This window comes from Motacilla alba, chromosome 3 (assembly GCF_015832195.1).
Source record: "Motacilla alba alba isolate MOTALB_02 chromosome 3, Motacilla_alba_V1.0_pri, whole genome shotgun sequence".
NCBI lineage: Eukaryota > Metazoa > Chordata > Aves > Passeriformes > Motacillidae > Motacilla > Motacilla alba.
This window is the reverse complement of record NC_052018.1, coordinates 23754903-23862818: the sequence shown is the minus strand read 5'-3', so window position 1 is coordinate 23862818 and position 107916 is coordinate 23754903. Positions and strand designations below refer to the sequence as shown.

Sequence of the window (107916 nt, the reverse complement as noted above, 5' to 3'; positions counted from 1 at the left end):
GCCTATTCTATGACCTAAACATATATTAACATGGATTAAAGGCTGCAAAGAAAAAAGAGAAGGGTTCTTGGGTAGTGATTTCACAGGAGATGGTGCTCAAGTTTAACAGGTCACTGCTGCCAAAAGGGCCTCTTCATTTCCAGTTTTGTGTTCCAGTCTGTTATTTTGTGAAGTAATTGATGAATTTTGCTCCATCTCTCCCAGTCCTCAATGACTGAGTCAACTCAGTAGCCTGGCAGAGATATAACCAGGCAGAAAAAATTATCGCCTTTTGCTGAATTCATTCAATCAGTCATTTGTTTAAATTATTTAAGTTGGGAGTCTTTACAAAGCATCAGAACACAAAGGAAGACATGAGGTTGCATGACCAGCTGGGAGGCTGGGGAGAGTCTCTGTAGGCATCAGCAAAAAAAAGTGAGATAACCTGAACCTTTGACTTGTCAGGAAACTTTGCCTGCAAAAAACCATTAGGTATGGCACCAACTGAAATTCTTGGTAAATTTGGGGAAATACAACCCATGATAATGCTTGGTCAGTGGTATCTCAGGAATCTTCCCAGATGCTGAGTCCAGCAAACACTGAAAGAAGGTGCGTGCCCACAGAAACCTACCTGTGGGCCTTGTGAGTTGACAATATCCACAATACTAGTGTGAGAAATTAGGTTCTAGCTACATGTAAAGGTGGAGAGGCTAGTAGTAACAAAATGCAAGAATGGAGTTGTGGTATACAGTGATTTGAGAGAGCATATATTAGATTGTTTCTGTTCACCAGGCATAATCAAAGGGCTGTATGTGGTGTTGAGAGCGAGTGGTTAAACTGCTTTGGCTTCTGCTCAATGTAGTGGTTTCATTTTCCCAGCTGAGTTCTCAAAAGCTGATCGATTTCCTCTGAAGAAATGGAGGTTTTTCTCTTCAGTATCTCAGGAATCCTTGGTCTAACTAAATCCAGATTAGGACCACTATCTGTTCTCTGCTACTTATATATCCCAAATTTTCCATCTTTATAATAAGCATGTGGATTTTAAAGTAGTTCATGAAGTCAGAGTAAAACTCTAAGGGATTTCAAAGTTATTTGAAGTGTCTTATTAGTCATTATTTGGTGTTTTCAGCTGCTTGAAAATAACTTACGAGGATGCAAGTTTCTTAGGTCAAAGAAGGGATTTTTGTGTGTGTGTATATTTTCATAATATTCCCTAATATTTGTCATCCTATGATAGACAACAGATCTCTGATACTTCTCACCACTATGTGCTTGTGTTTTCACCTGCACATACTGAAAGACAAGTTTTCCAGACAACAACTCCCTGAAGGACAGAGGCACAGAGGCACTTGCCCTCTCCAAGATACACCAGATAGACCAAGAATTACCTAAAACCTGTATGTGCCTCAAAGCTTCCTGGTCTGAAAAACAGTTTGAGGCTAGGGAAGCTTTAGGATGAAAGTTCATATATAAATGCCTGTCCTTACTCTTTCCTAGACATCAGTTTATGCCCACTGTTCTAACTCTTTCTCTCCCACCCATGACAATAGACCAAGACAGGAGCATGAGCTGGCTGCACCTTGTTCAGATTTCAGAGATTTCAGGTCCAGTAGGGGCAAGCTTGTGGACAGGAATATCCGCATCATAGGCATCCTTCAGATCATTCTCACACTAAAAAGATGGAAAAGTAAGATACAACATCCCTCCCAGACAGAGGGGGGTCTCTGAGATCCTAGCTTTTATGGGGTGCACAGAGTGTGGCTCAGGCTGTGATTTTGCAATAACTTATTTCAGTTGCTGAATTCCCCATTCTCAGTCACTTCCTTGACTCACACATTCGGTGAGCTCTGTGCTGAGCCATGATGATAAATCATCAGAAAATTTAGCTCACTGCTGACATTTTTGTTCTGAAACTGCAGTCTTAGATCTGATCCTTAGAGATGATCCTTGCTTATGTATTGAGGAAGGGACTGAAAGATGGAGGGACAGTCCCACTCAAACCCACATCCAATACTCTCGGGGATCAAATACAAGGAAGTGAAGCTACCCACAGCATGAGCCTTGGTTTGGAGAGAACAGATATAATCAGGATTTATAAAATCAAGGCAGTGGGTAGAGCAAATAAAGATTGATGTTTTCCAAATCCTGCAGAACTAGAAGTAGGGGCAGTCGTTGAAACCAGTAGGAAATTGGTTTAGAAAAGATAAAAGGGAATATAATTTTTTATGTAGCAGATATAGTGAACTTGTGGAATTTACTGCTGGCAGAGGTTTTGGAAGCAAATGGGTCAGCACACCGGAAAGAAGACTAAACAGTTAAATGGACTGTATACTCATAGAGAGATGCAAAAAGAATTTAGTTGGGATATGCTCCCTAGCATCCCTAATACAATGATTGTAGATGCTGGAGGAGAATAAAGGAAATTTATATACTTGGCTTGTTCTCTTTAAATAGTATCTCTTGTTATTAAAGACAGGATACTGAGAATAGCTGGATGTTGGTCGAACCCACCAGGACATCCTTTATGTTCTTTTCAGGGCTCTGATTTTGTGTCCACAGGTATGTGAGGATAAATATAATGTTGGTAGGAGTTTGTATTTTAATTTTCGAAGATGATACCTCAGGGTTCTCTTACTTCAGTGAGACCTGAACCATAGGTCACTAACACTGCTCTGTACCCTGTTAAGGAAACATACACTTTTAAGACAGTCCACATAATATCAGTGCTTAGATTGGGACTCTTAGACTGAACTATAGCCCTCCTGATGTTGCACTTTCCCCTGAGATCCTTCTGCTTTGTCTGCATAGAACTTGATGAATACTCATGTCTCAGGAAAGATTTTGTAAGTTGTGATGGAATTTCCCCCAGGATATCAGTGTTTTTTGGGAATATTATTTGAGAGTCATCTGTTGGAAAATATCTAGTGCAGCTGAAGGAGAGAGAGTGCCAGATTAGACAGATTACTAGGCATGAGTCCCAGCCCTTATTTGTATGAGTACTCCTTCTGCCTTTAGATAATCACATTAACATCAGGAGTATTGCTTACAAATGTACTACTGAGAAAAAGTGGTGAACAGGCTTGGGCCCACAAAGCAATGTTTTTGTTCCAGTGCTTTCCTATTGAGATTCTAACCTTTTCCTCATCAGAGCTCATTAGAGTTGGTACATCCACTAAGGAGGACCACCCACTACTCAGCAACCTCAGGTAATGATTACCAACCCATCTTTTACATCTATCAGAAGTAACATTTTTAACTGTTCAGATGTTGTTTTCCTTCCCTTTCCTAAGCTCTTCCCACACTTAGAGATACACAAGTACTGTGTTTCATGCTTGGTTGATTATGAAGCCAGATCTTTTGTCTCCTCTGAGGGTTTTTTTGGTGCTCCTCCAGTGCAGATGAGCCAGGAACCTTCCACAGACGTGTGCTAGAGGAGCCCCCAGTGGGTGGTGAGACTGGTATCTCGTGGTGGTTGTCATCAGGCAGCGTAGGTTAGGATATGTCTTGCCAAGCCTGCCTGGAGAAGCATAGCTCAGTGAGACCTTAGGGATATTGCCTAATAACAGCAGTAACTTAATTTGAAAAAAAGAGAAAAAAGCTGTCTCCATTTTTTTGTGGCTGATGATACCCAAAGGAGTACCACTGGGACTGCAAAGAGAAGATTATAAGCATCAAATGTTAGAAAGTGTTTACATGTCTACTGTTGGGTGCAATTACTCAGTCTTGGAAAAGATGAAGTAACTTTTATTTATACACCTAAAAGAAGAAGCCAAGTTAAAGTACTTACATAGATCAGCCACAAACGTGAAAGTGTGAGATAAACACTGCCAACAGCACTGCAACATAAAATCCAGATTTCAAGACAAACATCCATGAAGGAAGAAGTATTCCATGGAAAATATCATATTCTTGCAGTCTTTCTGACCACAGAGTTACACTCATTATGGTAAAGCTATAGTTGCAGCCTTGTGAATACAGTGCCACAGACAATGGCCTGTCAGTGTTTTTCCACTATAAACTCTCATGTGAGGTTTGCAATTTTATGAAATACAATTATCTTTGGCTGGGATATTCAGCCACATTATCATCCCACATTTTTGCGTGCATGTTTGTTTCCTTTACCGACGTGTTCAAAGTTCATTGTTTGGTAAGTGTTTGAGCCTTTCTGATTGCTTGGCTGCTTGTGCCTTATCTGTACTGTGAGGATGTGTGGGGAGTTTGCTGTCACTGGTAATGCATCAATGCTTTGTAATATTTAGGGCTGTCAGGCTGTTGCGGAGTCCACGCTTTGGACCAAACTGCCTACATTTGTAGTGATGTGGTTTGGGAAAGTCAAAGGCAGCAGGATTATAGCAAATTAGCACTGACTAGCATACCCAGGCATGCACAGCAAAACGTGCTTTAGGGAATACTAGAGTATATTATTACAGCTATGGAAGGAAGGAGAATTGGCCAGGCCAGTTAAATGGGTAAAACTGTAAAGATTTGTCTGTCTTATAGAAAAAGGAAGTTCTGAATTGTTGTTTCAAAAAAATCTCCTAAAACCTGTAGGATTAGAGAACCCCTGCAACATGCAAAAACCACTTTTGCAGTTCTGATTGTGGTAATAGAGATCCAAATCAGCCCAGTTCACTTTTTTCACAGATAGCTCAAGGGGGAAAATACGGTGCCAACGTTGAATGCTGATCCCCAGATTGAAGTATGTTTAGTTACAAATGTAACATGTAACACCTGCATATGAACTCCTGTATGAAATAGGATGTCTGAAATAACTTTATGTGTAACACCTTACTTAAAAATAATTATTTTGAGACAAATATTACATGCACTTAAGGGATCTCACCTGTAGTTAGATACAGTTCAATGAACATGAATTTATTCAATGTCAATCAATGCTCTGGAAGAAGACATGAAATCCTTGTGCTAAAGAGATCTCTGGTTGTAGCCACATTTCTCTTCACAGAGAAAAGCAAGGCACAATTCTTCTCAAGAATATTTCTGGAATTCACATTCTCTGAACCTCAGAGAAAGGAAAAAGAATTCTTATCATTTGCTGTGCCTGTGTTTGTGCAAAAGTAGAATGCAATATGGAGATTGTTTACCCAAAGTCATGGTATTTTGTTTGTTTTGTTTGTCACAAGTGTGTGTGTGTATGTGTGTCAGGACTGTCAGCGGACAGTCATGAGATTCTGTGCAGTTGTGCAGTTGTGTGCAGAGTTGAGTGCTTGGCAGATTCAGTTTACATGTAATGTAACCGAGTGTAATATAATATAGAATAATATAGTATAATAAAATAATTAATTAGCTTTCTGATAAGATGGAGTCAGATGCATCATTTCTCTCTCCCCCTCATCGGTGTTGCCTGCGAATTCGATATGTGGTTGCTTCAGCAACTTGTTACAGGTTGTGGGGTAAAACTGCTGAGTTCACATAGTTTAAAATAAATATGAATCAAAGCAGTTTATTGCTTTATTGGCAGAGTGTAATTATACAGCAATCAGTGAACTATGGAAACAAGATCAGTAATACAAATAGGCAAACCATGCTAGAGATTTCTAAACAGTCTTCTATAACTAATCCCAGAAACATGAAGGCACACATATGCACAGAGTTGTATGCACCCCCTTAACTCATGAGCAGTACGGGTAACACAAACAAGATTGCAGATTTCCCTGTTTACATGTCTCCTGTGGAAGATGTGGATCCTCTATCATTTTACAGATTGGTGCAGTTCCCTACGAGTCATGGGCTGAACCACACACCCTTGAGGCAGTTGTTTCCCTTCTGAGGTCTGTCCTGTTATGAGTTTTCACACTTCTTTAATATTTTTTTTCAGTTTGGCTCCTGCTTTGTGTCAAGTCTTTTTGTAATTCCCCAGTAACTGTTTATCTGGCTGGTGATCATCTTCTGTAACATGATCAGTTTGGGCAAATGCTGGCCAGGCGGTTGGGTGTGTTTCATCTGCAGACACACACAAATACTCAATTCACACACATCTCTATCTTCAGGGATGACATTACCTATGCCATTAGTCAAGGGTGTGCTGTGCATGCCTGCCAGGTCCATACTGAGGATAGCCCTCCCTGGGAGGTGCATGGGCCACAGGAGCAGGGAGAGGAGAAAGGGGCAAGGCTGAGCTGCCTGCAGCCATGTGGCTAACATGGTTCAAAACAGAGTGACTTGTGTTCTGGATGCATCCCGCTCAGTTGATGGTAATGATAAGTGGGCAACCAAATCTATTTCCAGACTCCCTTCATGCTCCAAAATCCAAAAATAAAATTAACAGTTGCTTTACTAAGTGTGTTTTGAACACCTATTATGATTCTTAATAAAGGCATCATAAAAGGGATGGAAACAGCAAATTGGATCATTGGAAAAACTGCAGAGAGACCATCTGGACCTGGAGCTTTAATGGATTGTAAAGAATTTACATTTCACACTCCCACAGTTTACATTTTTTGAGGTGATAAAGACATTTGGATAATTTTTTTTTTTTAATGTTTTACATAAAATGAAGAGCCATGATTGAAACTGGAACTGGAATCAAGAAATAACCAGAATGTGTACAATGTGGTAAAGTGCTAGCAAATACCCACGTGCTACATGATTAATTTAGTATAAATGCCAGTTGTGGATTTGATTTGTCAGCAGTTGGCTTGGGTTTTGTGAGTACTGGCCAATAATTTATCTGATGATTTGATCTATAACAGAATCCTCAACTTTTGGGAATAAAAGAGAGTTGCAGTGATAGTGAAATGCGTTAACTATACGCAGAGCTGTTAGCTGCTAGGATGGATACTGATACGTTCTGGGGTCTTCATGCAGATGATGAATAGCCTACAGTATGATTTATGGTGGTAAATCAGGACAGGGAATAGAACCAAGTGACTGCTATTGTTTCAATATGTCTTCATGCAGTGTTTTTGAATTGCAGATACAGAGGCAAAGAACACTCTGGGTCTGTCTATAAATACAGCTGCAGAGTATGGCACCGCTCTTGCCTCTGAGTCAATCTCTAATCTGTGTTCTTGGCATATCAGCACTGGGCCGTAGGGAGGGGCCATCTGTCAGAGGTAATTGAAATGGAGGCACTGACCATCTGTAGGTATTTAAAGTCTCCTGACATTTTTTGTGAGCTAAAGGATAATTCAGTGTTAGAATTTATATTGTGTCTACCTAGTATCCTCTACATTTTTCAAGGGAATACATTACTCCTGCTCTGTTGTCTTTAATTTCCACTGCCCATGTCTTTATGTCACACAAACCTATTTTTCTCCCCTCTCTGCAGTTCAGTCTTGACAGAAGTGACCCCTGTAAATCTTTGTAAGTTTGAGAATTTTTCAGAAGATGTGCCGTGTAAATTACAAGTTACTGTTATCGCTGGACCAAGCAGTACCTTCCCTTAAAGCTTTAAGATTTGATCAGGCTAAAATGGGATTCAGATCTGGTTTCTACTTTGCAAAAGTCAATCAATGCTGTATTACATTGCTTTCCCATTGTCCCTATGGTGTAAATGATTTAGCAAATGGAAAGGCCAGCTCTATTCCAAAGAAAAGATGTATAAATATATAAAGGTGCCTGCAGACTCCCTGTATATGCACAGCTATAGCTGTTAACACTAAATAATAATGTACACTGCTTGTGGGATCAAACTCTTGATTAGATTAAGAAATTAATAAAGATTTGTAATGCTTATTTTACATGTCGAACTGTTGAATTTTATTCAAACATTTTTTGGGTATGTCAGTGTGAAAGAAACCAGCTCTGTCAGATACACAGACACACGCAAAGAGTAAGTTTTCTTTCTTCCAGAAAAAAAAAATTTGTTGAAATATTTTTGTTAATTATACTTCTAATCCAGGCATTCAAATACTGTACATATGCTGAGCTCACATGAAGAGAAAGAAAAGATGTAGAGAATTTTTAATAAAAATGCGCTCCCAGCAGGATTTGAAATACACTACTTTGAAATACAAAGCCAGAACTTTATTATCAAAGCTAAACAAATTTTCTGAACATATTCAAAGTACTGTTATGGTAAGTGAAAGAAGCCTGTGAAGTTGCTTGGAGTTCGATAGTATAAAAAGTAAAACACATTTATGTTTCAGCAGATGGTTGGCAGAAATCAGAATGGAGCCCATTTTTCTGGGCAGGAACTGCATGCACACAGACTACAGAGAGGAGATACTAAAGGCTCATTTTCTGCACAGCCTTGTGCTTTTTCTAGGCAAACACTCCATCAGCGTTATGCAGTGGGGCCCTGAGTATGGGATGCAATATGGAGCACAGAGCAGCAGAGAATGATGGCTGTGTATTTGTGTCCCAGAGAGGCCAGGCACGGAATACACAAGGGTATTCCACCCTTTCCCCATAGCATCCTCCTCTCCCATTTCATCTTACTACTGCAGTGCCAGGAGAAGAGTGCAGCACACAGGAGTTGCAGAGACTGCCCATGGCATGCTCATCCCTGACACCTTAGAGTAATGGTGATGTTGGCAGTCCTGGCTCCTGCAGTGTGCTGAGGCTGCAGTGCTCTGCACACCTGCATGAAACAGCATGATTTGGATCAGGAGAGCTGTGACCATCTGCCTGTTTATTTTCAGAGTTGGAAGCTGGCAGCTGGTTGTAGAGCTGGGAGGAAGGTGACTTTGTCACCTCCCTGTTCTTGCCACCTCCAGAGCCTGCTTCTAAAGGCCTGAAATGAGTTGCCAAAAAATATCACTGAAAGACTGACTTTCTTAGAGTGGAAGTGTTCTTCTCAACCACCAGAGACTATGGACCAACTGACTTTGGTTTCCAACAGGAAAAAAAATCTATTTGGATTTTAGTGGTATTTTTCTTCCCTTAGAAGCCTTTTGAAGTAGAAATAACTGCGTGAATCCTGTGTTAGGATAATTAGTCTGACACAAAGTAGCTATCAAATTCATCACCTGAGTGAATTTCTGAGCTATTCTTGGGTACCATATTGCCTCACAGAAGCTTCTGCTGTCTATTGCATTCCTGCTGCTGTTTGCTGTCTCCAAGGAAAGGAAGGAATTTGCACTTTTTTAGGGGTTGCTTTGGAGGCTTTATAGAGGGAGGAGGTAAAAATGGTTCAGAGCCTTCAACCACAGACTCTATGAAAAGCTTGTATTTCCAGCATGGACATGGTGCTCGTGGTCAGATTCACACTTTTAGTGAAGGAATGCGCTTCTGCAGTTTCTAATGCTCTACCACTGTTATCTCTAAGTCACCATCATCTTCTGGGACTAGAAGCATCTAACCTCAGCCCAGTCTGTCAAAACCTCTGGTGATCTGAATTCCCTTTTTATGGCTTTGCATAGAGCAACATCTTAGCTGCATTTGATGACAGTGGTTTTGAAAGATAAGGAAGCAAATTCTCATTCTTGTTTATGATTTCAGACCCTTTTTGAGAAAAGGTTCAGTGCACCCACATTTAAATGTAACTTAGTGTTCTTCCTTCCTATTTTTGAAACTTACTGTGCATGTATATTATGGAAGACAGATGTTACAAGCACAAAACAGTGTGCTTGTTATCTGTTATACCATGATATATTTACTGAGAAAATTTCAATAAATAAACCACAGGCTTGAACCTCTGAACCCTTCTAAACCAGCTGATTCCCATGGTGGGTTCAGGAGTTTTTATGGATGGATACTGTGTTCTCATGAGAATTTTACTGAAGCTCGTAGACTCGAAACTGACTAGCAAGAGAATTTATGAGGTTACATGGGAACGATCACATCTTTCATTCCAACACCCTATGAGTTTATAAAATGAACCCTCCCTTAAACTGTGTTAGAAGAGTGTTAATGCAACTTTAATAAAATACCTCATGTTATCAATGATTTCTCATCAGTCAGAACAGCTGGTTAATTTTACCAACTTTTTGGTTTTCAGTTATCCTAGATTAGAGAGTTGGTTAAAGGTTTTTTGCTAAAAATTGGGGAGGGGTGGGGGAAGGAAGGGGGAAGGTCATAAGTTATGAAAGGCATCAAAGAACCCTTGTCAAGATGGATAATAGAAAGGGTGAATAGTGTCCACTGTGCATTTGCTTAGCCTCTATTCTGTTTATCCTCTTGAATACTCTCTAAAATTCCTCTTGGGATTTTGTTGAAATTTAGAACAATCTTGAAGTTCTGTAGCTGCTCATTATCCCACTTGAAATTTAACTTAAAAAGTTATTTTGCATCATGTAGTTGAGCTGGAAGGTTGCCTAAGCCAGGAATTGAGGTCTGTGCTAGTGAACTACAGAGGAAGTGGTCTAAGCAAGACTCCGTTCTGGGGATATTCCAACATTTTATTACATTGTGTGTACTAATGAGTAGAGAAAAGGACTGTGAGCCAGGAAGGGCAGAGTTTTAATCAAATGACTCATGATATGGCCTTCAGCAAAATACGTGACCTTGTAATTCAGTCATCTTAGCTGTAACAGTGAGTAAAAATAGGGGTTCGGGGTAGTGTTCAGGCAGAGATACAGTTGTGCCTGCTTCAGCTGCATTCAAGGTCTGCAGGTTTTTCCTCCTATGGAATAGATACAATGAGAAGACAGAAGATCTTTCAGCTGCTCCAGAGAAGCTCAAATCCAATCTGACATATATTTTTCCTTGAACAAGAGCTTTTAAAACTGTCAGATGGAGGTCAGTCCTTTGCCCTGTCTGATTCACCTGTGAGTGATGAAGTTTGTTGGCTATGGTGGTGATCAGGTGCCAGGCAGACCAGGCACAAGGAGGATGAAGATGCACAATTTGAATGGTTGGTTCAAATCGGGTACATTGCTGGTGCAGTTTGCCCAACCAGACAGAGCTAGGAGACTGTCTGGACTGCACAGTTTGGGACACTGTTGCCCAAAGGTTGTTCTTCAATTGGTACATGACGTGCATCACATTTCCAAGTGGCACTGGAAATGCTGGCTTGGCCACCAACAAGCTGTGGTTGTTTAAGATGTCAGGCCTTGTTTTAAATCAGAGGTACATCTTTGGTACTTGGCTAGCCCTGTGCTATTTAAGAGTAGCCTGCTTCTTCTGCTGCTTCCTTCAGCTCTATGTGTTAGTCCTTATGGCTGTCTTGGATCATGGCCTCAGAACTCCACCGGGGAAGCTTCAGGCTCTCAGCAGTGTGTGAAAGCACTCATCTGTCCCCCAGACCCTGTCAGATAGAAGGTGCCATACAGAAATATGAAGGAAACCTATTGTGTGTCTAAATATTTCAGGCCCTAAAAGAGGAAAAGGACTGGTTCACTTTGCCAGATTTGGAACCATCCATTTTATTTCAGTGTCACATTACACACTGCATTCTCACTGTCAGAAATGTGGGGAAGAAAATCTGGGGAGATTTTTCTGCTCACCTAATCTGCTTTCATACCTTAAAGACCTGTTGTGATTGCAGAACACAAGGAGTTGGTGTATCCTTGGTTCTTAGCCTACAGACTTAGCAGAACTGCATTTTCATATGATTGTTCAAGCATAGGGAAAACATAATAACTATGTCCCATATCTCTTATCTTTGCTATCTCAGGACAGGAAGGAATGGGCAAGGTAGATACTGTACTGCCTTTTGTAAATCAATTGATCTGTGCATTTTCACATGTTTATGCAGAACAGGTTGACTAAGCCTCTTGTGCTTCAGAGAGAAAGTATCCTTGAGCTAACATTTTACTGATCCTGTGAAGATTAAAATAGGAGGAAACTGCGTACAAACAGGACTACAAATCATTGAAGTTATTTAATGAGAGAAAGGCACTAGGTTGGCTCAAAACCAGCCTGAAAAGGCTCTTTGTTGAAGTCATCAAGGTGACCACATCTGGCCTAATTTTTTTTTCTATCTTATCTACTTTTATGAATTTGGTTATCTTCTCTTTTACATTTCACATTCACTAGGTTTCTTGGTTTTGTGGTTTGGTTCATGTGATCACAGCATTTTGGAGTTGGATCATTATTCCTCAAGTTCTGCAGCAGTTAAGGAGCAAATGCAGAAACATTGTTTTATTCTTTAATAAGATCTTTACATTTTTCTCATGTTTGTCAGCCCGCAGCATAAGATGAACCAACAAAGAGGCTCATTTTATATCTCTGAATGACCATCAGTGTCTCATGGGACTATGTTGCAAGCAATGCAGCTATTAGGAATGGGCCAACAACAGTTTTGGTATTTGATGTCTCTGTCAAATAAAACATTGTTCCCCTCATAATTGTTCCCCTCAGTCATATTGCTGGTTGTCTGTATCCTTTTCCTGACAGCCACTGCCCAGCAGAAGGGATGGCTACTGAGCCTGTCTCTCTGCTAGGACTGCCCTACTTTGCTCTCTGAACAATTATTTCAGGCTCTAGCAAACGTCTGTTAGCACAACAAGCTGGCCTGGTGCAGTGTACTGGCTGACACTAACATGCTTTTATTGCCTTGTTCAGGTCAGCATCCTGCCCTGCTGCCTGTTTGCCAGCTCTGGCTCTGCCAGCTCCTTGCACTTCTTCAACCAGGGCTGCAAAACACAAAGCTTACTAGTAATTGTTTAGTGGTTTAGAGGTAGTTTTAAATGTAAGAAAACAGATTTGATTGTTGTGACCTGCCTAGGAATTATGATTTCAACTTGTGCTTCCAAGTGTGCTTCACTATTTTAGATATTTTCTGGTAAGATATTACTTGACCTTTGTACTATCTGTCAGTGATGAATCTCTGGCCTCATCTAGGACTGTGGTGCCCTTTTCATCCATTCTTTTTATCTCCTAGCAAGAAAAGCACTGGCTGTTCCCTATCCATCCACAAAGAAGAAAAAATGCCAAGGGCCTTCTCATTAGCAGAGTTCAGGCTGAGAGAAGAGATCATCTGAGCAGCATTTCAATTTGAAGAACTTAAAATTAAAAAAAAAATAAGAGGAACATCTAAAGAATGTTTTCTAATTATGGTTTCTACTGGTTTTTAGTTGGAGTTTGGATTAAAAGAATGAGAGAAGTAACCTCCTTTTGTTGAGGTATTGATGTTGTGGAATAGCACAGAAATGTTTTGGAAATACTACTCAGCCATTTTCCTTCACAGCCAAAGAAAAAAAACCCAAGGGAACTGTTGCCTTCCTAATTGTGGAAAAGTACAGGCCTGCAACTCAAACATGCTTTTCCCTTCTTCATTTAAATTGTGCATTATAGTTTAAACTTATTTCCATAGTGTGGAAAACAGTGGATAAATTTGAACTCTAGGTCATGAAAGATATACATATGAATATTTGCAGAAAATGTCTTCATTGGGTGCTGCTTCAGAGTATCATTTCCATTTTAAAATTCCACGTCCTTAGGGCAATTATGCTGAAGAAAGTTAATTTCATAAAATATAATTGAAGTATATAAAATGTTCTTTAGATATGTTTAAAAATATAGTCTGAGAAGATCTCTTTCTAATGGCACTACCATTTTATTAATCTGTCTTTTCAGGCATGTTTTTGTTGGCATTTTCTTCTATGTTTGGCCTCATTTTTAATGAACTTTTAACTGCTTAATAGTGATTATCTGGAACACAAGAATCAAAGAGAGTTAAAGTTCCTCAGACCTAAGAAGAATAGACAGAAGTACTGCTCAGCATTTTATATAGTAAACTGTGGAACAATGAGCTATAATTATCTCCTGTTAAAACAGCAAAATAAGAAATATGCCAGTTTAGGTTTGAAGTTGGCAGCTGTTCAGAAGGTTGAGACAATGAGAAATTGTGGAAATTCATTGCCTTATTTTTCCCTTCATGCCTCTTCTATGTCAGTTTTTTAGGTTGTGTATGGATGCTCAAAACTTAGTTGCTCTAGAAGCCCTGTATTTCACCCCCTCATTGTTAATAGTGGTAGCCTGAAGCCAGTAAAGCTCAAAAAGATGTCAGTTGTCATTTTTCTAGACACCAGGCAAAACACCATTCAGCCTAACATAGTAGTTAAATAGAGTTCAAATAGATGGGAGAAAAAAAGGAAGCTGCAGCGTCCTCATTTTACAGATAGGGAATTAAAATAAATTTAAAAGATGGCAAGTGTATGGCTCATCTTACTGACCTGAGCTGTACATGCAAGTTAGATGTTTTATCCTGAACTAGCTGCTTAAGCTCCTTCCCTGGTAGAGACAGAAACCTCTTACTAATTTATCCCATCTCTCTTAAAAATCTATGTTAGAATGGATAGAATGGGTGATCCTGTAGTGAGGCTCTTGGTCTATCTCTCCACTGACTATAAGTGAAGCCAAAAGTGACAGTTTTGTCCCCAGTCCTTCCATTGCAACTGGAGGAACTTCAGGCAGGACTCGTCACTTAGTAAACATCATCTTATTGGACTCTACCCATCCATCCAACCGTTCCAGGTCTTCCTGCAGAGCCCTCCGACCTTCCAACAGGATGACACGCACTCCCAGCTTAGTGTTGTCTGCAAATTTACTGATGAAAGACTCAATACCCTCATCTGTCACCACGAAATTTTTAAGAAAATCCTTTTGTCAGGACTTTCTTCTCCTGAGACGCTGAGAGGCCTCAGCTTCAAGAAGTGAACAATTATTATCTGCTAGCGTGGAATGCAACAGGTGCATCCTTGATTGGTTGATGTTGGATGTTTCTACTTAATAACCAATCAAGGGTGCAGCTGGTTCAGACTCTCTGGGAGTCACAAGCCTTTGTTATACATTCATTTCTATTCCTGTCTCGCCTTCTGATGCATCTTTCTCTCTTGTTCTTTTAGTATAGTTTTAGTGTGGCATTTTTAATATAATATAATATTATTATTATATCATAATATAATAAACCAGCCTTCTGAAACATGGAATCAAGATTTCTGCGTCTCTCATCCTTGTCCTGGCTGCCCTGAAGACCGCACTCACCCATGTCATCAGTAAAAATATTGAACAGAACTGATCCCAGCACAGGCTCCTGAGGGACACCACTGGTGACTGGCTGCCAGCTGGATGCAGCACTGTTCACCACCACCCTCTGGACCTGACCATCCAGCCAGTTCCTAACCCAGCAAAGAGTGCTCCTGTCCAAACCATGGGCTGCCAGCTTTTCTGGGAGTGTGCTGTGGGAGACAGTGTCAAAGGCCTTGCTGAAGTCCAGATACACAACATCCACAGGCTTTCCTGCATCCACCGGGCAGGTCACCTGGTCATAAAAGGAGACCAGGTTGGTCAAACATGACCTACCCCTCCTAAACCCATGCTGGCTGGGTCTGATACCCTGGCCATCCTGCATTTTGGCCACAATAACCCCCTGCAACCTTACAGGCTGGGGATGATGAGGCTGGACAGTGCCCAGGCAGAAAGGCACCTGGAGGTACTGGTCAACAGCCAGCTGAACATGAGCCAGCAGTGTGCCCTGGTGGCCAAGAAGACCAATGGTCCCCAGGCCTGTATCAGGAATAGTGTGGCCAGCAGGAGCAGGGAGGTCATCCTTCCCCTGTACTCGGCCCTGGTGAGGCCACACTGTGAGTGCTGTGTCCAGTTCTGGCCCGTCAGTTGGGGAAGGACCTTGAGGTGCTTGAGCACATCCAGAGGAGGGCACTGAGGCTGGTGAGGGGCTTGGAACACAAGCCCTGTGAGGAATGACTGAGGGAGCTGGGGTTGTTTAGCCTGGAGAAAAGGAGACTCAGAGGTGACCTTATCATTCTCTACAATTATTGAAAGGTGGTTGTAGTCAGGTGGGAGTTGGTCTCTTTCTCCAGGCAGCAACAGAGAGAACCAGAGGACACAGTCTTAAGCTGTGCTAAGGGAAATATAGGTTGGATATTAGGACAGTTTTTTACGGAAAGAGTGATAGAGTACTGGAATGGTCTGCCTGGGGAGGTGGTGGACTCACCATCCCTGGATGTACTTAAAAAAAGACTGGATGTGGCACTTGGTGCCTGGGTTTAGTTGAGGTGTTAGGGCATGGGTTGGACTCAGTGATCTTGAAAGTCCCTTCCAACCTTGTGATTCTGTGCTTTTATAAATATGAAACACAGGAGGTGCCATCGGAATACAAAGAAACACTTTTTTTTTTCTGTGAAGGCAACTAAGCACTGGCATAGATGGCCCAGAAAGTCTGGGGAGTCTTCATCCTTGGAGGTATTCAAAAGCCAACTGGACATGCTCCTGGGCAGCCAGTTCCAGGTCACCCTGCTTAAGCAAGCAGGTTGAACCATACCATCTCCAGATGTCCCTTTGAACCTCAAAAACTCTGTGAATCTATGAAATAGCAATATTAGGAAATATAAAATATCATTTAAATTATAAGGCTGTTCATGTTAAACTACTGAACCTGCCAGGAAGTTCAGCAATGTTTCTGAGAAAGGAGGGCTGCTCTCCATTCAAAGGGAGTTGTCAGCCACGTTTTTCCACATGACCAATACTACAGTGCTCTATGTAAACTGTTCTTTTATGAGGATTGTCTTCTACTGGAATTGGACTCTTCTTGAGGTACAGATGGGTGATGTCATGGCTGCCATCCACCAACAATTTCTTTAAAATGTCTCAGCATGGCAGAATACTCCAGAGCAAGTGTCTTAGATGATGAGGCACCTACCTTATGTTCAAAGACAATTGCCTTGCTTATACAACCATATTTTTTTGTTCAGCTTTGATGCTTTTATCTGGACAGATACTCTTAGCTAAACTCACAAACGCAGCTGTATCCAGACAACATGATTTTTATCCCAAGGAGAAAACAGAAGTGTTTGGTGTGTCCATAAGAGCTGTGGACTCCTCAGTTTACACCTCACCCTGACTGCTGCTCTGTGCTTGTGCAGAGCAGGCCGGCACTGCAAACACCTCAATGAGCCATTGCTGTGGTACTCAAGCCATCAGTGCAGCATTGCTTATTTGCCTTTCTTTTTATGTGAGCTTTGCAACCTCACTACATGGAGTTATCACACCTGTTTGTGTCTAAACCCCAGGTTTACATGGGTGCCTCTTCATTACAATGCAATCCATACAGCAGATTTCCCAGGTGAGCATACAGCATGCCCTTGCTGCTGGCCAGGGTTGGCATTCTGCAGGGAGTCTGCTTTGCAATTGAAAGAGTATAAGACAGTGTTGGCTTATCCAAAATAACTAGACAGGAAGACAAAAGATACTATTTACTGCTACTCATTAACAGAATGAGCCCTGCAACCCTGCAGTTTTCCACTGTCCAACGTGTAAGATTTTCCATTGCCAGTTAACCTTTTAATTTTATTTTTACCTAAACAGAAAAAGTCAGGACAATGAGGGACAATTCACTTTTGTCTTGGGCTTTACTCCAAAGCAGTGTTACCAAATAAAATAAATACCTTGTATACTAAGGCATAGAGATTTGGGTCTAGGAAAAAAAAAACACAAAACAAAAACAAAAAACAAACAAACAAACAAAACCAAAAAACAAAACAAAAAACCCAACAAAAAACCCCCCAACCCCCCCCCAAAAAAAAAAAAAAAAACCAAAAACAAAACAAAAAAAGAAAGACATAGACAAGATTTAGATGGGTCTATGTGAAGCTGCAATTCTAAAAATTACTCTTGTTCTGCCCCCAAATTTGGAAGATTCAACAGAATTGAGCTGTATTAATTTTCAAGGCTTTACCTATATACAGATATGTGTGCCTAAAACCACACATACATCTAGATAAAGAGATACATGTACTGACTTTACAAACTTGAGCAGCATCACATTTGACTCAAAGAGTGAGAACAGAAATTGAGGGTCCCTTTCCCTTCACCTCCGGTGTGGATTCTCATGGCCTTCCTTGGCATGGAGTGGGCAGCCCGCACCAAACACCAAAGAGAAGTTTCCTTGAGAAACTCCTGTATTTGACACAAACACATTAAGGTTAGTTGGAATTTGTGTATCCTTTGTGAAATAGATCCTTATTTAATAGGGAAGTTTTGTCCTGCATGCTCAATTTTTACGATATAAAATATACCAGGCATTTGTGAGATGGAAAGCTGATGATAGTCCAACAAGACAATATACAGACAGAAAGAGGAGAAGAGATAGAAAAATATAGTGCTGAAGTTTTGTGTGTTTGACTCCATGCTGAGTTCTAACATACTCTTTCATGCTTTAATCTTTGCTTGGTATCTCACTTGTTATTGTAACTTTGCCTAATTTTTCCTCTCTCTTTTCTTTCTTTATGCTATTTCTTCATATAAATACAGAAAGCACAGCAGTAAGCATTAAAAACAGAGAGATCAGAATGACTTCAGTTGGCTTACAACAGGGATGAATTTTCTCCCTTGCCATAAACAGAACCAAAGAGACAGAAGATGCGAGGAATGGATTTCTTTAATCAGATGCAGACTTCTCACATTCATGCAATTTTAAAATCATCAAGGCTACACTATTTATCTGTCCACTCTTCCTTATTGTCCTTTGCTCTCACCATCAATGCTTTGGTTTTCTTGAGATATACTTTATGTCACACTGAAATGATTGAGAGATGGTTTTCTTGGTGCAATTCATTGGCTAAGAAATGAATGTTAGTGGCACACCTCTCTATAGATTTACATGTTACTTTGGAAAGCAGACATGAAAATTTACAAAGATGGCACAGTAGCATTGTAAACCTACCTGGCAGCAGCAGTTTCCCAGCTTGAAACGAACAAGAGCAGTGAATGAGGCCCCCAAGCTAAATGCCCGACCAGGCAAGGGAGAGCGAGTGCCCTTTGTATGCAAGCCAGGAACTGATTGCCTTGACAGTCAGATCAAAAGGCTGTTTGAAAACCATGGCTTTTAGAAGCAAAGATGGGAAACAACATCTTTCTTTTCTAGCTCTGGAGTCGGGAGATAGAGGAAACAATAGCTATTATATAGATAGAGAGTCATTTGAATTCTACCTCTTTGCACCTGATCAAACAGGCTGCAGCTGAAAGGCTGATGTGCCATCAGGCTTCCTGTGTGATACAAACCTGATAAAAATTGTTGTACCTGAAACACCTGAAAGCACTAAGCTTAGAAGAAAACAGATTCCAGGAAGGAAATGTGGGGCAACACAAAAAGAGTCCTAACACAGGGACTCTGTCATTCTGGCATGCATGGACTTCAGAGAAAGAACAAGGGAAAGAGAGAAATTGTCTTTTCTCCAAATATGCTTTGGATGGGCTGCACAAAAACACTAAAGAAGATACACTTCCCACCTCACATTTTCTTTAATACAATGTTATCCCACAACACCAGTACATAAACCCCATGTACCCCTCTCTTATTAGAAACTCCCTCTCAGTCCAGGATGAGTCTCCTACCTGCTACTCTGGAATTTCTAAAATACTCTGACTTTCCTCCCTTGCTACAGCAGCTGGAATTCCATATCTTATCCCTCTCCACAGTAGCAGAGTGGAAAAAGGTCTGTCAGCTGCCGGCCTGCATGCAGGTGCTCAGCGAGCACACCAAAGTGGTACACTAAACCCTAGCACTCCATACCAGCCTTGGAAATTTTAAAAACCTGACTGGACAGGGTCCGGGGAAACCTGCTGTAGGCGGCCCTGCTAGATGACCCTGGACTTGGGTTGGCCAATTTTCTGAGGTCCCTTCCCACCTCAACCTTACTGTGATTATGTAAGCCCTGAGCTCCATGAGAGGCAAGAGGAATGATGAAACTTAACTGCCCTGCTGAGAGTCATGGTGGTACAATTTGAAAGGTATCCCCAAGTGCCAAGCCTGGTTTTTAACCACATTTGGTGCCTAAATGAAGCCTCTCTGCAAACCTTGGTCAATTTTTACTTTGAGAAAAAGCAGACAGGAGAAACCATTATCTTCTATGATGCACTTGGCCAAGGACAGCCCCCAGTGACTGTCTTGCTCCTGGGCAGCAGGAGCAAGATGCAGGGATCTGTGGGCTGCGGCATGAGGAATTATGTGAACTGATGGAACAATGGGAAATGATGGGGAACATGCGTGGAGACAGGTGAGAAGCTGGAAGCAAAATTCCAGTTTAGTCAGCACATACAATCCTGACAGCTTTAGACAACAAAATGTAAGTCAATACTGCATCTCCAGAGCAGCATGGGAAAGTCAGGATTCTGTCTGTGTTTATTAGGAAAATTAACTCTTAAACGTGACTGATATGAAAAGTATATCCATTGTAAAGTGAAAAGGAGCAATTTATTTTGGTAAAGAAGCTGGCAGTTCTATTTAAGGGATGGTATATTCATATCCCCATTATAATCTGCTCTAGGTAAAAGAAACAAAATTACTGCATTTTCACTGAGAATGTTGTCAAGACAACTTTTAGTGCAGCTATTCTGAGAAATAAAGTAATACCATGCAGTTAAAAAAACATGATTTTATATACTTCTACATTTTATCCACTTCCACAGCTTTATCCACTTTATCAACTTTTCAGCTTTACAGCAATTTCAGTGTTGGCAGCCATTCTGATTTTGTGTTAGCAGCAATGTGAAATACAGAGTGTGATCCCTGATAGCTTCTGTCACCACTGGGAAGGGCTGTACTCTTTATTTGCAGTGATCAAAGGCTGATGGAAACCCATGGCATGGCCAGCATCCACTGGGCTGGGCAGGGCCACCACAGACTATTCAGCAGGTCAGCTTTGCAAAGTTAGTCTTACAGGGCCTGCCTACTAGTTGTTCTTTTGATTTTGGTTTTATTTTGATTTTTAAACCATTATGTTGGAGAGAACTTTTAAACACTAGAAAATTGTTCTTTGACTGGAGCCATCAGAACAGTGAAGGGAAATGTTTATCCTGGTGTCCTGGGGACTTTGAAGGGGCTTGTGATGACATCTATGTCATTCAGGGGGCTATAAACACATCTGTTGGGAATTGTATAGGATAAGCATATTTGAGATAGTAAAACATCATGGCTGTATTAGCCTGAATTAAGCACAACCTTTTAAGAATGCATATTAATAGGCTGGAATAGAAGCCTCACCCAACTTGCTGGCAGCATTACCAGCCCTGCAAGCTCTGTCATCAGGAAAGTGACTGAAACAACTGACAGCCTGGCTCAGAGACTCGTTGCTGATAGCTCTTGTCCTTTAATTTTAGTCTTATGTTTTCTTTCCTGCTCAGTCCAGCCACTGTCCTGCTGACCCAAGTAACAAGCCAAGGAATAAACTATAGCAAAGGAAAGTGCTGCTGAGCTGTGTAACTGCCACACACTGGAGACTGGGCTGATATCACTGTTTTAATAAATAAAAATAGTCTCCCTAATCCCATTACTTCTCTGTCCTTAAAAAATTATATCAGATGATTTGAACGAAGGGAGAGATGTTCTTTGTGTTTCATAGCCCAGAGAGAAATATAGTGGGAAAAAGAAGAGCTCTCCATCACTGACAGAGAAAAAGGGAGATCAAATGACAAGAGAAAAAAGGTGATCAAATGCAGGTTGTATAATGTGAGTTTCACCAGACAGCTGTAGGCCAAAATTCAGTTGTAATGTGGGACTGTGTCTATTGGACAAATACACCGCTTTTCCATAAGAATGCTGGGAAGTGGTACATGTGACCTGACCCCGTGTAACTTGGCTCTGGAAAGCTCAAGTGAGTTTATGGCATGCCCAGCTGCACACTGCAGTCATTCCAGCAGGTCTGCTCCTGGGTCTAGCAGATCCAGGCAGAGATTTCCCTTTGCAACCCAGGAACATCTACCTTTAAGATTATTATAAGCTTTCTCTTCCTCATTTTACCACTTCATGCTATCTGGCTTTTGATCTCTTCCAAACTGGGTTATCCTCTTATCCATTCCAGTTCTCCTGAAATCAATGAAGTCAATGTAGTATAAGTGGTGGTGAGATTGTACTGGAGATTAAAGAAATGGCATGGATTTTACATGCAGAAATAAAGATCCAGTCCAAGAAACAGCATGTAATTCAGGATACTGGAAAGAAAATCAAAACAAAACATGGCAGAGAAAAGAGTAGCTCAAAGTGAAGAGTGGTAAAAGACAGAGGGAAGGGCCAAGATAAAGTAACAGAAGTAGCAAGCATACAAGAAAACAACACACAAAAAGATACATCATGTGTCTGGCTAAGAGAGCAGAGTTCTATAAAGCACAAGGAAGGGAAGACAAAGAGGGAAGACAGCATGAAATAAGGATGATAGAAACAGTAAGGACAACTGAACAGAGAAATAAAGTTGAAAGCTGAGAATGTGGAGTGCTTTTCCATTAAAAAACCCCACAAGCACTGAGAAATGTAATGAAATTGTGTATTGAATTCATCCTGTTCAGGCTCATTTTCCCAGCAGCAGTGATTACTGCAGCAACCAGAAATGGGAGAGCTCTCAAGGTCATCTCATCTGACTGCCTGCAGAGCAGAGCTTCTCAGAGCCAATAGTCTTTTATTTGATTCCCCCAGCTTTTAATAACAACTAAATATAAGCTGTTGGCAATATGAGTTATGTTCTCTGTGAGCAGTAAAAGCACGTGCTTGATCTTGACGATGAGGGGTGCATTGTGGAGGTGAGGGAAGTTGTATGTTGCAGTGAGTATGTTGGCAAGGACAAAAGTTATAATGATGGCCTGTTTAGAGAGAGGCAATGCTGGTTTGTCTGTCCTTCCACAGTTCACTCAAGAAGACAGGCCCCGAGGAGCTCTGCAAAGCTCTGCTCTCGTACAGCCCAGTCCTGTAATGTGAGACTAGACCAATTCCTCCTTTTTTCTGTTCTTTGGTTCTTGTTGACCATGGGCTGCACAGATTTGGTATGTTGTTGCATTTGGTATGTTGTTGAATACACACCAGGATACCTTGGACATTCTGGCTCTGCTGCAGGTATTTCATTACAGGAGTTTGAGAAACACTATTATAATGTAATAAAATACAGCCCTGCTTTCATCATGCATCACTCTGCACGGACAGTTAAACAACAGGAATGCTTAGGAGATCATTAGCACCACAAAGCAAGTGATCTTGCCTGAGAGGAGAAATAAAACTTGTAACAGTGCAGTGACTGTAATCCAAGTTTGTTGAAAACCAGATAGGAGTAATTTACTCTGAACCCAATGTGTCACAGCTGATCCCTGTGCAGAGCCCACAGCCCCAGCCATATCATTGTGCCAAGCATTCAGTGTGAATAATGGTGTTAAGCTTCGAGGTTTGTTTCTTAACATCCTCTGAGTGCACCTCTGGCTACCTTGAAATGCATTTTAGAAGTTTCTGAAGTAAGTTAGAAATAGATCTGCCCATGGCTTAGATTTTTCCTTCTAAAAGTAGGCACATAATTGCATTTTCTGGGCTTCCTGTTTGCTTGAGCAATAGAAATTTCTGGGCCAGAGTTTGGCACTTAGCCATGTAGTTCACAAGATGCAGTACATCCAACATTGCCTAACAAGACTGATCTTTTGTATGGGAACATTGCTAAATATAACTCTGCTTCTGTTGGTCTCCACAGGACAAAACAAGTAGCTCCATATCAGCTGGATATCAAGAAAACAAGGGGGCAGAGAAAGCAGACCTGACAAGAGGGCAGATTTCTCCTGAGGCCCATCCTCAAAAGGAGGGGGGTGGGATGCTCCATGAGAGGATCTCAAGACACACAAGCCAAACCACACACACATTGCTTTGGCAGCTCAGTTTTTAACAATCCCTGAGAGGCTGGCACCCCACGTCAACCTCTGTGCCCCAGGCCAGGGGCAGAGGAGGGTAGGGTGTGACCCCCCTGCATAGTGGTGGCTACACTGCCTGCAGCCTTTCCCCCTGGGCTGCAGGTGCTGAGGCATCTCTGATGCCCCAGTGGAGGCAGAGGGACAGCGCCCAGCACTCACCTGGCTCAAGGCAGTCAACCTCCCCCACGGGTGTCTGTGCCTGAGCTGCTCAGGCTGGTCTTTCCATAGACATATAGTCAATGCAATGAATCAGGCTGGGCTCTCCTTACAGCCTGCAGACGTATAATCAATATAATGATTCAGGCTGGGCTCTGTTTCATCTTGTCCTGGAATCGATGTCTAAAATTGTTCAGATGAAGGAAACACTGGACATGCATTTGTTTCCCAAGTGATGGTATAGAGAAGTAAAAGAGTCTTGACTCCTCTGTCTGCTATAAGGCAGTCCAGATCTGCTCTAGCTGTGTATATCATGGATGTCTCAAGTTATCTGAGACAAGTGTGATGCCAAATGCTTTGTCTGCACAGCTATAGCTTGGGGACCTGCTGATCACCACCCACAGATTTAAATCAAACACCCTTTTTCTAGCTGACAGCCAAGAATTGAGTAAAGGAATGCAGAGGGCTTGGCATGGGATCCAAAAGCAAAACAGTCCACACTGGGGATCCTTCAAAAATGAGATGAGAAAGTTTTGTTGGTTTTTTTGGTTTTTTTTTCTAGAGGAGGTGGAAGTTAAAGCACAGGGATCTCTCTTCTCTTTGGTTTTTGCAGCAAAGTAGGAGATGTGGGGGCATGGTGGGGAAGTATTTTGTTCTGTGAGATTGGCACATTTAGTCAGAGCGAATTTGGTGCTAATATTTGGTGCTAATAATGACAAGATTGTGGGTACAGTTCCTGTGTGGGCCATCCTCTCAAGAGTTGGACTTGATGATTTTTGTGGATCCTTTCCAGCTCAGAATGTTCTGGTCAGTCAATACATGGAACCTGAGGCCCAGCTAAATAGGCTCTGCGTGGGTAAACCACTTGTGAAACAGCCAGTGTTTGCTTGGATACTTCGTTTTCTGAGGGTGCTCAGTAAGCATCACTGGGTTTGGCTTGCCTTAGTCCTCAGCCTCCTTTGGTCTGGCTCAGATTGCAGCTCGCTGACCCCCGCACCACACACCCCGAGACCACTTCTGATTCATTATCAGACCAGAGAGAATCTCAAATGTAGAAATTAGTCTGTGGTGCATTAACAGAGTTTCCTACATAAAGCATGGTGCATTAAGGTTTGTTACTGTCACTGCTTTCTAAAAGCAGCTAAACTGAAGCTCAGAATTGCGTCACATATTTTCAGAAGGAAATCATAAATCTTCTCCGTCATTTTGGCAGTCCGCTTCCTTTTCTGCCCTCCCACGATATTCTGTTTTCTAAATTGATTTTCTTGGTTTCTGCTGTGGACCTGTCTTGCTACTGTCATTGGTTTCATTTATTTGACCATCTCACAGAAGAAGGAGCAGGCAGATCTTTTAGATCAAATAGTATTTCTGCCAGCATTGGAGCAGAAGCATCACATCCTCTTAGAGCACCCCTCAGGACTGAGGGCTCCTTGGAAGGCAGGTCTCTGACTGAGGTTCTGTGGGCCTGCTGAGTGCAGATGAGCTCAGGTCTGTCAGACAGACCTTTTTGGGCCTGTCCTGGTTTGGGCGCATCACCTGGGAATGATCTGTCCCGGGCTGGCACATCGCCTGGGAATGAACCCGCTGCCGCTTTCCCTCACCCTTGGTGCACCCCGCTCAGTGAGCTCCCGCTGCCTGCTCTGCGCCGGGGGTCCCGGGGGCAGCGCTGGCTGTAAAATCCAGGATCAGCTCTCTGCCCCTTTGCTGTGGATGGCGAGAACGGCCCGGCGCTGGGATCTGCTGGTTCGCCACGAGATGGTGGTAGATGCAAGCGCTGGGCTGGAGCTGCCTTCGAGCGCCCGCTGCCCGTCCCCCCGGAGCCGACCGTGCCCCACGCCGTGCTCCTTCCCTTCCCTTCCCTTCCCTTCCCTTCCCTTCCCTTCCCTTCCCTTCCCTTCCCTTCCCTTCCCTTCCCCAAGCCGTACCCCATCTCTACGGGCGCCCGCAAATACCGGCAGCACACTCTGTTCTCATTAGTGCTTAATTGTCTCCCTTCCTGCCTTCTTTACCTTTTGGTGTCACAGTGCCTGCCCTGCATCTTCGGACCTGCCCTCCCTACTGGCCCCATTCCCAGCGCTGCCAGCTCTCCCTGCTACGGGAGCCGGGGCCTCGCTCCAGGGGCCGCTTCCAGCCGTTTCCCACACGCGCGGTGTCGCGCCGCGCAGGGAAGAGGAGACGGCGGCTCTCAGCAGCGGCTGCGCCTGGGGCTTGTTTGGGCAAAGCAGGATTCTCTGAAAAGGGCAGGTGGGAAGAGTCCGTCACAGCCAGGGCTCCCCAGCGCTCTGGCACAGGGCTCCCGAGGGAAGATCTGTCCTACAGAAAGTGCCTTCTTAATATGCATTGGCTACCTTAGAGTAGTCACTGTGTCACAAAAGCCGTGCAGGCAGGGCAGCTCAGGTTTGAAGCTTCATTATAAACCACACAGAAATACCTGGGATTGACTTCTTCACTGCCATGAAAACCAGCGTGTCCCTTGTGTGTTTGCAGCTTAATGTGGGAAAACACTAGATAAGGGAAAGGAAAAGCTACCAGTCCTTATGCCCAGCCACCCACGCATTCCCTGTGTGCTGGTGTGCTTGCTGTGGGCACAGTCCCAGAGCGTGCGTGGCATCAGCATGTGCGTGCTGCTGGATAATCCCTAGCCCCTGACAGCTCCAGCCCCCTGGCTTACAAACTCTGGTCTTCCATAGAGCTTACATAGCTCTCTGGTCTTCCCGTGCGGCTCGGTGTAAGAGCTTCTCCCAGGATGGGAATTAGGTGTGAAATGTTTCAAAAGGCTGAGCCAGCCCATGTCCCTGCCGGGGTACTGGGGATGGGAAGTAGGATAAGATGGGGCATTCAGCCCCAGGCTCCTGCTTCCAATGGAGACTGAGCTTGCAGGGATGGAGTGGTGACTGTGGCTTGCTTAGAGGACAGGTGAGTTTGAGTTCATTTGAGGTCATTTTCAGGGAAAAAAAGTAGCTGGTACCCCAGAGCTCCAGTTTGGTGAGTGATGACAGCAGAAGTAAAAAAGGCAAAATACACAGAGGACAGACAGAGCCTCACAGGACTGTGGTAGCTGAGTGCCTTGGGAGTGGAAATGAGCAAGGGGAGGCTCGTGTCAGACAATGTGTAAGACAGCATCCACACTGCATGTGTCAGCTGGGCCCAAACTCTGGGGTTTAATCCAAGATGCTGGCTGAGCTGCTGCTGTTGTGAACAAATTACATCTTAACAAACACTGGACAAGCCTTTTGGCTCATACTTGCCTCTTCACCGAGATCTCTGCTGTTTGTCTGAAGCTGCTCCTTGGCTCTGTTCCTGTGCAAACTCAACAGAGTCACTGAGGTGGCAGGTGGTGTAAGAGGAACTCTTGGATCCAGAACAGAGAAGGATATGAGGCTTGGCAGAGTGCTAGGGTCTTGCAGCTCTGCCTCTCACAACCAGCTGCACTGGCAGGCCAGTTTGTCTACAGGGCTAAAGAGAATGCTGAAACTCCCCAGAATGAACCCCATGAGCCTGAACATCCAAGGCATGTGGCTATTGCTAATGTTTTGTACTGACATACTGTATGACTGAAGAACTGTGTGCTGTAGGGTGCTCTTCATGACAGGAATCGCTTCTCTTTTCAACTAAAGTCTGCATTCTTTCCTTCAGCCTTCAGTCTCATGTTACTAAAGCATTTCATAATCAAATTGTCAAAATTCTTCCAGGCAGAAGTTAGTAATATCAGCCAGCCAGTTTGGTTACTGGGTCAGCAACACTGACCCCACCTGGGTGGCAGGACTGATTCCAAGCACTTGAGACACATCCGTGCTGGATGATAAAGGTACACTCAGGAACAGTGTTAGAAACTGATACCCAGTGAACAAAATACAGTATTTGCTTACATGAGGAAACAAAACACTTAGATATTCTGCACATGACTTAGCTACTCTCTGCTTCAGCCCTTTGGTTTAGTTAAACCCTTGTAACCTCATTTTTATAGCCAATCTTCCTAGGCATATTACTGGGTTTGGCTCAAGTAGCCAAACTTCATTACATGGAAAGCAAATCTGAGATATGTGCAGCCATAAAATGGATTCACTGAAGACATCAAGTTAAAAACAAAGACTGATCCAAACCACAACCAATCCCACATCGATCCTCGAGTCCAAATTTTCTCAGAGTTTGAGGCTGGGGGGGGAAAGATGCAAGCTACATAGATGGCTGATAGTGCAACCTAAGTTTTGGACTGCCCAATGCATCTTGCCTTTTCAATCTGGGATTATTTATCATTTATATATATTTATTATTATTTATTACTTTTGCTCAATTAGCAAATATTTAGGCCATGCTTTGCTTGCCAGGTGTGTGTTGAAGGCTGGGTTTTCTTCAAAGTTTCAGCCAAAACAGTTCATGTTTCTTAAAGCACCTTTTTTTCTTAACCTAATCATGGCTGGATTGAAGCCAAACAAAAACCCACTTTCCCCTTCCAGTACTCTAGAAATCCTTGAAAAGCGGTGGTGCTTTTTTTTTTTTTCTTAAAGAGGGACTTGGAACTGGACAAAATTTAACCTTGCTGTTGAGATGGACTTTTTATACTCTCAGTGAAAATTTGGCCAATTCCTAGAGCTTTGGATAAAAACCAAGCCAGCTGCAGTTCACATGTGCTCGCCAGAGGCCAGCTAGAGATTGCAGGCTTTGTTCTCTGGTGAATTCATGAGCATGGGACATGCTCCAGGACTTGGAGTGGGACTTCCCTAGAACTTGCAATTCCTAACTGCTTCAGGACAAAGCAGCTTTAAATCCAGATACTTGAAAGTACAGATTTTTTTTTTTTTAATTTTTTTTTTTTTTTTTTTTTTTTTTAAACCCTGTTTGTTTCCAGTCTACACGAAGGACATCATTTGAACTACATTCAGAGGAGGTGAGACATGCAAGAGGAGACAATTTGGAAAAATAGGCTTGGAACATACAAAAGGAATCCTGGCAGAGAACTGGAGGAACCTGAAATGTGTGAACACTGAGGTGGGAATCGGGGATGGAGAGGAAACTAAAGCACAACAAAGCATGGAGGCAACTGGGAGGTGGTGTGTGGGAAAAGGATGTGAAGGATTTCATTTTGGCCTCTTTGCATGTTATTCTGAGCTCATTTAAGAACACTTGAGCTCACTCAGATGGTCTTCCCATCCATTACTGACTCCTTGGTAAATAAACCTGGCTATGAAGACAGAATCATGCATTTCCTTCTGATACTGTCATGGTGAATATCAGAAAAAAGTGCCAAAACTTTACAAAATAAAGTGTTCATTGAACACCACTAAAATGCACGGAAGAGCACTGCCATCATATTACAAACAGAAAACCAGAGCCTAGAAGTTTTTCCTGATTATTCAATCCAAGGGGTACATTGTACCAGGTATAGTGATGCGTGCATGTTCTTTGTGTGTTGCCTCCTCCAGCAGCTGCAAGTCCTAAATTCTTCTGCAAACTAGGCTTAATTTAGGTCAGGCACCTAAGGAATAAGGGAAGCTTATAACTGCATGTGGAAAGATTTGACCTGAGCTGAGAAAGAAGAGAGGGATGAGAACCTGCAGCCTGGCAGACCCTTATTCAATTATTCTGCAGCATCATTTGATCCCAAAATTACTCCAAACTTGGAGGGTTCAGAAGTATTCCTTCCTTTCCAGGATATCATATAATTTGGAGAGGACTTTTTTTTTTTAAACTTCAAATTTGTTCTACTATTAAAAAAGGAATATGAAGTCTCTGTTTACTTCAGCCGAGCCTGGTGTGGCCCCTGAAGACACTGCCTCTGCATACGTGGTGTACTGCCTGTGGCACTTGTGCTGAGCCTCGCTCTTCAAACAGACATGTGGTTGTTTCACTCTGACTGCAGCTCCGTGTTGGCCTGAGTTCCCATTCCTGGCTTCTGATGAGCTGCCCAGGCTGTATTGCAGTGCCCAGCATCCTTGGTGATGGGACATGTCCCAGTTCACACCTCTGCTTTCACACGTGTTTGTGCTGCCAAGAATGATTGTTAGTTTTAAACAGGCTCTGAAAGCAGCAGCCAGCATTCCAAAGGGATACACAGGATGAGCTAGCGACAGCAGCCACTTGGCATTTCCAACCCTGCAGTGCAAAAGGGGATGTGTTCTAAGCATTGAGACTTCTTGAATCTCTTGTGATTTTGTCAGGAATACAATTGAAAGTATCAGGATACGTACGCACAATCTCTTATTACTGTTTAAACTTAGAAAACAATACCATATCCTGTGCCAACAGGACTACTATGGGTTATGCAGAATTATTTTTCAGCTCTTTGGAATACCTTTCCTTTTCTGGACAATAAAAGCACCATTTCTCCAGCTTCCAGAGAACTTCTATTTCTCTGTCTTTAAACAGCTGTGTGAACCAGGTTATTCACCTATGACTACAAGCAAGTCCTAGCTACAAGTGTGGGATTTCCGAAAGAAGTATTTCTGCATTTTGATTTATCTCCCCTGGCTATAAAAACAGTGTGTGTTTTTAAAGTCTTTTTACCATCTCTCAGTATGCGAACGTACTAATGCAATCCTTTGTGATAAACAGGAATTTATTAAAGCATACTAATGTCAAACCAACTTTTTTTATACCTCATGAGACAAAAAGTGAAGACTTCATAGTTTATAGAAGCCAAAAAATACTCATAGATTATACAGATTAGAGTTAAAATTTTAGAGCCTGTTTATCATGAAAGACTTTAAAAGACTTGGGTGTCAACTAGCATAAAGGCAATGCCATTTTCTGGACCTATAGTGTTTCTGCTAAAACTGCAATAGGACACCATAGGAGATGCAAATGCCTGCTAAACCGTGACAGCCTCAACCAGTAACTGTAATGCATACAGCATGAAAAGCCATTTAACTTAATACCTCCAGTTCAGGTTTCAGCCTTGAGAAATCTGCATATTCTTCTATTTGGGCTTAATGATGTTGTACAGCATTTGATACTTTTTGGGATCATTACAGTGTCAACTCTCCCCTCTTGGCCAACTGGAAATTAAATTCTGTTTCCCTTGTGGTCCCAACTAGATGAAATAGTTGCAGAGCTGAATAAAGCCAGGGTCTGGTTATATCCAGAAATTCAAAACTGCTTTGGCAATTTCAGCCTTTGTGAGTGTCCCTGAAGAAGTCAGGGAAGGAGGGACTTGGTGTGGAGTGTGGAGCACAACAACTCTAGTGGCGATAAGATCTGCTGGTGCCCACGGTGCGCCGGACTCACTCCTAACATGGAAAGGCACTTCAAAAATATAACACTTTAAGGTGGAACCCTTCCCCTATTCTTCTCTCTGTAACCTCTGCCTGTAGACTGCTGTGAGCCATGGGCCACCTCTGGTTCTACCTTGTTCCTAGGGCAGTTCAGAAAAGCCCTAGGACCAAAGCCAAGTGCAGACATCCATGTACCCAGCAAATGCCTTTGGCATCAGGTAGTCATACTGGCCCTATAAATCTTCAAATCTTTTCCAACCTAGCCAGGTGAAAAGCAGCACTGGGAACTCCCTGAGGGCATGGAATGGTGGGAAAAGTAAAATATCTCTGGTCTTTCTCAGACCAGGAGTTGTTGAGTTTGTATCTCCTACTTCTCATCCCAGTGACTGGGCTTCGATGCCCTAAAGTATGCATAACTCTGCAACTTGTTGCTCATTCTGCTTCAAAGCACCAATGAAGCCCAGCCCACCCTACGGAGAGAACACCACATCCTGGATACTTTGCAAACAAGCCAAGTGGTCCTACCACTCTGAAACTGTTTGTACTGGCAGCCCATGGTGATGCCTCTCACAGGCTGTGATGGTGGGGCTGGGATTTGAGGGGTCTGTTTTCTGCAGAGGATTTGTGGGGAGCCCAGCAGTTCTGACCAGCAGCTCTGTCACTGCACAGCCAGAAAACTGGCAGCAACTTCTGCCCCTGAACATCTGCATCCTCTCTAGGTTCTCTGGGCCTGTCAGGCAAACAGGTTGAAATGGCTCTGGTTCGAATTAGTCACACAGGGAATACAAACAAAGGCATCAAAATGTCCTTCGAAAACAGAGTTCCCACAGAAGATAAAAGGCTCTGGAATAGTTTGTACAAGCCTAACTAATGGAGCTTTCACATCACAAATATGACCTAGGAACAAGTCACTGTTTTTCAGGGGATTGTCTGGCCTTTGCCTTTACTCAAAGCCATGCCAAGTGCCAGTCAGTGAAGAAGTGGGCTCCGGCACAGGCAGGGGGGAGGGATATCCATCTCGGAAGTCCAATAGAGACTTCACAGAGTAGTTTGGTTGGAAGGGACCTTAAAGACCATCTAGTCCCAAGCCACCTGCCATGGGCAGGGACATGTTCCACTAGCCCAAGTGGCTCAGAGCTCAACACGCCCTCTTTCAACACCAACACCTCCTTCCAGCCCGCCAGCAACAGACCCCTGCCTTTCCACTGGCATCTGCCCACCAAATGCCAATCCTCTAAAGGAGAACATATTAGAAGGAGATGGGTGGCAGCGGTCAGTCAGCAATTTATCAGGCTGAAAACAAATAGGGAAATTCTTTGGTTCCAGAAGAATGAATGAAACCCAAGATTTGCATCAATCTGAAAAGTATTGAAGGACTCATTAGAAAAAAGAGACTGCAGTCAGCCCAGGATAAGGCTGCAGATCTGGGACTGAAACTGGACAGGTGGGAGAAATATTCACTATGCTGACAGGGAAACTGGTCCTCACACAGGAAACAAATTTCCCCTGGCATCAGTCAGATGTGGTCATGCCTGACTGGAGCTGATCTTTCTAATATTTGTTTCAGATTATTGTTGCTTTTCTTCTTTTGTCTTATGCTCAGCAAATTGGGCAGCACACTTCACTGGGACCATAGAGCTCCAAACTAATGAGACAGGCATGAAAATGACAAGAGAAACCCCACTGTGTTTGCTCCAAGCCCTGCAACCAGAGCCACTATGCTAAAAAGTGACCTAGAATTGTAGGTTAGGACCAAACCCTGGTTCCCATATTTAGAATAGAAAAGAATTTATAAAGCAGGTGCCAAGATCTTGAATCTGTTAGCTGGTTTTCTATTGCATAGTTGAAATTTTCTGCCATTAAGTGTTTTATTTATTTGGAGGTGGATATGGGAAAAGTATCTTTTTAAACTTTTAACGCTAAGCCAAAAATCCCAAACCTGCTCATGGTCCTCTTCATTATTCAAACACAAAATTGTTACCTCTCTCTCCCTTGAAGTAAGTATAAACATTCTCTGCAAGCTAAAATGCCAAAACAATCAGGGCCCAACTTTTAAGTACTAAAAGAAGTTTTACAGGTATGCTACATTTGACTGAAAGGAGAAAAAACAAGTATTACAGCAAAATACTTCAGAGGAGTTAGCAAAGGACTGCACCTGGTGGAGCCTCTTGTGTCCTCAGTCATTTCTTCGCTCCAGTATAATGCAATGTTTTGTCACTTCATTTTTTGTGTTCTCCATCAAGTAAGTTAAAGCGTGCTCAGCTGAATTCTTTTCCCCAAAGTAAACACAAGGATGTCATTGTAGAACTAGCATTTAGTGGTCTTGCAAGTTTTACACGCAGCTTGTGCATATGAACAGAGTGGTACTAGTGGGAGGGAAACGGCTCTTATCAGAGGCACTGATGCAGCTGGCAAAGGCAGTGTTTGAACATAAAGGTCCTTCTGAGATTTAACCCATCACTACAACTTTGGTGTCATTGTTACCGAGATATACTTCAGGTATTTGTTTGCAGGACTTCTTCCCTGCCCCTGGGTCTGTCCACACTCTGCCAGGGCTGTCAGGTCAAGGCCTATTGCCACTGAGGCCAATTCCTGGGCAGAAGCTTGGTCCTACACACTAATGAACATCATTAATGAGCAGCAAATGGTGCAGGTGCTCAAGGGCAAAAAGCTATTGCCATTCGACTGACCTGGTGGTGTGTGGCATTGGAACAAGCACAGATCAATTCCAACACATTTCTGGCTGCATGGGAAAAAAGACAAAGTTGTTTTCTTTCAGTTGACTGCTTCTCACACAAGTCCTTCCACCGGGGACTTAAAACCACACTTGTAGCCTTTGTTTAAACAGCTCCGAACTATAAACATGAAAGGGCAGAAAAAATTGAACAAGCAGACAGGACAGAAAAGTTGAATGAGCATTGGCTCTTCTTATTTTAATGAAGAAATATTTCAAGTTAATATCAGTGCATATTTAGAAATAGCATGTGATACTCCCAATGCCAAATACATCAGCAAATTACAGTTTCAAAACTTTATAAATTAATGGCAAGGAAAAAAAATTATTAACATAGAGAATAAGGTTCAAAATAAACATCCTGTTTGTTTGCTGCACTGTGTCAATTATATTCCTGGTACTTAAACAGCAAGAGAGATCCAATATTTCATGTAATTAGGCTCTCCAAAATAGCAGTTATTTTCCTACAAATGAATTAAGCATTTTGCATTCATTTTTGATGCATAATTAAATGTTATTCTTAGCTGTTACAAAGAAATTTAACCATGTCAGAATAAAATTTCATTCCATGACTGAAAAAACACTAACATAGGAACGTTGCCTTCTCGTTATACCCACTGGTAACAGTCAGCTGAGAATAGGAAGAACTACATGTAAGCACATTTGGCTGTTACATAAAATGGCTTTTTTTTTTTTTTTTGCTTCACAGCCTCATAACAATACTGTTTTTCAACATTGTTCCCAGTCATTGTTTTTAAAATGGTTCATCAACATATCCTGAATCAATCACCGATATAAATAACTCCAGTGACAAAATCCATTATGGAAGGACACAGAACTGCAAACTGAAAGTTGTACTGAATGATTTTAAGGTGGAACTGTAATTCCTCTGTAACACTCGTTGGAAAAAAAAAAAACAAAAACAAACCAAAACCAACCCTACATGGTAAAACCTTTAATTAACTGGCAATGGTGGAATCTGAAAAACTGAGATATAATTTTAAGAGATGTTTAACTCACAATGGACTCTAAGGCAAGACAAATCATACTGAAGCTAGAAAGAGATGCACATTTAAAGCTTGCAAGTGTGATACAAAAATATTCTCTAGTTTTTTAATTTTGATACAGGGAGTTCAATTCCCTAATGGAAGAAGATAAAACACATCTTCTTTCCTACCCCATTGCTGTACATATAGACTGTTCCCTAGAATCAGGAAATGGCTTTCCCCAACAAAGATACCAGCCTTGGGAATCTCAGACTTTCACAGGGTTTGTTGATTTTGCTTTTTAAAGTATATTTTCAAGCAGGTGAAATACTGTTAGGATATGCATTTCATTGACTATTATCTACTGTGCAAACCATATACATCAACCCCGTAACTTCAACCTAAGTGCAGTCTGCATGGCTTAGAATGACTCAGAATCTAGTGGGACACTACAGCACAGAGATGACTGCCAGCCTATGAAACACCAGGCTAAATCAGGTTAGTGGGAAAGGCACACGCTCCAAATTTACCAGGAACACCTGAAGGTTCCTCGTTACAGTGATTCCGTGCACTTCTCAAACGACAAGGTTTGCTTCCAGAAAATCGTGAGGTAACAGGAAACTTCTGCTTATGGCACATACACATGGAGGAGTGTGAGTTCAGCTGAACACTCATGGTGAGAGGGGTAATGCAGACACAAGGGAGGCTACAAGGGTTCTGGCCAGAAACAAAAACTTCACGTTTCCTTACACCGCACACATTCCTTTTATGCACAAATGCAAGGTGCGCAAAATAAGCTGTTTGCTCGGTACAATTTAATGTTTTGCATATGTAAAATAATCACCTAATACTGCAATATAATCAAAAGTCATGCACTAGATAAACAGAGCTTCTTCCCCATGAACAAAGTTCTCAGGAACATTTTATTCTGCTTCTGGTAACATCTCATGATTTGCCAGCTTACACAGTCCCTTTTAAAGAACACAGTATTTAGTGAAAACTGAAGAGCAAAATTAAGAAAAAAAAAGGAAAATTTTGATTTTAGTTGCGATACAGCTGGGATAGATGCAAGTGAGCTGCTGCAATGCACCAAAGAGTAACAAAAATTCAACATGAATATCAGAAGAATAAATATATACCCTAAATTAATCTCTGTAAATACATTCACAGGTCCACATAAGACACCCTTATGCATAACTCATACTTCTTCAAATCTGCAGAGAGAGATAGATGTTAGTTCATGGGGAAAGCAATTTATCATTTGACTCGGTTTATCTGTCATTATTCCAGCAAAAATCAGTAGCAAATTTGAAAATCTACATTTATTTTCCCCAGACCAACCACACAGAGGCTTAAGTCACAAAATCTATTATTTCCAATATTCGATCAATAAGGCTTTATTTACACTTTTTTTTCTATAAAGTCAGGAAAAAATTTGGTGCAGTGTGCAAGAAAAGACTGCACATTTCACTGATTGGAGACTAACATCTGCTTATGGTTTAATGCTAACCCACAGGCAGCCAATTAAAGTTCCATATATCCATGTTTTTACATATAGTTTCCTTCCTGATTCTGTCAGAAGCATACTAGCAGTCAGGCCACCTAAAAACAGCAAAGATGGCAAAGTTTTCTTGAGGCTTAGTTTGGAATGAACACTTTTCCCAGGGAACTTATTTCTTCTTTTAGAATCCTTTGCATCATAAAATTCTATTAGTAACCTATAAGCAGAGAAAAAGAAGATGGTCAAAGTCAGACAGTAAGACATTTTAAGCAAACTTACTTTCATCCAGTAACTGCTTCTAACCAAACATTTTTAGTAAATGATCTCATAATATGTAGCAGCTCCACTGTAACAAGTTCAAACGATGAGTACACCTTACAAATATGATGCACGTCAAAATAGTCAACCTGAACCCCATTAAGGCCGTATTTTCCTTGTGGACCAACAGCAACAGTGAATATAAAAGTTGAAAAGAATTGATTTCATTCAGCATTTAGCAGAAAAGCCCAGAGCACTATACAATATTGTATGACAAAACAATACACTGAGCACCAAAGGAGGAGGAAGTATCATAATAAAAAAAATTAATAAATAACAAGGATACCCAATACACTGAATATCTTGGAAGCTAAACATGCAAGAGTAAGATACTACATCATTGGCTTAGTAGTAACTTTTTTCCTCCTAGTTTTAAAAAACAGTAATAAATGGGTCTGGAAATTCTGAGATTTTGTTTTAACTATCTCTAAATTTTCCCAATAGACTGCTTCAGTCCCAGGAAAGATGTTCCAGTGAACAGGAGCTTACAACGACACATGGATGATTCAGGTTTGTTCACTTTCACTGGATAACTAAAGGGACAGACACTGGACAGCCTTTTATTTTATGTATCAGTTCCTTGTCCATTTAAATAAAATTCAGACTTTCTATTTTTCAAAAGTAAATGTCTAAGACACTTTAGTAACAGTGTTATGTTTACAGATAGTCATGTTAACTTCTATATGAATTCAAAGTTCTCAGGAGAAATGAACACATTTTTTACTTCTATGGAGTGTGAGACTGACAGAACAATATTAAAGAACCAGGGAAATTTCTGTCTCACTCAAAATATTCGAGGATTTAGGAAGTAAACAGATTCAGCTCCCTTAAGCAGGACTTCAGATCTGGCAAATTAAACCATCATCTCTCAAAGAATACTTAAGTTCTACATTTAGGCACAAAGTCCTTCTGGAGAACAAGGTCCCCCAGGATCTGCTGCATATACTCACTAGTGACCTTATCTGGAGATGCTGGAGGAAGCCAGGCACTTAACTTCTGCCACAATTCAAAAATGGAAAAATGAAACTTTTACTTCACCTTGTTTCCCCAGTGAAGGCAGGAATTTTGGGGTTAACTGTGTTTTTATCCAGTCGCTGTCTGGATGAAAGATTTGTAAACAATTTTGGCAGAAGAGATTAGATCAAGACCTGCCCCTCTATCACTCCAACTTAACACTGATTACAAGGGCAGAATCACACTGCTTTTTCTTGCTGGCCTACCACAGGCATCTTACATTCCTGCACAAGACTTAACTACGAGAAGATGAATGGAGAGTATTCAGATGAATGAGTCTTGCCTGGAACATGGACTCACACTTTTTCAATCTAAAGAAGGTCAAAACCCAAGGAATCCCAACCTCCTGAACAAAAGGTTTAACCACAAGGTTATATTATATTGTATATTAATAGGAGTACCAACATCCCCCCTTTTCAGAGAGCCCTACAGTGGGAACTACTCATAACACAGAAATTATGGGTATATTTATCAATATAAAAGCAATAAGACAGACTCTTGAAACAGAAAGTTCTACATATTTCTACTCACTTATCCTTTATTTCAAAACGCTCATGAAGCCACCTTCTCATATACATCTGCTCTTCTGGAATGTCCTTCAGATCAATTCGGTCAATGAAAATATGAACTCTTGGGCATTCCTTACAAAGAAACTCTAAGAAGAGAGCAAAACAACATGACTGAGCTACAAAAACACCGATTTATGAATACACAAAAAAAAAATCTGACTGTAAGTGCCTTGGAAGCCTAACTTCGGTGCTCAAAACCCTTCCCATCTTATGTTTGGATCCTGAGCACTTCACTGAACTTAGAAACCATCTGGCCCACACACTTGAAATGGTGGACCACTATCATGTACAACATGGAAGAACTGTCCTAAAATGCACCTTGCTAACTGTAAAAGGCTGAGCTTGAAAATATTACCCTCTACTTTAGCAGCAATCTACTCACTCAATAGTGTCAGATGCAGTAACTTTGATGTCATAAAGTTATCCATCCTGCAATTTTGTTTAAAGTTAGTAATCCTCCTTGCTTGTCCTTTTTAAAATCTAAATTTTGTTTGCTGCTGGATGACAAAATTGGAATTATAGTGATTTCCCAAAGCATCTCCAGGAGAAAGTATGCTTCAGTTTAAGCAATAACCTGTAATTAAAAAGTGTAATAGGACAGAAGACTTAGAACAAAATGCTGCTTTCTGTTTTGTATCCCTTCATTTTTCTTCTGTCTCACAGAGCTTGAGACAGCCCTATTGCAAACTGCCTCCTCCCTGCCCCCAAATGCCATTTCCTCAATTTATCCCTAGACAAACTTACCAAGCAAGCATTAAGGACAAACAAAACTCCATTACTCAAATGGCCTTGCGGGATTTCTTACAACTAACAAGTGGTATAAATACTGGGCATGATTACTGTAATATACTGCATGTTGTAAATGTGAAACCCTGCGCAGTGTGTATTGGTAACCATTTGCATTTATCAGTAGCAAGGGGTACGGCAGTAACCACAGTATCCCTGGACAGAGATTTGCATGATGTGAGGATAGAAGTCCTCAGAAATTTGGATAGTCATCCTATTTTGAAAAGAGACCAGAAGTGCCTTCCTACAATACAGGCACAAATCTAACACAGACTGGGTGGTCCCTTTAGGTTGTTGACATTTTTCAGACAGCAGTGCAGATGCACAGAAGACTTTGACCTGTAACTGTAAGGGGTATCTGGAGGAATGAATCTGCAAATAAATTGTTACAGCATGTACATCTTTATTGTTGTCTGCCAAAGCAGATATTCCCCATTTGTTTTTCATCTTTACAGGATTATTGATTTCTAAGGACTTTGCTGTAAAAACAGTCCTTATCACATACTAGAAATTGCCTTAAGGAATTTTAAAAGCCTGTTCATGCAAATGTGTGTGTGTGCTTGCAGAGGGGGAGGGAAGGAGAAGAGATAAAGAGATCCCTAAGGTCTTGAGGCGCTTGGATGCAGAAATCTGTAAGGTGCTGTGTGTGGTTGTGTCTGGACATCATGCACAGAGCCCTTCAGCGAGCCACAGCGTAAAGGGAGCAACATGGCCCACAGCATCAGCTGGAGAGCTGGATGAGAGCTCCAACCAGGCACGAGTCTATCTCTTGGCCATGGAGCAGCAAACACAGCTATTGCCAAGAGGCTTCTGGTAGAACCTTCTCCTAGCTACAGCTATTAGATGGCAGTTAAATATATAAGATGGCAAGTTAAGGACTCGGAGTCTGGAATGATTGTACATGTAGACATTTCCTCCAGGTTTATGTGCAATGCTTTTACAAACCACAAAGAAATCAATATTATCTAAAAGCAATTTTTTTTCTCTTGCTTTAATGTGAAGAAAGGATTTTGCAGGGCTGTTTCTCTAAGGATACTATCCATGCCACTACATGAAGGTCAGTGGCTATATGAGCACCTAAAAGCGTTCTATTAATATCTTAAAATGACAGATGTATTATCCATGTCTTAAATGCTTATAATGCTCATGATGTACAAATCCTCTTTTGAGTGGCATTACTTATTAAGTGGAACATTCTAACAATATGCAAAACTATCTAGAAAACAAATGCCTGGAAGCCAGATGATCTGGTCTTTTCAGAAAAAGTAATAGGCTCCTATAAAAAGCATCTATGGTATGCATATTCAGTTAGAGCTGAAGATTGAGCTTTAAAAGATACTTAAATCATTCTGTGCATTGTATAGTGTATGTTTCTTTTGCTTCATAGCACATGGGCTGTTCTGCATAGGAACAAATAAGTCCTTATTGATGTTACTCATAACTCTGTTATAAATTATTAAGGAAAATGATAAACCAATCAAAACTCAAGACATAAGTATTTAAAAAGAAACATCTTCCCCCACCAAAGCTGAAGTGTAGCAATTCTATAATTCTACTTAGACAACAAAATCCCCTCCTCAAATACCTGAGTGTTGCTGCTGGCTTTTCACCTCAGACCCGAGTTCCAATGCAAGCTGATTCTTACCACTTCCCACCCTGGTCTTCTTCAACCACTCTAAACTGAATCCCCATATGTGAAGGTCCTATCATTATTTATCATTATTTCCCACCTTTTATGAATCCCACTGCTTTTTCCAACACCTCACCCTCCCTTTTAAGTTTGACTTAGTTCAGCCTCACTCAGGGCTGTGTGATCTGCTACTTCAGGTGCTACCCTGGGAAGGTCATGATTCCCACACATTGATTCAAAGTCCTTTTATCCAGAGCCTGGGTATTCAGGACATCTGCAGATGACACTGTAATGCATGCAGTCAGCCAAGTCAGGTAATCTGACTAGTATTTAATTATCCAAATGATGCCAGTGTTTAATGCAACTAACCAATTGACAGTGGTACAGCAATCACATAAGAACACCATTGGATAAGGACAACATATTGGAGGTTGATTGTGAGAAGAAACAGCTGGATTTTATCACCATAACCTCTAAAAGTTTGTGGTGGTCCCATGACCCTTAATTTCACATTAGCTTAACTCCCAAAAGACTTATGTAATTAAGCTAAGAAACAAAATCTTATTGAAGCAATTTATTATGCACAAATTACATCCAACTTCAGGGACACTAGCCCTTAAGGCCAACATCTGACAGGCTTTTCAGATTCCTAAACTTGCCAGAATTTGTTATAATTAACAGCAGGAACAAGCAAGCCTGAACTTTCCTTCAAGAGACAAAACAGAAATGCAAATCATACATTACAAGCAAACATTATGTTGGGGATAGCATTAGTCAAGAACCCTGTACAATTTGGGTTAAATGAACACTAACAACTTTTGTGTGGGAGCCAAATGGACTGACTTTCGTGTGGGAGATAATTTCCTAATAAAACTTTCTATCTGGCTAAATAACAGATACAAGCACAGAATGTTTATAATGCTTCTAATGACCAAGCACAGCAGAAGGAAGGAATTGAAAATTATAATAAAGTGGATTAAGCATTTTTTGTTATTGAGCTGTGACACTGCACTGTATCCTTCCTTCGGTGAGACAGGATTCACACTAAGACAAGGCTTCAGAGGGGGGATCACTGCAGCACTGGGATTAACAAATGAGGTGCAACAGACTCCAGGAAAGGAATTGAATCCATGGAATTTTTAAAAAATTCTACCAGTTCTCAACTGCTCACCTTCAAAGGCCAATTAATTATTTTTGGAATTACCAGCATTACCAGGGAAACTGAGGGAGGAGAGAAGCTCCAAAACACTGACATATCTGTAACTGAGAGGGGACAAACAACTGGCCTCAGACTACCTTCCCCTTCTGAACCACATAAATTCATTCCACCACTCCAAATTATTTGCCTTGTCCCTTAAGAAAGTTGTGACAGCAGTGTTACACTTAAACAGATATTCCAGTTTTCAGTTACTAGTGAAGCCTATTTTTATATGCACTTTAAATATGACAGCAATAAAGTAGCTCAGATTTCAACCTCCTACACTGGCTCTTCCACTGCAATGTAATTGTTGCCGAAGTCCTTCAAAATTAAGAACGGACAAACTGAGGCCTGACTTAGTTCTGTCCACTTTGAGAGCCCCCAAATCTCTACTGTTTTAATAGATTTCAGTAATGTTTGTGATAAACTGATAGTGAGTGATATCACAGGAAAATGAAACCTGAATAATGTGTATTTATTCTAAATAACTAGCATTTCAAATGTGTAAAAATACATCTCTTCAGTAAGAGAACATTGTGTGTTGAGGTTTGTATAGTTTTACAGGCAAAACCAGCAGAGACATTCCTCTGAACTGTAGATTCTCTACCCGCTTCTTAAACTTGCATTAGTCTGGACTTCAGCACTCAGCTATGAAAGCAGTTTGTAAACTATGTCCTCTTCAAAGAAAGAAATCCTGTCTCTCCGCTCCCATTTACTTTGTACACCAAATTAACAATCAAACAGCAAAACAAACATACATTTAAGTGCTGCTATGTTTCTCAGCTTCATGCTTTCCATCATCCCAAGCTGAGCTGACAAGAAACTATTTTGTGACTTGCTCTAACAAAATAAAGCAGCAGTAGAGCAAAGCAGCACTAGACAGGAAAGCAAACATCCCGGGCCAGCGGAGGTTGATTGCAGGAGCTGTCCCGGGCAGCAGTGGAGGAGCAGCACCTGCGAGTACCTGCAGGTACTGAGGATGTAGGGAAGCATGGACGGGATGCTGTGCAGCCCAGACTGAAGCTCACGGCCAGGAAACAAGCCTGCACTTGAGGAATAGAGCTCTCAGGAATGCTGCCAATACCTTGTGCAAGGACTTATATGCACACAGAGATCACTGTCCCCATGCATGCACAAGGGGCACAATGTAAGGAGGATACAGCTCAGGAGATGGGGGATGTTTTGAAGTGAGAAATGGGACACACCTGCATCATTATTAGGCCAAGGTCACGAAAACTGAAAAATCAGAGACTGTTCTGACTGGCAGTTGGGCAAGACTGAAAGTCAGAAAAAGCAACTTGTTCAGATGGATGTAAGATGAGGTGGATGTAGATAAATTCATTGTGGGGCCAAGATTCAGAAGTGCCTGTGTACCAACATGAGGAACCTAAATATGAGGACATTACAAGAATTACTGGCACCTAGAGATCACTCCTTCCCATAACACAGGCATCCTGGTGGGCTTGGAGGAGTGGGCAGTGTTACCAGACTACCAGGAATGACAGAAGAGGATGTACAAGCAAGGGTAGGGTGCTGTGCATGAAAGATTATATAAAGTATAATAGCTTTATCTAATAAGGGAACAAAAGCACAATAAAGTCCTTGTGGATGGAAAATCCAGATTCTACTAGAATATATATAAGATAAATAATAAAATTATTTCCAAGTAAGCTTAATAATAGTGAGCAGAAACTGTGAAACCAGACTGAGACCTGTAAGTCCAGGAATGACAGCAGGAGTCAGAGATTCCAGCTACCTTTATTGAACTGCATTGATACTTCAGCAGGATAAGCAGGGGGAAAAATCCCAAATAAACTCAAACCAAGATGACCCAAATTGGACAAAAACATCAGAGGAGAAGAAAAAAAAATATTTCCTGGAAGAGCTAGTAAGTAAGAAAACCCACAAGAAAAGATGCTGTTCCTGGTGTGGTCTTGCTCTGCAACCACAATACAATTAATTTCAGTGATGTAGAGAAAGAATCCAGCACAGAAATGCAGAATTCTTTGGGGTTGGCCTCTTCTCCTAGGCAACTGGTGACAGGGCAAGGGAAATGGCCTCAAGCCACAACACAGGAAGCTGAGGCTGGAGGGATATTAGGAAAACCTTCTTCACTGAAAGAGTGGTCATGCATTGGAACAGACTTGCCCAGGGAAGTGGTGAAGTTGTAATCCCTGGAAGTGTTCAAAAAATAAGCAGATATGGCACTTTGTGATAAGGTTTAGAGGGTGTGGGTGGTGTTTGGTTGAAGGTTGAACTTCATGATCTTAGAAGTTTTTTCCAACTTTAATGATTCTATGAATTAAAGGAAGTACACAATGGGAGGGAAGGCAAAGTGTCAAAACACCCTAATATATACAGTTCAAAAGAAGGCAACCCAGAAACTACTACAAAACTCACCAAATACCAAACCTCAGAAAAACTTGTAATAGAAGCTTGCATAAAACATGTGTAACACTACAAAAGGAAAAGTCTGTGTGGGTCTGAAAAACAGCTGTATGACTTTAATGGGAAAATCAAGGAGATCTACCATGATACTCCTACCGTCTACTCTTTGAGGAATGGAAAGCTCATCCAAATAAGGAAAAACCACAAAACTGCTCAGGCCAAATGTAAACATAAACTTAAAGGACTAAAAATGAACTTGAAAAATGGAAAGGGTGGTCTATTTAAACTTCTTTCAGTATATTAAAAGCAATAAATTTGATAAGCCACTGGTAGGATTGCTGGATGACAGAAGTGTGAAGAGCAGCACTCATGGTCAAGTGTAAAACCATGCAAGAGAAGCTCATATATCTGCTTGCATAATTCTTTCTTGTTGAAAATGTTTGATTCCTACACCCACTGCATTCTTTGTACCAGATCATTCAAAGGAACTAGATCAATAAGCAAACAGACAGAAAATATTAGACTAAATATAAATAAACAAGTCACACGTCAGGAAGTCACCAAGACCAGACAGCATTCATCCAGAAGCTCTCAAATGCGGAATGTAAAAACAAAGATGTGTAACCTATCATCACAAACAGCCATTGTGCCAGAAAAATGGGGAGTTTCCCTTCCACAAATGAGGATCTTTAGAGATGATGCTGGGAAGTACAGAAAAACAGACCAGAGTCTTACATCACTCGGTAAGATAACAGGTCTGTAATAAAATCACTGAGCACACAGATAATCGCAGTCTGTTGAAAAAGATTTGGTGTGGATTCTGTAAAGGGAAATCCTGTCCCATCAACTTGCTGGATTTCTACAACAGTGTCAAGGACCAGGTGGATAAAGGGGATTCACTGGACATGATATTTTTGAATTTTCATAAAGCCTCTGACAGGGTTCCACATTGAAGGCTATTAAAAAAGTTAAGCTGCCACGGGATTAGAGGATATGATATTTTAAAGACCGAAAGCTGCTTAAAGGAGAGGAAGCAAATGGAAGGCCTCAGGGATGGAAAGGACTTGGCCACTGGGGTCCTCCGAGGATCAATGCCAGGACTGGTTTTACTCTGTCTCATGACTGATGAGTTGAAGAAGGAAGCAAACTGTGAATGCTCCAGTTTTTCACATCTCTTTCAGAAGATCCTGAGCTCTTTTGGGTAGTCAAATGTTGGCTGAACTTCAAAAAGCTTTCAAAGCTGAACAAACAGGGTAAAAATGTGGCAGCCAAGCTTCAGTGTAAACAAACATGGGGAAAAAAATAACTGAAACTCTGATTACATGATGCTTAACTTGGAATTGGTGGTTACAATCTGGGAGTTGCTGACCCTTTCCTAAACCCATCCTCTCAGCAGCAGCCCCAAATCCCCCAAATTCTGGACAGCTCGAGGAAGGACATCAAAAACAAGACAAAGAGAGTCACTCTACAGATAAAGATTATGAATCCACATTTTGAATACGGGCAAATTTTCAGTTTGGAGAAGGGAAGCAGAACAAATTATATGACAGCTTAAAAAATTATATATATATATATATATATATATATATATATACACATACATATATATATGTGTATATATATATATATATATATTTAAATTTAAAAAAAAACAAACCTGAAGATGGCAGATAAGAACTACAGCTCCCCAAATCCTGCAAATTCAAGGGTAAATAATCACTTGCCTGTATCTTCCTAAAGATGCTGAGATCTAAAGAATCTTAGAAAAAGGTATCTATAGTTCATTATATTGATATTAGCAATGGAGAGCAGCACAATGTCATTGTAAGTTGTCTTGCTCTTCCAAGACGGTCTCTGATGGAGAGCCACAGTACTTGCACATTATAGCTCAATCTTTGAGTGGCTTTAATCTGTTATTCTAACAGATAGAATAGTGGCCTTTGTACTACTCTGTAACAATATTGTATTTTGGCCAAGTTAGCAGGAGGTTTCCTACAAAAGTGTAACAGTTTTGATCAATGGACTGCCAGGAACAGAACCTGGGTCAGGTTAGGTCTGTGGATTTCATCTAAAGGGTATCCCACGACTGGTAACTAAAAGTGAGCAAATTCAGGAGATATCTGTGTCTTCCCTGGAACATTTTTCAAGCTTCAGAAGTGAAAAAAAAATTCAAACTATGCAATTAAGAAAAAAAGGCAACAAAGAATACAAGGAGTGGGCCAGTTCAAAACTATGTTCTCTATAGAAAAAAACAGGATCTGTTAGGAACTATGCCAGTACTGCTAGCATTGATGTTTTTGCCTTTCTTTCAGACAGTCTGTTTTGATAAACAGAGAACAGCACCACAGAGTAGAAGAAAAGGACTGTGATGCATAAAAACCCCAAAAATAAACACAGACTCTCAAAGCAGCAACATATTTTTGGCCAAGCCTGACGGTGTGAAGAAGTTAAGGTTGTTTTTGTTATCCTCAGGGTTTAGATACACTTTTGCATAAAGATCAGGAGTTCCTTGAGCCTTTATAAATAAATGGCTGCTTGGGGAGTAGAATGCTTCCTCTCACATGTACATGAGGTCCAGGGTGCAGGGTAATTTTATGAATCTCCAGTGTAAATACTTTCAAGAGCCTCTTGTGTAGCAGAGGTTTCCTGATGACTATTTGTTTTCAAATCACAAATTCCCAAAGGGAAGCTACAGATGCACTACAGATGCCTACCTTCAGTAAAAGCTTCTTGGGAATAACTGAGAGACACAATAATCTGATTTACAATCAGAGGAACACACACCTGGGGCTCAGAAGGAGTTTCACAGGGTCATTACCCCCACCAAGAGGGTGTGAGCACACAGACACAGCGCCCACAGGTGTCTGTGATTTGGGAAAAGTTAGACACATTTAGGGTCGCCTGAATCTTGCATTCTTCCTTAGGCATCCAAGACTGGCTGATGGTGGAGACAAGAAACTGAATTTTCAGGAATTCCAAACACAGTTGACATCTTTGTGTACTTGTTTTCAGATGGATAAAGAACAGTTGACATCTTTGTGTCCTTGTTTTCAGATGGATAAAGAAGCAGAGGTGCTACTCATGCTCAGATTGACCTTCATTTTCTCTGATGAACTACATCAAGGCTTTCATACACTCCCATAAACTGATGTGGCTCTTCAGTGACATGTGGTTTTTGACCAGAAGTACAATGTTTAATTCTTACAGTATGAGAGGTCTAATCTACATCCTTTCTTTGGTTACTCTGAGACAAATGACATTTACTCCTCAATATTCTTTCATGCAATAGAAGATGACAGCTAACAGAGATCCGAAAAGATTATTAGTTACTTCATAACTATAAAACTCACTTTGGACTGTTTCATACTTCTGTTAATGTTTATCAGCTTAATAATTCAGCTTTTTAATTCTTTCATTGATGATTACATCTGTAACCATGTGCTTGTTATCCTTTGGACCTTTAGAGACAATGGATGTGAACAAATTTGGGCCACAGTCCAGACAAAGACTGTTTCCTATTGCTCCAGTTTCTTATCTATAGTCTTGTCTTTTCTATAGTCCCTGTCTAACTGGGTCCTAGCAAAAGTACAAGCTTTTGGAAAAGTATACTTTCCCTGAGGGAAGTTAGGCCAGTCTGACCTCCTCAAATTATACTGATCAAAGTGATGTACAGATTTTCAGAAATGCTCACATACACAGGCTTTCAAAGTGTTTGTTCTGGAACTGATATACAGCAGAGTCAATAACTCTTAAGAATTCCTCTGACTTCTTTAAGACAGAGTCTATATATACTTGCTATTTTTATTCAGTGTTTATCATTGTCACATGCTGCTATTTCACACACTCTTTCATCTACAATGGCCAGATAAATACCATCTGGTTACACTAAAGCCTTCAGGCAGAATAATAAAGATGTAAATGTGTACATAATGCTCTTTCAGGTGCAAGAATGACAACAGTTCCCACGTCCCACAAGACCTGCCTTTTAACACCAGACAAAGCTGGATGTGAACATTTAGCACATTTATTCAGAAGGGGAGAAAACTACATTCTCATCCTTTCTTCCCAAACTTATTTCTGCTTTTCACTTGATGACAGTGTAGTAAACCAGTATCAATAAATGCAGCACAAGTTTCTCCTCCTCCTTTTCCCTTCTAAATAATTCCTCCAGACTTCAGTACCTGAGATGTCCTTCAGCTGTGCTGCAGTGCCCATATGATTATTAGCATCTTATTCTAATAACCACAAATAAATAGTGCTTAGCAGCCTGGTCCTCCCCAGGCAGGACCACGATGTTCTGGCATTAATGATCTGGACAAGCCATCTTCAGGAGTAGATAGAGGGGATAAACCTGTGGGAAATTGCTATTCTTTGGAAAGGCTACCATGTGCCAGATAAACTTCCACTGGAAATGTACAAGACCCAAAGTTGTAATAAAGGGAATGAATAAATGGTAGGAAAAAAATTCCATCCATTGGTTAAAACTGGATGTGAAGCAACAGCAGAAAGCAACATCCCTGTGTAAAGCTAATCTAGTCTTAGTCACTGTCAAAGACTAATCAAATCTGATATCTTCTAAAACAAACTTGCCATTGAAAAGTGCCAAAAATATTAATATGCATAAGTAGTGACAAAAAGCTCAATACATTTGGAAGTATATGCTACAATAATTTGCCTGCTCTAAAATGGCACCACGTTATATCAGGTATGTCTGGCATTCACTGTTCTTATGGTGAAATGTATACTATGCTGTGTTTTATTCCTATTGAGCAAGTCAACAGGATATTTAGATTGCTGGACCTAAAAAAATTTCAAAAATTGAATTTTGCTAAGAAAGACTACTTAGACTAAAAGTTGCATACTACAAAATTTAAAAAGCAATTCACCTTTTCTTCAGAATATTTTTCCCATTCACATTTTGCTAACACAATTTCTCAGACAAAGTGTGCTAGTACTCCTCACAGTTACTAAAATGTTCTTTTTAATCTGTTTTGTTTACTACTGAAGACAACAGCCAAGAACTGATGATGTCCCAGGTATGTATAGGTTTTTCCTGAAATGGCACAGGCCCTTCTGAGGAACTGAGATTTATAGAACTGAAAGCAAAATGCATTTCAAGAAACACTGTATCTGTGTGGAATTAGATTTCATTCACATGGGAAATGTCATAGTATGGGAAATAAAGTCCTCAAGTAAAGTTCTGTTTATCAGAAGTTTGTTTTCTATGCAATAAATTTCCATCAGTGTTGCTGGATTGTCAACCTTATCTTTAAAAAATTACCAGGATTGCACTGCCATTTTATTCCGATGAGAATGAAAAACAAAATTCTCAACCAGCCCTGACACAAATATGAAATGTTCATATGAAATAAGATGTCCTTTTCATGTATGCATAACTCAATTTAGCACTGTGAAAGAGAAATAATGCTAAAAAAGTCACATGCATAAGTATGCCAAATTCATTTCATGTTATGTTCCTGACAGACCAGTTACTGGACTTCTGCGTAACAAATGGTGAAATGATCTTGATCTCTTACAACAGAAATTGTTTGTCTGTCACTTTGTGTCTGGAGAGCCTAAAAGAATGACAACTATGTTCCACACTGTAATTCATAAAGTGTTCTTAATCTACATCATTTATATTATATGGAATACATGTGACTGCCACAATAGCATGGAATGTGATGTTGATCTATCATGGATCTATCATTTATCTGCTCTGTAAGGGGTAACAGCTGGTTGGCTGCACTTCATTCTGTATTACTGCTTTACTTTTACCCCAAGGCTGAGCCAGTAATTACCCCAGGCCTAACAGTAAGCCTGGCTGAAAGATATGCCTGGACTGCTGCCATGGAGGCTCCAAAAGGCTGGACATGGAGTGGCCACCCCAAAGCATCTGATTCCTGCTTGACACCAACACAAAAAAAAAAGCCAACAGGGAAATTCAGCTTGTTAGTTTCCCTTCCATAATTATATCATGCTTCATGCAAACCATAAGGTTCAATAGGTGAAGAGGTCTTGTAAGGAATTTGAACATTTGCCATCTTATCATTAGGTAATGACATTTTAATAGTTTAATTAACCATTAGGCAGTGAGAAGTTCAGCATGAGAATGGCTGAAACTGCCTAGTAATTAAGTCGTGAAACAAGATATGCTGCAGAGAAGGAGAAACAATCCTATTTGTTTTGAAGGGGGTCTTAGGGTTGGGTGATGGGACAAGAAGGAGGCTGCTCAGTCTCCAAAGGTACTATAAAAGGGTCAGAAAGCATTTTAAAAAAACAAAATAACTGTAAATAATTAAAAGTACCTTTGACATTAAAAATGCCCATTGGGAACAAGATATACACAAAATAAAACCATCCTAAGATGTTACAGTACAATACAAGTGTTTAGTTAATATACAGCATTGACAGTTTTGTTTCTCACCTATCCAGAAGAATTTTAAACAGGGTGAAAATGTTAAAATAGACAACTGCAGAACTTCTAATCAACTAGCACCTGGGAAGCAGTGCATGTGACACAAGGAGTTACACCTGCTAATGAAGTGACATGGAAACAGCTGCACTACAAACTATTTTTAGCAGCAGAATGAACGTCCCAGTGACACTGGGTGAGCTGAGGAGCAGAGAATTAGATAAGTTCCCTGCAGGTCCCTCAGTCTACACTGATCCCTCACCCAGAACTCTGGAGAGCTCTGTGGAACTACTGTAGCTGTTTTTTCCCACTTGGTATCGGTAGTGCAAAAGACTCAGAAGTGCCACTTTGAGCCAACCAGCAACAGTCAGGCTCACATGCAGCGGAGTAACACAGCAACTCCAAATGGAAAGAAAGATGATATCTGGCACTCCAGTAACAGTGCAGGCAAATTATTTACTTAAGAATAAATTATAAATCCACCACCAAGCATAATAAACAGCAAACCCTGAAGTTCTCTGTCCCTGAGTTTTCCCCAGCAGAAACTCCAGAACATCTTTTCTGGTTAGAATACTCAAGGAATGTAAAACCAATCTATCTGATTTTCTTAAGGTCCTGTAAGTAGTTCAAAATACTAAAGCAAGTGAAGCCCACTTGCATAAAATGCTGATGAGTGTTTGTAAGATTACTGGCTGTGTGCAGCAATTTGAAAAATTGCCAGTAGAATACTACTGCTATGCATTTTACCTTTAAAATATGTGCACTTCAGCAATTAGATGTACATGTGTACATATACACATATGTAACACAGCAGACAAAGAGAGAGAGAATTTAAGATGATGCCAAATCCCAGTGCTAGAAGAAACATGAAGGTAAATGGAATCTGCTGCCTTTGTCTCCAGCTCCCTTTGACTGCAAAGGGCACTTATATTTAGAACTGGAATAGGGAAGCAGAGGGCAGGAGTGTCACAGGTAACTCCTGTAAAAGCCCAGTGACTAAAACAACGCCCTACCAGGAGGCTATAGGATGGCTGAAGTGCTGTGGAGATTATCTTCAGAGCATTTCAAAGCACCTGAAGTTGGTTCTGTATACAAGCAAGCATACAACAGCTACAGCATGTCTCATAAGCCTCAACTCACCTGTCATAGATGGTGCCAGTTTTCGTTGCCCTTTGTGGTCCACAGTACCTTCATAAGCCACAGTCACATCGTACACTGCATCCAGATAGTCTTTCATTGAGTCAATGGCTACATGAGTTGCCTTCACCCGTGGAGTCAGCACATGCTTTAAGATAGCAAGTCCTAGAGGGGAAAAAATAAAAAATAACTACAGTATTTGAAATTAAACTGGACTACATCCACAAAAGGAACATCACACCAAGGAATGTCAGCATCTCCATTCAAATCACAAGAGGTTTATTTTCAATCTCAATCCTCAGTTGAGAGACTGTGCATGTGTACTCACTGCTTATGCTCTACTGAACACATGTAGAAGATGAAATAGAAATCCTAAAGGACATTAACAATAGGAAGGCTGCTCAGTAAGAGGGCCTTTTTTTACAACTCCTCACTAGAAGTAGTGATGGTTTTAATATGGCTCATGAGTGATGAAACAGCACTTCTCTTTACTGTTTATTTGTGTCCAACTGAGGTGAAGAAAAAGAGCAAATTATCTGAGAAATACTAAACACACATAACAACACCTCTTGAATTCTGTATCAGAAACAGATTTGACTAATAATCACAGAGAATTTTAAGCACACCTAATGCTTATCCAGCATTTTACTTCCCAAAGACAAAGCAATTTAGTGAACATACTGAATCCTAACCTACTCACTATCCCAGCAGAAAACTTAGCAGCAGTGGGGCAAAATACAGCACTGAGAACCAAACCCAAGGAAGAAATCTTCTGTGCTTCTCTGCAAACAACCTGTTACAATTGACTTGACTACTGACAAACTCTTAGTGACAGAAATCAACTTTTAACTTTTCCAGGCCAAGCCACAGAGATTGGTAGGTCAAGGACACAAGAATATAATGTTTAACATCACACCACATGCCTTAACAACAGTATTCCATATCCATGTTTACTTCAGTTGACCACTTCCACTTAGAGCATACTTAAGAACATTAAAACACACTGGGCTCAAAAGTATAAACCTGGTTCTCTTTCCAGAATTTTAATATACAATGACTTTCAAAATTAAAACAAGCAAACAAATGAGCCCAAACCCAAAACCTTTTCTTGACCTGAACACAACTCTTCCACATTAACTTGAAAGGGATTTCGGAGAAAAAAAAAAGAAAACATGCTATGTAAAATTTTTCACTATTTTTCTATGTGTATCTTTCTCAAAGAAAAGTATAAGAATAAAATTGTGGCTTTTAATTTCTAGCCTATTTTTCACCGGCTTACCCTTCAGTCTATTTTTAAAGAACCATCCATTGGTGAATCTATGGGTTCCTGGCGGGTGAACAGGAAATTTTTCTAAACCAAAGTATTGTGCTATTGCTTTTGATACCTTTCTGCTTGCTAAATCTATTCAAAACATTCTATATTATGTCCTGATTTTGTACTGAACTCCCGTGCTGGGTAACACATACTTCGATTTAACATAATGAAAATATCCAGTGAACATTGTAAGATAATGCTCATTTCTACACCACTCTAGCATTCTTAAGAATTGAAAATTTCAATATAAATCACTATCTTGATTTCTTAATATTTGCTAAGAATCTCCTTGTCTGAATGCAAACATAAAAGGGTGTTCATCAGCACTCCTTCTGAAGCCATTGTTCCGTGCCTTACCGGCAATACTGATAACTGTCTATGCAAAATGTTATATGGATCATGTAAATATTTTGAAGCATAACATAGTGGTAGTGTTTTCTTAGCTTGTGAACTGTTACATCAAACAGCTAATTATGTTATGTTTCAAAATGTTTACTCTGTAAATGAAGCACTGAATATTCTCGTGCTGTGTCAGCAATGATATTAGTGTGGCCATGACACTCAACACAACTCTTGCTGAGCCAAATTCCCAAACATATTCTAAAAACACTGTCATTCCTCTCCTGCCCAACGCATCTTCTCCTTCACCAAACTATTACTGTGAGGAAGAAAAAGGGAAAATTGTGAGAACTGAATAATCTAGACAAATTATTAAGTTAGGTATCTATGACTATTAACTGCTAATTTTTTTTAATCCATGGCCAGTTCTGGTGATGAAGATGGCCAGTGACAATCTGTGAAGAGCAAATGTAGAATAAGCCACTCCTATTCCACATGCTCTCAGTGAGCTCTTGAGAGTTTAAGTACAATATGAGTATGTATCTAAATCAATAAAAGTCCATAATCCATTATTCAGAAACACCGCAGTGCATGATAAACACACAGCAACACCAGTTCAGCACATCCTTTTAAAGAATCTGTTTTATAAAAACATTACCACATATTCTTGCAATTACTTATGATCTTTGCTAAAATCAACATAACAGAATTTAAATCCAAGTAGTTACAGTATAGTTACCTTGGCAATCTGCCTGCATCCAATTCACAAAACACACTGTGCTTAAACTGTTTTTAATGTTGTGCAATACAGTTAGGAACCTCTGTCAAAGTATTTAAGGTCATGAGATTTTATTTTAAATGCCAAAGAAAATGAACTAGATACTAGTAATATTGTAATGTTCTACCTTAAAAAGCTATAGCTTTGCTCTTCTAACTTTTGAATGATAGACATTAAAAAAAAAGAAAATCAGAAGAAATATGATGAGTAGTGATACCCATTTACTACATAATACTAAGATGCAGAATTAATTCAGAAAGTCTGCAAGAAAACTGAATGAAACAAAATAATTACTTTGACAAGTACAAAGGCCGAAATCATTAACATACATAGAACTGAATTTTTCATCTAAACACAAAATAACAAAAAGACACTAAACAAAACATCATTTATCTATCTTCATCAGGGTGAAGTAACATATAATAGCAGCTAAGTACAACTCTGTGTAGAAGATTGCTGTCCTCTTCTCTTCATCCAGGCCAGAAACTCAAAGATCTGTTTCGTACAGGCAGGCCATCTACATTTTCAGAGTGGGACTTTGCTGGTCATATTTCTACCCTGATGTGTACACATCACATTTTAAAAAGAAAACAGTAAAAAATGTTCAGCTCTAATTTAAGAATACTCGATGTGTATTACATTAGCATTACCATATTTCATCAGCCAAAGTTAATTGCTCACTGAAAGTGGATGTCAGAATTAGTTTGAGGTCTCCACACGTCTCTCCCCTCCCCATGAAACCATGTACTTGAAACTCAACTTTCAAGTCCACAAAAACTGAACCCAGGGTGAAAACTGATGAATTGATTTCAAGACCAATTAGATCTTTCCTTTTTCATTTCAATGTGTGTGCAGTGAAGATATTAGACAGAAAGCTCTGCAGTTACATGCAGTATCCCAAGTGCTCACCTAACTCTTGAGCTCCCACCAGCTTTCTGGAATGCCTCCAGTGATTCAAAGCTTTATATATTGAAACCAGAGTCCATAGTTAGACTTAAAAAACAACAGATGGTGGGAGACCTCATCCATTTCTATGCTAGTATTCCATCAACTTACAGAAACAGGACTCAGCTGATAGCAGTATTAAAAAACTGCATGCACTAGTAAAATTGTTTTTCTGTTACCATGAACTAAAGTAAATGCAACTAATCGCCACAGGAAGAGCATGACCAGCCCACTGCAAGAACGGGAGACACCACACATTGGTACACTTTCTTCCAATATGGGTATCTACAGAAATACAATGTAGCTTCTTGTTTTCCTATCTTAATTATTTAAAGATGACTTTTATTAACACAGATCCTTACTTCATTCTAATGATTGGTCTCAAATGCTACTCAAGGTCCCTAACCTACTCTTTTTTAAAACTATATTCTTTGTCCACATTTCACTGAGCACTTTTAGACCAAGCTTGCTTTAATGAAAGTGTAAAATAAATACCACCAAAAGCTATTTTCTTTAAAGACAATTCCAAATAACTTTTGAGGATACTGAATACTTTGAATTGCCTTAGAATACAATCGAAAACTAATGCCAAGATCTAGAAGGGAAACATTTTCAATTTGCTCCATTGAAACACCTCTTTTTTGCATGACCTGTAAAACAATTTTGAGATAAGCATATCCTGCATACACAAACATCTTAGCAGAAAGCATATTTGTCAAGCTAAGCTTAGCATTAAAAAATATTTACATTAGCAACTTTTCTGCATAAAACCAAAGAAGATAATAAATGCATACCTTAAATATTTGCTTGATGAAATGACCTTTGTTAGAAATTGAACATTAATACAAAATTCCAAAAACGCCTTCCACCAGGGAAGATTGTTTTGTCTTCATTCAGCAAAAACAAGCCAAGTTAAGTTTAAGAAGTTTCTCATCCTTTTGGCTTTGACTTTTCAGAGTTAGTAATAATAGGAGTAGGAGGGCTTTGGATTGTTTCTTATAATTTTCAAATTTTTCAAATATCATATGTTAACATCTTGATAAAATTAATATTTTACTAAATCAAAGAAATTTGTGGTGTTTGGGGTATTCTGTGCAGGGCCACGATTTAGACCCAATGATCCTGATGGGTAACTTCCAACACAGCATATTCTATGATTCTATGACTGACAACTACAAAATGGTAAGAAATCCACACATAGTTATTTTGGGTACACGCAAATGAAATAAATTTTATACCAGAAGCTCGCACAAAAAATAACCATCATGTATATTGTGGGGTTTACAAACATTTTTCTCTATAGTCCAGTATCACTAAAAAGACCCAGGCCTAAAAGATTCATAGTTTGAATTAAATAGATCCAATGAAAACTACCACTTCTATTATCATGACAATCTTAATTAAATCCCTGTGAAAATATGAGTGCCACCTACATATTGAGACTGGACTCAGCAACTCAAGCTCACTGACTAGTGGGGAAGAAGTCCTGCACTTTTAAGATGCCTAAGCCCATGGAACAGAGCCTGAAAGGTATCACCAATAGGTAAGCTGAGTGACTGCATCAGACTTTGAAGACAGGAACCATGTTGGCTGACTACTCCCAAACAATGGAAAACAAAAGCAAACTTGACTACTGACTATATACTTAAATACTGGAAATTAGAATGCAAAAGCTCAGAAGACAAGGGGCAAAACCCATGCCATCATTTTCTTAGTTCTTTGAGAGAGCAGAGGAAGAAATATTTGATTATGGGAATGTTGCAAGATGTACCATTAGAAACATGGGAGTCATTAACCATACTGAAACATGGAGGGAATTCCCATCCTGGCAGCAATTGCTGGAGTCATCTCACCCAAGTGCCTCCTTTGTGCCAGGAGAGGACAACGAGGTGGATCAGGCTCAAATCCAGCTACATGGCACACATGCCCCTTAGCTTGGAAGCCTCCACCAGAAATGAGAAAACCTAACACACATCTACATCTGGTATATTGTGGCAACACGTGGCTTATGTAGGTTGTTGTAGCTGTAAGATCCCAGCAGATATTATTATTTTTGGGAAAACAATAAATACTGGATTAATTCTCTTAACTTCACAAAATTCAACTTGTTCTACGATCAACTCCTGCATTAATCCTACTACAAATAACTAAACCAACTTAGTTTTAGAGACTTTTGCTTTCATTTTTAAATGTCAACAAGTTTCTTTCCCAATACAATCAAACAAACATATTTTGTGTTTACTTTCTATCCCAGATAAGAAGCTGGTCTGAGGGAATCTTCTGCCACTTGTAAAAGGTGTGAGTAATCCTTCAGTTTTTGGAGGTACTAGCATTGCCCTTAGATGACAACATTCTCAGTTCATCACCACAAAATCAGTATTCCTGGAAGTAACCAACCTTCAGTTGCTAATTCTGACTGAATTAAATTCAGTGTATAGAACACTATACATTAACACTATTAACACAATATTAAATTAACACAATATTAAATGGACCCACCCTGTGTGTTTGATTTGCTTGTTTCATAAAGAAGAGAACCATCTGTTCTTGCTAGAAATTGAGATTTTGTGTAGAACTCAAGCCCTATGGCAAAACAAACTGTAACATGAATTATTATTGGTATTTTTAAACGCTGCCTCTCTTTCAAGGGCCTAAAGTTTGGGGGTTTTTTTGCTGCTTGATATCCTTCCATCCTATTCACAGACAGTTAAGATACATTTAAATATTCATATCAATGAGCGAACACACAATAGTTGAAATCAGCTATGTCGCAATACTGCACTGTACGTCAATATCAGCTTTTTAAAAATTCATTTTAAATTTCTTTTTGTTGAACTGGTCCTAGGACCAACTGTAAAGAGCCATTAACTATGCAAAACTTAAAAAGAACATCAACATATGAGATGTAGCTCATCAGCTGGTCCCACTAAGAGCAGGTAATTAAGTTCAGCCCAAGAATTCTGCCTAAACCCATGAATCTTCTCGAGAAGAGAATGCAGCTCACAGAGAGTAAAAGTAAAATCCCAAAAGCCTTTTTATACTTCCTCTCTGCAAAACTACTAAAACACATACACACACTAATGTCAAAACCAGTATTTCAGACAGCATCATAAACATTGAGTTATGCTTGTGCTCTAGGAATAGCTTTGTTATCTTTGGGGGTAATAGCGCTGGTTCTAACATCAGTTTCTAGTTTAATGCTTCTTAATTAAACCACTTTTCCCAATATTAGACTTGCAGTATTTTGTCAGCATAAAATTGAGCAAAAATGTAGGGGAAAAATAATTTCAAGGTACAAAACAAGCAAACATATTCCCCTACATGTCGGTAAGGCCCACACTGAAGCACCGCGCTCTGTAACAAATATACTAAGATGACAAGACTAAATTATCAGACTTCATTATGTCCCCACAAAGAAAGAAGAGCAATTTTATTTAAACTGTAGATTACAGTATGTCCTCCTCACTCCTATGGCTGGCAGAACTACTGTGTTCAGAACTACTCCTTCCTAAAACTGTAGGAAGTAAGAAGTCCCCCGGATCTTTCGGACAAGCATGGCAAGGTGTGTTTGATGGAGCTCAGCAGAGTCCCGTAACTGTGCTCCCGGGGAGCGCGGCCATCGCTCAGCCTGCCCGTGGCTCCCACGCTGCAGCTCCAGCACCCAGCCAGCACGGCGGGGACACCGGGGTTGCTGAGGGCAAGCCACAAGTCAGGGCCAGCAGCACTGCACAGCAGCAGGGTGGGACCCTGGGGAGCTGGAATCCCATCCTGCCAGCAGCCGTGTGGAGCTCTCCATCCCCACAGTTCCCACCGTACTGGGATGTGCCCTGGACTGGCACGTGCTCGAGGCTCAGCCTTTAGAACAGCCGGTTCTGCTCTCAGTGTCGGCCCCTGCTTCTCAACACACTTGCACAAGGGATGCTCCAGCTCCCGTGAGCATCTGTATCTGTGTGGACATGCAGGTGAGCAGGGCCCCAGGGGAGCACAGACTGCTTCCCATCCTCCCCACCTAAAAAATGGGGCAGAGGCCAACAACAAAATAATTTAGCAGTGGGGAAAAGGAGATCCAGAGGATTCTGCAACAGAATTGGAGATACTTCTTGTTTAATAGTTATTTGTCATGAGAGTTTAAAAAAGGAGTAATTGTTGTAAAATAAAAACAGACCAGTACTGGAGAGAAAACCAGTAGAAGAAACAAACAGGTGCTCTGAAAGCACAAAAGCAGTGTTTTACTGTTTTGTAGACTGCAGAGATATAATTAAAAGGTGAAATAAAATAACAGTAAAACAATGAGAGCCTTTTCCCTGAAAAAGAAGGTGAGGAAAAAAACCCTATCAAACAACCCCTCCCTCTGAACTCTCAAAGAACCACCAACCTAAATGAAACATTTGACTTTCATTTCCGACAGGAAACTGAAGCGATGAACAAATACATTATGACTTCAGCTCTCCTGCTCATACACGCAAACAAATTCCATTCTTCCCAAGGAGAAGAAAGGCATATATCCTTTTGGACAAGAGCTAACAATACTTAATAGCTTGATTATATCAACAGGCTGATTCACAGACTTGTGAATTCATTTCAGTGTGTCACAGAGATGAATTTACCAGACCTATTTGTTATTCTTTGTTTACTTTTAGAGTGAATTATTTCACTTTTGGTCAACAGGAAAAAACAAAATCAGGAAACATGTTCACTGAGCTGTTGGATTTAAAGTTTACATGCATATGATGTGAGAAAATATGAAGAATCTTGGGAGTCTTGGATTTTCTGCATGCCTTTCTGAAGATGAAGTAATTCCATCTGTGTTATAGAGACAATGCCAACAATCAAAGCAACTCCAGAATAAAGTTCAACCAAGGAACAATGAGACTGGAAGGTGAGAGAGGAAGAAAACCAAAATGCCATAGGAGTACTAACACTAATTATAAGTGAAATGATAGAAGACTCTTTCTTTTAAGGCACAACAAGCTTTATGCAAAATGTTCTTTATATTGACTAACAACTGTAATTGGAGCTAGAATATCAACTTAGATGGACTAGTGCCCTGATTAAGTGTAGGCAATTCCTACAACCTCAAGGAGCAAGAAAGCAAGTAAATACACAGCTATAGGTAAAACTGCAGCGAGCCTTCTGGAGTATTGTTACTACTGTACATTGTAAAATGCATAAAATGTCTGTATATGAACTATTTTAATCTTACTATGTAAGCAAAACAGTAGTTTATACTATTCTAAACCTAAAAAATACCAATCATGCAAAAAGTCCAGTTAAGGTGAGATGATCTTCATATTATGTAACAATTTTATATATGTTAGCACAGTAACAAAAGAATTATTTCAAAATTTTTTTTGCTTACCTTCCTTTTCAGCAAATGATTGACTATCTGCAATGACTTTTGGTATTTCTGGATTGTAACGAGTCCCTTCTGGAAAAATCACTAAATACATCTGTGAAATTAAAAAAGAAACAAAACAGACAAGTTCTTATAATGAATGTAAACTGACTGCTTTTACAGAAATTATCAACACTTTATAGGTCCATATTATACTTAGCTCACACCGTTGACTACTGTAAGGATCAAAAGAAAATCTGAGTACTTGAGCTAAAATTTCTTAGCTCTAAGAATCTTACTGTTCAAGGTTCACAATAATTTCCTTTGAAAATACACCATAAAATATAATCTATGTGATTTAGGAAGGGAGACAGCATGTGTCAACAGAAGTCAGCAAGTCAGGGGCAGCTGATATCAAAAAGAATATCAGTTTTAAGAGATTTTGAAAAGACAGACAAATAAATCACAAAGTGACCAATTTTTTTTAATAGTGATCTTGACTCTAGTCTTTCCTTATACTGAAATATACAATAATTCCTTCGTTATTAGAAATACTATTGATTGAAATTATAGATCTTATGTGCCTTTTATGTCTCCCACTGAATTTGATATTAAATATATTAGGAACTCAAACTCGTAGTTTAGCGTAATTTGAACTTTAAAGTCACATTCCTTTAGGCATGCGTGTCTGCAAGGTTAGACTTCCCAAGTAAATTAATTTGCTTGCCTGTTCAGCGCCAAATCTATGAGTTCTCAGATGACTACACAGGTAAAGGTTGCCCAAGTATCTGCATATCTGACTGTAAAATTATGTACCCAAATAAGAGGAGTCAAATTTGACAATTTTCCATTTTCTTTTGAAACAGAACAGAGGGGTTTTGAGTTTTGTTTTTTTTTCTATATGTGAGTCATGCATATTCTCCTACAAAAAAAGCCAATGCAAAACATCACTTAAAAAGTGAAAATTCCATATTGGAGGCTCATCTGAAGAAGCAACTATGGTCACAAATGATAACTGCTATGGAGTTGAACACAACACATTCATAGTAAAAAGCCTACTGTAACTACTTAATAAATTAACTTTGCAGAAAGCAGTCTCAAGAAACATCTGAAAGAAAATAAGATAATGGATTTACAAAACAGTCCAAGGAATATGATCAGTGGTTAAACAGAGACTTTGATAATTGGGAGTGCACATGACATTAAGATGCAAAGTTAAATAAAAACTCAAAAAGAGACACATAGGAATGCAACTCTGTGCTTCTGACCCACAAAACATCAGAGAGTGCTGGTATTTGCACTTAATGATTGTGGAACAGCTACAGAAAGGGCTGAATGCCAAAAGACAGGCCCCAGCAAATGACCTCTCCAGGATCACCCCACAGTGAGGAAGGTTGAAAGATGCACTAAAATGCAGAGGTGGGAAGAAATCTAGGAAATGTGCCAACCAGAGAAGCCAGCTGGAGACCAAGAAAAAGGAGAGCTGAGTACATAGCCTAGAACCTGACAGGGAAAAGAAAAGAAAATAAACATCAAAAATAGCAAAAGCAGTGTCAGTAGAGTAAAGAGAGTAAGGAGAAAGACTGTACAGTATGTTTGGGGGAAACTGGCACACTGCAGAGGCAGGTGAAGTCCAAGAATGTTCAAGGACCCACAGAAATCCAAGATGCATATAGATTTGGTGGTGAGGGAACAAAAGAAAATGGGTTTAAGAATCAAGGTGTTTACTTTTTCATATATAACTGTAGATAAGTATAGCGACAAGTACAGGAATCTTTAGACTCAGATGTAGTCCACACTTCCCCCAGTCATCTATACATTTCATATATGAAGTATAATGTTGAGATATTCAAGTGACTAAGTAAAACTTTTCCAAGGTAACCGGAAAGGACATAACATTCAAATCCATTTTTCTTTCTTTTCATATACATGCTTATGTGCAAAACTTGTAATTTGGATGCCTAAAATGGTACTTCAAGATGAGCTGTTCCAGTTCCACCCCCATTAAAGACTGCATTGCTCAGCTCTAAAGGGTAATACAGAAATTGTAACAGGTTATAGAGCAAAGGAAATGAAACACACAGGACAGGAATACCATTCTTGGTACATAGCTCAGCACTTACAAGTAGGCAACATTGCTACTGGTCTTCAAAGCAGATAATCCCCCCGAAAAGCTGGCTGCACAACAGGGAACAGTATCTACTTGCTCCAGTCCTATGTGTGTAACACAAACCAGGGAATGAAACTGTATTTTACTAATTAGTAAACCTCTACAACACAAGCAGCCAAACAGGTTTGTTGACCAGAATCTGAATATCTCTGAGTTGAAAGCATACCAACAAGACAGAGAACTAGCCTTTGCATTAAATTCAGCATATAATAACCTACTATACAGCTCATTAGGACTGTTTTAACAGTAGAATTCATGAATGTAAATCGATGACCTACTTATTCTCACACACAGTCCTGCACAAGACAAAGATATCCTGCCAGTGCCAGAACCACTTGTACGACTGGCTTTTCTCCCACCATGGGCAGCAGAAGTTAAATCCTTAAGCACTATTTCCAAACACTGTAAGAACTACAAATCTCTAAGATTTTAATAACTAAATAAGCTCCCCTGAACCTGGAATAAGAACTTGTAGAAACATTTTAATTGCCTAGAAACACTAGCTGCAGTTTAGGCCATTTTTAATACAGATTTTTCAATTAGGGCAATTAGCTACATAAAAGTTACACATGTTATTGCTGCAAAATACAGCGCTCATGTTCAAAACAGCAGACAGTTTTGGATTACCACAGTCCTTGAATCATTGAGACACCAATTTTAAGCCAAGCAATAGGTCCCCATGCTCAGGTATGCCTTACTTTCATTCCTTCTGTGGAACGGGTGGGAGTCAATAAACTTGGTATCTCTCATCAATTTGAAAGCTTCAAGGAGTGGATCAGGATTCATTTAATAGAACCCTACTGATTCTTGCTGGAGCCAGAAATTAAAAAAGGGGCAAGTCTTATGCATTTTTCCAATCAGGGGCTACCGGAAGGGTCCCCAGTGCAATGTCAGGGCACTTGCCACAACCCACAAATGCAATGAATGGAAGATGGTAACTGCATTCTCCCAAACAGCAATGCTTCATTTCCCCAGCACTGTCAAGGTCTCACAGGCAAACAGAAACAGCAATGGCACTAAGGGCGGGGTGTCGTGCTTCCAGAGAGGGGACAGGGCAGCTGAGGGAGTCCCTGAGATAGATCAGAGTGCCACAAATGGAGCTGGTGTGGGTGGAGCACGAGAAAGCAGCAAAGCGACACACAAGTCCCTGGAATATAGAACAACCATAAACATACAGCAAGAAAAGGTGGCCAAAGGCTTTGGAGAAAGTCCTGGAGTGAGTAGATGCTACTCTGTGGAAGGACATAAGGCATGAAGAAGTGGTAACTACTGACTAAAGGTATCTTGCATTTACTGTGCTGTTCTCATGTGAAAAAGGGAAAACAAATATTTTAATTTACTAAATTCAAAATTGTCTTACACAATGCACTTGCTTAATTTTAATATTATTATCACTGCTATTGTATCCTGACAGCTAGACAGATTCATATCTGCATCCATTTAGACCACTGCCTAGAAAGTATGCTTCTAGTGAATTGGATGAGAAATCAGATCAGTAACTGAAAAGCACATGGTATGAGAAAGCCGATCTAGTATAACTGGAACAAAAGACAAAAGCTGATGTAGGAAAAGCAGGCAAGGACATCCGCAATGTACAATTGTCAGGGATTTGCAAATTAGTAACTATATCACAAAATTATGACATTAAGCCTCATAGCAGTTGTATTAATGTGTTTGTAACCTGTATGTTTTTATTGTTTGATTAGCATTTCTTCTTATGACAACAATTTAGTCTATGACTGAATGAATGACAAAACCAAAACACATAGTAATCAGCTAAATATTGGTTGTACAGGGTTAAATCCCACATCTCAGAATGCAGATTTCCTACTCTGGATGCATGATGAAAAAAAACTAAAGTGACATTTTGCATTCAAATTGAATAGTTTGGTGTTCAGAAGAGTTAACTTACTTTATAAATCAAGGAGATTAAGCATATCAAGTAACAGCTGGATACCCATTCATTGGGGTTACATTAAAACAACATTAACACAAAAATGTTCTTTAAACACTGCGACAGTCTCTGCTCTCACAACAAGACATATGATTGCAATTTGTTATCAATCAGTCAAATTTTACTGAATTTTAAACCAAATCACATCTTGAGTGAATTTTATCAACAAAAGTCTGAAAAATGCACCATTTAAGCATATAATTCAATGAGAATTTGAAAAGCAAAGTGACTTCCCGAAATAACTAAGAAAATACATTAGTTTAAGATGCCCACTAAAAAAACACAGGTGCAACAGTGTTGCAGTGTGCTCTCAGCTTTGTGCCTGTCTGACACTGCTGGGCTGCATCTGGGAAGAGGTGTGGACCAGCTGCAGAGCTGAGGGCAGGAAAAGGGGCTGTTTATAGCAGACAGGTGGATGGAAGTCATAAGACAAGGTGAGCAAGGAGAATCATGCAGTCCACTGTTGTCTACACAAAAGGAGGCATATCAGAGCACTGATCAAGTTGTACTGTGCATGTAAGAGGCCAAGAGGCAGCCTTACTTTGCCTGTTGGTTTAACTCAAATTTACTTGTCATACCTTTAAAAAACCAAAACAAACAAACAAACAAAAAGGTCCACAGAGAAGCAGTAAAGAGCTTGCTATGCTAAGGAGAACAGAAGACTGGTTCTGTCTTCCTACACATCTTCAATTTCTTAATGGGAAAAGGGATGGCTCCAGACAGGCTGAACATTAATCATCTGGATTCTTTTGTTTAAATTGTATGTGGAGAGAAACTCTAAATAACAACGTGACCCTTAACACAGATTCCCGTCCATCTCTTCTTTATTGGTATATAAATCTTTCCTGAGCAGCTGAAAGGCCAGCTCATCTCTAGTGCTACATTAAAGAAAGAACTCTACCACGTACACACAGAATGACTAAGCTACACCAGCTGCCCACTAAAGTGAGAAAAGTCCACCGTGAGCTGTACCATACAGTGCATGAAAATTCCAGAGTCATAGATTAGTTATTTTTGTATGAAGCTGATGAGTTCAGGGCATACTTGATCAAAATGTCTTCATTTTAAAAGCAATATGGTTGCTTGTAAATGTCATGCTAAGTTTCAGAACTGCATGAATAATGCAATAAGGACACAGGTTATCATGTTCTTCTCACAGTAGTAACTGTAGGTTAAAGGTTATTTAAGAGCATCTACATTTAAATTCTCAGATAAAGTGGGCTATAAGAAGTTAGTCTTCCCTCAAATGACAGCTCAATGGTCTGTGTCTTTTACCCCTGCAGATGCAAACATTTGCCTCAGTAAACAGGCTTTTAACAACTTTGTTGTTGTAAATTTAAGGTGTCACTCCCTATACATTTGACGGAGAGATTTTAAACAATTAATTTCTGCAGCACTTATTTCTCTTCTATACTGCAACACCTGATAATATGAGGCAAATGGAAACAACTGCCTGGGAAATGAGCACAGAACCCCATCCAGGTTCTGTGCTCATTTCCAACACCACCAAATTCCCAGAGAGCTAAACAGCAGCAAAAAACAAGCGTACCCAAGTGGTCCTAGATTTATTAGGCATTAGCTTTGACAGGTTAGGTATAGGCTTTCAATCTACACACAAATCAGGAGGGAGAAGAAAGATGATTCCACAAACAAAGACTTATGGATTTATTTCACTTACTAACCACATGGAAAGCAGAATGCACATCAGTTCTTATCTTTAAAGAAAAGCTTTATGCTTAAACCTCTCCTTACATTCCAACTGTGCTAAAATAACACACTGCAGCAAGGCTGAACACCATTTGCAGGTTTCCAAGGACATAATCAGAAGTATTTCTAGGCACATCTTCCCAAGATTGTATTAAAAGAAAAATACACATTTTTCTAAAGGAGATTAATTCAACACAGACTTTGAATTAAGACTCTTACCACAATGTAAACCTTATGATAACAACAAACTCCTGCTTTTTAGGGGGTGCAGAGGGAAGCCAGAAAGCCAGACTCAAGCAGAACCTGTCTTTTTAGCTAGCAAGAAAGCCATGGGCCTATGCAGGAAAACACCTTGATGGCTTATTTCATCCAGACTAACTAAAATGAACTTAACCAGTGCTCTGCAGGGGGAAGAATTGCTTAGGGGGATGACTACAAGTATGTTTCATACATCCTGCATGCAGCCTTTGCTTATTCCATTACACCCCAAGTTTTACAGCAAGTAGAATCTTTACCACTGATATATGGCAAATAATGAGGCAACACAACCTCTTTAGATCCCAGGACCCTCCCTGGTAAGGAGAGTGCAGGTTGCCACCACTGAACAGGACCATCTTCTCCATGGACATCATTGATTAGATACTGGTTAATTGTTGTAATGTATTCCTGGCCTAATTTATATGCTAACAATTGGAACTTTCTTAATTATAAGACAAAAAAATAATGTTAAATCTTAACTGAAGACAAAATGAGTTCGAGCACTGTCTGAAATAGGGACACTTTACTCATTTAAGCCCCTCAGGAAGCACAAGGTCAATTTACTTTTTCAACAGAGACACATGCACAAACATAAACTCACTATCTCCAAATAAGAAAAAAAAAATACTACCATGAATGTCAAAACAACCCATGATCTCTTTTTACTCAAGTCTCAGGATATAAAAGTTTTTACAATATGGGGAGTCTAAGTCCTAATAACACAATTTTAAATAAAAATGAAGTTTAACTGTTCTATATCAAGGCTTGCTTAGTTGTTTTCTTTTATCTTGGCCAAAAAGGAAGAAAAAAAATCTAATGCACAGCAAGTAATGGCAGCAAAGCACAGTGATTCTAACCACTGAGCCACAAACCATACAGGGAGTCATGAGAAAAGTCACTTGGCAGTAACAGTCATTCTTCAAATAGAAAATTATCAAGAGTTTGTTTTGGTTTTTTTTCCCTTCTCCAGGCATAGCAGACAAAGTTATTCAATTCTAAGATGCCATTGCCATTAAAAATGATTGATCATTGTGATGACTAATTAACATTTGGTAGGAAAGGTTCTTGACTTTTAGAAGTCGAGTGTATCAGTCTCTGATGAGCACACAGTAGTCAAAATGTTGTCTTTTGAAACAGAGGGTTTCTTTTTTGAAATAGAAGTTTCTCAAGGAAGATACTATAATTCATGTTCTAAGTCCAGATCCCCTTGTCGTCTACAGAGAGGACCACAAAGCTGCTGTCGGTCATAAAGAACCAGACAAACTTTCCTCAGTTTAATTAGAGGTATCACTCTAATCACAGAAAGTAACTGTAAAAACACAGAAAGAAAACAAATCCATGATTACCATCTTAGTAGTTTGTGGATATCGGGCATGGCTCTTTTCTCCAACAAGCCTTTGCCATTAAAAAAGTCAAAGAAATGAGAAGGAAGGTATAAGCTTACTGGAGTCTCAGCTTTCATCTGGGCCCGCAACTTCTCTCTCATTTCTTTCTCATTGAATTTGGCACTTCTTTTTACATAGACTCCTCCATGCTATCAGAGAGAAAAAAAAGGGAAAGCATTAAATATTTAAGTAGTTTAATGTAGAATAGCTGACAGAAGAACAAACAAGAGACAATGACAAGTCACCTTTATGACTCACGCTGCAAATTGCCTACAAGACATTTTCTCCTATTGCAAAAACTGATGTGAAACTGATTTTACATTTGCATATACTTAGGCTCACAAAATCAGTCTAAATAAAAATTAGATATAACCCCTCCCCAATGCATAAGACACTTGAAGTGTCTTATTTAAAGATACTAAGTGATTAACTAAAAGATGGCATTAGAAGTGACCCCAGGGTATTTATTCCTGGCAACGCTGACATGCAGCTTCATTTGTGTATAAAGGGAAAATCACAGAACACAAGTTACTCACATGCAATTACTTACAGGTCAATGCTTTCAATTCTATGTGCCCTCTCTTAAATAGTAACTAACACAAATACTGGGAATGCAAGTATCATACTCCTACATACAAAATGTATCAATAGCACAAAAGTAAGCGGCATAGGTCTTGAAAACCTCCATGTGCTTTACTAGAGAACCAGACTTTTAATAAAGAAGTTATATACCAAGATAATTGAATAAGTAAACCAAAATCTTCACAAAGCAAAGAATTCTATAGAAGTATTTTTACTGAAAATTATTATAAAAAGTAAAACTATGTCCTGGAAGAGATTGATTTTATAACTTGTTGCGCACAATTTATCACAAAACTTCAGTAAAAGTACACACAAAGAGAAATTTGCCCTATCATTTCCCTCTTCCCCCATGCTGTTTTATCTACAGAGAAAGAGTATGTAAACAAACATGCACCAACTATGAACTACTGATACAATGAAGTCTGGAAAAAACATGATTAGCTTCCAAATAACAGAATTTCAGGTTTAAGGTACATTGTTTTCATGGGTTTTCTGACTGACTCCATAACTTGGTAATACTCTTTTCTGTTCACCATGACAACTGGTATTAGGATTTGTCAGACAACTTCTGTTCATTTATGGTTTTGCATGCTCTTAACAGAAAGGTGACAGCAAGATTAAAACTACTAAGAGCTGAGCCTCACTCAAATACCTAATCTCATGAAAAGATACAGTACATGGTGGAAACAGGGGTGGTGGCTGTGTGCAGAGCTGTGTCCCTGGCACGGACAGGAATAAAATTTGAGAGGTTAGGAGGAGGTGGACAGAAGAGGTGGTCATGCAAAATGCTTTCACCATTTGCTTTTCATGGTATGGAGAGATGGCTGCTTAGCTAGTGGTGTTTGATGTGACTTTTGAGTTGCTCTTCAAAAACTGCAGTGAAAGGAAACAGAAAGACAATGATGCATTAACTGCATACTAAATATTCTGTCTTAACCTCATCATCTGTGGTTCCCTCCCAAGGTGAAGTAGCCAGCTCTAACACTCAGCTCTGCTGCTGTGCCTGGCAGGGGACCAAAACCATGAACAGAATTCCCCAGCTCACTGAGCTTGGCTGTGGCACAGTGTTGGGACCATCCCAGAAGCAGTTTCACAGTTTAGCAGCATGAACAGAAAAACGTTTCTTCAGCTGTGTAGCAAACAGAGAGCCTCATGTTATCTCCACACTCCACATATAAGACCGTTTTCAAGATCTGACACCATTAAAGGGAAACAGAAGTCTTAAGCAGACTTAAGTACAGCTGTATTGACACCCAGCACAACCACCCCTTCCAGGAAGGGCAAATGCAGTTCAGTATGAGATAAATTCATCTGCCATATAAGACTTCCATGTAATGGGTAGGTCATCATTCTCTGTGAGCTCAGCTAGGTCAAGCTTTGATAAATGAGTGAAACCTGGAATTGAGGCATTCCCTTACCATCAAATTACAAATCAGCTGCAGTAAACTGGAAAAATACTGAACCAACTTTTCCTTGTTTGATTTGTCAACTTGGACAAATGAAGTTACCATTGGACTTTCTGGTCAGTCACACACACCATGACACCAAAGATAGATCTGGTGTTGCATGTCAGACCTTTTAATGCTCAGAAATAGATTGGCACTTCAGAGTCATGTAACATAAGAACAGACAAAGTATCACAAGATCAGCGTTCGCTGCATTCACTCCGAATCCACCACTAGGGCAGGTCCCCATGGCTCAGGGGCACAAAGCTAAAGAGAGGCAGGATATGTGGCTAAAACTCAGGAACAGCCAAAGGATGCACAAGCTGATCCTGGATAACAAAAAAGATAAAGACATACTCTCTGTGTTAGAAAGTCAAGCAAACTGTGGGGTATCAAAATTAGTTTTCAAAATTACATCCCAGCCTCATTAGGGGTATAAGATAAATGGGAACGAACTGGATAGTATAAGCGAAAAGGAGTGATGCGAAGAATTGGTAGCAAATGATAGGGGCAAAAAAATATTTCAGATCCACCCAAAAATAATAAAGACAGCTTTAGGAAAAGAAAATGGTTCTGCTTAATAAATCAGACTTGGAACATAACAGGTTAATTTAAGTGTTTCTTTTCTTTCCTTGCTATTAGATAGCTGCCTCAAAAAAAAGAATGCTAGTTATGTGATTGTATATAGCTCAAATTCCCCAACTTGTATTGCATTTCCTTTTCAGTAAGAGATCAAATATATGAACACTCTTCAAAACAGATTTCTGGAAGTACTGTTTTTAAGGTTATAATTTTTTTCCGCTGTACTTTAAAAGCCCCTCTCTCAGTCAACAATGGATTGTGTTTACAAATATACTTCCTTTGTGCCTGAATTTTGCTCTCCTGGACATCCAGGCCACGTTTATTTCCAAACAGGATGTTTACCTGAGGAAGGGAATATGAATTCCGTAAGCATGGTGTAATTATGTGGCTCTGGAAACTTTTAGTGGAGTGTAAGTGACATCACTGACAGAACATCAACAGGAAGGGCAGGAAGTGTTTTATGTTTTTGCACTGCTTGGTGTGATAAAAACAATAAAAATACCTATTAGCTTGCACTGCAGGCCTTCTGCATCCCGTCTCAGTCATTCAGTCATATATGCATCACCACTGCCTGTCAATTGTGTCACTGATTTAAATATATATATAAAAGTATATATAATCACCCCCCACTAAATCTTGTGGAAGTTTTATCTTTTGAGGAGTCCAAATCTGAATTTTATTTAATACATACATGTTTTGATTAAAAATGTAGGTGACATTCAGATTAATTTCCACAGGAACCTCCTTTTAACAGTCAATATACAGCTCAGGAAACGGAGCGCCGGATATTCCACACAGCAAAAGTAATTTTCCAAAATCTTGAAAAAAATAATTTCCGAAAATCTAGTGATAGTGGATGGAATATATATCCTGTTTGTATTTTAATTAAAGCAGACTTAAATCACCACCACTGCAATGACTAAAGGAAAGGACAAAGAGCAAAAGATTTCCATGCAGCAGATCAATCATTTTGGAGGACAAAAAATGTAGAGAAGCATTAAGGGCAAGCATTGAATAACTGAGAATTCCATTTTCTCCTTATGCATACCCTTAGCGAGGTATGACAGGGTCTGACAGTTCGTAGTTGTTTAGGGGACAGGGACAGCAGACCTACCAACAAAAGAAATTGTGAACAGCTTTGTCATTTTCTCTGCAGCATATACTTCTCTAAACATACCAATTTTAGCAGAAACTATGGCAATCTCCCATGCTCCAGCCTAGATCTACAGCCTACTCACTAAAGTGCTCATCCAAAAGAACAAGGATTTTCAACCATCAAGCTGAAGTCATTGGGTATGCTGCAAAGATGAGGAAAAGAGTAAATCCTCCTATTTGGACATACACCTGTAGCTGCCTACTCTTCATACACTCCTTTACAAATTAATACATAGTTCCAAACATACCCAGCATAATATTTTTCTCAATGTTATCCACCTTTTTGCCCTCTTGGACAGGGCTGTCAGTCAATTCAATCAAACTGTCTAATTCTATTAGAAGTATTTTCCTAAGTGTGTAGTGTGTGGGGCTTTTTTTGTTTGTTTTTTTTTTTGTTGTTGTTGTTGTTTTTGCGGGGCTTTTTGGTTTTTTCTTTGTTTTTAGTTGTTTGGTTTGGTTTTTTTCTTAATTTCTTTGCCTGGGCAATGGGGTGAGGGACAGAAAGCAGATTAATATTCAAAGAACACGTTAAGAGCAAATGCAAAGGCAAAGGAGAGGTCTTATTGAATAAGCACTTTGGAACCACTACCCAAAACTCTATCCATTTCTATTCTAATAACTAAGCACCCATCTAAACTGATAGATAAGTATCATGAAGTCATTTCTGCTCACCTAGCAAAAGGCCAGTACTTCCAAAACCATCCACCTCTACATTTTATTTTGTTTTACATAGAAATAGTCCTGCTTTCAGAAAAAGCAAAGAACAGAAATGACAAATTTACAGAGGATTTTAGGGAAGTAAGCCATCCACACTGCTCTCCACCCTTTTAGACTGAATATCATATCCACTCAGTATGCTGGCTGCTCAGTGACCATGGCCCACTGTTTCTCAGTAATTGTATAAAATTGAGTCACATCAGGTTGAGCTCTCAGACTAGAAGGAGCAAAAGAAATATTATGCAGAAAGAGGAGAAAGAAAAACGTGGGAATATTGTTAGACTCAGGTTTTTGCTTAATTGAAGTCCAAAATAACCATCCACATTTTCATGGAGGTGGGATCTGGCTTTCCTTCACACTACACTAAGATCCAATTTTTCTCTTTTATATTGTGCTAAAACCTAAACAACTGAAAAACAAAGAAGTACATCAAACAGTACTGCCAATTTACTTCAAATTTGTAGCATGATACACAGCAAAAAGAGCCTGTTTACACCTTCTGCTAATCTTCTGAGAGCATGAAATCTAAAACTGGAGTTTTAGATTGTAAAAAGAACAAAGTTTTAGAATATTCTGAAATATTTAGAATATATTTAGAATATTCTGAAATATTTAGAATATTCTGAAATACTCCTAATAGACTCCACAGTTTTAATTCTATTATAAGTATTCATTTAGAAAGGTAAACGGAATCCTTAGTAACTGTCTCTCAACTAAGATACACATCTAACTACACCGAGTGAAACCAGTTGCTTTCATGTTCAAATAATAGTATGCAAGCTAGAACTACATCTTCACAGCATTATGGAAAATGGGGAAAATAAATCTTACATGTTTGACTCACAAACAGCAAGGAAAGAGTGAAGTGGCTCACCTGTGAAAAGTACCACCCGTAGAGTGGAAGCCATTTTAAGCCATCCTTCAAGACATAGCGGACGTGCCCGAGCGCGTTCTGCCTGATCGCCAGCATGTCCGCGATAATCCAATCAACTGCAACGACAAAAGCCCAAAGCAATCGGCTAAATTACCTCTTAATTGTCACTGATGAAACAAAAAGTACATGTTGTATGTATAAATGTTATTAAAGGTTTCTGAACTAGAAGTTCTTGCTTGTTAGGGCAAGCCTGGAAAGAGACACGGTAAACAGACAAGCAGATTTTTAAAATCTATAAAATGTTAAGCAAAAAAAATTACAAACCTGTACACTGATGATTTGATAAATATATTACATTTTCTTTATTTTTTGGCAAATCCCCGTAGATAATTACCTAAAAAAAATTAAAAAATATGCAGTGTTACTTTATAATTTATTTTCATTGCATTAGGCAGTGATGAGATCCAATGCAGTAATAGGCTTTTTACTCAGAAAACTGTCAGCAAGTTAGCATTATTAGCAGACAAACACCCTATCACTACATCAGCACCCACCATACAGACAAAATATTAATTAATGAGGGCTTAAGAAACTTATTCTGTTCTTGTGCCTTAGCCCTAGAACTGGATCCATGGAATGTGACCTTCAGCCACAAGCCCCCTACACTAATATAATTGAAGTTAATGAGGAATCACAGACATGTACAAAATCACCATTTAATTTATATATCTAATGAATAAGACATGCTTTAGCCAGACACCTGCTATCATTCAACTTAAATAGTTAATTTTCCTGGATTATATCAAGAACAAAATCTCAACCATTTGCCATGATTTTAACCATCAAGAGGGAGCAAAAAAACCATGAGGTTAAGGGGTGCCTTTAAATTAGTCTATGGCTTCCAAATAGCAGGTTCTTTAATATGTTTTTCCTCTGCTACATTAAAGACACACTTCAACCGTGTAGTGTCTCACCCCTGAAAGGTACTGGTCTACTAGTGAAATAATCTTCTGAGAGCATGACTACAAAACAAGATGCTGATGCTAGAATATTGGTAACCCTTTTAAAATGGATTCATTCAATTAATTAATTTCTCATTTTATATTTGAAAATAATTTTAATTCTGGACTGAAGAACAAATCCAGCTGTTCAATTACCTTTAATAAACATTTTAATTACTTAATGAAGCATAGTTTTCCTAACCAGTACATTCTAGGTAGGCTTTCACCATTGTTCTGCCAATGGACAAACTCCTTGTCTCTAGATATTGGCTATATCAGATACACGTACTACTTTGAAATTATTCCATTTACCAAAAAAGCAAAGTGCTATATGGAAGGTTTACCCACTTATTTTCATCACTTCCCTAGTCTGGGCAATACTGGAATTTCATCAGGAAGAACTAACATTGATATCTTAATTGGTATAATTTAGTATGCCAAGTCTCATCTTGATCCTTACAGGAGGTCTCTACCTGCATCTCTGGAAACTCTGTCCACCTCTCAGGTAACCTGTGATACTGGATGGCTAATGTCTCATATTGCTAACTCTAGGCAAAAACCCCACAAAAACACTGCATGTTTCACATTCCTGCTGTTTCTTCTTTGAAAGTACAACCACACTGTTGATCAAGTTTTGTTTTGAAGGCCAAAACCAGATATTGGTGAACTGAGATACTGAGTCAATATGTGAACAAGAGATCATTCAACATAAAGAGGATGTAACTTGAGTTATTTTTTCCCAAAAACGAAAAAGAAAAGGCATGCACAATAAATTCTAACTGAACAATATCTGTAACAAGTCAGTTGACAAGTACATTCTGAACTGTACCTGAAAAATTTGAACAAGATTCTGCTATAGGAGTAGTCTTCTCACTGAAGTACCAGAATTTATAACCTTACTGCTGACCACAGTTTAGGTACCACACACAGTTTAGAGCAAGGTAGCAGTCTGAGGGTTGACCTTACAGTTCAGATGCACAAATTCCTCTGAAATAAATCCTCCTACTCTCACTTATAGAGTTAAAATTTCATTTTACAAGTGTATGCTTTCCTAGCGCTGTTATGCACAATGTCTCTAAATACTGTTTTCTTTAATTTCAAGTTAAGACTCCACTATGCAGTTTCTGGCAAAGAGAATTTTAGAGTAAGATAGAAGGCCGAATACAACAAATCATTAAACCAGAAGGTCTTGAATGTTATTTGAGCTTTTCTAAAATGTAGAGAAAAAATAAGAACAAGAGGAAAACAAAACCTATCCTTGACCCCAAGAGCTGCCCCACACAAGAAACAGGGTTTGAAATACGCAATTTATAACTTCAACTTGTAAATATTTCCACTTTAATGTACCAAGTCAAAATCTCAGTGCAATCAGACACACAATTTAAAGCAATTGCTTTGGACTATCACATGGGTAAAAACAAATATAAAGGATCATTCCCATAAAAAAAAAAATATGCTGGTGTCTGCCAAATATAACAGTTAATCTTTGTAATTTTTCATTTCAGTAAGATTGGATCTAGTTCATTTTTTAACCTCAGAGGAACACCCACTCACTGTTCCTGTAAACAACTTCTATGCACAACATTATGGCTTACCCTAAGGGTTAGATGTGTTTACATGTAATGGACCAAAATCTTTTACTCGTGATAAAACACACAGCCAAACCATTGTACAGAACTAAAAAAGAAAAAAACCCTCTTATTTATATTAGTTCTCATTAAACACACGAAAACTGGATGTTTTATTTCAAAGCAAAGGTAAGAATGAGAAAATCTGAAAGCTCTATTTTGTTTGCTCAGATGGCTCAGCCTAAGAGGATGCACCAGCTTTATCAGCATCATCATCCGCTTCAGCACCGCCCATCTCACAGACCTCCAGGAAAGGCTTACACAGTTCATCAAAGGCCAGCAAACAGCTATTCACCTTAGACACTCTCAGTTAAAGAACTGAGCTACAAACTTACAACTGTTACTACAAGTAGCTAAGAATGGCAACTTCCAGCCTGCAGTCCCAGGAGACACCTACTCTGTGGGCACCCACGCAGCTCTCCTTCGAGACCAAAGCATTTTGGCTTTATCAGGCTTCTGAAAATATTCACCATACACAACACAGGGCTAACAGTTAAGAGCTTTGAATCCTACAGAAATGTCCTTTTCCCTTTGAGATGGTGTCTGAGGAATTAACCTGCCTGTGGATAAGCAGAAGATTCTGCTCAGAATAAGACTCCAATTTCTGGCCATCTGATGTGTTTAGGTAAACCAGAGCACCTAATATATTATAGCTGCAGAAGGAAACAACACAGTACTCTTCTTCATGGCCTCCAGAAAACCTCCTGGAGGACTCCCTGCTGTTTTTCTTAGCTAACTTTGCAGAATTCTTTGCTCTAGAGGCTGTGCAGCCTCTTACTCTTTCTCATTTTGCTGGTGCAGATGTTTGGGGGCCACAGTAAATTACAGAATCACAGGATATTCTGAGTTGGAAGGGACCCACAAGGATCCTCGAGTCCCTCAAGCGAATGCCCATATGGGAATCGAACCCATACCTCGGTGCTTCTAGCACTGTGCCCTAAGGCAGCACTTGAGTGCCTCACCTGGGACAGCAGGGCAGAAACAGGAGTCCAGAGCGCCCACCTGTATTCAAGCCCCTTTGGATGTAACCTGAAGACATCAGAGTGCCTTAAAGACTGCCAGCCCTCCTCAGAAGAGCAGCGCTGCTCCCAGGATGCGCAGAGTATCAGCAGGGGTGCTCTTGCCCCCTGCAGCCAGTGCCAGGGAAGCAGTGCAGGACATGCAGGATGTGCTTGGGAGGCAATTTGAATTTTAGTATAGTGTTTCACATATTTCATGCATGGCTCTCCAGACACTACAGTATACATATATTCTACCTATCTATCAGCTTAATGAACTGAAAAGTGCCCTATCAGCCACAATGAAGCAAGTGAGGAACCTGTTCATTAAGAATAGAATCTGCTGTTAAAAAAGAGGCACAATGAAGTCAAGCAAAGAAAACAAGTCAATAGGAAGAGCAACACAGCAAGCCAAAGTAAGCAGAGATTTGAGGGAAAATGTTTAAAATGCAGATGTACAGTCTAACACTGCAAACATCACTTGTGTACACAACACTGAAATCTGTGCTTTTAGCAATGTTTTGGTTGCTTCACAGCCCAGTTCACAGTAATAGGTAACACAGGTAATGTTAAAGTGGGCCTTTCACATCTGTTTACACAGCAGCTCTGTCAAGCTCAATACAGTGAGGTCTCAAACACAGGAAACTAGATGCTATTAGATCCCTTCTGTGGGAAGGCTGGTACTCAGCTTCCATGGATGCCATACACCAAGCTGTTCACAGGCTCAGCAGCCACAAGACACACCTCAGGGTGTTCTGTCCAGGTGAAGCTTTGATGAATTAGCAAGAAGTTACAAGTAGTTCTGCTGGGAGAATGTACTAATTCAGTGATAGGCTGATCTAGGTATGCAAATGGGAGCTCCTGGGTGGTCTGGTGACACCAGTTTCAGCTTCCCTACCAGACTGCTTTTTCCAGTGCAACAGACTTAACTATGGCTGTGCTAATTGTGGTAGGTCACGTAGCAATATGGAACAGTTCTGCATGGCAGCCACACCCGAATAACCCATAATTTGCACACGTTTTCACTGAAACAAGGTGGACACTCCTAATTTAGAGTTAAGAATTTTATTTCTTACTTATGAAATCTTTACATACCAAAGAAAATTAAATAGATCATTTAATCACATCCTAGCAGTATCAGCTCAGTAAACACTGCCATGGCAAAAACAACTGTAGGTAGAAGTAATCATACTACCAGAAGATCTGCTTGCAGGTCAGCTGGTGATCACATAAAAATCCTAGCAAAGAGATTACCTTAATAATGTAATTGGATGTGGCTGATAATGGGAGCAGCTAGAAGATGATCTGCAAGCATGTCTTCTGACAGTGTAACTTCTGCTTCAGCAGCATTAGGCAATGCAACTGGTTATTGCTAGTAAAAACTTGGGCCATCTCATCTGGTGTCTATCAGTCCACCAGCACACTCAGTCTTGGTTCCTCAGACTTCTTAATCCTCCTCCCTTCTCTACTCAAAGAAACAAAGAATGATGTTCCCATCTTTGCTGCTACCTCAACAAAACTTACTTCGTGAAAGCAGCGCATTGTGTTCAGGAAAAACATCAGCTACAAGCACAGGCAATAGAAACTGGGAAGAGGGATAAAAACAGGATAACAGCGGGAGAACATTCGTTCCCTCTTCTGGAGGAGTCAAGACATCAACACTTAAAAAGGACCACAGAGACTTCCTACTCAGCTGTGCTATCCTCACAAAATGTACCTCTCTCCACCTCACTACTACATCACGATTAATAATTGGGACTGCGTGCTCTTTGGGCCAAGAGCATCTCTGTTAGCTGGGCACTACTACAACATGTCTACTAAAATAAATAGTATCCTAAAACGTATTTCTCATCTGTTTGTTACAAACTCTGGATACAATTTTCTGGTGAAATGGTGGAGCTTGCATGACAAACCACCAAAACAACGAGCATGTACCCTGTGCAAGCTGACCTCTGCAGCCCTGCTGCAGGCATCAAAAACCTGCCTCATGTCTCAGGTCCTTGGAGCTTCCAGAGAAAGCACCTCAGACCATAGAATCTATTTACCCTCTTTGACTAGACACAGGCTCAAGACAGGATACACCCAGGGAATCTGTACTTGGGGCTGACAAATTTCTCAGGTTTTCAGATGTCTTACAATAAGAATTTTAAATGTTTATTTTTCCTCACAGAAGACAAAAAACCACTTTTATTCACATTTAACAGGTACAGGTTTCACCTGCCTACAGCATAAGGAATATGAATAGACCAGAAGAGGAAGGATTTTGATGTTATTAGCTGCATTTTCTCTAGATCTGAAAAAAAAAAAAAAGTTTATAAATTTTCTAAAAATACCCTTAGGACACACAGCTTAAAGGTAATGATCATACTGTTGCTACACATCGTAACCTCTTTAGGGACTATCTGCTCAACACAAAATTGCACAAGTCTGAAGTCTGCTGCTCAGACAGCTCTAGGAAGCTCAGCAGCAAACCACGAAATCACAAAGCAATCCATTTTATTTAAGCAGAGTTCATTCAAACATTCTGCAGCTATGTATTTTACTGGGGTTCAGTGGAAAAAACCTTGCTAAGAGATTAAGCTCTGGAGAATATTGAAAAGATTCCTACACATAATGTAATTGAATTTCTTTTAAAAATACATTTGTGACTTGATTGAACCAGAGAGCACAGAACTTTAGAAAATACATTTACTGTCAATTTCCTTTTTGTAAGAAAATGATAGTAGCAACCTATTTAGATTAAGTAGAACTAAATCATACCATCAGATGTTAAAAAAGAAGCCTGTACATTTTTATTTCCATACTAGCTTTTAGCCTTATGGTCTAAATTGACAAACTTCTATGAGAGGTTGGTTATACTTCATTCCATGTACTAGATACATGTATAAAAGTCATTTTGTTCTCATGCTGACTGTAAAGGCTTTACAGATTATGAGCTGAATTAAAGATAATTATCCCCTGTACTCCTTAGCTCTCTGATGAATCCTTAAGAAAATCTTTTAAAAAAGCATCTGTGTATCTTAAATGTCCCAGTCTTGATAAAAGGAAAAAAACCCCAAGATTTACTATGATTTTAATTTTAAGATTCTGACATCTAAAGTCTGAAAAAATCCTATTATCTGTGCCCAAATAATTTACAGATCTTTCTCTAAATTACTTGCTTTTGATTACAGTGCAGTTCAATAGCACAAATCCACCATTACAATCAGTGACCACCTGGGAAAAATCAAAAGTAGACTATCTAAATTTCATCCTAAATCACCAGTAATGAATTTTTTTTTTTAATAACAACTTCAGACATATCTGAAAGGTAATTATTGATATGGTAAGATTTCAACAGGAGTGTTTTTATGAACATTTGGCATCTTGGTATTACATAAAACCTGAACATGTCTTCTAGTACAAGAGCAGAAGTAAGTATTCCACCTGTTTCAATAAGAGAAAGTCTCCTTTATAAGCTTTTTGCATCTCTGGAGACTTCTTCATGCACATTTCAGTAATTTCCTTAAAAGAAGGGCAAAAGCAACCCACACAAAATGTAGTCATTGTTTACTTTATTACCCTTCTGTAGTGGAAAATATGTAACGTCCATTTAAGCTTACTCTGGAAATACCCTTTGCCCACCACACAGGAGCAGGAAACCTTGTGGCAGTTTGCAGTGTTTCCTCCAGCCAGAGCTCTTTGCAACAGGAACTTGGCTTTTAAACGCCTTGGATTCCACGGAGGAGTTGTTCGCGTCTCTATTTGTAATATTGTTACAAGTGTTCGTATCAAGTAGAGACTGAAAACTGCTGGGAAGCTCTCAGTGAGTTGACATGAAGGAGGATGATTATGAAACCTCTCTGGTCTCTGCTTGTGATTGTGGAATAGGATTTCTGAAAGCTTCTCCACGCATCCTCAGTAGGTATTTAGAATTTAAGCACTCTGCACTTTCACAGTAAGGCAAAGGAATCACCACACAGCATAAGAACGTGTGGGGAGGTATCGGCAACAATTCTGCCTCCAGAATTGAACCCAGTGAACTGATCAGCCTCAAAAATCACCACATTAAAATCACTCTCATCTGCTCACCACCACAGCATGTGAACGAGCCAGTTCACCTGCAGCTTGCTCGGAACCATGCACTATGTTTGCTTACTCAAAAAGAAACACGCACGCCCCCAGACTCCCACCGTAGCTGTAGAAAATGGAATAAAGTCACTCTTTGAGTCAATCCATAAATTCACCAGGTAAAATTATTTCAACCACCACAATACAGTTCAAAGCAATCCAAACTAATATTTTTTTTAACATCTAGTCATGAACTAAAATATAAAATTTGACCAAATCATGTGTAGTTTATTTTACATTAAAAAAAAAAAACAAACTAGCATAAATGCTACTTCCTACTCCCACAGAAGATCTAGTTGTAACACGGAAGATGACAAGTAGTATGTGACAGAAAAGAAATGAACAAAAGAAAATAATTTCCCTGGCTTTTTATACCAAATCCCTTCATAGGATAAATTCAAACTGACAGAAGAGAGATTAAAGAGTATTTTTCCCCTGAGAAGATATGCTTCCTCATAACTGTAATGTCAAAATTCCTGACATCTGAGCCTACTTTATCTAACACAACCAAAACTGAGAAAAAAAGAATACTCCATCTGGAAACCTATGGCAAAAAGTTTGAAATAAGTGCACAGAAATGTTTAACTATGAACAGAATCTTCTGTTAGCAAGAACAGTGTCTGATGGTAGAGTACCAGGAGAAAAAACATCTAAATTAACAATCATCCTTACATAAAGTATCTGGACATATTATGTAAGCAGAAGAAAAGGGCATGGAAGAGCACTGTAAAACTCTACAGCCCAGCATCTACCTGAACACAGTAAACCACAGAAAGAGTATAGTGTATAAAACTAATGCTGGCTAAAAAAGAAGTGGTAAATAGAAGTTTTATTTTCAAATGTAACAAATTATGCTAAGTCAGGACAAATTGTAATGAAAAATCTACATACCAAAAATCTTAAGATATTAAAAATAAAGTATATTTAAATAGAAAATTTTAAAACCAAACCATAAGATTGCAATACTTACTGGTCAAATACGTGGAATCAGAGTTTGTAAGAGCAGTGTCCTTTGACTCCTTAGCTTTTCCTGACAGATACTTTCTAATATTTTCGTAAGTACAGGCAGCTAATTTAAAAATGTAAACACACATTTTTTAAATTCTGGACTGAGACAGATAAGGCTAATATAAAATTCAGATTCAGGTGTGACTTGCCATTTATGAAACATATGCTAGGCAAACCTCCACACAAAGCTACTAGTTTATGAACCCAAACAGCAGTTTTGGTTCAGGTAGCTGATACTTGATTTCTAAAAATGCTAACTCGACCTCAGTTTTTATTTATTTTATTTTTCATATGTCAGCCAGTAAGTGGAGGATGATTAGGACCAGCACTGAATGCAGAACCTCTCCATACTAAATTCTTTCCAGATTGCCCCAAAGCCAGATCTGCAATAGACTGGAACTCTAGATGGTATATTGCTGAACAAGAGTCCTGAAGGACACCACTTTCACCTTCAGATCTACAGTCAAAGGCACAGAATAAAAATGAAAATATATGCAAATATTTGGTTTGCAATATCTAAAACAGAAAGAGCACAAAGTTAATACGCCTAATCTATTTTTGCTACCTCATACCACAGTTGAATGTAAGACTCTAAAATTAGGCATGCATCTCAATTTGAAAGCTGCATCCCTCAGGCTTAGCAGGTATCACTTAATTTCTGTTCTAATAACACAGAGAACTTAGCTGTGTACTACAAAAAACATATATGCCTGGAGACAGCTGTACACTGAAATCTCTAATGAAATGAAGCAGGGTAAACCCTCTTAATGGAGCCAGAAAAATTTCATCACAGCAGAAAAATTTCACTGGGCTTCTTTCAAAAGTTTACCACACAAACATGATACACTTCCCTACCTTCTCCTAGTTTCTTTTCAGTCTTTGCATTGCACCAGTCCTCACATTTCTATCACTTCCCCAAGACCTTTACCTCATTATTTCTACCATCGCAATTAAGTTACAAGTATGATTATTTTAACCTCTCAACATGCCTCACAACAGCTAACACTGTTTCACAAAGCAGCAATGTAAGCAGGTACTAACTGGGATTACTGCCACGAGCCACATGAATGAGGAAAGCTCAAGCCCTTGGAGGCTGCTCAGCTCCAATGTGAGCTTAGAGGTTTGCCTTGATGGCAGCTCTGCACCTTCCTGCTCAGCTACCACACCATTCCAGAATCCTCCCACTCCTGAGCTGCCACACAGGGAGGAGAGCTGAGGAAACTCAAGAGCAGGTTCATATACCCAGGCTCATGCCAAAATGCAACTGCCAGCACTTCCCTTCCAAACACAACTGAAGAAGGGTGAAAAATTCTGTTTCTTTTGGACTTTCTGGTTATGTCATTTGCCTGGGAAATGGGTCCTCATCTAAAGAAAAGCCAAACCCTGTCACTCACATCTACTGACAGGAAGCAGTCAGAAACCAAACCTTCACCCTCCCCCAGCTGATGCCTCCCCCAGCATAGAAAGGAAAGAACCAGGTTCCTAAGACATGACAAACCACCCCACCAAGAGCAACCAAAGCACCTCCTTGTATGCTGCAACTTGGCTGTCAAACCTGCACTACCTCTTGCCTTCCCACTTCCACCTTGGGCCCTCAAGTATTACCTGTTGGATAGCTGAACAGCTTCCAAAGGAAAAGCAAGAAGCAAGTAAAGATAATTGTGTCTGGGAAGGTTGCTGTCCTGGGAACAGAGATGGGCACAGACATTCACTTGCATTGCAAATTGCTCAACAGCTCCAAGACTAAACATCATCTCAATCTCAGACACTAAGCTCTCCTCACACATTTCCTAGGAAGCCAAGGTATGAAAAAATCCCAGGCTCCACTGGAAAGTATTGTCAAGAGTTCCGCAGCACATTTGCTCCACAAAGTTTTAGTTTGCTCTAAACCTAAGTAGTTTCCAACGCTACTGAGACACAGCAAGTCCAAGCTTGAATATCAATCCAGGAAGCACACCACACTGTTAAACAAGCATCTTTTGTATTTTATAAAATAATTGTTTAGCTCTACTAAACAACACTGAGGTATTATCTGATTCTTACAGCCTTTCCAGTGTCCTGTAAAGACAAGGAAAACCAGAATTTCATAATGTCTTTAATAAAAATACTGCTTCCAAAAAATTCTATTCATCGGGAAGTGGGGGTAGGGAACACAGCTGACACAAGTACTGAACAAAATCCTTGAGCATTAATTCAATTATGGATTTCATTCAATTGTCAAAACCTTTCAGATGAAAATGATCCTTCAGGAAGCAGTCTGAGTGATGATTTCTTTATTATTTCTTCACTAGCATTCAGTACAAAATATCAAACACAATTACAACAAAAAAAGTTGAAGAACATTTAGTCCTCATCTGATCTGAAACATGTGCACAAACACAATAGGCATTAATTTCATCACCCTGACAGCAACTGGGATAAGACGCTCAGGGTCAGAGAGAGATGAGAGCATTCATCATATTGAATTACCAGTCCTTTCAGCCCTTCAACATTTCTAATCACATGCATATTTGCAGCCATTCTGGTTTTCACATTCTATGGCAAGATTCAACTGTTTATAGCCTGCTTGAAATGGAAGAGACCATACTTCCCTGACACAGTAAAGAGAAAAGTAGCAACACAACCACAGTTCATCAGCTACTTGATGATTCAGAAACCTGGGGCCAAACCAACTATTAGCACCCGCAGATGGTTCGAAATGTATGACTTGTACCTGTCTGTACCAGGGACTGCTCTAGCTCATCACTGATAAAATCAACATCCTTTGCTCTCTGAGACTCTCTTTGCATAGAATTCTTTTCACTTTATACAATATTCCTCCTAGAAAACAGTTCTGTGGGGCACCTGCATCTTATGGCAGGATGGGTGTGAAGAAACACAGGGCCACAGCAGGGACGTTCTCTCTCTCTCTCTCGCCACTTTCCAATACCACTTCTGCACATTTCATTACTCTGAGTATATAATCCGAGAGATTATTGAGGAGCACTGTCACAATGCCACAGATTAATTAATTTCATATATTTATAGCTGCTTAATAGAATTCATGGATGCCTGCTAAACTGTAATTGCACGGACAAATTTACACAGCGTTACAGAATTTCACTGTATAGTCACACTGGCTTTGTCAAGTTTACCTCACAGCACTGGGATATTGTTGTTTTCAGTACTTTCAGTACTGGTTCTTCAGTCTTCTATTGCCAACTCTTGCATGACAGTCAGCAAAAAGGACTATTTTTGGCAATTTGTTAATGAATTCTAATATTATTGGAAAACCTAAACTGACGCCAAGTAAGCTTGAGTTCTCTTAGGCTTTGTAAAACAAAATTGTTTCAGTGGAAAAAAGAGTCTAACCAAAATTTTAAAAAGAGAAAGTATTTACAACTAAATACGTTTTTACTTACCAAGTAAAATACTTTTACAGTTACTTCATGAGCCACTCTCTACAACTTAAAATATACAGAGCTCACAGCAATTATAGCTCTGGAATTATTTTATATCTCAAGTCAAATACTTTAAAGAAAGAGAAAGACTAGTATTTCAAGATTTTCTATCATGCAGATCAGGTTATCATCTTAGTTACATTTCAAAACAGAGGAGTTTGCTATAAAGATAAAAAGCCTTCCTAGCATGAACTACAGTTTTTGTTTTTAAAGAACTGGCTAAGAACATCCAAGTCAAGAAGAACAAAGAAAAGAAGTAAAAATACACTTGTGCATACAGCTGTGAGGGGGAGACAGATTTAGATACTTAATGGATTAACAGCAAATGATAGAGAGAAACATCACCTCTTGACAGATAAATAAATAGAAAACAAATATCACAATAGACTAGTATTTGAATAAAAAGTATAGTCATCCACGTTTATGATTGTATCCAACTCTACCCTATTAATACTCACTCACACTACTGGGAATTTTGGAAAATTATTTTAAGATCAGACACTTCAAATATCCACAACTGGTTCAGTGTGTTCTTGTATTGAAAAACCACAAACACCTTAAGTGTAAAACCAAAGAATGCTAAACAGTACATAACACTAAAGACATTTTAAATACAGTAAGACAGCAACAGTGTTAACAAAAAGTCACTTAAGCATCTGTAGAATCCTATCGACTTGAGTGAGACTACAAGTTCCAGTATTCTGATGGATGAGGTTGTCTCCTATTTATTCAGTTACAAAAATAAACATCCCAACACACTTGAATCAATTGAATAAATTAATAGACTTGAAAGAGATGCAGAATTCCTCCCTCCCATGGCTCTTATGGTGCCTTAATGCTGGTAGAGCCCTACAGCTGCCTTTACGAAGCTACTATTTTTGCTGGCTTATTGGAATTAAGTTTAATGATGCTACACTTCTGCATCTAATTCCATGCCTTAAGACAGCCCATCCACAGTAGGTCTCAGGTTACCATCCCAATCTCACACACTCAGGCACATGGTTAACTTTCCACTGTGAGTTTCAAGTTAAAACACATGCAGCGTTCACTAGAGTAGGTCTAAAAGGACACCCTGTTTCTCTCCCTTAAACAAATGGGGACTATCTTCCAGTTAAATGACACATGGATTTTAAAGGTTATAGCTCTTACCTCTCTACACCTGTATTGTATTTTCCAAGCTTTTATTTACCTTCCAGTCATGGTTACTATTTTATTTAGCCTATGACATATGCCTCCTCCTCCACAATTTCTTATCATTATTTCTTGCTTGCTGTGACAAAACATCTCTATTTCAATATTCTCCTAATTGATCTCCTGTTGGTGGCCTATAATTGATCATCACCATTTTTCTGTTTGTATGAAGTTTATCAATGCAATGAAACAGAGGTCAACGGATGATGGCTGCCTTGCTGTTTCTTTTGGCTAGCATTTTCCTTTCTTTAATATCACAGGCATTTTTTGGATAAAAGTTCTTTTTCAAAATTCCAAGTGTTTGCTAGTGTCTGCACACCAGTTGTAGGCAGCTTGAGTAGTTTTTCCATTACAATTTATACACTGATTTTTGGCTCTCATTCTTAGAATAGGTCAAGTTAAACTTCTATACCACTACTTTCAGCAGTTAATGACCAAGGTGTGTGACTGCATGTCAAAGCATCTGCACTAGAGACACTACATAAAACAGAAGGCAGCTAAAACGATAAGCACCTGTGAGCTACTGCTCCTTCTTCCTTTTTTTTTTTTTAATTTAATATATCAAGCACAACAGAAGTTAGCTTATTTGGACAAGAGGTAAGGCAAAGCGACATAAATTACAAGCTGAATCAAAAACTACCACTAAAAGAAGATCTTGCTTAGTTTTGTATCGGTTCTATTTACTATGATGCCAAACTGTGCAACTCTTGCACTTTTAGCTGGCTTAGTGGGTTTCCCAAGAGTCAGTACGAAAGCAAGGCCTACAACTGCACTCAGGGGTGGAAACTAGGGGAGATCTAGCCTGATTCTGAAATAAATGCTCCATTACAGAGTGGAAAAAGGCCTTAGCCATGAATATGAGAAGACCTTATTTGTATGAACTCTGTCATCTGTCAACATGTATTGCTATTCTTTGCTCTCAAGCACCTAAAGCTGACACTATCCTCAAACAGCCTTCTGTATTTTAAAAAATTTTTGAAGGTCATGTTTAGACACAGGAAGCACCTGTCATGTATTATTTTTTACTTTCAGAATTAAAAGTCTCCTTGCCTACTTTCCAAATTACAGACAAATACATAACCTCTCAAACGCTGAGCACTTTGTGAGGTATTATCACCTGAATGCAAATACCCCTCTAATCATAGAAGAGAGGCCTCAAATTTCAACTTATTAACCCGAAACCGAGATCCTGAATAATCACAATCCATGACTGATCCAAAATTTAGGGGCCAACGAGTGACATGAGGGAGACTGCACGAAAACTAAAAATCTGTACTAACAGAGAGATAAAGTAATCTATTTATTTAAAACTTGTACGTGTATTATGTACAATTATAGCTGATGAAAGCTTTCTCATCTGCTGCCAATTTAATGCTACAGATGTGCAGCACAGGCCACAGGGGTTCAAAGTGCGCAAAGGCGGCTGCCATTCAAGCGCTGATAGAGCACGACCGGTGTCGCATCTCTTCCGTTTCCCCGACCTGCAAAACGAACACAACACCAACACTCCGTGAAAAGCATCACCAGAGGAGCGGCGGCGGCTGCGGAACGAGGCGGATCCTCTGCGCTCCCGGGCACAGGCCACGGCCGCACCTGCCCGCGGGCCCCACGGCGGGCGGCCCGAGGGGGCCGGGGCGACGAGCCCCGAGCCGGCCCGGCCGCCGGAACCCCCCTGCCCTGCCCGGCCCGGCCGGCTCACCTGCACGCCCGTGTAGTTCTCGAAGAAGAAGAGAACCATGCTCTGGTAGATGGTGTACAGCCGGTCATCCACCTCGCGGTAGAAGCGGGCGGGCAGCACGGCGGAGAGCAAGCGCCAGGCGCCCCAGGCCAGCATGTAGGTGGGCGCCGTGCCCATCATGACGGCGGCGGGCAGCACGTAGCGCATGGAGTAGGTGTGCAGCACCAGCGACAGCAGCATCTTCCCGCTGCCCCCGGCCTCACCGGGACACCCACATGGGCGGCGCGCTCACACACAGCCCCGCAGCCCCGCCGCCCGCATCGCCCGCCGCGCCGGGCACACCTGCCAGGCGCCCGCGAAGCAGCAGGGGCGGCGGCGACCGCGGCCGGGAGGGACGGGGAGAGAGCGCGGCGTGAGAGGGCACCGGCTCACGGCTCCCCCAGCGCCGCTGCCGCCACCATCTTGCCCGGCGGAGGCGGAGCCGCGCCGCAGGAAGGCGGCCCCGACCCCGGCGCTTCCGGGCGGGCGGGCGGGGCCGCGCTGGCGCCGGCCCGGGACCGGGACCGGTCCTGCGAGCAGCCCGGTCTGAGTCTCCGCTCTGTCCGCGTCCCCGGCCCTGTCCCGGCCGCGTCCCCCTCACTCCCCAGCCAGAAGCGGCAGCATTGGGGCCGGGCTGCTCGGCTCCGTGCAAAAGGAGGCACGTGCGTTTATAACTGATGAGCTTAGTTCGTATTAATTATATCTTAGCATAGGTTAGAAGAAAATTTAGTCCTTTATCCTAGCCGTCCCCCGCCCCCTCCCCACCCCCGCACTTTCGGCCTGTGAGTCCAAAGTGGAGCGCTAAAATGCAGCTGTCCCTCCGCCAGCTCCAGGCACAGCGATGCTCGGGGTTTAGGAGGCGTTTCACGTGCCCCGCTTGGACGCGGTCTCGCACTAGCAGGCAGCTGCCTGCCTCGCCTCTCTTCTCTCACCCTCAGTCTCTGCCCCCCAATACCCTGTTGGCAGCAGAAACCAGAGGCACCATCTGCTTTTGAAGAAAATACAAGAGGTCTGGCAGAAAACAGTCTAATAACCTTCCCAGAAGACATTGCTTAGTGAGCTCTAGGCTGTAGTGAAGTGTTTATTCCTTGTCTTTAAAAAAATAAATTCTTCTTATTCTTTAAAAATTAAATTCTGAAGCTTGTGGAGATCTCACTGTTCTGAAAGAAGTGGGTGTGCAATACATTCTGCTAAGATCTGTTTCCTTTGCCAGGTTTTAACTGGGACAAGCTTTGTCCTTTGCTGTTGTTGACCTCCTGCTAGCTGGTTTTTAGTGTGTTGAAAATGTTCAGTTCATCCCTCTTAGGTATAAAAAGACATGTCTTTACCAGTTTTAAAATGTCTCATTTTTATTCCTTTGTATGTTTTTCCCCATATTAAAACGACTGCCTGTATTTTCCTTGCTGTATTTTACAAGTTCTCCTTTTTTGTTACTGTTTGAATTTTATTTTTTCCTTCCAGTTTATGCTTTTTCGGCATTTCTAATCTTTTACCATCCCATACTACACACACATGCCCATGTCCACACACTTTGTTTCTGCTTTTCTTAACTGGATATTTTCTACAGGTTCTTTTAATGTATTTTTTCTCTTTATGAAGTATGTGTTATCTGACATATAGATACCATTTTAGTAACGTAAAAGGTACAGAGTCCATGTACTTGGGCTTAGGGCTTGATTTACTAGTGTAATTATATCAATATGATGTCGTAATATGGGGTTGTAATATCTGCAACTGAATGAAACTCAAACTTTTCCATTCATAAAATGAATACACCGCAATGATGAGATCTGGGACGCTGCCACCAAGTTCTTGTTTTTCTTGATTCATAGTTGCTTTTTATTGTAGATCCCTCTGAATTGTGCCACAGGAATTTCAATACCGGTCTTTCATATTATAGACATTAGAGGCAAAATAAGAAGATTGTTCTGACATTTGATATAATTTGTCGTTTCTAGTCTTATGAAAGCACAGGCCCCAGTTACACCTCCTTTAACCAAATTGCTCTCTGGGTATTTTACTTTCAGGTGGAAGAAGAAAAATCACCCAATTTAGGGCAATTAGTACTCCAGTTCAGATATCAAGACTTCAAACCTGCTTTTTTTTTCTTCTGTATAACAACCTTGACATTTAAAAGAATAAACTATGTTTTCCTCCTGAAATTTTGGGGGAAAAGCATTGGCGAGCCATCTGTAAGGTGCACAGTCTGTTTTGTGTGAACATAATTATTTGGTATGAACCTGATTATTCTAGTGTTAAGTTATTCTGCTGGTGGTTGCCACACCTAAAGTGGCCAAGGTCACCAAGCTCTGGGAAAAAAAAATCAGATGTTAATCTGACAGTGAAAAATACTAGTAACTACCTCTAGAAGAAACCACAAACTGTGTCACAAAGTGACAGCTCTGAACGTTAAGGGAGTTTCCCATTTTGCTACTCACAAAACCATGTTTCACAATTCCATCACCTACTCACTGCAATTGTTAACAGACTAAACAAAGCCAGATAACATCAGATACAAACTAGTCTCCTTTGAGCTTTAAGATTTAAACCTGTACAGATGGTCTTATTTTCAACAATATCCTGGAAGATGATGTATTGCTATCAGTTCTGCTGTTAAACGTTGAGAAAAGAGACACAGATATTAAGGCCAAAGATCTAGATCCAAATAATTCCCGAATTCCTAGAGTCAAGGACCTTGATGGGAGTTTGGGCTTGCTGTGAAGTGCATGTCATGTGGGTAGCTAAGCAGTGTATAATAGGATCTATGGCCATCATCAATCTGTGCAGAAAGTTGATTGCAGTTAGCAGACCCAATATCTATTTGTGTAGGGTTAGGTAAACCGAAACACTGAGGACAATGGCCTGAGTATGGTCTTACAAGTTCTCATTCCGTATTTCAGAAGCACATGTGTCTGCTTGAGACCCATGATGTGTTACAAAGTTTGGTAACACACTTTTTAAAATGTGGCTAGAGAAGATACCACCAGACTTCAAGGGACTGGATTAGACATGGATTCAGTTTGTTGAGGGTATCAAACTCATACCTCCCATCACTGAGGTAGGTGACCTGCAAGGTAAGAGTAATGAACGTCTCTCATGTTGAAGGTGCATTTTTGTAGTAATTGTTTAATGTAACATAAAGAAATAATTAGCCTAGGTTGCAATTAGACTAGTTTATACAAGTAGACTTGCTTAGATTACAGGTCCTCTAGATGCATGCCTTTTTCTAACAATGGCCATGACCTTCTGCATCTGTCTGCATTTGCTCAAGGAAATGAAGGCTTCCTTGAATCCTGCAATCCTCTCCAACCTCAAGTGAGAAATGTTGTAGTTCTTTTCCATCTCTGTCTCTGTCCTTGCAGGGCTCCTTCTGGTTCCTCTGCCCCATTGGATGCCCTGGCTCCCCTCACACAGAACATAAGGCTGCACAACATCTGAACTGGTCCACCTCAACAACGTGCTGACATGTCTGTGCTCCACTCGTTCCATTCCTTACCTTCAGGTCCTGCCCAGAAAGGATGTCTCTTACCACCAGAAAATGAGGAATCGCATTGGACCAGCTTGTATTCCGATCTAGTTCTTGAGGATGTTTTCAGGGTGGCCCTGGGCATGGTTGTGTTTATGGTGGGATTTACACAGTCTTCTGCATCATGCCCTTGCAGTGATAGGGAAATAAGTTCAGCTGTACACTAATTGGGGCAGGTTTCAGCTCTTCTCTGTCTCCCAGGAGATTCCTCATGGATTTGGTTAAAATTTTTGCCTCCACAAATCAGTAAGAATGGCAGATACAGACAAAGTAACGATGTGGCTAACTTCTTCCAAGCTCTCCCAGCCTTCTCCAAATCCCCCTTTGTGGTTCAGGGTCTGGAGCTGGGTCTAATTCACCAACAGATTTATTCTACATATGTCTACCATTTTCCCCTTTACCTGTATTGGCTTTTAGCCACACTGCAGTCTGTGTGACAAGCAGTAGAATCTCCTTTTGTTTTGAACCTGCCTCATTGTAATTTCATTTTATGTACTTTAGAGCTTGTATTGAAAGACACAGAAACCTCCTTACCACTCTCTTTTTAAAGAGATGATTCCACTCATGATTTTGAAAGATCTCCATAACATCCCCTTTAGGCAATCTGTTTTCTTCATGAGGGATATTATGTTCACTCATAAGATTTATCCATAAAAATAACTTGCAGAATCTCTGATACATGTCTAGTATAACATGTCATCATTTAATAAACCAAACTAGTAAATGAGGAGAAGCACATTTTTCCTAATGGTTCTAAAACACATCTGCTGACACCAGAGATATGGTGATTTTCAAGACTCTGCAGATTGTGGAGGAAACAGAGTTTTAAGGGGCACACACTTTTTTGCATCAAGATGCATCACTATCATCTTTTATCTGCCCCCAAGTTTTCTCTTTCCTTTGTTTCCAGTCTTCACCCATCAAACTCTCAGTCTCCCTTCCAAAATACATCCTTTGGTTCTCAGCTCTGTCTCCACATATTTTTTCCAATCTCCTTCCCAGGCAAGCCTAACTAATTCTACTCCCATGACTCTGTGCATCCCATTCACATTTCTCACACAATGTCCATCTCTTTTTTTTCCTAGTGAATCTTGGTTTTGCTCTAATTTCCCCTGAGAGCTCCTAATCCTGTTATCCACTCTTCTTTATGTCAAATTCTCTTTGCCAGAGCAATCCTAATTTTTACTTCCTGCCTACTTGGTCACAGTCCAGTCTTTCCTCAACAATTCTCAGCCACGGCTTCACCCTAGACCAGCAGTTCTGGCTTGGCCTTTCCCCCCTCATTTGGTCAAGCTCTCAGTCCCTTTGTGTGTAGCTTGGGTGGCCTCTGCCTCTGTGGCACTTGGGTGCAGGCAGGGACAGCACTGAGAGACTGGCAAAATAAGGTTCTGTGGCCCCCCATCTGGTCCTTGGATGGCCTGAAGGGACCAAAACATGCTCTCCCTCAGGAAGCACAGCTTCCATACAGCCTGTTCAGGTAGCCAGGATTTGTGCATTTTAGCTGGTAAGCTTGGGTTCTGTATTGAGCAGTTACAAACAAATTTATCAGAGGTTTTTGGCTTTGCCAAATTTGAGCCAATTTTCACAGTAGGAGGAGAAGTTGTGTCCATAGCTCAAATGCTACTCATGACCTTATCAAACAAATCTCCATTCTAAGGCCAAAAATAATAAAAATTAAAAGGATTACGAGTGGCATAGCAGAATAGCAGATTTCCTATAGCTATATTCCCTATAATAATGCAGTTTAGGAAATTTCAACCCTCAATTTTAAAATAAGCAGGGACAAGACAACAAAGAGATGCTCTTTGAAATTTGAAATGAAAATCTATTAATAAAAACAGACTTTGATACCAGGTAATGCTACAGTTCTTCCCTGCAATTAGGACTGTGTTCACAGTGTAAACCCAGCTGAAGGATGAGTTAATATTTATATAGAGAAGCCTGAGAAACCTGGGATCATTAAAGACCTGGGAAGAGAATTAATGTGGTGTGCCTAGACACAGATATAGCTGTTTGTGTTTAGCAGAACTAGGAATACCAGTTGAGCTGTATTTATGAGTGTTTAGGGAAGAATTAGTTACCTCCTTCTATCTAATGTTTTAGTTCTATACTACCCACAACCACCTACAATGGCTTTAGTCATAGTAAACCAACATTTCTGCAAGAACAGTATGGCTTCAGTGTGGCATGGGAATATTTTGCTGTAGGAATCTATACCATTGCTGTGAGGTTGTCTGAGTCTGACTGTGTCTTATCAGTGTGCTTTGTCCACAAAAGAAACAGTCAGGCTTGCTACTGAACTTCTGCAGCTTTGGGAACACTGGGTTCAAGATACAGGCTTCCCATCTGCTGTTGTACAAGTTACTTTGGTTTCCCATTTATAGAATTAAAGTAATACTTATCTCACAAGGTCATTGTAATGGCAAATTAAGTTTAGAGTAAAGAGACTCTCGTGATCAAGGGATGACATGAAATCTAAGTTTGCCTCTGGACTGCAGACCTGACATTATATCTCTGTGCCTCAGTCCCCTTGGTGTAAAATAAGGATAATATTTCCTCCCCACACCCTTTATTTGTTTAGATTGTCAGTAGAGCTGGTTGGAAAAATTCTGACATGTTTTTAATTGAGTATTTGCTGACTCATCAAAATCTAGTGTTTCAATGAGAACCCTCCTCAGCTTCCTGACAGCTTGCTGACCTGGATCCTTGGCAGAGATCTGGGAAGTGCTGGGAGCTGTGGCTCTCAGGGCTTCCAGGCTCATTCTTCCTTGATAGCTGGAGCTCTCAGTGTCCACAGCTGTGGGACAGCCTGCCGCGCGGGGACTCCCGTTGCTCAGGGCTCTGGGGCAGACTACCTCCAGTTCCCTGGAGCTGCACTTTCACACCTTTTTTTTTTTTTAACAGGGCATTGTTCCCAACAGAAGGACATTATATTATGAAGTCACAGAATTTTTTTGCAAAACAAAGTTATCCTTCTCTATTGAACTTTTCAGAGCAGGACCATTTTGCTTTAATGCATTGCACAAGACAAAGAGAAGTACAGCCCTCTCCTTAAAAAGCCATAAACTATGTAGAAAGAGAGAACTGAAGAAAGACACAGCAAGTTAGTCCTTTTGCTGCTTCCCACAATAATTCTGTCACAGTTTCCAGTCTCAGAACACTGGAGACAGTGCTCAAGCCATTTGCCTACAGATGAGACATCCATGTAAGATCACAGGTAGAAGTAGTTGGCTGATCTTCACTCTACCTACTCCTTTTTCCTCTAAGGAGTAGGTGGTACCCTTATCATGTATCATAGAAGATACACACATGCAAAGTCACCATTCTGTGTTATGTTCACCTTTAATTTGTGAATGAGTAGATGTAACAGGATAGAGGGTTTCCCACTCCTTGTCTATAGGCCGATTTTATCTGTGTATCCTGCAAAGAACTACTGGGGGAAGTAAAAATAAAATATGGAGATATATCCATGAAACTACCATCTCAATGCTCAAAGACACTGATGGTGAAGTTGCCAGGCCTAAAATGCCTGTTGGTGACTTTGGCAATAACTTTCTGTCTTGAGACAAAAGCATAGAAATGCAAAATGACACATTTCAGAAGATTGCCAACTTCAAGCCCCTTGCATTAAGAAAAGCTCAAATATCTGTATTCATCAGGAGTCAGGTTGGGGGAGATGATTGTCCCACTCTGCACTGGTATGGCCTTGCCTCCGAGCCCTGTGTGCACTTTTGGAGATCACAATATGAGAAGGGTTTTGAGCTATTTGAGAGCATCCAAAGGAGGGCAACAAAGATGGTGAAGGGCCTTGAGGAAAAGCCATATAAGGAGCAGCTGAGGTCACTTGGTCTGTTCAGCCAGGAGGAAACTGAGGGGAGACCTCACTGCAGTTACAGCTTCTTGTGAGGGGAAGAGGAGGGGCAAACACTGATCTCTTCTCTGTGGAAGTTGTGCCAGGGCAGATTTAGGTTGGATATCAGAAAAAGGTTCTTCATCCAGAGGGTGGTTGGGCACTGGAACAGCTGCCCAGGGCAGTGGTCACAGCACCAGCCTGACAGAGTTTGGGAAGTGTTTGGACAATGCTCTCGGGCACATGGTGTGACTCTTGGGGATCGTGCTGTGCAGGGCCCGGAGTTGGACATAATGAGCCTTTAGAACTCAAGATGACTAGGCTAGGTGTGACTATGACTCACACCTAGCTAGTCTTTTACATCCTGCATGAAGTTTATTACGAGACTTCTACCCTGAAGTCTCTTCAGTCTTCTTTATTCAGGAGCCAGTAAATCTAAAATTTCATAAATCTCTTATTTCTATGCCACAATTTCTAAATCTTTTCTCATATTACTTGTTTTTGGGTTTTTTTTCTTGACTCTCCCTGTTCTGTATGCTTCATGTTAAAGCTCAAGTTTGGAAACCTTCCCTAAGCAGAGCAGAACAGAATAGTTATTTCACGTTTTACAAATGTCTTTTGCTTAGAGAGATAAGAACCAAGGAGCCATAAAGGGAGAATAAAAATTATAAACCAGGTGTGAACACCCAAAAACCACTGGATCAAAGCAATAAACCCAGCACCACTAGTATTTTACCTGAGTAGACATTTCAAAAGGAATAGTAGGTAAAAAAAAAAAAAAAAAAAAAAAGAAAGAGCAATATTGTTTCAAAGGTGGCTGAAATATCCTAAGGAAGGACAATCTCCCATATACTCTGTAAAAGTGAGGATATAATATGCTGTAGATTTACTCTTTGTGAGATACACCTAGCTCCTCCCCTCAGATGTAATCATTCTGATCAGAGTTCTGGAGAGGAGAAGTTGGAAACAGAGCTGGGAATCAATATCACAGGCTGCAGAAATTATGTTCTTATTCCAAAGGGGCCTGCAGGGAGATGTCACACTGGTACAAGAGGGATTGCTAATATAATCCAGAGTAAATGCAAATTATCCAGTTCTACCTTGGGCAATATAAAATGTATTCATTTCACATTAACCTACTTGAAATGCCTGAATGGAGGAATTTATTGACTTTTTAAATTACTACTCATCTACCAGGAGTGCTTTCATGGTCTACTGACAATAGGCAAAATGTGCTGTGTGCATGAAAAAAAAACAGATTACATTGATTCTGCAGCTTGCAAGGTTTCAATTATATCAATACATGCTATATTTAGGAAGAGTGTTCTAGATAGTCTTTCAACCTGACTTCACAGGACTTAAAAATATTTTTTTGTTGGAAAAAAATTGCTAAATAGACTAAAATTGCTGTAAAAGAGGATAAAACGCAAATTTAATTTTCATATTCTTTAGTAAGATAACTGAAAAATTACAATAAAAGTGATCATCTTCTCTAGACGACTTGATACATTGCCAAATGTAAAATTAGTAATTAACTTGGGGAACCTGAAGATCAGCATTAGAGCTGGAGGCAAGGTGAGGAACTGGCCAAAGAGAAAAGAGAACTAGTGTGAATTCAGAGTTCCTCAAAGACTGATCTTGAGCCTGATACTCTTAAATGGTTTCTTTATTGACTTTGCAGAAAAAAGTAGATGTGTGCTATTGTTCTTTCCCAGTGGCACAAATCCGAGTAGCTGATGAGGACAGAGGAAGTAGAAACAGCTGACAGTAATGGCCCATCAGACTAGTGCCTGGGGTGTGCTGGTTCATGTGTAGACACAGTGAAATTATACCAAAGCTCCATGCTTACTTATAGAGAAATAAAGTCATCATTCCTGTTCAGTTGCTTGTCTTGCTCATTTTGACATGGCTGACAGTTAGCTGGAGGCAGAGTTTTCAGAAACACAAAAAAAAAAGGAAAGTTGCAGAGAATTAGCCTTACTTATGTTTTTATCTTGTTGTCTGCTTTGCCAGTTCTTTTTCTAAGTATTTCCTAACCATACTGATTCTTATATTAATATACTAAGTTATAATTTTTTGTTAATGTAGTGGAATTCTTTTTGGCTACACAATAACATTTGTGAAAATTACCCTCAATCCTCCTTTCATAATCCTGTGGTGAGGTATTATTGTGATTTAACATTGCACTTTCCTTCTAGCAGAAGACACCAGCACTCTCCTTTATGGAATGTGTACATATTTTTCCTTCTGAGCTAGCAAGCAAGGTCACTCTAGGAAGTGACCTCTAACCTTGCTAGGAAAGTAGAGCCTTTTCTGTTTATCAGCAGAACGATAATGCCAACAGTTCTTGTGTATCAAATAAATGTCTTAAAATGACATCCTTCCCAATGCAGCTCTGTAAAGACAAAACACTAAAGGTTAACTCGGTAGATGAGAACTGGAGAAATGGAAGTGGGATAAAATGTAATTGTGCAAAATGCATGTCAATGCACTAGAAGATTAATACTAGGTAATTCTGTTAGATGGCAGAAGCTTATCACTTGTGAATGAGGTCTTCCTAGCAGGTGCAGGGAGGCAACAAAGCCTAAGTAGTTTTAAGATGCAGCTTGATAACTTTAGAAATGGATTATGACATAGTCCTGAGGTAGCAGATGGCTGGGATTTGATGACCCAGATAGTTCTTTCCTAGTCTGTGTTCCCTTTTTGGTGGTGGTGCTGCTGGAGGAAGAGCCAGTTGTCTCTGGTAGGACGGAGAGGTGCAAGGTGCATTTAAGGAGCTGTGAACCAGGTTTCACATGTTTTTTAAAAGGTCTGGAGACTACTCAAAACCCCGAAGAAATAAAGTTTTCAGACATATGTGAAAGAAAAGGTTTCTGGTGACACACAATAAGTCTGTCTCATCCTTGTGATCCATATTAAGGAGTGGATCTTGATACTAGGCCAGACCATCTGGGAAACCAACTTAGGGATACCTGGTCAGAGCACCTGGTGTGGTGTCTGGTGTGGAGCACGAAAGTTGAATAGGTAGTGGAAAAAGGGGGTTCTGCATCTGTGTGGAATGGTGGTGTGCACCCTAAAATCACAATTTTGCAAAATCAGACTCTCCTTATGTATAAGGAAAAAATCAGACAAAAGTATTTATATCCAGAGATTTACAGGTTGTTGAAGAATATCTGGCTGATAACCAAAGGATTAAAATGTCTGAGTCACAGGGATGGGATTTGTATGCAGCACATAGAAAAGATCCTGAAAACCCTAAAACCTGATCTCCCAATTACATGGGGCAAAAACAGGAGGCAGAAGTCATGAATAATTTTCAATTAGTAGAAAGTCCTTAGATTATACAGACAGAGCAGTAGGATTAAGATTTGTTTTCTAAAGTGTAACTACCAATTATCCAAATTTATCCTAGGACATTTGCTAGTGGGCTATAGTAGCCATTTACAGAGTCAACAAAAATATACACACAACATTTCCTGTTTTGTAACATTCTTTTGGTAAAAAAATAAGGAGCAATATTACATTAATAGGTACTTGAAGCCATGCATTTATTTCCATATAAATTCATTTTATTTTAGTCAAGCAATTATTTAAATAACTTTTCTATCCTTTTAAAGTAAGAATCAAAATATTCTGCCCTAAACTGAGGAATACCAGTACTCCCATTACTCTCATATTTGAAAGTGAATAATATTATACCTCTATTTTGCAGACAGAACTTTTAGGAGAATATGTTGCCTAACATTCACAAATGTAAGACATTTAAATGAAGAAAAGAATGAATGGAATTCCTTTCACACAATTATAGCACTATAATTAAAGACAGAATATATATTAATCATTTCCTTTAAAACAAAAAAGGAACTTTGAAATCCCACAGGTCATTAAGTTGGCAACTCATTAAAAACAAGACATTTCCCATGCAGCAGCACAAGTGTACTCCTTAGTTTCACACAATCCAGTCCTGTAAAACTAAGGTTAGATTCATAAAGAAAAAAAAAAGTCAATGAAAGTTATGAATTCAGTTAATTTTCCATCCTTCTGTTGTAATAAGCATATAGGTGTATGAACAGATAATTTCCAAAATGTTTCATCAGTCAGTGCCGGCACAGAAGATAGATAACATTCATCTAACTTGACCTTGAAAATATAAAGAAACAAATATCAGCAGATCACATAATATCCCATTTGCAGCTGAAGGGATACATTTCCAATATTATGTTGTGATTTTAAAATTTCTGTCACTGCAAGAGATATTGTAATCATATTCCAGCCTGAGCAATTTACCAGAAACCTTCCCCAGAAAATCTTTTCTCATGGGAACTTGTTTAGGGAATCTCCAAAGTCCTGATTGTTTCAATACAGAATGCTTCTGTGGTTACACTACCTACAAGAAAATTCCAAAGGTTGTTAATGTATCATTGGCCAAATCCCAGGTGCAGTCAGGAAGGCATTTCTGCTTGTTCATATGATTGCAGGAATTTATGTCAGTGATGGCCTTTTCTCGGATGTGTTTGGCATTGGTCACAGACAACAATGGTGAATTGAACTACATGGTAACTGAGTTATTCTGGGGCTTTTTCCTTGTAGGCAATTCTACAGAGGCAATAATTTTAAGTAGGATTTAATTAGAAGTACTGCGACATGTTTTGATTGTGTTCACACAGGGTGAGGAATGTCCCTTTTCCCCTGTTGGGCTGAAGCTCTGAGTGCCTGGCTCAGCAGGGAAGGGGCTGTGGGAAGTGATGACATTTGCTGTAGTTCAGTTATTATTAGTGCTACCCTGCCAGGGACACTGTGAGTTGGCTGGCAATGATATGGTGGCCAGAGTTAACCCACTGAAAAACTGAGGTCACAGCATCCCTTCCAGGGGCTTTGTGAAGTCCAGAGATCACCATGTCAGCTGCCTGCTCCCCTCAGGGCTTACCTCACCTCCCTACCCTGTCTACCCCATCTGGCAGGTTCAAAGGACTTTGCAGCTCCAGGGCAGCACACATCCCTCCTCCACAATCTTTCATGGAGACTTTCTCACTGCCAGGGTGAGGATAAATGCACTCTGAAGCAATATAAACCTCCAAGAAATTGTATTGATTTTTCCCCACCTAATTTTCAATGGCAGGCTTGCCATTTAGGAAAATGGATGCTCATTCATCTCATTAATTGCACTGTGTAGAGACTCTCATCTTTGTCCTTCACAGTCTAATGCTGATCTGCTTCTGATCATGCTTTTCTTATGGGGCAATTTCACAATATAAGCTGGGTATGGAGCAGGCCCTTTCCCCACAGTGTGCTCACACACTGCTTCCCTGAGCTGGGATTTAGATGTGACCACAAGTCGATCAAGCAGATGATTCCACAGAAGATTAACACGTTGAAACAAGAAACAAAGCCTAATCATTCTCCCAAATCAGCAAGCTGATCTAGCTCCATGTGCCCATACTGGATTGGGTCCCCAATCCAGAGGGGGTGGTGGGCCCTCCCTTTTTTGGCAACAGTCAGCCATCACACCGACTTGGTGTCTCAGTCCTCTGGCCAATGGTTTCCTTTGAAGAGGCAAGAAGTTCAGGTTCCTTCCCACTTGCTGAGGATTTTCCACAGAGGCTGGTGTCCATGTTCCCATTTTACTGAAATTATCAGCAGGAGCTCTGTTGCTGCCAACAGGAGAGGATTTGAGTTCTCAGCATTTCTTACAACAAAGATGGGTATGGAAGAAGGAACTGACCTTTGTCCCTCAGATTCTGAAACAGAAGAGAATGAGATGTGACAGAAGCAACTACAAATTAAACTCAGTTTTAGAAGTAGCTTAGGAAATTTCTGGGATTTCACCTTGACTATGTTAGATGATGAGATTTTTGACAGCGGCCCTGCTGAAATTCATGGAAATTCTCCTTGTATTGAGGGAGGTTTGTATTCTGTCAATTTGTGATCACCCAGATACATTTTCTTTGCTCCCTTTTGCCGGTTTTAGTTTCCTTTTTGCATTCAAACAAAGATTTCTTTCTCTCTAAACATTGCTTTTCCTGCCTTAGGAGCGTTGCCAAGCTTGTGCCCTTTTTAATTCTTTGCAGCTAGGCTGGAGCTTTTAATTCATGATATTTAAATAACATTTCAGCTTGATCATTTAACTTTTTCCTATCTCAGCTTACTGCCACATTCAGCTATGTAGCAGATCTTACCTCAAATAGTGTTAAGGCTTGAACCTTGAACCAAGCCCTTGTAGCATATTGCTTCTGTTTGGAAAACATGCACTTGGCTTTTGGGTTCTGTAAGAGCTCGCTCTGTGCCAAATGGGAGCAGCATTTTGAGTTGAATCCATTAGGGTGAATTGCGTTATATCCTACAGAGATAGGGACCTGCGGAAGGAAAACACGGCACAGGAGGGAGAGGAATGAAATTGCCACTTTAGAGCCTGTGGCTCACACTATGACTATTCAAATGAATGCTTACTAGTAAAGGAGCTCCACTTGAAAAACAAGATTGGAAAGAGAAGAAACTGGGCCAAGGAGCACGAGTGCTTACAGAATACTTTGTGACAATAAGACAGAAGCTGTAAATATTCTTTTTTTTTTTTTTCATTTGACTTCACAGAAACTCCTGGGATTATCCTGCATAACTTCAAGTGCACTGTACTGTTTGGTGCATTCTTAGCTCTCTTTCCAAGGAGGAAGGAGTGTTGTATATCAAAGCTGTAGTTATTTCTTTGCCTTTGTTTGGGCTTATGTTCCTACTGCCGTAACAGCAGAATCATTTTACTGGTCTGCTGGTATAGGCATCTCAATTCTCATTCAAAAATACCCCGAAGGAGAGAAAATGCTGGCCACTACATAGAGAGATCAGGCTTGTCTTTACATAGAGGTAATCTGTGATGTGTAGAGCATTTCTAACTAGACTACAGAGCACTGACTGATTGTATGACTTGGGTTTTTTTTGGTTGATCAGCTGTGATACAAAGGTTTGTTATATTCCCACATTCTGTCTGCAATGGGTTTGAGAAAAAGAAATGTCCAGTCCCCTCCCCAGTGTGAAACTACTAAAGTCTTCAAAGATGTTGTGGGAGGTAGTTGTGCAGAAAGCTCTCTTTCCCTGTGCACAGTCAGATCTTCTCTGCGATGAGGAATTTTCCATTATCTCAACAGTCTCTTTATCTGGACCAACTAAAATTGAGTCAATGTAAAAAGGAGGTATTTTTGAAATGAGCCATACTTCATTCAGTGTACAAGCATATTAAGTGGGTGCAGAGTTTGCATACCATGTAACAAATCTGTGAACAAGCTGTGATAGCAATCCTTGTGGAAACGTTGGCTTTTTTTTTTAAGGAATCAGCATTTTGGTATTGCATATATCACAGACACTTTGCGTTCATTTTGTATACAAATTTGCTACTGCATGGATACAAATTTAAAGCTATTTTGATTTAAAGTGTCAAAAGAGAGCAAATATTAATTCCTGCAAGCATCTCAGTTTGTTTTCATGTGTGCTAAACAATTTCACTGTGACCTTAGTATTAGGAATCACACACTATACACCTTATACTATGGAGGTTCTCTGAGTTGCTGGAGTCCTGTGGGGTTAGGGCTTTCTCTTCTCATGCTCCTTGTTTACAAAAAGTCATTGCCATCTAATATTAGGAACTCACCATCCCTGCCAGTTCCTGGGCTGAATTTAAAAATGTTTGTTTTGAAACTGGTCTTTCATTACTGCTCATCTAGTTTTCTGTAGACATGAAGCCATGCGTAAAATCATTTCATCAAACTTCTCTGGACTTTTAAAAGATATAATGGCATAATGTAATTTTCTGTTTTCATATTTTTCACATGAACATTTTTCTGGGCTACGCAGAATAAATCATCTGGGTCTGTCAATGGAGCTGTTTTACTCCCTGTGCTTCCTAAATTTCTGTGTGAAGCCATTCCCTGTAGCTGCGTCTTGCAAATGCCTGTTCATTAGGAGGAACCTGATCTAGTGCCCCTTAGCAAATAATTTATCATCTTCTGTAGTGATAAATTTCTGTCTTTTCTGATCACCAGCTTCAAATATCTTCATATCATGGGTAAAATAGGTATCGGACATTTTAGAGCTTCTGAAGCGAAAGCAGCGTGGTGGTTTAAGGTGAAATAAAAAAGGCAAGATAGAGGAAATGAAGGACTGAATGGTAGAACATAATTTAGGTCAGGCTTTCCCCCCCTCTTGTCATCAGCTTTCCGGTACCGAGCTGGTTTCAGAGCGAGCTTGCTCCGGGCCGAAGCGGGAATGAATTCCCGTTCGCTGCTGCCGCCGCGTCCTGCGCGCCGCGCTGGCAGCGGCCCCGCGGGCGGGCGGCAGGGGGCGCCACTCCCGGCCCGCCATTCCCGGCCCATCCCGGCCCATTCCCGGCCCATCCCGGGCCCGTTCCCGGCCCATCCCGGCCCCTTCCCGCCGTTCCCGGGCCATGGGCGGCTCGCCGCGGAGCGGCGGCTCGGAGCGGGGCCGCTGCAGCCCGCGCGTAACTGCGGGGGCAGGGCCGCGTCCTCCTGCCGCGGCGTTTCGAACAGCGCCCGCCGAGCGCGCACGTCCCGCACGTAAGCGCGGCCGGAGCGCAGCGGGAAGAGCAGCCCCGCATCCCGGTGGGATGAGCGGGCACGCACCGACCGCGGTCGGCTGGCGAGAGCCGCCCGGGGGCATCACGGACATGAACTCCTGGCGAAGGACGCCTGACCCTTTCCTGACGCGAAATTGGCCCGAGAGCTGCCGTAGCTCCGTCCTGCTAAACTCTCTTAATATACATACTTTCTGTGCTGTGATCTAGCATTATTCCCAGGGGTGCTCCAAGAAAGGAAGTGGAGAATGTTCTTTTCAAAAGCATGAAGTGGGAAAATGTTTAGAACTATTTATAGCTGCACTTAGGCTGTGGAAATCCCAGACATTATAAACTATTTATAGTTATTCTCTGGGTTAAAAGGGTGAAGTCAGAAATCTTATTGAAAAAGTTGCATATGCTTCTTATCCATCAGTTAGATTAAATGAGACTTCTGAGTGCAGGATGGGGTTGGCTGAGATTGATGAAAGCTGGGAGGAATCAAAGATGAGGTGGAAAGACCAATCCAGAGAAACACACACCCCATGTTGTGGAAACAGGAAGGGCCCTGTGGCACCTGCGGACTCAGCCCAGGGCCAGAGGGTGGTAGGGACATGCACACTCAGTCTTTGGCTGTGGCTGCTGACAGCAAGTTGGAGTCTTCCATTGCCACAGGCTTCCCCATCCTGCCTGTTAGGGGAATCCCATGCGTGTTAGAGCTGCTGTCTCTGCCTGCTTTGGTGTGTCAAATCTCTTTATGCTTGAAATCCTTGGAGTCTGTGCATGACTTCTCCAGTGAGCTCACTCAGGCATTGGGAGGCAGCAGGTATCATCAGGAGCATTATTTTGTACGTTCTGGCCGTGCTGCCTCAGCAGCTCCAGCAGCTGGGATCGCCTCCATGCAGATGGTGGTGGGCTGGGCTGCAGGGATGGTTCCTTGGGCTGGCTGGGGCTTCGCATCCTCGCAGCACCTTGGTGACTGACTAATTTAAAAATTAAAGCATCTCTAAAGCTTTTCCTGTTTTTGTCAGAATTGTCTGGACCAAGCCTGAATTTGCTATAAGCAATTAAAGAACTCAATAGGAATATCTCTTTACTGACAGTTGAACACAACTAGCAGAGGCAAACTGACCAAAAATGTCCAGTATAACATGAGAAAAAGGCTGAAATGCAGGTCATTAGAACAGAAATATCATATCAATACTGTTAATGTAACTAATTTAGGGAAAGCTTTTCTTACTGTAACCTGCATGATGTCAGACATGAAATCCCAATGATGTTTGCTCCCCACTGCTGTGCTTTTCCAATGAAGTGTGCAAAACCAACACTTGTCTGGTTTTAAAACTCCCAAAACCAAACACCACAAAGCATTATTATTATTATTATTATTATTATTATTATTATTATTATTATTATTATTATTATTATAAAATTCTCCTATCATCCAACACTTTTTGCTCTGCCTGACTAGAACATCTTTCAATTAGTATCACTGATAAATGGATTATTTCAAGTATTGAAAGAAGTATCTTGGTATCTTCAGAAAAAACTCACTTTTCTTTGAATAGTGGATTTAAAAGTCTCATTTCAAAGAAGAGGATTCTATTATTTTTGCTCTAAGCCATGCTTCTCTTTGGCCCTGCCTAATGCTGAAATTTGTGCCAGTGTCTTTAAAGCTTGCATTGTTTGCTGTTTGCCATGATTTTAGGGTGACCAAAGAGCTGCTGTGTGGTGATGCCACCCATCAGGTAGGCAGTAACTTCTTTCTTTACATGGATTTTTGTTTGCTAGTGCTTTTGTTGGTCTTTCCAGCCTTTTGGACAAGCACATGTGGGTGTCTGGATTGCCCTACCTTCTGCCTGCACTCTCTGGGAATAGAAACATGGGGTATACAAACATGTACAAACTACCTCCTTGTTCTCCTGTTATCTTACCCTGCTTCTTCCAGCTTGACTCAATTTCTGTAGTGACCCACAATGGATCATACAAAAAGGTTTCTTGGAGTAAAAATATCCTTGGAAGTAAGGTATCCTTTTCTCCCCCGTTCTCCCTCTTCAGGTGTAACAGGTTTTGTAGATGACACTGCAATTACATGCTGATGAGCACACAGAAAACTCCCCCAGGTCACACCACAGCCTTCGCTGTTGAAAGAAGAAAGCTCTAGAGCTCGACTTTGTGCACTCATGCCTTTACTACCCTTCATGGTATGAAAGGCTGATGACCAAACCTGAGATAAAGCTGGTTTGACAAAGCCAAACTCCAATTAAGGGGTGAGTTGAGTTGAGGATCTAATTGGTCACAACTGGCATTTTGATAACTCCATAAATAATTTTATTAATGCTTCCATGATTTTCTCAACAATGGTTCAGCAACATCCCACAAACAATCAATCAAACAAACAAAAAACCCAAACAAACAAACAAAAAACCCAAGCCAAACCTCCAGACTTCAAAGGTTGAAAATAAACTTCTGTTTTAATAGACAGACTTACCAGATGGCATCCTTTATTGGCAGTAGTGCAGCCATTTACAACCTTGTTAGCAGCCACATGTACATTACTCAAGAGTTTTCTATGACAATCCTGGATGTTTCTAAGGGTATTTTCAAACTTTTTTATCTTATTGCAGTATGCCTCCCTTCTTACAAATTCATCAAGAGTTGAGGTCATTTGCTTTCCCTAAAAGACAGTGAAAGGTTTTACAGCAAAATATTTTAAAAAACCCAAACCAAAACAGGATGTAAAATAAATAGCATCATTAGTCCATAAACCACCAGACTGTTCTGCAGGAGCAGTGGACAGACAGGGCCTGTGCTGATTCAGTTCTAATGTAGCCCTTTGCCCTTATTAAGGAGACCACAGGGCAGTGATGAAGAACCTCTGACCCTCTGTGGTGCAGCAGAAATAAAGTATGGAAATAAAGCTTCTCTCTGAATTTTCTAACTTGTAAAATGTAGCTATCAGTTTTCAGGTACTCAGCTGAATCATGGGCAATAATATTGGCACAGAAATCACTTGTGAAGAGGCAGATACTAATACTTTCCTTGTGCAGGTCGTGCAAAACAGCACAGCTCTGCAAGTTAAAAACAAACATTGCTTTAGGTACCCATACTGGTATTCTGCAGAGAGACTTTATTAAGTCTGTAAAAATGGCTGGATTCAGTGGCTCATTGTACAGATTATCTCGATATCAAACCCACAGCAAAGCAGTGTTTTACGTCACTGACTACCAGTAATAGCAATGCAGAAGCAGAGGTGTTGAGTTTAAATGTCAGCCATGACCTGAAGCTCTCAGCATTTTCCCACACTCGATTTGCAACATCCAGTTTTCCTGAGAGACCCCTGTATTTGTACTTTCCCTGTATAACTTGGGATTGGACATTTGTACACCATTTTTTTCTCTGTGTTGGGAGCTGGAAGTCTATCTTAAGAATATTTTGTCTTACTAGGGAGTAAAGTAGTAATTTTCTTAATGAATTAATGAAGTTATACAGAGTCCAGCTACTAAGATAGAAATGAAAAAAAGATAAGACCACTGATATGAGTAAATTATATTAGTTACAACACAACAGGACACTTGTTCCTACTTTGAAAAAAGCGAAGATTTCCTTTCCTCAGTAACTGAAGTTGGTTCTGTCAAAAATACAGAGGCAAAAAGTTACCAAGTTGAAATCAAGTATGTCTTTGGTTATTTATTGATAAGTTCACACACTAAAACTCTTCTTTAATTCATTGAAAAGAATCCTGCTATTATTTTCAATATAAACAGTAGTGGAATACAAGACACAGAGAGGGTTGGCAACTGTACTGGG

The 107916-nt window shown here is 40.3% G+C and overlaps 1 protein-coding gene across 2 annotated transcripts; it reads right to left on the bottom strand.

Moving 5' to 3' along the window:
* Positions 1 to 33767: 33767 nt before the first annotated feature.
* Positions 33768 to 88637, bottom strand: AGPAT5 (1-acylglycerol-3-phosphate O-acyltransferase 5). 2 transcript variants are annotated; one of them, XM_038131474.1, is made up of 8 exons: positions 88159 to 88636; positions 73408 to 73477; positions 73084 to 73199; positions 67788 to 67877; positions 60279 to 60369; positions 51546 to 51707; positions 37951 to 38074; positions 33768 to 36304 (listed from the first exon to the last, which is right to left on the bottom strand). In XM_038131474.1, exons 1-8 carry the CDS (start codon positions 88375 to 88377, stop codon positions 36079 to 36081), a joined length of 1098 nt encoding a protein of 365 aa, XP_037987402.1. In that variant the 5' UTR covers positions 88378 to 88636; the 3' UTR covers positions 33768 to 36078. The 2 variants fall into 2 exon arrangements, with proteins under 2 accessions (XP_037987402.1, XP_037987403.1); XM_038131475.1 differs by lacking the exon at positions 67788 to 67877 and having other exon boundaries at positions 88159 to 88637.
* Between the last annotated feature and the right edge of the window lie 19279 nt (positions 88638 to 107916).

What these genes read in the sequence shown, in the direction of transcription:
- AGPAT5 (XM_038131474.1), bottom strand. Translation starts at nt 88,377, where the DNA reads ATGCTGCTGTCGCTGGTGCTGCACACCTACTCCATGCGCTACGTGCTG. An exon ending in AGATGAAAGCTGAGACTCCA is followed by an intron (nt 60,370 to 67,787) that starts GTAAGCTTATAC and finishes TTAATTTCACAG; the next exon opens with ATGTATTTAGTGATTTTTCC. An exon ending in CGTTTTGAAATAAAGGATAA is followed by an intron (nt 36,305 to 37,950) that starts GTGAGTAGAAAT and finishes CTCTGCTTATAG; the next exon opens with GTTACTAATAGAATTTTATG.